General features: G+C 41.2%; 1 protein-coding gene across 2 annotated transcripts; it reads right to left on the bottom strand.

Moving 5' to 3' along the window:
* Window positions 1–23,179: 23,179 nt before the first annotated feature.
* Window positions 23,180–76,083, bottom strand: IL1RL2 (interleukin 1 receptor like 2). Of its 2 annotated transcripts, XM_007172125.2 has the most exons (11): window positions 75,674–75,860; window positions 75,190–75,258; window positions 73,809–74,040; window positions 70,654–70,849; window positions 55,363–55,522; window positions 52,205–52,276; window positions 39,050–39,179; window positions 38,141–38,277; window positions 34,024–34,167; window positions 26,869–27,030; window positions 23,180–25,240 (listed from the first exon to the last, which is right to left on the bottom strand). In XM_007172125.2, exons 2-11 carry the CDS (start codon window positions 75,245–75,247, stop codon window positions 24,822–24,824), a joined length of 1,710 nt encoding a protein of 569 aa, XP_007172187.2. In that variant the 5' UTR covers window positions 75,248–75,258; window positions 75,674–75,860; the 3' UTR covers window positions 23,180–24,821. The 2 variants fall into 2 exon arrangements, with proteins under 2 accessions (XP_007172187.2, XP_057414699.1); XM_057558716.1 differs by lacking the exons at window positions 75,190–75,258; window positions 75,674–75,860 and adding an exon at window positions 76,008–76,083.
* Window positions 76,084–144,179: the final 68,096 nt, after the last annotated feature.

Consider the following 144,179-nt stretch of genomic DNA (forward strand, 5'->3'; position numbering starts at 1 on the left):
AAAGCAAAAGGAAACAAAGTTAGAGATGAAACAAAGAACAACAGTGTATACACTTAGGACATGAGTGCTTTTAGGAGGATTACTTATATCTCTTTATGGTAATTAATTAAAATTTTTGACATCTCCACAATTTCTAGATAATTGTAAAGTAGCAAAATTGATTAAAGAAAACTTTTAAAACCAAATTAATCAATAAATGTGACAGAAATAACAAATACAATGTAAGGATCACCACCAAAGTGATATTGTACTCAGATAGTTTCATGGGCAAAGTCTTCAAACCTATAGGGAAGAAAGAGTTACCAGTCTATGTTAACACTTCCAGAGCCAATAAAAGACGGAAATCTTCATATTCATTTTATAAAGCCAGCAAAATTTCTACAGGACAGAGTTTTAAAAAGTAAAGATCAATCTTATTTGTAAATATAAATGAACGTTCCAAATAAAATTTGATAAATGTAATGTATGAACAAATAAGAGAACAATGGGTATTCAGGAATGCAAAAATGGTTTAATACAAGGATATGTATTAATATGGTTAATCACATCAAAAAGTCAAAGGAGAAAAAGCATATAATCATCTTAATATATGCCAAAGACTCATGATAAAATTCAAGCACATTCCGATATCAACTTTTAGTAAATTAGTCCTGAAAGATTATTAAACTTAAAACAATTTGAATCTGAAATCATTTAAAAATCTTAACAACAGCCAACATCATAGCTAAAGTTAAAACATACAGACATATCTATTCTCATTTCTATTAATAAAATTCTAGACATTCTAACAATTAGACAAGAAAAAGAAACAAGTACCATCAATAATGGAAAGAAAAAGACAAGTCTATTACTATTTTTGGTTATGATCATCTATGTAGGAAAAATAATTGAATCTGCCCCCAAATATTAAGACTAATGGCAATTGGCCAGTTATAAAATAAAAATACAAAAATCAGCAGTACCCCATTAGTCAAGAATTAACGGTTAGAAGAAAACTGGGGGAAGAAGATACTAGTAACAGTCCTAATAACAACAAAAACAAGATGATTCCTGAGAAGGAACTCTATAAGAAGCTTGGGCAAAGACCTATATGGAAAAATTATTAAATTATATGAAGGGACCTTAAAGAAATATTGAGTTGAGAGATATTACAAGTTTTTAAAGAGGCGTAATGTAAATTAATGCATAAATCCAAAGCAGTTCAAATCAAAATACCTTTATATTTTGTGTGTTGAAATGTGTTGTAACTTGGGAAACGAATGAATAAACAAGAAGAGTTAGGGAAGTGCTGAAAGAAAGTATAGTAATAAGTATAATAGTAAGGGATAGCTCGCATTTCTACGTGTGAAAACAAAGTATAAAAATACGAACAGGGCTTCCCTGGTGGCGCAGTGGTTGAGAATCTGCCTGCCAATGCAGGGGACACGGGTTCGAGCCCTGGTCCTGGAAGATCCCACATGCCGCGGAGCAACTAGGCCTGTGAGCCACAACTACTGAGCCTGCGCGTCTGGAGCCTGTGCTCCGCAACAAGAGAGGCCGTGGTAGTGAGAGGCCCGCACACTGCGATGAAGAGTGGCCCCCGCTAGCCGCAACTAGAGAAAGCCCTCGCACAGAAATGAAGACCCAACACAGCCAAAAATAAATAATAAATAAATAATAAATAAATTTTTAAAAAATGCTGGGAGTTATCACCATCATTAAAAATATATATATATATATATATGAACAGTGTTTATGTCTGTATGCTAAGATTGTGAATGTTTTTCCTTGTGCTTTTTTGCATTTTCAAAATTTTACTCGAGTATTTATAATCAGAAAAGTCTTTTAAAATGTAATCCACATACGAAATCCTAACCCTCTCTCAGTCTGTGCCCTGCTCCAGGCTCCCACTCACCCCCTTCCATCACCCCCTCTGCTCACCCACGTTTCAGCCCCACCCTCCTTCCAGCTTCATGCTCTGGCTCCAGTTTGATAGGGGGTCACATTTTCCCAAAAGTTTTCTCTGACCTCCTGTGCCCCATCCTCACTGCTCCTCCTACATCACATTAACATCATGTGCAGGTAATAAAATTGATGAAAGAAGAACAGACTTAGATTGAAGATGGCGTTTCACTGCAAGAGGGAGATATATTTTATCTTATGCTGAAAACACTTCAATTTATTTCTTAATCAGATTATTTTCAAGATCTGTGTCACATTCATGTTTTAATCTTGTAGGGGAAGAAAACTAATTTTCCCTCTACCCTTCTAGATTCTGTAACTGAGGTCTCCCTGCAATAAAAGACAGATTCACAAGAGGAAAACAAAAGTTTAACAACAGGTATACCTTCTGCTATATGGGCGAAACCCAGGAAAACTTAGTAAAACTCCCTGAAATGGCCCAAGCCACCACCTTAAATATCATCTCCAGTTAAAGACAAAAGAAAGATGTTGGGGGTGGGGACCAGTTATGGGAAATTATCAGAAAAAGCACAATAAACAAGGGTGAGGTTGTTATGCAGATTTCAGAAGGGTGCCTTCTCCCTGGATGAGTTTCTTGTGATTCAGAGTCATCCTCTTCCTGGTACCGAGGGGAGACTTACAAATGGAGACTTCCTTTATAAATGTAAATATCTCTTAGAAAAGGGTAATTTCTACTCTGTTCCGAGCTTCTCCTGTATCTGCCATTTCTTAAAAATAAGCAGCTCAAAATACTCCTTAAGCCAAACAGGCAGAGGTTAAGGTGGCAGATTTTGCCCCTCTCCAACCCTCAGACTTAAGACCAGCTTTTTGTTCTCAATCAAAATATCTTTTAAAACACAAATCGGTAGCATTACGAGGGATGTTTATAGTTCTGTTCTTCAGTCAGATTTCAGTAGTCTGTTTGAAAATAGGCATAAAGAAACTTAAAATACAGAGTTTTTTAAGTCTTTATAAGTAGCTCTCTGTTGAGATTTCTAAGGCAGAACAGGTTTCCATTGTGGCCTTCACTAAAGTTTCATGTTTTATTGTTCAGAATACTCTCTGGCCACTGCCTGTTCTGTTTATCCTAACATCAATGATCCACATCTCTTTCTGACCTTTCTGATCTTCAACGGTTTCCTTTTGAACTGCCCCCTCAACAGGTACCTTACGATTGATTCTTCTTTCTCCTCTGCAATATTTGTTGTTGGTTTTTTTTTGTTGGTTTGTTTTCCTTTTTTGAAGGAAGGCATCTTATTAGTGAGCCCAGCCAAGGGAGTAAAAAATAAATAAACTCTTTTGTTCAGGAACAAATAGGAGTAAACAAACTTGTCTTTTCATGTGTGAATTCACACATGGTAGTAGTGGTGAGGTGGTAAGTAAATCAGGGCTTCCTGGCCAGAAGAAACAACTGCATTTTATCAGCAGAATTTGTTTTGTATTTCTGCAATTTATCCTGTACCTGTTAGGCAGCAACATCAGAGAGAGAGAGAGAGAAAAGAAGAAGGAGAAGAAGAAGAAGGAGGAGGAGGAGGAGGAGGAGGAGGAAGGAGACAGAATGAAAGAAAGAAAGAAAGAAAGAGAAAGAAAGAAAGAAAGAAAAGAAAGAAAGAGAGAGAGAGAAAGAAAGAAAGAAAGAAAGAAAGGAAGACTGTATCGTGTAGTGCTAATTCTAGCTAGCTCCTGGTTCCAGCTAAAATAAAAGGCACAATTCTTACAGCTCTCCCAGAAAGCTGCTCCCATAAGCTCCCCCTCCTTCAAACAACCAGAGGAAAACCCAACACACTAAGCCATCACCATAATCAAAATCTGATTCATTATGGCAAGACATTGTTGCATGATACCATATCTAAATCCACCTATGTGGCGTGATTTAAGTAGTCTTTACATCGTGCATTGGAAAAAGAAGAGAAAAAGAAAGAGACTCCTCTTTATTTGGTTGTGTCAGATATAAAAAGGAAAATCCTTAAGCATTTCCAGTTGCCCCAGTTGGTACCGAGATGGGCTGTGCTCACAGTTGGGGCATTCATCTTCTGGGCAGGTGAAGGTGGAGAGGCATGTGATGGCAGTTATCCCCCTTACCCCAAAGCCTGCCTGTGCTCAGCCCCCATTTCTGTGGCTGATTGGCTTGTTCCCATGGGGAAGCTGTATCATTTGGTGCATGCTTGTTCCCATATCTTGCAGCATAATTTGGACAACCCAAATGTGCCAGTGGCAGCCCCATTCCCCACCTGGGTGTGCTGTCCCTTGCTTGCCTGCCAGCTGCCCAGAAGAGACCCGTTAATAACTAACCTGTCTGCTCCAAGCTGCAATATTAGTAGCAGGGATCAGCCCCCATTCACTCATTTATTCCTAAGACTTGTGGGTGGAGGACATAGTGAGGGAGGGTAGGGAAGCCTGCCATTGTTGGTTCAGCTTTCATTTCATTTTACTGACCATCAAAAGCATTTATGTGGCTAGGTTATACCAAATAGATACATTAAAAATTGCTTCTGAGCCATTGAGCCATTTTATAATTTAAACCAAAACATTCCCATCAAAGGAGCTCCAAACCTAATATGGTTCTTTTATCTCCTTTGTTAAGGGGGGAAATAAGCAACATTATTCTGAAGAAAAAATTGCATTGTTCATGCTGATGTCAATAAGAAAGAAAATCTGAAGGAAAAGATTAAAATGTTGATGAGGTTTATATTTGTCAGAATTCTTTCAATTGCAAGAAGCAGAAATCCAATTTAAGTAGAAATGAGGAAGATGGAATTCCTGAACTTGAGCATTCTAAGGGAATTCAGGCACGGCAGGATTCAGGGTCTCCAACAATATCATGAGTCTGGCTTGCTCTTTCTAGCACACTTTCTCCTTCTCTGATTCTGCTTATCTCTGTAGCTTTTCATTTGTGGCATGATTCTTTCTTAAGTCTAACAATTTCTATGTTTATGGAAAGAAAAATTGCTACTGTCAATCTACTTCCAAGAGAGAAAGAGAAAAGAGACACAGAGAGAAGCAGACAATTTTCCCCACTTAGTCCAGCTGAAAAGAATCTTGGAGGGTTCTGGCTCACCCATCCTGGGTCACAAGGCTATCTTCAAATTCTGTGCAGACAATGCTGTATTAGGATTGACCAAGCCTGGGTCATAGACCACAGGGTCTATATGCATAAAAGAAGGAGTTTCTCAATGGAATCAAAAGAAGGGTGAGAAAATGTATGGGTTAGACCCGAAGTGTGGTCCACCACAAACCCGGGTCCTGTCTAGGAACAAGGAATAAAACAGGAGGAAAACTGTCATTTAGAGACATCGTGTCATATTGAATTTTAAAGTCAGCTAACCCTGGGTTCAAATACTATTATGTATTTGGGAAAGGTATTTAAATTCCAAAGCTTGACTTTTGCATCTGCAAAATGTACCTGGGTGTTGTGAGCATTTGTAAGGTAAGTGCCCGGCGCATAGTAGATGCTCAACAAAACATTAACCCCTGTAGTCATCAGAAGTACCATTTGAAGTTACCAGGTGTAGTGTCCTGTGACACGTTTACATGTTTTTACAAACACCCACATTCATTCGACTTTGTCCTTCCTCCTGGTTACAAAGAACATACACTGCACCCCAGTGTGGTGCACATGTATACTCTCTCCCCACAGCAGTCCACACTGTCAGTTCTTCATTCCTTTCCTGTAACAAAGCTTCTATTTCATACCTCCACTCCTCAGCTACCCATCACGCTGTGACACAATCAACAAAGTTTCCCCCTGCATGTGTGTGAATGGGGACATCTTCATTTTACGAAACTACTCTTCCTGGTACTACATACACTTAACTGTTTTTTTCACTTAATTCCAGAGACGAGTGTAGTAGTAGACTGATGGAGATTTTTTGGAGGAACATAGAGTTCTAGAGTCCCTAAAATTTGACCAGGTAGCCAACCAGCTATGTAGAAAGCCAAATCTAATTGAGACACAGGATTAAGTATTAGGCCTCAAGGACCATTCAAGTCAATAAAGAGCTTTTTGTCTGTGACATAGAATCAAAGATACATGGTGTTCAGTGACGTGCTGTTCCCAAGAGCTTGAGCCCAGAATGACATGTGACAATCAAAGGATTCTGCATTAGATTTAGAGGTGAATAAGACGATGATAATCTCACAACTAAGATGACCGTTTGTTTTGTTTCAAGGACATTGATAGGCATGCGAGGGCCACACGGAGACAGATCAATTTCAGGTTTTAAAAATTATGGTACAATATACATAACATAAATTTTACCATGTTTAAGAGTACAGCTCTGCGGTCCCAAGTCCATTCATACTGTTGTGCAAACATTCCCGCCATCCATCTTCAGAACTGGTTCATCTTCCCCAGCTGAAACTCTGTCCCCATTTGAGCTTGGTTTAATAATGTCATGCTTCGTGCATGTAAAGAAAATACAGAGAATGATATCATTAACATATATGCATCTATCTCTCAGCTTCCCCAAATTACAGTTTGTAACATTTGTTTCAGATCTCCTCCCCCTTCTCCTTTTCTTCTTTTTAAGGAAATGAAACACTTATTGATACAACCGGTCACCCCCATGCGGCCCACCCAGCCCATGTCACTGTCTTCTTCCCCCAGGGTCACCACTGCGTTCACAATTTCATAACATCTAGGCATATCCATAAGTAATATATAGTACTGTTTTGTACCTTATTGTATTTTTATATGTAACTAGTTTAAATATTGTGTGTGAAAAAAAATATTGTGTGTGTTCTTCTGAAACTTTCCATCAACATTGCTTTGAAGTTGACCCATGTTAATATATGTAGCTCAAATTCATTCTCTTTAAAGTGTGAATAATAGTCGATCTGGGAGATATACCACAGCTTAGATGTTCTCCTCTCCATGGGTATATTTAATTTGCTTCCAAATTTTCTCTCTTTACAAACGATGCATCAATAAGTACTCTTACACATGTGTCCTTCTTCACATATGTGAATTTCTTTAGGCTACACCTTGGACAGCTACGAGCTCTCCTCCACTGCTGATGACACTGCAAATTGGTTAAATCACTGCAGAGAGCATTTGGCAATAGCCAGCAAAGCGTCCACTTTGGATAGGACTTTGGGGGATTTTCTATGAAAATCCACTTTTCCTTTTGATGACTTTACAAAGATTAGTAACACCTTTTATGGAGGGTCCTCTGTCATAAAATTATGGATACCAGATCTAATCTTCACAGTGCACTGCTGTGTAAATCATTTGTCCCCCTGTTGCAGATGATGAAACCAGTGCTCAGTTCTGATAAATGATTTGTCCAAGGTCACAAAGCTGCTAAGTGACGACCCAGAAGACAGATCTGAGGCTCTGTGTTTCTGTAACTTGAAAGTCAGATTCTTGTCATTCACAAGCTTTTCACATTTTCACTTTTTTTTTGGAAATTAAGAGACTGTTTATTTTTTTATGAGATATCGCATTTTATTCTTTCAAATAAGAGCAAAAGAAAATTCACTTGTAATATATAGAATCATTAAAACCATAAACAATTTCATTGAAAACTTTTGCTACTGAGTTGAACAATTTTCAAACTTATAATTAACACTTGACAAATATGATATTTCATCATATGTTTATATTTTTGAATATGTTGTTTAAGGGAATTCTATTAAAACATATCTTAATATATCTTTGAAACCAAGAGTTATTTAGCCAATATCTGTACTTATTTTCTTTTGGATTTGGGCCAAGTTTATGTATGCTATTTTTAAAATTAGCATAGTTTCCTCACTCGAAATATTTTGGTGACCTATGACATTTTTTTTTTAATTGGGGTATAGTTGCTTTACAGCCACTATGGAAAGCAGTATGGAGGTTCCTTAAAAATCGAAAAAAAAAAAAAAAAAAAAATCGAAAAATAGAATTACCATATGACCCAGCAATCGACTACTGGCTGTATACCCTGAGAAAACCATAATTCAAAAAGACACATGCACCCCAACGTTCATTGCAGCACTATTTACAATAGCCAGGACATGGAAGCAACCTAAATGCCCATCGACAGATGAATGGATAAAGAGGATGTGGTACATATCTACAATGGAATATTACTCAGCCATAAAAAAGGAATGAAACTGGGTCATTTGTGGAGAGGTGGATGGACCTAGAGACTGTCATACAGAGTGAAGTAAGTCAGAGAAAAACAAATATCGTATATTAATGCACATATGTGGAATCTAGAAAAATGGTACAGATGAACCTATTTGCAAAGCAGAAATAGAGACACAGACATAGAGAACAAACATATGGACACTAAGGGGGGAAAAGGGGGCGGGATGAATTGGGAGATTGGGATTGACATGTATACACTAATATGTACAAAATAGACTACTGATGAGAACCTGCTGTAGAGCACAGGAAACTCTACTCATTGCTCTGTGGTGACCTACATGGGAAGGAAATCCAAAAAAGAGGGGATACATGTATACGTAGAGCTGATTCACTGTTTCTCTTAAGAGCTCTCTCCCATCAAAGCCTGCTCCAGTCCATGTCAGGACGACCCCAAATGCCTCTCACGGCCCTTTCCTCCACACTTTCCATCTCCTTTCTTTCCCTCACACTGATTCACAGGTGTGTAGGGTCAGAGCTGGGGGAACAGAGGCGAGGGGATGACTCTAGCATCTTGCCTCATGGGGTGATTCTGGGAAGAGCCCTGGATTAAGGGACCTAACTCTGCTCATGGAGTGTCGACCTTGTCACCTAAAACCTTCTGTCTTCCTCATCTAAAAATCTGTGAAAAAGGAATCCAAGCAGATTTTTTTTTCTCTTGTCCCTGATTTTCAAGACTGAGGAGACAATGTGCTCAATTCCCCATGATCTAAGAGCAGACAGCTCCGCCGCAGGCCCACTGAGAGGGAGGAATGTTGCAGAGGAGCCGGCCCGACCCCTCCTCACCGGCGCACACACCCCACCCCAAGGAACAATCACCCCACGTCCGGAGAGAAGTCATGGGCCACCTCTGCTATGAGTATTCGGTTTATAAGAAGAGGCTATTTCTTCTCTACTCTCCTGGTGATGGAAGCCCAAGAGAATTGTTCCTAAATCTTAAGAGTGCCAGCAAGAAAGAGGGATGGGATCTCAATTCCTGCTGTGTGTCTGCTTCGCTGTTAGATTGACTGAAGGGCCCCTGTGCTTCTGAGCTACATAAAAGTTGACTTGAGAAGAGCTGGCTTGGTGGGCACCGCCAGGTGGAGCAGGCCAGGGATGCCCACTCCCACCTGCGCCCACAGCACCAGGGGTTCTGGCTTCCAAGCGGTTGGAAAGATGGATCCCGCGTGTGCGAGACCATGGCAGGAAGCTGAGCCGGGAACACAAACATCTAGGTCTGTGGTGTGAGGGCCTACACCGCATGCCGGTCCAGAAGGACAGCCAGGTGTGAGCTCCTGGTAGGTAAGACATGAAGTTCACCATCCACCCACCTCAGTCGCGTGGGCAATGAGCTAGGACAGCCACTGAGATGCCCCAGGGAGGGGGCTGCCACCATGTACAGTCAAGGATACAGGCTTCTATCTTTTCCATCTCACTGCTCCAACTAGGGTAGGAGAGACAGAGCAAGAGGAGGGGTGCATGACCTACACCCACCGTCAATCCGACCACTAGAGGCTCAGCTCCCATCTCCCCCTAGCGGCAGAGAGGAGCAGAAAGGCTCTGAATCAAAGGATGACGTAATCTGGACTAGAGCGGCATCCTCTAGACCCCAAATGACACTTCAAGGCACCAAAAGTGACCACGAAGCTATCAAATCCCGCCAAGTGTTCATTAAGGGAGCTGACGGGGAAGGGGGCTCAGCATTGGCGGGTGGGGGCCGACCACATTAGTACCACAGCCATGGAGCTCGGTTACCTGGGGACACCTGTCTTCCCCCTGCTGCCAGTCTTAGGGAGGGGGTGGGATGATGGAGTGAGATTTCATGTCGCACTTTTCCATCCTCGATGGGCCACCTCTAGAAGAATCACCAGCAAAACGCTTACCCATCCAACCGTACCAGAGGCTAAGGCTGTGAGTTGTGTTTCTAAAGGACGTTTTTTTGTGTTTCTGAGGCAAGGAGGAGGAATGTAGAATCAGCTAGCCAGTCTGTTCTCCCCGCATATTTTATTAGCATAGATTTTTATTGCTTTGTGTCAAATCAACGTTACAGTTCTTTACAGGAACCCTTAGAAATTGAAGTCAAAAGTACCAGGGCGCCCCCTGCAGGACACTTGGAGCAATCGCGGGCGCCACGTGGGCCGCCTGCTTCAGCACCGGGTTTAAGGGTCTGGGACATCCCTGCAGCTGTCTGCAAGGGCTTTTACAGTCCGTTCTTGTCCTTGGGAGTAGACAGGTAGCCACCTCCCAGGGGAGTCGGCGGCGTTCCCAGAGGGGCTGAGCCACAGCGACCCGCCAGCCGTGATTGGGGGCGGGGCTGGGGGGCTGGGGGTTGCCCTGGGGCTGAGGAGGGGCCCCAGATTCTCTGTCATCAGCAAGGCTGAATCTTACCCCCTCCCGCAGCTGCCGCCACCCTCCCCAACCCCGGGACAATTTCCCCGAGTACCAAGGGAAAACCACTTTAAATGATTTATTCTCCGTTCTCCGAAACGGACATGTCTGGTGGAGGGTTTAGTCTTAGGTTTAATTTAAACCAACCAGCTTGGCAGACGCCACAGCCCTGTTCAAGCAACCCAGTGGCTTCTGGCCGCAGCTCTTTACCACGCGGACGCCTGATGGCCGTGGGGAGCCGGACCATGGGGGACGGGGGTGCTCAATGGAAAACAGCTGGGTCCCCGCAGCCTCTTCATTTAGCAAGGTAACATCCAGGCCAGCCATGTCCCCTTGTGCCCCTTGTTGCATTTAAAATATTACAGATGATACAGATACAGGTACGATACGATCTCCAATCAGTTAATTTTCTCCCCCATGATTTTTTCTTCTCTCCCTCTGCTCTGTATCCCCCTGCACCCTCTGCCCGTCTCCCCTCCTTTTTAAAAAATATTTATTTATTTATTTTTGGCATGCGGGATCTTTAGCTGTGGCATGCGGCCTTCTTAGTTGTGGCATGCATGCGGGAAGGGATCTAGTTCCCGGACCCCTGCACTGGGAGGACGGAGTCTTACCCACTGGACCACCAGGGAAGTCCCTCCTCTCCCCTTCCTGCTGCTACCTCACCTGTCCACTAGCTTGCACAGACCATCAGGGCAGAGGCCGGGCTGTTTTGTTCATCTTTGTATCTACGTAGGAGGCCCACTTGCTGAATGAACACATGGTAGAAGATGACAATAAAACCACAAAAGTCCTGTTTGGGACGCGTGTTGGAGCACGATACCTCTGCCAAACGACCTCCCAGGGCTCTTTCCTGGTCTCTTGAGTGTCTACAGACTGGACTCTCGCCGTTGGTTTGGAAGGTGAAGGCTGGAGCAGGTGTGTGTGTGTGTGTGTGTGTGAAAGACGGGGCTTCTAGGAACACAGGCAAAGCACGGCTTCCGGGTTCCGTGGCCACACCCTGAGAGGCGGGGCAGGCACGGCCCTGGGAGGGGCTCCCGCCCGGTGTTGGGCTGCTCACCCGTTCCCCGCTTCCCCGGGAGCCACACTGGGCGAAATTTCCTAAGGGAGACCAGCACTGCAGCAGTGCAAGGGAAATCCGGCACAATCTCCGATTACAGATACAAAGAACATCAGGCCAAAAGTGAATGTCGCTGCGTCCCACGTTCCCATTGCTCCTTCATCCGCCGACCTCTGCCAGCACCATGGTGTGCTGGGGGCCCTCGACTCCCCCAGAGGCAGTGGCTGTGTCCCTGGGGGCACACATGGCCACTGTCAGAGTCAAGGGGTGCGGATGCTTTATTTTCACCCTGAATGAGACGGACAGAGCCTGCCTCTCATTCAGTTAGTCATTTGTGGGGATTTTCCAAGCTGACTGATGTTACTTGAAACCGAAAAGGTGGAAAACTGAGAAGGGAATGGTTTTTCAAGGACAAAGGCTAGGAGTACATATCCCGCTACTGGGGGAGGGGTGCACCCACCCCTCCCCCAATAAAGGATTTGGTTTTGTTGATTTATTCCAACAAGCAGATATTAATACTTACACACGAGACCTAGAGCCTTCTCAAGGGCCCAAGCATTTCTTCTCAAGAATATCTGTGCCCTATCAACTATGGTGTGTGAAATGAACTCGGAGAGGGTGACATCAAAGCAGGGCAGGGACATCCTGAAAGCCCAAGCCTCCTGTTAGTTTTAGGGGCTCGCACGCCTCATAGGGAAGCGGCTCACCACTGCAGCCTATCTGACTGAGCTCCGTCCTCTTCCCCGCGGGGCCCTAAAGCTAAAGACCCCAAAGACATTGGCCTCTCTCACCTGGGGGCGGGGCGGTGGGAAAGGAGAAAACACAGTCGGGTGGTGACTTGCTGTTGTGGCCGTATCTTACGCTACCAGCGTGGGTAGCAGTAGCGGCAGGCTAGATGCCACTCCCCTTCGTTTGGAGCCCCGGGCCTCTCCTCATCCCAACACTATGGCTCCTCAAGGTTTAGGAGGCAGCCAACTGGATGGGGCAGCAACAGAACCCAAACCTGCAGGAGTGGCCCCGCCTCCACGTCAAAGTCCTGCTTGAGACCACACCTTCCAGGGCCACCAGCAGCATAGCACACTGGATCCCACAGGTGCCCACTCCAGGGAGACGGGCCTGGGAATTACACAGCTGCACCCCAGCACCGAGAAGTGTGTGACCGCGTCCTTCAAGACCCAAGACATCCCACCCCATCCATCTTGTTGAACATCTCTTTTGAAACATGCAAAAACATATGAAACAAGAAATTTCCCATTGTTATGACCAAAATAGGAACTCAAACATGAGCCTGAAATTCTTCACTGGGACACCTTAGAATAAATACTTAACGCTCTGGCATCTTCAACCAACATATGGTCTGAGTCACAACCACAAACTTTGTGGAGGGGAATTTGGAAGGATGTTTCAGATGTCTTAACCTAGAAATTCTATTTCTAGTCATCTCTTCAAGGCAAATCATCAGATGAATGCACCACATTTGCAAAAGTAACCAATTGGAAACAACCTAAACATCCTTAAATCAAGGATTAGTTTAAAAATTCTAATACATCTATCCAGTGGAATGCTATGCAACCATTAAAAATGGTGTGTAGGGATTATACTTAATAATCCTGTGTTGTATATTTGAAAGTTGCTAAGAAAGTAGATCTTAAAAGTTCTCATCACAAGAAGAAAAATGGTAACTATGTATATTGAGGGATGTTAACCAGACTTATTGTGGTGATCATTTCACAATATATACAAATATTATATCATTATGTCCTACTCCTGAGACTAGCATAATGCTATATGTCAGTTATATTTCAACAAAAAAAGATCTAGTTCTATTTTACTGGCTTGTAATTATGTCCATGATATGTTGTTATGCTGATATATTAGTATTTTATTGGGGAACAATTAGATATGTATTGCAAGATCAAATCCATGTAAATATTCATATATACACCAAAATGCTAATAAATATTGTTTTTTAAATAATTTCACGTTTTTATGAATTTTTCCAATGAGCAAATAATCAGGAAAAGAAGAAGCTGATTATATGTTGAAAACAAAAGAAAACCAAATGCCTTTTTCCCTAGCTAGAAAAGAAAAATGTGTTTCTTTTTTCATAGGCAAATTTGCTCAAGTGTCTGAGAGTTAGTTGTTTTTTTAAAATCTTTTAAACTACTTTAATGTTCAAGCTTACTTTGGAGAAGATTTCATACATATGAAAAAATAGAGAAAATAATATGATGGACCCCCGTGAGCCTCATTCATGGCCACCTTGTTTCCTCCATTCTCTGAAGGGCTCCTCCTCTCCCTACGCTGAATTATTTTGAGGCAAATCTCAGACATCTTAGTATTTCATCCATAAATGCTTCACTATATCACATCTAAAACACAAGGACTCTTTTGGAAACATAACAATGCTACTATTATCGCACCCCAAAATTTAATGGTTATGTTACAGTATCATGAAACACTTATTGATACATTTCCTAGGGCATTTCTTACAACTGCATTACCCCTGGGTGATCTCTTACATCCTTAATTTATTCATTTTTAAAGTGGAGAAAATATAGGATCATTGAGAGTAATAAATGAGAGAGTATATTAAAGAGGTTAGCACAGAGTCTGGCACATTGTAACTGCCCTAAACTAGTAGCAACGGGTGATTTGCGATGTTTTGCACTTTCTCATTCACTAGGCATTTGCACGAATTAGCCCTTATTTTGTGAATTTCCTGTTTATATCTTTTGGCCCTTTTTCTAGGGGTCATTAAGAATGGCAGCCTTTATCTTTCATATGCTTGCTCACATTCTTTTCCAGTTTATTCTACACTTTTCTATTTTACTTGTGATTATGTAGTAAAATATGTCCTTCCTTTCCTTTGTTTGGATCCAATATAATATACATCTATATTTTTTCAGTGTTTTGTGGTTTCGTGTTTTTTTAATTTGGTTCATATAAACTTTGAGAATCACTCATCAAATGAGCCCTGTAATCTATACTTTCACTAAAAAAGCAAAAATATAATCACTCTCTGAATTCATGAGCTTATATATTTTTTGGTAGAATCAGGTTTTTCTTAAGGTAGAACTACTCTAAATAGGTACTCAGTGATATAAGGTAATCTTGGGTTTACCATATTCACAGTAATACCAACTAGCCATTTTGTCTAGGGCTTAAAGTGCTTTCCACATATTGCATTTAATACGTACCATCCTCTTATCAAGGAAGTACTATTCTCATCTGGATTCTAGGGATGGAACACTGGCCTAATGGAACAGAGAGATTAGCTACCTTGAACCCAGGTTATCCGCCTCCCAAGCCCCTCTAACACCAGACTATGCCTCCTTCCTCACCTGCAAAGTGAGGAAGGTCCTTAGGGTGCCACCTCACAGAGCTGACGATGAAACAATAAGTATAAAGCATGCAGAAGAATGTCTGAAATGTTTTGAGTGCTCCATAAATGTTACCTTTCATCTTCGTCATCATTACTGTAGTAACAAAAATAATAAGTGCAAGCTAATAGAGTATAAATAATATTATTACAATACACTAATAATAAAAGCCAATGTTCACTGAGGTATGGCTAGGCACCAAAAAGCATTTTACTTGCTGGTTATCCTACAAGGTAGGTACTTTTATTATCCCCTTTTTACAGAGGAAGAAACTGAGGCACAGGGTTTGTGACTTGCCTGAGAAGCTAAGAAGTCACCAGGTTAGCAAATGCACTCAGTTAGTAGGTGGTGGAGCTGAGACTGGAATCCAGGCAGTCTGATGGCAGGGCGACCTTTACGGAACCACCACCTTAGACCCCTGCCTTGTGGGCATATAATCAGGACCTCCTGGTCCCCATCACAACTTGTGGACAGATGGCTGCAGTCTCGGAAGCCCAGGGATTACGAACACAGTGACAGACTTAGAAAATGGCACTCTCTCAACGTTTTCCACAGCCTAAGAAGAAGAAAGAGACTCTTGGCCTTAAGGTGGAGACTCCGACAGGCTGCGCGCGAGCGCCAGCGAAGATGAGGATGCGTTCTCGGCCCAGGGATGCAGCCCCTGGCCCAGGGGGTTCCGCGCGCAGGGATGGAGAGAAGCGTCTCGGCCACCAGCAGAGGGCGCAGTGGCGCCGTGGGGAGGCCACACGTGTCCTCTGATGTCTCCAAGTTGGGGGGTGAACCTCGGTTTCCCTGGGTCTCAAGAGAGGAAATGCTTTTCTCTTTCACAAGGTTCTTCACCCGCGGGGCTACTTTCTTTTCCTCTTGATGTCATCCTGTTACACAGGCAGGAAGTTCTGTTCACTTGGCTGTTGGGAAGACTTCTCCTGCCCTGCGGTCACAAAACAACAAATAAAACGAATTGACCCAGAAGTTAGGCAATCAAAGAGGAGCCAAAATCACTATTTGATAAAGCCTGTTGATTGAAGAAAGCAGACTATCATTCCTGCGTGGTGACCCGCAGGCTGGGAAGCTGGATCTGTGTTTGTCTGATTGCTTTGGAAACACATAAGTGGGTCATTAAACAATCGAGTGACTGGACTCCACATTTCGAAAAAATTGAGCAAAACTCGACAGAATAGAATGGAACCAATAATCGAACAGAATTTTATTTTCATTCTTTGTGTGCGTGCGTGTGCTTACTGAGTTGCGATGTAAAATATATCTAATTCTGTACTTCTCAGTTGAAACAATGTGAAGGCTGCTGGTACATGATGCGAGTCCTTCAGGCAAATCCTGGGAATCCAGGCTCTGCAGCCCTGGTCTGTCTTGCACGTGGCTTGGTCTGGGGGGCTGCCCACGTTTGATAGATGTTTTGAAAAATCATCTAGCCCCTGCCCAAGCCTCGGTCCTTATTAATGTTTTTATTTTCCAGAAAGATGCTAAGGGGAGTGGTGGCAGAGGTGGTGGTGTTTGGGGGGAAGGCAAGTAAATCCCGCTGATACAGCACTAAAAAGGGAGGGAAATGGGGGGAAATGAGGGTCAGAGGGCCTGCGGGAACTACAGCACCATCACCATACAAATCTTCCATCTCCAGGGTTTTCCAGGTAAGTTCACGGACAACATGAATAAATCAATAAAACAGTAGATGCCAGAGATGCAGATTAAGAAATAATACATCCACTGAGTAAAGGGGAAAATTTTTTCTTTTGCCCATTATCCTCACATTTTTCTATAACTGTAACCACACTTTGGGTTTTGCCAGTTTTTCAGTTGACACCAGCACCCAGGTATAAATACTTAAATGGTGACCAGCTGGTTACTTAGGTGTAATAGAAATAGGTTTTAATTTTCTCAATGGATAAAAAAGAATTTTGATCACTTTCACGAGCGCTCAACAAATAAAACTATTATTTATATTTCAAAATTGAGAATGACATTTTCTTCCTGGTCTGCTGATATTTGCAGCAGTTATAGCTTAATATTTCACTGTGGACAGAGAGGGGAAGGGGTACACACACAGGCTTCCTGCCCACCGAGACCCCAGGCTCTCACCCCATCCAGCTCTCCTCTGTGGCTAAGCCCAGCTGGGTCTCCAGAATCCCACCCCCAGCCCCTCCTGCAGCAGGAAATTGGAAGCAGGCAAAGAGGAGACAGAGCAAAACACAGCATGATACATCCAGCAAAACACTTTAGTGCCGCCTGTTTCGGCCGGTGTGAGTGCACTCCTAACCCCCTTGGCCCCATTTTGGGCCTGAAATCCGAAAAGATGCACTTTCGCGTCTTCCGAGGGGGATGGGAGATGGGGGCTGGGCAGCCTCCTGATAAAGACAAGAAAACCTCCACCTTGTGGTCCGATCATCTGATGGTGTCTCCCTGTGGATTCCCTTCTCTCTTGCTCTCCCTTCTCCTTCGGTAAAATCTTTTTGGTCCTTGCAGATAAGTGTCAGCTCTGCTCCTAAGAATGGTTAGGCCAGAACATCAAAGGTGAGCAGTGGCCAATGTCATTAATAAGAGAGCCTCTGACAAAGACAGCTTAAAATGCAAACCCTTCCACAGCAGTCAAGAAAGGCAGGAAAAAGAAAACAGCTACTTGTCATATTAAAGCAGCTTGTGTATACCCTGCCAAAGTAGAAAAGAGCTAATTTTTGTGTTTTGTCAGAGTTTGAGTCAATGGTTGACCCAAACCAACAGATTATCTAGGAAAAATTAGACACATTACTGAAAAACCTACCTAAATGGATTGGTTTTGTGCAGGCAAACATGCAGATTATGGATTCCACACTTCCCTTTACCACTCACAGGTAGGCATTGTGTTGGCTTTCTCGATTTTGTGGATTTGAGTTAAAAAATAGTAATAACAATAAAAGAGCCTTTGGGGAGAGGTGACTCAGGACAAGACCCAGGGCTACAAGGTCTGCTTCCCCCTTCCTCTCGGAGGAGGACGAGGGTTCAGTTTCACTACGACAACGTCAGCATCCCTTAGAAGCTGCCTGGGTTTGGCAGGAGAGGAGGGATGGATGCACACAGAGTTTCCATCCTTGAAGGGCCCCAGAAGAATTCCTTTTGAGATCTGTGGCTTCCAGCAGTTCAGGCCCAATGTCCTGCAGCTCTGAGAGCCCGGATCACCACCCGACCCAGCCCGTCACTTATTCCAGATGTTGTGGCTTTGTCATCTATAGAATAGTCTCTAAAAAGGAAACCAGGGAGGAATTATCCACTTTCTTTTTTTTTTTTTTTTTTTTTAATTTTTTTAATTTATTTATTCATTTATTTATTTTTAATTTATGGCTATGTTGGGTCTTCGTTTCTGTGCGAGGGCTTTCTCTAGTTGTGGCAAGCGGGGGCCACTCTTCATCGCGGTGCACGGGCCTCTCACTATCACGGCCTCTCTTGTTGCGGAGCAAAGGCTCCAGACGCGCAGGCTCAGTAATTGTGGCTCACGGGCCCAGCCGCTCCGCGGCATGTGGGATCTTCCCAGACCAGGGCTCGAACCCGTGTCCCCTGCATTAGCAGGCAGATTCTCAACCACTGCGCCACCAGGGAAGCCCCTATCCACTTTCTTAACTTTCCAGACACAGCCCTGGATAAATCAACCACACAAATGAGTGTTGAAGGAAAGTTTATAAATATGAAGCAGGATGGAGAGCTGAGGAAAGGTCAGCGGCCTGGGACACAGCAGGAAACCTTGTGAGTCACTGGGGGCGGATAGGGGGTGGCAGGAGGCACGAAGGGTCAGGGGCTCCGCTGCCCGCTCCCCACGCTAGTCAGGCAGTGCCTCGTGGAACCACAGAGCGTGCCAAGCACTTACACGTGTGTATCTGCATCGCAGTCTTTTGGGAAAAGACCAGCCCTGCCTGGACCCTTTAACTGATGTGACTCAGCCTTTACCCTGCCCTTTCTCATGGGCAGACTTACGGTGTTTGAGGTGACAGACCAAAGGAAGTGGGTTTTGTGGCCAGCTCAGTCATTACAGGAAGGTGAACCAAAAGGTAATGAGGGGCGCAGCACCTGTATTTCACCTTCACTCTGACCTATTCACCTCTCACTGTAACCGAGTGGGACCCCATGGGGCCTTCCCGGGGACAGACCTCCCCCACCCCCATATCCTCTGCTGTAGCTCCTCTCTGAAGTACCCAGATAACAGTATCTGATGCACATTTCCTGAGTTGTTGTTGTTACATCCTGAGGGATGTAAAAAACTCCCCCTCTCCAACAAATGGAAGATGTTAATTGATGACCATGAGCACATAGCCCCAGGCCTCCTGGAGCCTAAGGACTGATAATGTTTTGTTCTGTTTTGTTTTGAAATATTTATTTATTTATTTACTTGGCCGTTCAGGGTCTTAGTTGCAGCATGCGGGCATGTGGGATCTAGTTCCCTGACCAGGGATCGAACCTGGCCCCCCTGCATTGGGAGCACGGAGTCTTAACCAATGGACCACCTGGGAAGTCCCAAGACTGATAATGTGAACCCCTGTGACACCACCCTGCTACCTTACCATCAGCCAATCAGAGAACTGTGCACAAGCTGATCACAGACCCTGCAACGTCCCTCCCTCACCCGGCTTTTAAAAGGGCTTCGGGAGACTCAAGAGGGAGGAGATATAGGTATACGTATAGCTGATTCATTTTGTTGCACAGCAGAAACTAACACAACATTGTAAAGCAATTATACTCCAATAAAAAAAATTTTTTTAATAAAAATAAAAGCGCTTTTCTGAAACCCTTCGGGGAGTTTGGGCTTTTTAGGGCATGAGCCACCGGTCTTCTTGCATGGCCCTGCAATAAACCTTTCTCTGCTCCAAACTCTGACGTTTCAGTTTGTTTGGCGTCAGGCGCACGAACTTGCGTTAACATCAGCCCTACCTCCAGGCCAGTCTCTGTCCCTTCTGGTTCACCCAGGGGACATGGGGCCCACCCCCAAGGACAGGTGACAAAGCTCCTTTTACCTCACTAAGCCCAGCGGCTGAAACATGAGTGAATGAATTAGTGGTGGCCTTCAGCTCTCCTATAGCCTGCCTTTTTGTCCATTTCCATTGGGACTTAAACCTTCTTTCTTATGCACATCTGGGCCTGAACCCGTGTCAGCCCACAAATGAACATTCTCAGCCCTTACGGGGCCAACCTACATTTCAGTGGCAAAGCCAGGCTAACTCCTTTATTTGTCTTTTTACTTATTGCATCCCTACGATTTCATTAAAAACAAGCGGAAATTAAAAATGAAAGTGCTGAAACTACTAGTAATAAAACTGAGAATGATTTGGGATTCACTGGGTATTCACATGGCAAATATTTCCCGTGAGGTTTCCACTTCGTTATCTTTAGCAGCTTAGTGATCTGTTCAGTTGCTGAGATAAAATATTAAAGAATGTCTCCAAACTAGTGGAAATGCACATTTTAAGGACTGTATTGTGGATGTCACTAGTTCCAACGCCACTTCCCTCAAATCTCCATTGGGAATCAACCCACTCTCTGACATGGGTAATTAACGGTGTCTCCATCTTAGATAAAGGGCTTTCTATACAAATGCTGCTGCAAGCCCTTTTCTCCCACCATCACCCCAAACAAAGGGTGCCTCTGAGCCCCTGCTGTAGAAATTCCGGAAGGCTCTAAGGGAAGCACAGTCTTCAGGGAAAATTGGCAAGTCTCATTTCGGGAGTGCTGGGATGAAACAGACAGGAGAAGTGAGCAAACTCCAGGACATGACAGGTTGTTTGGGATCAGAGCCACTGAGTGTCCGAGGAAGAAAGGATCCTGGTCTGAGAGGTGGTTGAGGTTGGAGGAGGGGTCCATGGCGCGGTCCCCCAGAGCCCAGCGTAGGGATGGCTCTGTCGATGGGATCTCCCCATTTCAGGTACTTCCTTCAAAGACTCTCCTGGCCTGGGATCCTGCGTGGTAGAGTGAGTGCAGGTGAAGGTTATTCCTGGCTCCCACCTCCCAGGTCCAGGCTTCAAAACTCCTGAGCCCCCATAATCACCAACAAGCAGCAGGTAAGGAGAGTCACCCAGAACACATCGGAGTGGAGCTGCATGGGTACCCAGGGGAGCAGGAAGGCCAAGGTCCCTGCGGAAGTGGGAGGGAACACCGGCTAGCACACAAGGCAGGATGATTTGGAAAGTCACTCCAGCTGAACGCGCACAGCAGTGGGGCACAGTCATGGACCCCGCAGACCCCAATATGGAGAACCCCGTCTCCAGGGGCATTTTGTGTGTGTGACTTTAAGAAGCTAGTAGAAATTTTTATGAGCTGCCTACTGCAAAACGTTCAACGTCGATTTTTTTCCCCTTCAGTTAAACCTTTTCCCTAAATATTATGGCTTGAGTTATTTCAAGCATTCAACCTGTCCATAAATAACAACTGCTTTTCATACGGTGCCTCACATATGTCATCTCTTCCCCTCACATCATCATGAAATGAGGACACAGGCTCAGGGAGGTTGACAAGCTTCTCAAAGACCCCTCCAGGTAGTTAGCGGACAAGTTTCAGACTCGAATCCCTCTTGCTCTTAACCACTAGGCACAGCCCCAGATCCTCAGATTCCTAGGAGGCAATGAGGCAAGAGGTGAAATTAACTCCAATGCTTCCCCCCCTGGAGGAGTGTCTCAGATAAAGTTGTCCCAGGAAGAAAGGAGATTAATTGAGACGGAGCCTTATTCATCAAAGTCATCTTAAGATCTCCAGCCATGCGGAAGGATCCATTCAAGAAATGTAAAACTCATTGAAGGAGTTCTCCATCTTGAATGTTACATCTCACGTGCACCTAAATGCTATAGTTTTCTTCACTGCCAGGCAAAAACAAGGCAAAACAAAACAAAAGTGTGTTCGCTCCCAAGAAAGCCCAGAGTAAACCGAGGGAAATCACTCAGAAGCCTTCATTGTATACTTCCAGAGGTCAGTGTCCAGGTTTCTAGAAGCTAGTTCCAACCAGCAATTGGTCTCACAGGACTGAGAGAGTCAGAAAAAGTTGCTGTAGGGTAAGAACCACAGCGCAGGTAGCAGACCACAGTGCCTGCCCGACAAATGACTGTGTCTCTGGTTTATCAGCCTCACTTTTCTGGACCTCGGCTTCCTCCATAGTGAAATAGGCGCTGTCATATGGGCTCCACATAAGACCAATCAAAGGACAAAGTGTCAGCCGTCCTACAGGTGAGGAGAATTCTCCAGCATTGCAGACAACGAGGGACAAACCAGAGAGGAGAAGACTGATGGAAGGTGAGGGGAACAGGATGAGGGGCACATGTGGCGGTCATCATTGTGCTCTTGGGTGCACCATGAGAAACAGCTTATTTTACCTAAACTGGAAAATCCTCCATAAAGAGCTATGATTCCCAGGTTGGCAAGATAAAGCAAGATGCAAAAAATTTACAAACATCTGATTAGAAGGGCCCTAATGAGCTTATGACTTCGGGTGGTCGTCCCTCTCCCTGTAATAAAACAGAGAATCTGCCCTCCCCTCACTGTGCCCTTCAAGTAGGGAAGGAAAAAAAGGAGGGAGGGACTAGGTGAGAGTAATGAACACAAAGCAAATATTATGGAACTCTGAGGGCAGAATGCTAAGGAAAATAAGCCAGTCACAAAAGGACAAATACCCTATGATTCCACTTCCGTGAGGTACCTAGAACAGTCCAAATCATAGACACAGGAAGTTGCCAGGAGCCGAGAGCAGGGGCCCTGGGGGGGAAGGGGGAATGGGGAGTCAATGCTTAATGGGGACAGAGTTGCAATTGTGGAAGATGAAAAAGTTGTGGAGCCAGATCATGCTGATGGTTGTAAAACAGTGTGAATGTACCTAATGCCACTCTACTGCACACCTAAAAATGGTTAAGATGGTAAAGTCTGCGTGTTATATATATTTCCCATAACTTAAAAAATTTTAAAGAGCCAATAGTAAATAAAATAAAGAGTGGGTTGATGTTCATTCCGGACCTGAGTATGATGATAACAAATGTGTAAAGTTGGGTCATCTAGGAATATAAATGCTGAGAGACGAGCGTGGGCTCCTTGTCACCTAAGATCACGCCAGGCACTCCATGCCATCCACGGCTTGTGACGAAGGGCACAGGCCCACCTGACCCTGCTCCCCCAACACATGGGGCCTCTGCTGTCCCTGCTAACCCCTGCTGCTCTCCCCCAGCCCTGACACATCTCCTGTGTGGTCCATAGACTGACCCCCTCCAGTCTCTATGACTCTTCATTAGGACCATGCCCTCATCTGCTCGGCTGCTATAACAAAATACCATAGACTGGGTGACCTATAAACAACAGAAATTTATTTCTCAGCCTTCTAGAGGCTGAGAGTCTGAGACCAGGCTCTGGAAGAGGTGAGGTCCCTCTTCCAGATTGCAGACTTCTCATTACACCCTCATGTGGTGGAAGAGGCAAGGAAGCATCTGGGATCTCTTTTACAAGAACACCAAAAAACGAATACCGTATGCTAACACATATACATGGAATCTAAAGAAAAAAAAAAAAGGTTCTGAAGAACCTAGGGGCAGGAGAGGAATAAAGACACAGAAGTAGAAGATGGACTTGAGGACACGGGGAGGGGGAAGGGGAAGCTGGGACGAAGTGAGAGAGTGGCATGGACATATATACACTACCAAATGTAAAATAGATAGCTAGTGGGAAGCAGCCGCATAGCACAGGGAGATCAGCTCGGTGCTTTGCGACCACCTAGAGGGGTGGGATAGGGAGGGTGGGAGGGAGGGAGGAGCAAGAGGGAGGGGATATGGGGATGTATGTATATGTATAGCTGATTCACTTTGTTATACAGCAGAAACTAACACACCATTGTAAAGCAATTATACTCCAATAAAGATGTTAAAAAAAACAAAAAGAACACCAATCCCATCCATGAGGGCTCCTCCCTCAAGACCTAATCACCTCCTAAGGCCCCACCTCCTAAAGCATGACATTGGGTGTCAGGATTCCAACATATGAATTCTGGGGACGGGAACATTCTCACCATAGCACCACCTTTGAATGCTGCTGTTGTCAACCACAGAATAAGAGAGTTGGGCTATATCTAAGCTCCAACAGTTTGGGTCTTTGAAAGTAATGATAAGAGTTTACAGCTAAATTTTAGTGTCAGAAATCTCTGTGACTTGTTAAATCATAAACTGTGATGACCTGTGATGAGAGTGATGCCGGCTAACTGAAAGATGGCTTTGTTTACTTGGAGTAGAAGTACATCCTCTTGGTGTGGTAACTGCATCTATCATACGTGGCTCAGAATTCCGGCTGACGTAGGCCAGCTGGAAAAAAAATAAGTGAGTTCTTACTTATTTTGGTTTGACAGGTAAAGTCTTTCAAAGCATGGGGCCCACCAGCAGGTGATTAACGGGCAATCTCGGTGGCACCAGAGTTGGTCCCCACAGGTCTAGGTGACCTCCAAGTTGCTTCCAGTGTCAAGGCGCTCAGACTGCGGGGTCACAGGTATTTATCTGCATTTGAGGAGAGGGGCTCAGAGACACAGCAAATATTCCCTGAGGACAAGGGCCTTGCACACCGGTCAGGCATGAAGAGTGAGGGCCACTACCTTTGCCAGCCCTACCCAAGCCCACACTGCCCTCCTGCATCCTGGTTACCCAGCCCCACTGGGGCCACGCCACATGCCAAACCACCTGACATCTGAACTGCCACTCTACAACCCTCCATGTCCCATCCCCAGGGAATCAAACGCTAATGCTCCACGTTCATCAGTGTTCATGAGCCAGTCAGTTAATGAGGGCTTCGGGAGAGGTAATATCTTTCCCTAACGAAGTAGCTCTGAGCAAAAGGAGCAAATAAACACAGTCCTTTCCACAAGTACACAACCGTAAGCTTCAAGCGAATGGCCCAAAGGCAATGCATCCTTATTTAAATGTGAGCCACCACATGACAACCAACATCTCCATCACGGGGTGATGAACCCCACGTTGGCCTCCCACTTGCTGTCCATGAGGTCGAAGCGTGTGTGCTTTAGCAGCTGGACAGGGGGAGAAGGTGGCCACCTTTTGGGTGGCATGTGATACCTCACTTTTTTCCAGAACTTGGTCTTTGCACACTGTGACTGCTCTGTGAAGTCCCCACTCCACTGCACGGCCCCATGCTTCTGTCTGATGTACTGAATGGACTCGGGCAAGGTTGTATAGTCCTTGACCTTCTCCAGTTCAATCAGAATGACCTTTATCCCGTCCTGGATGAGAACATTGTAGACTGCGATTTGTTCTTCTGACATGTTCCTTAATAGGTCAAGGCTTAGCGCTTCGGGAACTATGAAGATGATCAGTCTTCTGCACAGCTTAATATTTTCATCGATGACATTGACCACAGCTGGAAATAAAGAAAGAAGATGCAGAACATCTCACGACTAAAAGAGCCACAGACCATGCACTACTCAGAACAAGGATCTTATCAGGTCTAACTTAGTATCTCCAAACTTAGCTGAAGGTCTGGTATATAGTAGAGGATAAATACTTTTTTAAAAATAACAGACTTTTAAAGGATAGGACACATGTAGTTAGCTCAAATGTTGTACTAATCTTCATTTGTGTTTTCCTCTTGTGTTTCATAGCTATTTAAATGACCAGGACTTATAAGACTAACTTGAAACCAAATAACATATCCTAATGATTTCTTGGGAAGGGGAGGGGAAAGTTCTTGAAATATCCAACGATGGATAAAACTTGGTCTTTTTTCAAAACAAAGGCCAAGTTTTATATCCTCCTTATTCTTAGGATATAAGAATAGACTGTAACCTCCCCAAGAGCACTTCCTTCTTCTCTTTGGTTTATTTTAATATTTCTAGTGCCTACAACATTACCTGGCACATAGCAGGTGCTCAATAAATATTTGTTGAAGAAGTGAATGAATGAATAAAGATTGATATGCTTATGAAATGAGAGCTCTTCTGCAGGTTTATAACAAGCACTGGATCACATTTTCATTTCCTCATGGAGGATGATTTCATAACTTGAAAAGATGTGATAAGCTATGGATAGGAGCAGCCTACAAATCCAAAGTTCTTAGAAACCTTTTAAAATGACCCAGAACAGGCCACTAGGTAGTAATCTTGGTTTCCTGGTGATATTTCAAATATCAGCTGTTGACTGTATCGCCTTCTAAGAAAGAGAAGGTATAGGATAAGACGGATGTTTTCATCTATTGAGTATCTAATACGTGCTAAGCTCCATACTGGTCCCTACTCAGGTTTTACCTTTACCTTTATCTTTTCTCTCAACTGAGTCAGGGAAGCATTCTCAACCCCATTTGACAGATGAGACAACTGAGGTTCAGTGATGTTAACTGCATTTCCCAAAGCTACTCTCCTATTAAAAGGGGGAAATAAATAACTTCTATTTTATTTAGGTAGGGCAGGGTTGGAGAGAGTTGAAGTTTATAAAACCAGCCTTAAACATGAGCTCTTTTACAAATTCAAATTGACAGAAAATACTCAGCGGTTAGACTCAAGGATGTGACAGCAAATGACCAGTTGTCCCTTTTTAGTCTCTTGGCCAAGGCTGTGTATGTCATCATCCAGTGGTTCATACAAATGAGTCAACCAGATCCTTACCCAAAGTGAAAGTCACATGATTTCAACCAGGAATCCCAGTTATCCTGTTGTAGGGATGAGCCTAATGAGAGAAGAGAGCCTGGTCCTACCTCCTCAGCTCAGGGGCTGTGGGCAGGGGAGTGAAAGGCTCCCTGTGGTTCTGTGGGAAAGGCAAGCATAGCTCCTTCTGTTTGTAAAGTCAAAGAAGAGAGAGGTTCCTTTCCATTTTTTTTTTTTTTTTTTTTTTTTTGGCTGCATTGCAGCATGCGGGATCTTAGTTCCCTGACCAGGGATCGAACCTGTGGCCTCTGCAGTGGAAGCACGGAGTCCTAACCACTGGACCATCAGGGAATTTTGGTTCTTTTCCATTTTATTCATTTCTTATTTCTATACCTCATTTAAAACATACCTTGTCCAGGAAAGTCATCCCTGCCAAATATAAATAACTTGTATCCACACTGCCTCTCCAGCACCTTGGGGAGAATCTTCAACACCAGAGTGTCCACATCATGGCTCTGGCTTTCTCTTTGAGGCTTGGGGCACAAGACGTATGCATCATACAGCTTCCCATCTGAAAAGGAAATGGGACAAGCTCGTGAAATTATGCCTACCAAATTATCTTATGTGAACAAAGTGAAAATCTGAGTTGCTGTCATGATGTCTTTTCTCTTGGGTTCAATGACTTCAGGGTGCCCAGTTGGCTGACTCATTGCCAAGCACTGCATCTCATTCTTTCAACACTTTAAATTTTCACTCCAATCTCTTCTTTCATGCATGGTTTTTTGAGGATAAGTTGAATGTAATTCATCTTTGTTTCTCTAGAGGTAAGGTGTCTTTTTCCCCTGGCTTCTTTCAGAATTTTTTCCCTATCTTTTATTCTGTAGTTTGAAAATGATATGCCTAGGTGTAGTTTTGTTTGTTTGTCTTTGGTATTTTCCTAATTGGAGTGCTCTGAGCTTCCTGGATCTGTGGTTTGGCATCTGACATTAATTTGGAGAAATTCTCAGCAATTAGTGTTTGAAATATTTCTGTTCCTCTCTTTCTTCTCCTACTGGTATTCCCATTACATGTATGTTACACTCTTTGTAGTTGTCTCACAGTCATTGGATACTTTGTTTTGTTTTGTTTTATTTTTTCCTGGTCTTTGTTCTCTTTGCTTTTCAGTCTTGGGGGTTTCTACTGAGGTATCCTCAAGCCCAGAGATTCTTTTCTTAGCAGTGTCTAGTCTAGTAATAAGCCCATCAGAAGCATTCTTCATTTTTGTTTGTTTTCTGCCAGCATTTCTTTTTGGTTATTTCTTAGTATTCCCATCTGTTTACATTGCCCATCTGTTCTTGCATGCTGTCTACTTTATCCTTTAGAGTCCTAAGCATAGTAATCATAGTTGTTTTAAATTCACAGTCTGATAATTCCAACATCCCCACCATATCTAGTTCTAATGCTTGCTCTGTCTCTTCAAATTGTGGGGTTTTTTTTGTCCTCTAATAGGCCTTATAGTTTTTCTTGATAGCTGGATGTGATCTACCAGGTAAAAGGAATTGCTGTAAATAGGTCTTTAGCAACACGTGGTGAGGAGTGGGAAGAGGGGAAGTATTCTCTAGTCCTATGGTTAGATCTCAGTCTTTCAGTGAGCCTATGCCTCTGGACTATGAAATTCACAAACATTTCTCAGTGTTTTCTCCCCCCTTAGGTTGGGCAGGATGGCTAGAGAGGGCTGGAGTTTGTTATATCCCTTTGCCCAGGCCAGTCAGGCCCTGATAAAACCCCAGCAGGTTAGGCTCTCATTAACTAGTGTATCCTGAGGGCAGTCCTTGTTAAGAACAGAATGCTCTGGTGTCTTTCAAAATGGTTCTTTTTCCCCTCTCCCCGCTGGAAGCACATAAAGGAATTTTTCTCTGATATTTACCAGCACAGCTTGGTCAGGCTCCTGGAAGTAAAACTCACGGAAGTGTGAAGTCCCCTTTATGATTGGGTCCCTGAAGAGGGTTCCCAGACCCAATTGCAATATGTGTGTGTGGAGGTTTCCCCACACCAACAAGCAATTCTTCGATGCCAGCAGGCTGTCTAAGAATTCAACTCCATTCTGACAATTTCTACCCAGAGATAGAATCAGATTGCACAGGGAAAGGGCTCAGTCCCACAAGGTCACATTCCACTTCAGACGCCCAGTTGTTACCTGTGCTTCTGACCAAGGCGTTACAAACTGGAGGTTCCAATGACTCCCCCCCACCATCCCAATGTAAGCAGCTCCTTGCAGGAAGCAGCTCTTTGCAGGAGGCCCTTTTGTCCTGTCACTCTAGCAAAGCTATATTTTAGCTTAACTTTTACACCATGTGCCTCCACGCTTCACTAACCTCTGGCCAAAGCACACCTTTCAGATCTTTTGATCACACAGTGCCTCGCCTAACCTGTTGATTCTTCTCTTAGTAGAAATGAAGAATAAATAATTAACAGATGACTACATCTTTTCCCCCAGCTTCCCCTTCAGTAATCTCACAAGCAGACTGTGTGAACAAGATAGCATCTAAAGAAAGATCATGTGGCGTCAACAAGCCTGCACACAGTGGGAGATGGTGAAGAATCTGACCCCCTTTCTCAGTGATTAGCTGAGATTATTTCCCCTTTTCCCTTTAACACTTTCATGGCCATGCAGACTCTTTGGAGTTGGTTCTGGGACACGGGTCCACCTTCTCCCCTGGTTGCCGGCCTCCTGACTAAAGCAACATTTCCTTTTCCAACCAACCCTTGTCTCTCGAGTATTGGCTTTCGAGTGATGAACAGCCGAACCTGAGTTTGGTAACACTAATTCAGGATACCAGTAGCAAGTCCAGGGTGTTACCTGTACTCCGGACCAATTGGCTGTAAACCAGATTCCCACGACCCCTTCCTTGGGTTCGATTAATTTGCTAGAACAGACTCAGAGAAACATGTTACTTACTAGACCACTGACTTATAATATAAGGATTTTATAGGATATGAATCAACAGCCAGATGAGGAGATGCACAGGGCAAAGGATGGAGAGGGGGTGCAGGGCATCCATACCCTCTCTAGGGGGTACCACTCTCCCCGAACTCTACCTGCTCAGCGGCCCAGAAGTTCTCCAAACCCTGTCCTTCCAGGTTTTATGGAGGCTTCATTACATAGGCTTGATTGATTAAATTAGGAGAAGGAAGCTTCACAAAGCTCATCCCTGATTCATCCTGTGCAACTGTGTCAGATGGTATTTTCCAAAAATAGCCCCAGCAGTATTTCCAGTCTCACATGTTCTTTCTGCACTTTGCCACACCCCACAAAGAGGCAGAATCTATTTCGCCTTCCTTAGATTTGGGTAAGACTCTGCAGCTGCCTTGACAAATGAACAAGGTAGAATTGATCCTAGAAATTCAGGGTCTGAGTCATTTTAAAAAAAAAGGGCTTTTACCTAGCTCTGCCGTTCTTGAGACACTAGCCCTTGGAAGCCATCGCATGCTGTGAGGAAGCCCAGTGTCGTAGCCCCCACAGAGAGGTTATTGGGAGAGGAGCCCAGACCACCAGTCAACAGCCCAAATCAGCTGCTCATCCTCTAGCTGAAGCCCCAGGCATCATGGGGCTGAGACAGGCCACCCCCGCTTTGCCCGTCCACACTCCTGACCCACAGAATCCAGAAGCAAAATAAGTGGTGGTTTTATGCCGTAAAGTTTTGAGGTAATTTGATTCCCAGCCACGGTAACTGGGCCGGAATTGGGGAAATAACAATGAATAGCAACAAATAACCATGAGGTGGACCACCCCCCGCAACTGTCTACATCATCAAGAAAATTACAGAGACACAGACCTACTAGTGAGTTTCCTAAGGAAAGTGGGCCCTGCTCTCTCCGTGTAATGGTGGGGAAACAGTGCATCCAGGTTCTGGTGAAGTTCCTTTCATTTTCTAAGGAGATTCATCCCTACTTTTGATGTTAAAGCATCTGCGTACACCCTCATTGGCTGTTGGCAAAAATACAGTCATTTATTTGCACAACTTAATGTTTACGAAAGCTGCCTAAAGATTATTTGATTCCCTACTTCTCTCAATACGATGTTGCTAAACTTTAAACCTGATCAAACTGGTCCCGTGGAAAAATCAGATGGAATCAATTTGACCTTCAGGTAAGTGCGCTAACTGAATTGCATGAGTTTTTGGCGTTTTTGCCCTAGCATGAAGACACTGGGAGAAAAGGCACATTAAACATGCTTTTACATTTACCATGGGAATTTTCTTGCAAGCAAAGTTCATTACATCACATGCTTTAAAGACAAGATCTCCCTACAAAACAATTTTCCTGGGGGATTGGCCCAGAAAAAGCCATGTGCCCTCATGTGCGAATGAAAAGTTTGTGTCAACAGTGCAATGAACCTTGTCATGGCTTTGCCTTCACTTTTAAAGCAAGAGCATCTTTAAAAACCATCCAAGGTGGGTCATTAACTGTCCCCTGCCCTGCTTATGTTATCATTCTACCTTTTGTTCACTGTACCTGTTTTGCTTTTGTTTTTAATTTATTTTATTTTTGGCTGTGTTGGGTCTTCGTTGCTGCGAGCAGGCCTTCTCTAGTTGCGGTGAGCGGGGGCTACTCTTCGTTGCGGTGTGTGGGCTTCTCATCGCGGTGGCTTCTCTTGTTGCGGAGCACGGGCTCTAGGCACATGGGCTTCAGTAGTTGTGGCACGAGGGCTTCAGTAGTTGTGGCTCGTGGGCTCCAGAGTGCAGGCTCAGTGGTTGTGGCTCATGGGCTCAGTTGCTCTGCGGCATGTGGGATCTTCCTGGACCAGGGCTTGAACCCGTGTCCCCTGCATTGGCAGGAGGATTCCTAACCACTGCGCCACCAGGGAAGCCCTTGTTTTTGTTTTTAATCGTGTGTTCTACAGGTACATTTCCCACAAACCTATTTGGAATAAGGTGAGGCATAGATATATCTCTCGCGTAGATTTGTAAACTAATCCTTATATTTGTGTACACACATGCACACTTGGGATGAGAATTTTTAAACTCCCTCCTGTGATTTAACAGACAATACACAGAGCTCGTGGACTTAGCCAGGCCTGTCCATGACTCTTAATAAAACTGTGAGTTATACACACCTCACTATTAATCACAGCTGCAGGGCTTCCCTGGTGGCGCAGTGGTTGAGAGTCTGCCTGCCAATGCAGGGCACACGGGTTCGAGCCCTGGTCTGGGAAGATCCCACATGCCGCGGAGCAACTGGGCCCGTGAGCCACAATTACTGAGCCTGCGCGTCTGGAGCCTGTGCTCCGCAACAAGAGAGGCCGCGATAGTGAGAGGCCCGCGCACCGCGATGAAGAGTGGCCCCCGCTTGCCGCAACTAGAGAAAGCCCTCGCACAGAGACGAAGACCCAACACAGCCAAAAATAAAAAAATAAATAAATAAACAAAGTAAACAATGCGTTAAAAAAAAAAATCACAGCTGCAGCTTGACTAATCTGGTTGGAATAAACAACTCATCACGAGAAGGACACATGTTCTCTCTCTGCCTCACTTGTATTTGTCATCCATTACTCCACATGTTCCCAACTAACCAGAAAATATCCTCAAGGGACACAAAGCTGGAAACAGCATCCGGGACTCGTCTCGGGGTCTCATCACTAACTCACTGCTGAAGTCACACTCAAAGGGGGCTCACAGGGCAGTTCTCAGAGACTGAGCTGGAGGAAATTTCATCACAAAGGGCGCGTGCACTTTTCTGACTTAAAAGGAAGAAGACCGCCGGCTGACTGTAGGTTCCCATCTCCAAACCCTCAGCCCGCCGGTTCCAAATCTGGGCAGCAGCCCGGTCTGAGCAAAGGGTGGGGCACCCTGAGTCAATCAACTGTCCAGCTTCCCCTGCTCAGGGTGAGGCACGATTCCTTTTTTCTCTTCCTGCTACACTTGACCTCACTCGTGGCGGTTTCACCACACACTCGGCATTCACGCTCCCGGGATCCCGGTAGGTCAGGGAGGGAGTACCGGGGACAATGCTGAACCCACGCAGCCCCCTGTCAGTCAACGAACAAAGCATCTCTGTGTCAGAAAAGACAAGCAGCGGTGCTGCCCTGAGGTCTCTTCTCAGACAGATGCAGGAAGAGCGCAGGCAGAGGTGGGCTTAGCAGAGCAGGCCCTACAGGGGCCACGGCCCAGCTCGGCGCCTGCAACACTAAAAGAGCTTCAGGCCGCATTGGACATGCAACGCCGATTTCCACAAGTGAATTGTACCGGCAAAGAAAAGAAAAAAAAAAAAAGAATCCGTTTTTTTCCAGGTTGCTCACGGGCCGCCAATTTTGAATTCTGAAATTTAACTTAAACTCCAAGTTAGGACACTTATACTTTATCAAACATGTGGACAAACACGTGTGTTTTATATGCAAAGCAGGCACTTAGTGTGACTACCACCCTTCTGTGTAATAGGGATTCCTAAAACGTGCTGGGACCCACCCCACCTCCCTGAGTTCCCGTCAACACTGCAAGTCTACGGACTTGAAAGGGATACGATTGTGTATCTCCGTGCAGGAAAGCTGCACAGACCTCTCTCAGCTGGGTGTGACTTTTCTATCCAGTTAGGAGACGTTAAAGCAGATGTATTAGTTTTCTACGAGGCCTTGATTGATCACATATATTGTGAGATACAAAAGAAATAGCACAGAGTTGAAAGCACAGCGATGGGAAATGCCTGATGCTCAGATTCCGGATCACATGGGCGCTTCTCCGGTGACTAGTGCTGTCAGGACACAGCTCCCCACACCAAAATGAGCCCCCAGGCAGAGCGGCAGGGGCAGCTTGCGTGGACCTTCAGACACAGGAGCCCCCTGCACCCCAGGACCCTCAATGCTTTCCTGAACATCAACTCAGCTATTCCAACAGGACTCTGTGAGGTGGGCTCTGATCATCGTCTCCTCCCCTCCCCTCCCCTCCCCTCCCTCCCTCCTTCCTTCCCTCCCTCCCTCCTTCCCTCCCTCCCTTCCTCCTTCCCTCCCTCCCTTCCTCCCTCCCTCCCTCCCTTCCTTCTTTCCACCTATACCTGAGAAAGAGAAGAGAATTAAATACTTAAATCACACAGGGAGTAAGTGGAGAACTCAAGTTCAAACCTATGTCTGTCTCTCTCCAAACTTGAGAGCTGGAGACAAATCTTTTTGGGCACCAAGCCCAGGCCCAGAAGGAGCCGCAAACACAGGCAACTCCTAGCTCTCTGTGACATAAATTCTGCATGCACATGTGCTGTGTTGAAGATGTACCGTGAACAGAGCTCACGCTGCTCCAAGAGAAGTTTTTGTCTTTTGCCAACACCAGTGGACGTGAGAACCTTCCTAAAACAGTTGCACTGGGAGCCAGAAGATGATCTGCCAGGTCACTCCTAGCTTGCAAGCCTTATGCGATTGTACAGTGCCGGTGGCTATGGGCAAATCCTTTCTCTAAAGTACAAGAAGCCCCAGGGAGACGCTCTCCTCTAAAGTTGCCAACAACACGAAAGGCAAGCTAGTAAAGATGATCAAGTATATTTACAACGGTTATACGGACGAGCAGATTCCAGTACATTGCATTTTTCAATGGTTACTCACCTTCTATGGGCCCTGCAGAATGGAAGGCACTTCGATACCAGAGTACAATGTCGATCTTAAAAACGTTGTAGATACACACAGCAGACACCGCCACGCTGGTCAAGACAAGAAGCCCTCCTATCAAGTAAGCTTGAAAATCTGGAACTACAAATGATGGCAAAAAAAAACAAACAAACAACCAATAAATAATAAAATAATAATACTACAAAGAGTCAATTATACACTTAACTTACACAAGTCCCATTACATACGCCAAATGGGTAGTAGATGTCAGTGAGGGCAGCATTTAATTATTCCTTTACAGTTAAGTAATAGGTATGGGGAGTAGAATAATTTGGTCTTGACCATGAGTTTGGGGAAGAAAATGTGATCTTGGGAATCTGGAGAGGGAAAGTCTGCAGACCCCTAGCTCCAGACAGTGGGTGTGGCATGGCTCTGACCACAGGAAGATTGCTCCCCTCTCAAAGCACACATGGTCGGGTCCCCCTTACTCAACACTAGACCCTCCAGAGGTGGAGCCTGAGAACCTTTACTGGGGAAGTTCCCCAGGTGGTTCTGTTGCATGTTCGTCATTATATTACTGTTATAACCGCCTGCCCAGTTACTCAAACTTGAACAGCAGGACTCGTGTCATAAATAAAGAACCTTCAGCTGCCTCTCCTGGGAGCCATCTCCATGGCTTCATAAGACTGGCTGAGAGCCAAACTCCCACCTCATCCCCTCTGGGCCAGCAGAGGCCAGGCTGGGCACCTGTCTGCAAGACATGGTCTCAGGAAGGGTGTTTACACCCCGCTCTGTTTTGTGAGCACATTGCCAAGCAATTAAAGCAAAAGCAGTGGGCAAGAGATGACCAAGGAGAAGAACCAATTTCTCTGGAACTCCAAGCCCCCTCAGAACATGCTCCTACATATCTGAGAAGAGGAACAGCACAGCTTTCTGCCCGACCACAGCCCAAAGCGGTGCTGTCAAAGAAGGAGGCTATAGGAAGGCGAGAACTAGAAAAGAGGAAGTGGGAGAGCGGAAGAGAAATCCTCCCCATTCTTAGAATCCACCGCACGTCCACCACTTCCTTCATTGGCCCCCTCCCCGGTCCTCCGGTCCCCCCTGGAAAGTGTGTGTGGGTAGGAGGGTGGGTGGGAGGGGGGAGGGGAGCTTACTGAAGAACCGATCACAACCTGCCCTAGGGCACACCATGTTGCAAACATTTTGCAAAGAAATCCCTATGTGTGCTTGTATGTCTTCAAATACATGGCATAATAAAGCAGAATAACTAAAAACACATTCTGTGTCCCCAAAATTAATCCATTGATTAAGTCCCAGCATAGCCAAGTGGATCTGCTCTGCACGCTGGTGCCCAGTTGGTCCTGACCGTGAGTTTGAACCTCTAGCTTCTATCTGTTGGATGGAATCGCCTCCTCCCTGCTGCCACCTCCCGCTTCTATGCTTTTTACCAGCTCTTGGAGCAACAGTGCCACCTCTCCCCTTGGGAAGACCTGTGTGTGGGGACCTTTACTGTACATATCAGGGATCTTGGCACTGCAAATGGTCATGATAAAAAGACCATGGCCACAATATTTATGAGATTCAAAAAGCCTCTGGTAAGTAAACAGGAGTGTTGGCCTGAAATTCTTGGGTTGATCACACACTGCATTCAGGAGTGTCGATATCCTCTGCTCTATAATTGAGCTAAAAGACAATGAAATTCCAAACAGGAAGTTAATGAATAAGTTCAAAGGAAGTATTGGCTTTGAAACTGAAATAAGTGGAAAACTCTCTGTTGAGACATCAGGTGACCTATTGAAGGCCCTATTTAAGGGGGTATTTACCTTTTGGGTCCACCTGGCTACCACCAGCCTTAAACTGAGATGGTAGCTGAGAACAAGTGATTAAAGGAAATTCATAGGAGGGCACACCCAACCCAAACAACTTTCTAGAGAGCCTGCTTCCGATCATCCAAATATGATTCACATCTGAAGGTGTCTTCAACAAAAATCAGGAAGTCCAATGGAGAAGTTGTAACCTTACTTCAGGTCCCAAGGAAACCAACAAGAGGCTTGGATTTAAGAGGGTTTGTTCCTAAGAATTTAGGGAAAACAAAACAGAGTGCACACGTCCAAATATACATTGCATGTGAGATATGAAATAAGTGTTGATAGGAACAAAGATGAATTTAGTAAGCGTAGGTTTCTTAACTAACCTAAAACAAAGGAGATTAAGGACATGTCCCCTCTCCTGTATGATCACCAGGTGTTAATTGATAACATCATTGGTTGCTCTGAGCCTGGACTTTGCCTCAGAATCCTTCTGAACACAGTACTTCCACGTGGTTACTACCTATAAGGCAGTATTGACATAGAAATTGACACTGGTCTCCCTCAGTCTAGGTTGAGGCAGATTTCAGTTATAACCACTTCAGGTCTTGTGCAATTTCCAAGGCTTCCCACAATCAGGTCCCCCTCCTTTCTCTGGTGTGGACCCTGAGGCACTCTCTCCAGCAATTTTACTCCTAATGATGTATCACAAAGGAATGCTTCTACATGAGCGCCAGGACCAACACACAAGAATTTCCATAGCATCATGATTTGTTAACAATCCCAAACTGGAAACAACTCAAATGACCACATAGTTACAGTAGAATGGATACACTGTAACCTGGTTATTCAATGGAACAGGATTCAGCACTGAAAATGAATGAACTTCTGCTACACGCTACATCACCGATGCCTCAGTGAACCCCATAAACCTAAGAAGAGAAGCAACACATCAAAGAAAACCTACTATGTAACTCTCTTTATATAAAGTTCAAAATCTGTCCAGTAAGCAGTTGGAAAAGCAGAGTTGCCACGTGGGAAGGGAAAATGTCATTGGAGATGTGGAGTTTGTTTTTACGCACACAGGGATGACAGTTGAAACCATGAGGATAAGGGATAGTATCAGAGAGGAGGGTATAGAAAGAGTGGCTCTGAGGATAGAATCTCAAGAGTCACCCAAATGTGCTGTAGAGGGAGATGGGATGCACATGACTGATTGGGGGAAAGTGATCCCAAATGACTTTCGATGACAAAGAAAAGCCATTGAGCAGAGGAAAAATAGACAGTGATGGCAGATGAGCCAAAACTCCTTCTACCTGAGGCACCCAAGAGGGGTCCCCCTGGTCCAGAGTGAGAAGGGGGAGGTGCTGTGTGCTCATTCACAGGAAAGGCACCTGGGGACAGTGTGACCTTGGCCTCTGGGCATGGAAGTGAGGTAGGGAAAAAGCCCAGTCAGGAATGCAGGCTTCTGTGGACACACACCTACTGATTGCCATTCAAAGGGAGGGGATGGACGCTAGTGAGACTTTAGCTAGACGCACGCAAACATGGCTTTAACTGATCCTTAAGGGACACTGGAAAATTCAAGCCCTCTCTCTTGTGTGTAGCTATCCAAAAAAAAAAAATAGGTGATACTAATAGAATTATAAAAAAGCTGTCTTGGTAAACTACAGGCTTGGTAAACCTCTTACAAGGTAGTTCAAACATTTCCCCTGATACATTTAAGAATTGAAAGTTTTTCTCGAGATTATGATTTCATCCTTCACTATTTACTCTCTGGTTCCATCACCTCCAATGGATAATCAGCGCACTCTGTACAGTGTTAAGTGCACAATCTGTGTACACACATGGAATTTGAAGCCTTCCTGCTCCAATATCAGGATTCAGCCTCTACAGATAATTTTACAAAGTTACATGATAAAATTATACATTAGCACTTTATTTTTACATCACATGATTTATAATAAACAACCTAAAAGCTGAAAATCACAAGTACGTGATTATAAAAGTTGAGCAAGCAGGTTTAATAAAGGAATACTTCTGTGTTTTCTAGAGTCCTGATGCATAAAATCTCAATGCATATTAATAGGGAGCTTTCTAAGGACACTGTAGTGAAGCCACAGCCTGACCCCAAGAACATGACCAGACAGGGTATCAGCTTTAATCTAGATTTCATATTGAGTTTCCCTATTTAATACCACTCTGCTGCCTCACACCAAACATTTCAAGTCACTCCTCTTTCATTTGTGTTTCCTTGCCATCACCTGGAACACTCTTGAGCCGAATGCATCCCACTAGAGTATTACCTGGGAGTTTTAGTATAACGTAAGCTGCAGACACTCCAGCATGGCATGTGAAAGGGTGGCCGTAATCTTCCATTTTCACTTCTAAGAAGGTTATGTTCATTGTGTAAAAAAGATGTCCTTGAAAAACAGTGTAGTTTCTATGAAAGAAGAGCCAGTCATTAATATGTACCTGAGTTGTATTTAACCAACATATTTTATAACCTTTTGTCTGGAGAATAAAGTTCTTTCCTGGAGAACACTTGGGGCCATCATTTCACCCTAAGAATACCCTGCTGGCTCAATGAGGTGATGGATTGTGTAGCACCAAATTTGCATTTTCTTCTAGACAGTGATGCAGAAGTGTAGTCCTTTTAATTAGAGACACCATCCTCAGCCCAAAGGGGCCTCCCCCATCCCTCTCCACTCATCCTAACCGACCTACACTGCAAAGCCCAACACAAGTTCTTCTGCCTTTTGACTTCATTAGTCTTGTTTCATACCACTCAACTTAAACCACCATAAATTGGGTTTACACCACTCCAGTAGCTAATGATCATGCATCGTCTCTCCCAAGAATCCCTGTGTTGTGGCCATTTTGCTATTTAAGCCTTGAAGGCCCATGGCCTTCCTAAATAGGAATGAGACTGGTTGTAAGGAGTAGCTGAGAGAAACTGATCTTGCTGCTTGGAGCCATACTTTGTTGTTTTGTCTCCTCTCTCTATGATCCAAGCAGGAGTAATAACATGAGCATCTTCTCTGAACCAGATGCTTGGCCCCACAGTACTGAAAAGGGCTTGAAAACTACAACCAAGAGGAGTGAGGGGAGAGACAGTGAGAGCCACCTAACATAAAGCAGTACCAGCACCAAAATCATTTAGATGGAGAAATTCGTGCTAGGTTTTAGGGAAGCCAGAAAAGCAAAACACCTACTCGCTTCCTTCTTGAATTCGTTTGGATTCCTTGTAGTAAACATTGACCAATGTGTTATTGACCCTCCAGTAGCGCGGGTTTGTGTTACCACGTGTGTCTGTTATATTGCAGTCCACGATGAGGGTGGAGCCTGTACAATCAAATTCATAAACACACAATGAAAACACTACCAAAGTGACCTGCTTAACAAAGGCACCTTGCTTCTGAGCCTTGAATATATTTCAATTACCAAAAATGTCCCCCTGAGGTCAATGTTCATCTACTGTACATTATTCTCTCCCTGGAAGGAAAGGACGAGGACACATGACCTTCCAGGACGCCTATTGTACAGAGAATAAGCTGTCAAACGTCACCAGCTTCAGACCAATTTTCCCACAATATCAGGGGCACACATACTGCTTCTACTCTCAGTAAACTTAGCAAAGTTTACAAAGTATTTCACACACGTTTTCTCCTTCAGTCTTCTTATCGTTCAGACACTCCTACAAGGCAGAAAAGGGGCAGAGCTATTATCCCCATCTTAGAGATAAGAACACTGAAGTTCAGACAGATCAAGTGCTTTGCCCAAGGTCACACATTAGAGGAAGGAACGAGATGTGACTCTGGTTTCCTAATTCCAAATCCAGTGATATTTCTACTTCACCATTTGTGACCCCTACCCTTTCCCTCTTTCCTTTATCCTGCCTCCACACGCATTCAAAAATTATATTAAATAAATACACATTTCATTTTATTTTGCCCCCAAAGCCTAATAAATTCGATCTATTTACTACATGTAAAAAAATTACTGTACTTCTAAACAGTCTACTTTAAGTTTCTTTATTCTAGGTGGTATTAAGTTTTTTTTCTTATTTGTAAAATATAACACAGTTATGGTAAAAAGTATAGAGTATAAATGTAAAGTTACTGAATTATTAAAAATCAAATATCCATATCACCTTCACCTCATCAAGAAAACAGTATATTGCCAAAACCCCAAAAGCCGCCCACTTGCTTTCCTTATTTTATATTTTATCACTTCCTACTCACCCCTGAACCCTGGCTTCCAATGATCCATGTTTAGTTGGTGATGTTCACCCATGCTGTTGTGTGTCACCATAGTCCATACAGACAATGGACCATACTAGTTCTTGTTTTTTTTTTTAATCTTTATTGGAGTATAATTGCTTTACACTGTTCTGTTAGTTTCTGCTGCATAACAAAGTGAATCAGCTACATGCATACATATAACCCCATATCCCCTCCCTCTTACGTCTCCCTCCCACCCTCCCTATCCCACCCCTCTAGGTGGTCACAAAGCACCAAGCTGATCTCCCTGTGCTATGCGGCTGCTTCCCACTAGCTATCTAGTTTACATTTTGTAGTGTATATATGTCTATGCCACTCTCACTTCATTCCAGCTTACCCTTCCCCCTCCCTGTGTCCTCAAGTCCATTCTCTACGTCGGCATCTTTATTAGTGTCCTGCCCCTAGGTTCATCAGAACCGTTTTTGTTTTAGATTCCGTATATATGTGTTAGCATACCGTATTTATTTTTCTTTATCTGACTTACTTCACTCTGTATGACAGACTCTAGGTCCATCTACCTCACTACAAATAACTCAATTTCATTTCTTTTTATGGCTGAGTAATATTCCATTGTATATATGTGCTGCATCTTCTTTATCCATTCATCTGTGGATGGACACTTAGGTTGCTTCCATGTCCTGGCTATTGTAAATGCAGTGAACATTTGGTGCATGTATCTTTTTGAATTATAGTTTTCTCAGGGTATATGCCCAGTAGTGGGATTGCTGGGTCATATGGTAGTTCTATTTTTAGTTTTTAAGGAACCGCCATACTGTTACCATAGTGGCTGTATCAATTTACATTCCCACCAACAGTGCAGGAGGTTTCCCTTTTCTACACACCCTCTCCAGCATTTATTGTTTGTAGAATTTTTGATGATGGCCATTCTGACCGGTGTGAGGTGATACCTCATTGTGGTTTTGATTTGCCTTTCTCTAATGATTAGTGATGTTGAGCATCCTTTCATGCGATTGTTGACAATCTGCATATCTTCTTTGGAGAAATGTCTGTTTAGGTCTTCCGCCCATTTTTGTATTGGGTTGTTTGATTTTTTGATATTGAGCTGCATGAGCTGCTTGTATATATTGGAGATTAATCCTTTGTCAATTGCTTTGTTTGCAAATATTTTCTCCCATTTTGAGGGTTGTCATTTCATCTTGTTTATGGTTCCCTTTTCTGTGCAAAACTTTTAAGTTTCATTAGGTCCCATTTATTTTTTTTTTTTTTTTTATTTCCATTACTCTAGGAGGAGGGTCAAAAAGGATCTTGCCGTGATTTATATCATAGAATGTTCTGCCTATGTTTTCCTCTATGAGTTTGATAGTGTCTGGCCTCACATTTAAGTCTTTAATCCATTTTGAGTTTATTTTTGTGTATGGTGTTAGGAAGTATTCTAATTTCATTCTTTTACATGTAGCCGTCCAGTTTTCCCAGCACCACTTATTGAAGAGGCTGTCTTTTCTCCATTGTATATTCTTCCCTCCTTTGACAAAGATAAGGTAACCATATGTGTGTGGGTTTACCTCTGGGCATTCTATCTTGTACCATTGATCTATATTTCTGTTTTTGTGCCAGTACCGTACTGTCTTGATTACTGTAACTTTGTAGTATAGTCTGAAGTCAGGGAGCCTGATTCCTCTGGCTCTGTGTTTCTTTCTCAAGATTGCTTTGGCTATTCGGGGTCATTTTTGTTTCCATACAAACTGTGAAATTTTTTTTTTTTCTAGTTCTGTGAAAAATGCCATTGGTAGTTTGATAGGGATTATACTAAATCTGTAGATTGCTTTGGGTAATAGAGTCATTTTCACAATATTAATTCTTCCAATCCAAGAACACGGTATATCTCTCCATCTGTTTGTATCATCTTTAATTTCTTTCATCAATGTTGTAGTTTTCTGCATACAGATCTTTTGTCTCCTTAGGTAGGTTTATTCCTAGGTATTTTATTCTTTTTGTTGCAGTGGTGAATGGGAGTGTTTCCTTAATTTCTCTTTAAGGTTTTTCATTTTTAGTGTATAGGAATGCAAGAGATTTCTGCGCATTAATTTTGTATCCTGCAACTTTATCAAACTCATTGATTAGCTCTAGTAGTTTTCTGGTAGCATCTTTAGGATTCTCTATGTATAGTATCATGTCATCTGCAAACAGTGACAGTTTTACTTCTTCTTTTTTGATTTGGATTCCTTTTATTTCTTTTTCTTCTCTGATTGCCGTGGCTAAAACTTCCAAAACTATGTTGAATAATAGTGGTGAGAGTGGGCAACCTTGTCTTGTTCCTGATCTTAGAGGAAATGGTTTCAGTTTTTCACCATTGAGAACAATGTTGGCTGTGGGTTTGTCATATATGGCCTTCATTATGTTGAGGTAGGTTCCCTCTATGTCCACTTTCTGGAGAGTTTTTATCATAAATGGGTGTTGAATTTTGTCAAAAGCTTTTTCTGCACCTATTGAGATTATCACATGGTTTTTATCCTTCAATTTGTTAATATGGTGTATCACATTGATTGATTTGCATATTTTGCAAATCCTTGCATTCCTGGGATAAACCACACTTGGCCATGGTGTATGATACTTTTAATGTGCTGTTGGATTCTGTTTGCTTGTATTTTATTGAGGATTTTTGCATCTATGTTCATAAGTGATATTGGCCTGTAGTTTTCTTTTTTGTGACATCTTTGTCTGGTTTTGGTATCAGGGTGATGGTGGCCTCGTAGAATGAGTTTGGGAGTGTTCCTTCCTCTGCAATTTTTTGGAAGAGTTTGAGAAGGATGTGTGTTAGCTCTTCTCTAAATGTTTGATAGAATTCACCTGTGAAGCCATCTGGTCCTGGGCTTTTGTTTGTTGGAAGATTTTTAATCACAGTTTCAATTTCAGTGCTTGTGATTGGTCTGTTCATTTTTTCTATTTCTTCCTGGTTCAGTCTTGGAAGGTTGTACTTTTCTAAGAATTTGTCCATTTCTTCCAGGTTGTCCCTTTTATTAGCATATAGTTGCTTGTAGTAGTCTCTCATGATCCTTTGTATTTCTTCAGTGTCAGATGTTACTTCTTTTTCATTTCTAATGCTATTGATTTCAATCTTCTCCCTTTTTTCTTGATGAGTCTGGCTAATGGTTTATCAATTTTGTTTATATTCTCAAAGAACCACCTTTTAGTTTCATTGATTTTTGCTATTGTTTCCTTCATTTCTTTTTCATTTATTTCTGATCTGATCTTTATGATTTCTTTCATTCTGCTAACTTTGGGGTTTTTTTGTTCTTCTTTCTCTAATTGCTTTAGGTGTAAGGTTAGGTTGTTTATTTGCGATCTTTTCTTGTTTCTTGAGATAGGATTGTATTGCTATAAACTTCCCTCTTAGAACTGCTTTTGCTGCATCCCATAGGTTTTGTGTCATCGTGTTGTCATTGTCATTTGTTTCTAGGTATTTTTTTATTTCCTCTTTGATTTCTTCAGTGATCTCTTGGTTATTTTGTAGTGTATTGTTTAGCCTCCATGTGTTTGTATTTTTTACAGTTTTTTTCCTGTAATTGATATCTAGTCTCATAGCATTGTGGTCGGAAAGATGCTTAATATGATTTCAATATTCTTAAGTTTACCAAGGCTTGATTTGTGACCCAAGATATGATCTATCCTGAAGAATGTGCCATGAGCAATTGAGAAGAAAGTGTATTCTGTTGTTTTTGGATGAAATGGCCTATAAATACAATTATGTTCAGCTGGTCTAATGTGTCATTTAAAGCTTGTGTTTCCTTATTTATTTTCATTTTGGAGGATGTGTCCACTGGTGTAAGTGGGGTGTTAAAGTCTCCTACTATTATTGTGTTACTGTCGATTTCCCCTTTTAGGTCTGTTAGCATTTGTCTTATGTATTGAGGTGCTCCTATGTTGGGTGCAAAAATATTTACATTTGTTATATGTTTTTCTTGGATTGATCCCTTGATCATTATGTAGTGTCCTTCTTTGTCTCTTGTAATAGTCTTTATTTTAAAGTCTATTTTTTCTTACATGAGTATTGCTACTCCAGCTTTCTCTTGATTTCCATTTGCATGGAATACCTTTTTCCATCCCCTTACTTTTAGTCTGTACGTGTCCCAGGTCTGAAGTGGGTCTCTTGACAGCATATATACGGGTCCTGTTTTTGTATCCATTCAGATAGTCTGTGTCTTTTGGTTGGAGCATATAAGCCATTTACATTTAAGGTAAGTATCTATATGTATTTTCCTATCACCATTTTCTTAATTGTTTTGGGTTTGTTTTTGTAGGTCTTTTCCTTCTCTGTGTTTCCCTTCTAGAGAAGTTCCTTTAGCATTTGTTGTAAAGCTGGTTTGGTGGTACTAAATTCTCTTAACTTTTGCTTGTCTGTAAAGGTTTTAAATTCTCCATCGAATCTGAATGAGATCCTTGCTGGGTAGAGTAATCTTGGTTGTAGATTTTTCCCTTTCATCACTATAAATATGTCCTGCCACCCCCTTCTGGTTTGCAGAGTTTCTGCTGAAAGTTCAGCTATTAACCTTATGGGGATTCCCTTGTATGTTATTTGTTGCTTTTCCCTTGCTGCTTTTAATATTTTTTCTTTATATATAATTTTTGATAGTTTGATTAATATGTGTCTTGGCATGTTTCTCCTTGGGTTTATCCTGTATGGGACTCTCTGTGCTTCCTGGACTTGATTGACTATTTCCTTTCCCATATTAGGGAAGTTTTCAACTATAATCTCTTCAAATATTTTCTCAGACCCTTTCTTTTTCTCTTCTTCTGGGACCCCTATAATTCGAATGTTGGTGTTTTTAATGTTGTCCCAGAGGTCTCTGAGACTGTCCTCAATTCTTTTCATTCTTTTTTCTTTATTCAGCTCTGCAGCAGTTATTTCCACTAGTCTGTCTTCCAGGCCACTTATCCGTTCTTCTGCCTTAGTTATTCTCCTATTGATTCTTTCTATTTTTAATTTCATTTATTGTGTTGTTCATCATTACTTGTTTGCTCTTTAGTTCTTCTAATTCCTTGTTAAACGTTTCTTGTATGTTCTCCATTCTATTTATGAGATTTTCGATCATCTTTAGTATCATTACTCTGAATTCTTTTTCAAGTAGACTGCTTATTTCCTCTTCATATATTTGGTCTGGTGGGTTTTTACCTTGCTCCTTCATGTGCTGCATATTTCTCTGTCTTCTCATTTTTTTTAACTTACTGTGTTTGGGGTCTCCTCTTCACAGCCTGCAGGTTCGTAGTTCCTCTTATTTCTGGTGGGTGAGGTTGGTTCAGTGGCTTGTGTAGGCTTCCTTGTGGAGGGGATTGGTGTCTGTGTTCTGGTGGGTGGGCTGAATCTTCTCTTTCTGGTGGGCAGGGCCTCGTCCGGTGGTGTGTTTTGGATTGTCTGTGAATTTAGTATGACTTTCGGCAGCCTGTCTGCTAATGGGTGGGGTTATGTTCCTGTCTTGCTAGTTGTTTGGCATGGGATGTCCAGCACTGGGGCTTGCTGGCCATTGGGTGGAGCTGGGTTTTAGTGTTGAGACAGACCTCTGGGAGAGCTCTCACCAATTAATATTACATGGGGCCGTGTGGTCTCTGGTTGTCCAACATCCTGGACACGGCTCTCCCACCTCAGAGGTCCAGGCTCGACACCCAGCCAGAGCACCAAGAGCGTCTGCTAGCCGCACAGCACAGAAGAAAAGGAAGGTTAAAAAAAAAAAAAAGAACAGACAGAACCCCAAAACAAATGATAAAAGCAAAACTAAACAGACAAAATCACAGAAACATACAAACACACACACACACACACACACACTCACAAAGAGAAAAAAAAACAAAAAAAACCCCGAACAGACAGAACCCCAAGACAAACGGTAAGAGCAAAACTAAACAGACAAAATCACACAAAGAAACATACACACAGACACTCAGAAAAAGAGAGGAAAAAAAAGAGAGCAACCAAACCAATAAACAAACCCACAGATGAAAACAAACACTAAAAACTAAACTAAGTTAAACATAAAACCAAAAACAAATCAAATGCAGAAAGCAAACCCTGAGTCCACAGTTGCCCCCAATGTCCCCCACCTCAATTTTGGGAACACTCGTTGTCTATTCAGGTATTCCATACATGCAGGGTTTACCAAGCCGATTGTGGGGATTTAGTCCGCTGCTCCTGAGGCTGCAGAGTGAGATTTCCTTTCTCTTCTTTGTTCACGCAGCTCCTGGGGTTCAGTTTTGGTTTTGGCCCCACCTCTGCATGTAGGTCACCCTCAGGCATCTGTTCCCTGCCCAGACAGGACAGGATTAAAGCAGCGGCTGATTAGGGCTCTCTTGCTCACTCAGGCCCGGGAGGTATAGTAGTCACAATTGGGTTGCCGGGAGTGCCTGCGGTGGCAGAGGGCAGCATGATGTTGCAACAGCCTGAGGCGCGCCGTGTGTTATCCTGGGGAAGTTGACCCTGGATCACAGGAGCCTGGCAGTGGCGTGCTGCATAGGCTCCTGTGAGTGTGTGGGTAGTGACCTGTGCTTGCACACAGGACTCTTGATGGCAGTGGCAGCAGAGGTAGCGGTCTGTGTCCGCCTCTGGCATCCAACATGATAGCTGTGGCTCATGCCCATCTCTGGAGCTTGCTTAGGCAGTGCTTTGCTGTCTGCAGGCTCACATAGCAGGAAGCCCCTCTCCTCATGCACCCCGAAACAATGGTCTCTTGCCTCTCCGGCAGGTCCAGACTCTTTCCTGGACTCCCTCCCGGCTAGCTGTGGCACACTAACCCACTTCAGGCTGTCTTCACACAGCCAACCCCAGTCCTCTCCCTGGGGATCTGACCTCTGAAGCCTGAGCCTCAGCTCCCAGCCCCCGCCCGCCCTGGCGGGTGAGCAGACAAGCGTCTCAGGCTGGTGAGTGCTGGTCAGCACCGATCCTCTGTGCAGGAATCTCTCTGCTTTGCCCTCTGCACCCCTGTTGCTGCGCTCTCCTCTGTGGCTCCAAAGCTCCCCACCCCATCCCCGCCTCCACCAGTGAAGGGGCTTCCTAGTGTGTGGAAACTTTTCCTCCCTCACAGCTCCCTCCCAGAGGTGCAGGTCCCATCCCTATTCTTTTGTCTCTTTTTTTCCCTTTTTCTTTTGCCCTACCCATGTACGTGGGGATTTTCTTGCCTTTTGGGAAGTCTGAGGTCTTCTGCCAGCGTCCAGTAGGTGCTCTGTAGCAGTTGTTCCACACGAAGATGTAGTTTTGATGTATCTGTGGGGAGGAAGGTGATCTCCGCGTCTTACGCCACCACCATCTTGAAGGTCTCCAACATACTAGTTCTTATTCATTTCTCTTACTGTTGCTATATACGCGCTGACATGGTTTCTATTATTTACCTCCTATGCCTATGGCCTATTTGAACTCTCTTCTCTTCTGCATATGTCTCCCAGGTCACATGTGTATATACCTCATGTATACACACCCATGTACACGATGAGTGTACAGAATTATCTACCAGTAAAATTGGGAGATTATACATTATGCCTAGCTCCAACTTGAAATGACATGCCAAGCTGTTTTCTAATAGTTGTACCACCTGACACTTCCACCAGCAGTGTGAGAGTTCCTGTTACTGCACAGACTCCGATGCCTGGGATTGTCAGTCTATTTACTTTAGCCATCTTTATGTATGTGTCCTGATATCACCTAGTGAATTTAAGTTACATCTCCCTAGATTGCACCTGGTCGAGCACCTTTTTAACCTTTTTATTGGCTGTGTTGATATCCTCTACTTGAGCTGTCTGTCCAAGTGGTTTGTCTGTCCTCCCACCAGGTGGCCTTCTCCTCATTATTTTGGAGGAGCTTGGCCTAGATCCTGCCTACGAGACCTTTGCTCACTTATTTCAAGTATCTTCTTCTACTCAGTGGCTTGTCTTTCCACTCTCTGAATAAACAGAAGTTCTTATTTCTAACGTAGCTTCACTTACCAATTTTTTCCTTCAAGACTAGTAATTTGTATGTTCTTCGTTTTTTTAACCTTTCCTTACCCCAAATCATAAAGGTATTTTTCTAGAAATGTATGGTTTTGACTTTCATAGGTAGGTCTACAATTCACTTGAAATTATTTTTATAAAAGGCACGAGAAAGGGGGCAAGTTTTGTTTTATTCTATATTGCATCCAATTGTCTATGGCCATTTATTGAGAAGACTGCACTTTCCCTATTACTCTGTAGTGTCAGCTTTGTCAAAACTAAGTGCTTTGCATGCATGGATCTATTTCTGGGCCTTCAGTTCTGTTCTACCGTCGATCCTCATACCAGGACTAGATTGTCTTTTTAGCAAATCTTTTTTTAGCAAATCTTGAAATCTGGTGTCATTCATCCTCCCATTCAGTTCTTCTTCATTAAAAGTGTCTTGAGCGGTCCCACCTCCTCGCCCAGAACGGAGCCCGCGTTTCCGCAGAGCTGTAACTCCCGGCTCGGGGTCTCTTCCCTCCGCCGTCACGGAACTGCCCTGGAGCCCAAGGGGAGGACGGCCTCACTGAGGCTGCCGGCTCTGGAGGGGCCCTGGCAGCCGAAGCCACGACAGTCCTGGGGACCACGGGCCGGTTGTTTCAGCAAGTAACTTAAAAGTGTCTTAACTATTATTCAATCTTTGAGTTTTCATACCAATGTCATAATCAATGTATCAAATTCTACAAAAACCAAAATCTGTTAAGATTTTGACTGTCTTCTTCCTCCAAACAAAGAAAAAGTGTTCAATAAGTCAGTTTTGAGTGTGTTGTTTCTACAGGTTTTTAAAAATAGATTTTTAAAAATCGGATTAAGGACATTCCCTTCTACTCTTAATAAAAGAGTTTATTTTTTTTTAATAATGAATTCCCAGTTCAAGTTTTCTAAATGACTTTTCTGTGTCTATAAGGTAAGTGTATTATTTTTCTCCTTTAGTTTGTTTATGCAAAATAAAAGTGTGAATTATCTAATATGAAACAACTTTGTATTGCTCCGTATAACCCCAGTTTAGTTCTTTATGTATGTTGTTAAAATAAATTTGCTAGCAATTTGCTTCACATTTTTCATCTGTGTTTATGAATGAGATTTGGCCTGAAATTTTCCTTTGTAATAATGTTCTGGACTTCCCAGGTAGCACAGTGGTTGAGAATCCACCTGCCAATGCAGGGAACACAGGTTCGATCCCTGGTCCAGGAAGATCCCACATGCCACAGAGAAACTAAGCCCGTGCACCACAACTACTGAGCCTGCGCTCTACAGCCCATGAGCCACAACTACTGAGCCCGTGCGCTACAACTACTGAACCCTGCACGCCTAGAGCTCATGCTCCACAACAAGAGAAGCCACCGCAATGAGAAGCCCGTGCACCACAGTGAAGAATAGCCCCAGCTCGCCACAACTAGAGAAAGCCCGTGCACAGCAATGAAGACCCAATGCAACCAAAAATAAATTTTAAAAAATTACTAATATCCTTGTTGGGTTTGGGTGTCAAGGTTTTCCTGACCTTATAAAATGAGATAAGGACTATTTCCTCTTTTACTTCTCTCTGAAACAATTTGTTGAAAATTGATGTTATCTCTTTATTAAATGTTTTGTAGAATTCACCAGTAAAACCAACTGAATCTGGAATTTTGTTTGTGGGAAGATTTTAAATTTATTTAATAGTTATATGATTATCTTCCTCTCTATGGCTTATATTTTCTTTCTAATTATCTAAACACAATGGCTAGAATTTTCAAAGACAGGAGAGGGGAACAAAGTTAATTAAGAGAGTTAATAACAGGTATATTTATCCTTTCTAGGTGTTCATGAAATCCACTAGGGTATTCACATGGTGAGTGATATGTAGACAACTATCTTTTATTATAGGCATTATTATTTCTTTGAAAGTTCAAAAGAACTAAAGAACTCTCCTTGAAACATGTGGGTCCAGAGCCTTTTAAGTACTGAGTAGATTTCATCTCCTTTCCATGTGTTGCTTTATAAGCTTTCTCATTTCTGTCTTTAATGTTTGAGTTTCTCTGCATTGGGGGGATTAGATTTGCTGGAGGTTCCTCTATCTTCTTTTTCTATTCCACCCCACCCCCACCCCAACCCTTCTATACCAGAACCAACTCTGTAATTTATCAATTCTATTTGTTGGTTGTTTTCCTTATAATAACTTTATAATTTTTTACGCCTATCTTTTTTATTTCCTTCCATGGAGTTGTTTAGTTGCTCTTTTTTATAGAGTTAAATGGTTAGATTATAGATTTTAATGTTTTCTACAATTATTAATAATAATGATATTTAAAGATACACGCTTCTTTAGAACTCACTGTTGGTCACATTCCATGAAGTTTGATATCTTCTCTCTGCCTTTATTTTCTAAATATTCTGTACCAATGGCTTTGGCTTAATCTAACCAAGAAAGTAAATAATTAGAAGCTAAATTTGTTGTTGCTTAATTTTTTTAATTAGTGGATTTATTTTTTGTTGGGTTTATCATTGTTTTGATTTTAGCTGTAAATTTCTAGATTACCTACATGGGGATTATACCATGTGGTCTGTATAATTTCCTCTTTTGGGACTCTGAGTTTTTCATAGATGTTTATGAATGCTATCCATTAAATACATTATTCTTAATATATCACTGGAGTATTTTAGATCCTTATTTGACTAGCAAATTTGTCAAAGCCAGAATATGTTAAAATCTCCCACTATAACTGAAACTACTGTACTGTCTTGTTGTATTGTGCTTGTATTTCTGAGAGTTTAGCTTTATATATTTTATTTTGATGCATGGCTATTTGACACATAAACATTTTTATTTGGGGAGGGATAATTTTTATTAGTATAAAACGATTCAATTTGTCATTTAATTTTTTGCATTGAAAGATATATTATCAGGTTGAAAGATTAATATTGCGAATCTGATTTCTTTGTATTGCTATTGTATGCAAATCTTATGCATATCTTGCTTATGCACTGATTTTTAATCCTCTAGGACATGTATTTTTAGATCTGTGTATTTTGAGGAGAGCATATAATTGGATTTTAATATTTGACTCAACCTGAACATCTTTTTTTTTTTTTAATTTTTTTATTTTTTGGTTGTGTTGGCTCTTTGTTGCTGCACGCAGGCTTTCTCTAGTTGCGGCAAGTGGGGGCTACTTTTCATTGTGGTGCACGGACTTCTCATTGCAGTGACTTCTCTTGTTGTGGAGCATGGGCTCTAGGCGGGTGGGTTTCAGTAGTTGTACCGTGTGGGCTCAGTAGTTGTGGCTCACAGGCTCTAGAGCTCAGGCTCAGTAGATGTGGCACACAGGCTTAGCTGGGACATGGCATGTGGGATCTTCCCAGACCAGGGATTGAACCTGTGTCCCCTGCATTGGCAGGAGGATTCTTTTTTTTTTTTTTTTTTTCAAACATCTTTATTGAAGTATAATTGCCTTACAATAGTGTGTTAGCATCTGCTTTATAACAAAGTGAATCTGTTATACATATACAATATGTTCCCATTTCTCTTCCCTCTTGCAGGCAGGAGGATTCTTAACCACTGTGCCACCAGGGAAGTCCCAAGCATCTGTCTTTTAATAAAAACTTTGTTTAATTTATTTTTTCTTTAGAAGGTACTCAACACATTTTTACCCTACTAGTGATTAACTTTAAATTTTAAAAAAGTATTTGAGTCCCTTTTTCTCCACTTAGATCACAAACTGAGGCAGTGTTTATTGATCCCTTCCTATGTAAAATAAGGAAAATAACATGGTAACTTCCCCTACTCCTTTCATATCCTTCCTAGTGTGAGATAATATAACCCAGGACTCTTGATCAACATTACTTAATAGTAGTTTGATATTACATATCATGTCTTTCAGGAAGGATTTGTCTTTGCGTGAACAGATTTACAGTAATCTTTTAGACCCATAGTGATTGCAGCCAGACCTTTCATAGCACAACCTCCCCACCCTTCTGCTCTGTGATTTTTTATTTTGATACCTCTCCTGATGAACTCAGGTATATACAAAGCTGAAAACTGGATACACCTGTATGGTATTTATCTTCATTCTTGAAATTCAAAAACATTCACAAGGATGTGTGGACTTACTGATTCCTGCCCTTAGTGATTTCGGAGGCTTCAATAAGTTTACTCACCAAGGTTTACTTCAATTGAATTATTTTTTGGATAAATGATCTTAGGGATTCTTCTTCCATTTCCCACTTTTCCTGATAAGAAATCATACCCAGATGAAATTGTATTAGAAACATTCCCAACTACTTGAATGCAATAATAACATAAAGAAAACATGGTACTGAGCATACCTTCAATAAACATTGGTCAAGAAAAAACATAACTCATGATGTGACAAAATATCGCTCCATAAGTGCATATTTTTCAACCAGAAATAATTGAATTGCTAAGGGGAAAAACTAAAAGCTGGGCTACTAAGAGAGTTCACATCACCATTATATATTGGACATAAATATAAACTGATGAGATTGTGTAATAAATTCTCATTGCCTAATCATCCAGTACACGTCTTAAGCAGTGGTGATAAGCAAAGTTCTGGCCTGGGTCCTAGACAGAAAGAAACAGTGACCCTAATGGTCTGTTCTCGGTTCCACTCCTCCATCCTCCAACCCTGCTATTCCATATTCTTCTCAGACCTTCCTTATTCTGCAGCTTTTTCATCCCTCTCCCCCACTTTATAACTGCCTTCCTTGTATTGACTCCCCACCCCTTTGTCTTTCTCCACGCCTTCCCTCCCCCATTTGTCTACAAATATTTAGCAATCACCCTCTGGATCCCACATTCCTCCTCTCTATTTGGGGTGTGAGGCGAAAAAGTTATAAGAGGGAAGCTATAAAAATGCAAAAACATATGTCCTTCATGATGGCAATAATATTTGCACATTCTACAAACTATTCAAATTCAGTACAGTAAGTCCTCTGCATACAAACCTTCAAGTTGTGAACTTTCAAAGATGCTAACTTGCGTTTGTGTGTCCACATAAGTTAGTTCATGTGTCTGGCATACATTGTCACATGTGTGCATCCTCTACAAGTGGTTGTGCTTTTGTGTACTTTACTGTACAGTACTGTATAGAGTACAGTATCTTTATTTCAAGCCCAGGATGTCCAGAAGCAAGTGTAAAAGCAGCGGTGATGTAGCTGGTACTTGCCTGTTCACTCGATGCCAGCGCCTGTATGCCAGCTCTCGTACTGTACAACTGTACTTTTCAAGGTACTGTACTGTAAGATTAAAAATGTTTTCTTTATTTTGAGTGTTTGTTTTTTATGTATTATTTTTGTGAAAATTATTATAAACCTATTACAGTACAGTACTATATAGCCGATTGTGTTAGTTGGGTACCTAAGCTAACTTTGTTGGACCTACAAACATGCTCTTGGGATGGAACTTGTTCTTATGTAGGGGACTTATTGTATGTCCCAAACAGAAGTCATCACCAGCCAGTTAATATACCATCTCCCACTCAATCACACACATAGAAAATCTAGATGTCATTCTAAGCAACAGCTTTTCTCCCACCCTCTTCATATGACCATCACCCAGCCAAACTAATTTTACCTCTTAGCATTTCTCAGTCTGTGCCTCTTTCTTTACACCTAAACCCTATTTTCTACTCTTTACTCTTTCCCTAGGCACTTTCATTCACATCCACCTCTTCAATTACCATCTAAAGTTCAATGACTTTGCAAGGTGTAACTCTAAGCTCCAGACCCATATAGGCCATGACCTACTTGACATCTCAAGTCACCAAATACTCAGCTCATCCATGACCAAACTCATGATCTCACTCTTAAATCCAGTTTTCCTCCGGAGTTATATTTTTTCCTTGAACAGTATCACCATCCAAAAGGCCTAGCTTCCTGGACCTTGCCACATCCCTCACCCCACATTCAATCTGACACTAAGACCTGTGGATTTTACCTCCTAGAATGCCTGGAGTCCATCCACCTCTCTCCATCTTCAGTGTTACCATGATGACTGTGCCTACCTGATGTCTCACCTGCATTTCTGCACCTGCCTCCTAACTGCCATTCTTATCTATAGGGATCGTTCTGTGCACAGTGGCCACAGTGAGCTCTCAGAAACATGTTACACCATGCTACTCTCCTGCTCTCAACTGCTCTGGCTGCTTCCCATTGTTCTTAGGAGAAAATCCATGCTTCCCATCTTCACTTCCAGCGAAGTTCAGATAGTTACATCCAGATGTTGCAGCAGCCTCCTAAGTGGTCTCCAGGCCTCAAGACCCCCTTCAACTCCTGCTCAAACCATCTTAGGACTGATCTCATCCATCACAAATGCAGCCTCGTGGCTCTGCATTTACACTCACCCAAGGGTTCTTCAGCGCTTCATGGTAAAACCTGCGTATAACCAGCCCCCTTGACCTTTCCCCTGTTTAACTCCATGACTTCAGTTCCCACCACTCCTCAGCTCACAGTTTTTTATGCTCTAACAAAATTACTTTTAGATCCAACATAAACTATCATGGTAGACACTTCCATGCTTTGCCTGAGACACTTCTCTCTGCCTCTCCTCCTTCTTCTTTACTTCTGTAAATCCTGCTCATCCTTCAAAATTCAGCTGAGAAGACATTTCCTCTTGGAAAGCTTCCAAGACCATTTATTTACTTGCCACCCATGCAGCTACTTCTGATTTTTTTCCTGCTCCCCTGGACACTGTCTATAACACTCTCCTTACCACATAATGTTAAGATGATCTATTTACATTTCTAGCACCACTACAACCAGGCTGAGAGCTTCTCAATAAAAGAAAGAATTTTAAAAAAATTTTTAATTATAGGTTTTAACAATTTTGGCATATAATAGATTATAAATAAACATTTATTGCAATGACATAAAATACAGATTATTGGACTCAATGATCTCTTAAGGTATTCTTCATTTTTCCTTTGAAATTCCATCTTATAAAGAATTCCCTCAGCCACCAATGTAAGACTAGAGTGTAAGATCATTGAGGTATTCATGTTTGCCCTTTACTGAATACCTATACTTCGCCAGGCACCCTGGGTGCTACTCCATAGACATGATCTCATTTAATTTTCATGAATAAACCAAGAATTTTGAGTCTTCCTTTTTTTCAGATGAGAAAACTAAACAGCCCATGCCCTTTCGCCCCACTCTTCCTACCCTCTGATTCTAATAATGACGTGTTTGAGGGACTGCTAACCCTCAGGAAAATCAAGATCGGGAACCCCTTCTGCCCAAAGCCAACCTCTCACGCAAAGCCAAGAGGCAGTCAAGGTGATGGGTAAGAGTGTACTTACTGATCTTCACAGAAATGCTATTTAAAACAGTGTGCTGCTTCTTTGCATATGTGAGCCAGGCTTGACACGCATAGTTCCCTCCATCCTTTGCTGAGACATTCGTCACTAAAAGCTTCCTTCCCCAAGAAATAAATCGTTCTCCTTCAATCTCTTTACAGTCCTAAATTTAAAAAATATATTTTTCATTTCAAAGAGTATTTTGGGGTATCAGTTACATTCCTAGTTAGCACCGTTCTATGAACCATGGGGAGACAAGAAACCTATGTGATCTCTAGACCTTAGGTAATTTACAATCTAATTGAAGACATATGTATATTTATATAAGATATATACATACCTCCCCAGAAAACTGATAAAGAATATTCTACAGGTTACAGTGAGAGCTATAAATATGAGGTCTACTGGGAGTTGAGAGAAGAGAGGCTTATGTAGGCTGGAAGGAAGACTTTATGGAGCAGGATTGGACCTGGTCCATAAAGGAGTTTGGTAGGAGAATGTGAACAGGCAGGAAGGTCCTCCATGTCTCTCAATGGACCACCATCTAATGTCACCAAGCCCCTTTGCAAGATTGCAAGCCCAGGTGAATAAGGACTGCGTCCTCTGTGTTACAGGTCCAATCACACCTTCTCCACCTATCAGGGGTTGGACTTTGTCGAGGTCCAAAATAACTCTTCACCAACCTTCTATCTGGAGGCCTAAGCAATAGTCAAAGTACGTGGCAAGGTTAAGGGGAGCAGATATCACGTCACTTCTTAAGTCACCCAGGCTTCCACTGCATCAACAAGGAAACAGCCTCACACAAAACCAACTTAAAGACTGGTTAGTCTCAGGAAGGCCTTTCTCATTGTTCTCCTCAGTTTCCACCCAGAGGGCAAGCCTCACCATTCATCTGTCCTGTCATAAGCTCACATTCTCATGTGAATCGTTTTTTCCAACGCAGAGGCCCACTCCTGAACTCTTTCTCAAACCTTTTCCCGTTTCTTCAGTAAGTGCCAATCTACAAAATAACAACTGGGATAATTGAGTCCATTTATTCATTCAAATATTTTTCTTGCTCTTTGCTAGCATTGTGAGAGGCCCTGGTCATGCACGAGTAAGATGCAGTCCCTCTCCTCAGAAAGCTCACAATCCTTATAATAGAGAAGACAAACATACAACCCCTAATTATATAAAGATGTAATCACTCAAGTTTTGAGCTCTCTCCTCACTGAGTCAACCATGGTCAGAACTCACTCTCCACCATTGGAACAGTGTGAATGCATCCATTGTGGAAGGTGAAACTCAATAATGCCAAAATGAACATTTGTTTATTTATTTATCATGTGAACAATAACTTTCTAGAAGTCTTATATTATTTTTTCTGTAAACACCCTATAGGGGAAACCAAATTATAATCAGATCATTGCTTACTGAGTAGAATGGGAATTACTAGTAAGAGTCAGATGCTGATAATATGAGTGATGTTGCCTTCTTTAGAATAGGGACAAACAAAAAGTGTGAGTGTTTGGATTATGGAAACCTCGTTCCTGGGTGGGGCTTGGGTGGGTGTAATCTCTGGGACTCCATTTCTATGCTCTGATCTTGATCAGTCCCCTTTCTGATTGACTCATTCAAGACATACAAATATTTAATCATATTAAAGTTTAGCCTGGACAGCTGAAGAACCATTCTGCCCTTTTTCAGTAACTAGAACTGTCTCTATTGTAATCCGCTGCATTATTTTAGAGTTTTAATACTCAGAAGGCTTTGATTTTTAGCTAAAAATGAGTGGTGATATCTCACTAATAAGATTTTAATTAGTAATATTAGCAGCCAAAATTTGAAAATTTTTGTCTTTCTAGCACCAAGAAGAACAATTCTGACCCAGCATGTACAACGGTTCACAGGTACAAAATAGACGAGAGCATCCTGGCTAAGCTGTAGTGGTCATAGGAGAGTGGTGAAGATGAAACTGGTGAGGGAGTCAGGAGCCCAATCATAGAAAACCGTGAACAGGGGAGGAGCACCTGAAGCTGTCTGTGCAAGGGACCAAGGTGTGCATAGTTGCCTTTGAGCACAATCTGTCTGGTTGCTGTGTGGGAAAGGATTAAAATGGGGCAATCCTAACGACTAGGGAACAATTTAAGAAGTTATTTCCATACACTAAGGCTGAATAGAACATGAACTAAGGCAGTACACTGGCGATAACCAGGAGGGAAGAAAAAACAGTGATTTTAAGCAGTTCTAATTCGCAGTCTTAGTGACAAATTTGGACTATGGAGATGGAACAGGACCGGTATGGTCCCAGCTTAGGGATGCAAAAGTGTCCTTAGATAGGAGATGGAATGCAAAGAAAATACAGAAGAATGATCAGATTTGAGATTAAGATAAAAAAGTGGCTCTAGACATGGTGAATCTGGTGAGTTGTGTGATGGGAATGTCTGCATGGAATCTATGTTAGGTTGTTGGATGAAGTATCTGGAGATGGGAGAAAGGAGAGTTGGGAGCCATCTGTGTGCGATGGTTCTATGAGCCTTCCACCTGAATGCAGTCAAAGCAAGAACTGAAGATGACCATGGCTGAAACTGGGAACCCCTAAAATCTAAGACCCAAACACAGAGAATGAGAACACAGTAATGATTACTAAGGAAAAGCCAGGGAGTGGGGAGATAAAGAATGAGTAAGTTTCAGAAGAGAGAGAAGAGGAAGCTCTCAGCTCATGGGCATGTCCAGCAGTGATGGACACCACAAGAGATCAAGATCAGGATTGGAAATGAATGTTAGATTTGGCAGCTGGGAAGCCAGTAGTAACTCAGCAACTATAGATCCAGTATGGTGGTGGGGCAGAAATCATTGTATTGAGAAGTAATTTGGAATTGAAAAAAAAAAAAGGAGACATTCTTGCTTTCCCAAATGTGGATACTTCACAGTCTATGAGCATGGATGTTCTAACACCTGAACCTTCTCCTCTGGAACACCTTCATTCTCAAGGACCACCTCTACTCCTATGAGTCTTCAATTCTCCCTGCCACAAGCCGGATTTTGTCATTATCCAGAACTACTCTGTCTCTAAATTCTTAAAAATAAAAATATACCATTCTGGGGGGACCTTCAAGATGGTGGAGGAGTAAGACGTGGATATCACCTTCCTCCCCACAAATACATCAAAAATACATCTACATGTGGAACAACTCCTACAGAACAACTACTGAACGCTGGCATAAGACCTCAGTCTTCCAAAAAGGCAAGAAAATCCCCACATGCTTGGGTAGGGTAAAAGAGAAAAGAAAAAACAGAGACAAAAGAATAGGGATGGGACCTGTCCCTTGGAGAGGGAGCTGTGAAGAAGGAAAAGTTTCCACACACTAGGAAGCCCCTTCACTGGTGGAGATGGGGGGTGGTAGGGGGGAAGCTTCAGAGCCACGGAGGAGAGCACAGCAATAGGGGTGCAGAGGGCAAAACGAAGAGATTCCCACACAGAGGACTGGTGCCGACCAGCACTCACCAGCCTGAGAGGCTTGTCTGCTCACCCGCCGGGACGGGCAGGGGCTGGGAGTTGAGCCTCGGGCTTCAGAGGTCAGATCCCAGGGAGAGGACTGGGGTTGGCTGCGTGAACACAGCCTGAAGGCGGCTAGTGCACCACAGTTAGCTGGGAGGGAGTCCGGGAAAAAGTCTGCAGCTGCCGAAGAGGCGAGAGACCATTGTTTTGGGTTGTTTGAGGAGAGGGGATTCCTTCCCCAGCTGCCCACAGAAGGCAGAGCACCACCTAAACGAGCTCCAGAGACGGGCGTGAGCCGCGGCTATCAACGCAGACACCAGAGATGGGCATGAGATGCTAAGGCTGCTGCTGCTGCCACCAACAATCCTGTGTGCGAGCACAGGTCACTATCCACACCACCACCCCCCCGGGAGCCTGTGTAACCCGCCACTGCCAGGGTTCCGTGATCCAGGGACAAGTACCCCAGGAGAACACACAGCGCGACCCAGGCTGTTGCAACATTATGCTGGCCTCTGCCACCGCAGGCTCACCCTGCATTCCAATAACTACCATACCCTTCCCTTCCCCCGGCCCAAATGAGCAAGAGCCCCCTAATCAGCAGCTGCTTTAACCCCCTCTTGTCTGGGTGGGAACAGACGCCTGGGGTGACTTACACACAGAGGTGGGGCCAATCCAAAACTGAACCCCAGGAGCTGTGTGAACAAAGAAGAGAAAGGGAAATCTCTCCCAGTAGCCTCAGGAGCAGCGGATTAAACCTCCACAATCAACTTGATGTACCCTGCATCTGTGGAATACCTGAATAAACAACAAATCACCCCAAAATTGAGGCAGTGGACTTTGAGAGCAACTGTAAACTTGGGTTTTACTATCTGTGACTGATTTGTTTCTGATTTTTATGTTTATCTTAGTTTAGTTTTTAGCACTTGTTATCACTGGTGGATTTGTTTATTGGTTTGCTGGCTCTCTTCTTTTTTTTATTATTTTTAATTTTTTAATTTTAATATTATTTTTTATTTATTTACTTTTTTCTTTCTTTTTGTCTCACTTTTCTTCTGAGCTGTGTGGCTGACAGGGTCTTGGTGTTCCGGCCTGGTGTCAGGCCTGAGCCGCTGTGGTGGGAGAGCCGAGTTCAAGATGTTGGACCACCAGAGACCTCCCAGCCTCACGTAATATCAACTGGCAAGAGTTCTCCCAGAGATTTCCATCTCAACACTAAGACCTGGGTCAACCCAACAGCCAGCAAGTTCCAGTGCTGGATGCCTCATGCCAAACAACTAGCAAGACAGGAACACAACCCCACCTATTAGCAGAGAGGCTGCCTAAAATCACACTAAGTTCACAGACACACCACCAGACGTGGCCCTGCCCATCAGAAAGACAAGATATAGCCCCACCCACCAGAACACAAGCACCAGTCCCCTCCACCATGAAGCCTACACAATCAACTGAACCAACCTCACCCACTGGGGGCAGACACCAAAAACAATGGGAACTATGAACCTGCAGCCTGAGAAAGGGAGACACAAACACAAAAAGTTAAATAAAATGAGAAGACAGAGAAATATGCAGCAGATAAAGGAGTAAGGTAAAAACCCACCAGACCAAACAAATGAAGAGGAAATAGGCAGTCTACCTGAAAAAGAATTCAGAGTAATGATAGTAAAAATGATCCAAAATCTTGGAAATAGAATGGAGAAAATACAAGAAATGTTTAACAAGGAACTAGAAGATCTAAAGAGCAAACAAACAATGATGAACAACACAGTAATTGAAATTAAAAATTCTCTAGAAGGAATCAATAACAGAATAACTGAGGCAGAAGAACAGATAAGTGACCTGGAAGATAAAATAGTGGAAATAGCTACCACAGAGTTGAATAAAGAAAAAGGAATGAAAAGAATTGAGGATAGTCTCAGAGACCTCTGGGACAACATTAAACACACTAACATTCAAATTATAGGCGTCCCAGAAGAAGAGAAAAAGAAAGGGTCTGACAAAATATTTGAAGAGATTATAGTAGAAAACTTCCCTAATGTGGGAAAGGAAATAGTCAATCAAGTCCAAGAAGCACAGAGAGCCCCATACAGGATAAACCCAAGGAGAAACACACCAAGACACATATTAATCAAATTATCAAAAATTATATACAAACAAAAAATATTAAAAGCAGCAAGGGAAAAGCAGCAAAAAACATGCAAGGAAATCCCCATAAGGTTAATAGCTGATCTTTCAGCAGAAACTCTGCAAGCCAGAAGGGGGTGGCAGGACATATTTAAAGTGATGAAAGGGAAAAACCTACAATTAAGGTTACTCTAACCAGCAAGACTCTCATTCAGATTTGATGGAGAAATTAAAACCTTTACAGACAAGCAAAAGTTAAGAGAATTCAACACCACCAAACCAGCTTTACAACAAATGATAAAGGAACTTCTCTAGGCGGGAAACACAAGAGAAGGGAAAGACCTACAAAAACAAACCAAGAACAATTAAGAAAATGGTAATAAGAACACACACACTGATAGTTACCTTAAGTGTAAATGGATTAAATGCTCCAACCAAAAGACATAGACTGTCTGAATGGATACAAAAACAAGACCCATATATATGTTGTCTACAAGAGACCCACTTCAGACCTAGGGACACATACAGACTGAAAGTGAGGAGATGGAAAAAGATATTCCATGCAAATGGAAATCAAAAGAAAGCTGGAGTAGCAATTCTCATAACAGACAAAATAGACATTAAAATAAAGACTATTAAAAGAGACAAAGAAGGACACTACATAATGATAAAGGGGTCAATCCAAGAAGAAGATATAACAATTGTAAATATTTCTGCACCCAACACAGAAGCACCTCAATACATAAGACAAGTGCTAACAGCCAAAAAAGGGGAAATCGACAGCAACACAAAAATAGTAGAGGACTTTAACACCTCACTTACACCAGTGGACACATCCTCCAAAAAGAAAATAAATAAGGAAACACAGCTTTAAATGACACATTAAACAAGATGGACTTAATTGATATTTATAGGACATTCCACCCAAAAACAACAGAATAAACTTTCTTCTCCAGTGCCCATGGAACATTCTCCAGGATAGATCATATCTTGGGTCACAAATCAAGCCTTGGTAAATTTAAGAAAACTGAAATCATATCAAATATCTTTTCCGACCACAATGCTATGAGACTAGATATCAATTACAGGAAAAAAACTGTAAAAAATACAAACACATGGAGGCTAAACAATACACTACTAAATAACTAAGAGATCACTGAAGAAATCAAAGAGGAAATCAAAAAATACCTAGAAACAAATGACAATGAAAACACGATGACCGAAAACCTATGGGATGCAGCAAAAGCAGTTCCAAGAGGGAAGTTTACAGCAATACAATCCTACCTCAAGAAACAAGAAAAACCTCAAATAAACAACCTAATCTTACACCTAAAGCAGTTAGAGAAAGAAGAACAAAAAATACCCAAGGTTAGCAGATGGAAAAAAAGCATAAAGATCAGATCAGAAATAAATGAAAAAGAAATGAAGGAAACAGCTGCAAAGATCAATAAAACTAAAAGCTGGTTCTTTGAGAAGATAAACAAAATTGATAAACCATTAGCCAGACCCATCAAGAAAAAAAGGGAGAAGACTCAAGTTAATAGAATTAGAAATGAAAAAGGACAAGTAACAACTGACACTGCAGAAATACAAAGGATCATGAAAGATTACTACAAGCAACTATATGCTAGTAAAATGGACAACCTGGAAGAAATGGACAAATTCTTAGAAAAGCACAACTTTCTGAGACTGAACCAGGAAGAACTAGAAAATATGAACAGACCAATCACAAGCACTGAAATTGAAACTGTGATTAAAAATCTTCCAACAAACAAAAGCCCTGTACCAGATGGCTTCACAGGAGAATTCTATCAAACATTTAGAGAAGAGCTAACACCTATCCTTCTCAAACTCTTCCAAAATATAGCAGAGGGAGGAACACTCCCCAACTCATTCTACGAGGCCACCATCACCCTGATACCAAAACCAGACAAAGATGTCACACACACAAAAAAGAAAACTACAGGCCAATAGCACTGATGAACATAGATGCAAAAATCCTCAACAAAATACTAGCACATTAAAAGGGTCATACACCATGATCAAGTGGGTTCTATCCCAGGAATACAAAGATTCTTCAATATACGCAAATCAATCAATGCAATATACCATATTAACAAATTGAAGGATAAAAACCATATGATCACCTCAATAGATGCATGAAAAACTTCTGACAAAATTCAACACCCATTTATAATAAAAACTCTCCAGGAAGTAGGCATAGAGGGAACCTATCTCAGTATAATAAAGGCCATATATGACAAACCCACAGCCAACATCGTTCTCAATAGTGAAAAACTGAAACAATTTCCTCTAAGATTAGGAACAAGACAAGGTTGCCCACTCTCACCTCTATTATTCAACAGAGTTTTGGAAGTTTTAGTCACAGCAATCAGAGAATAAAAAGAAATAAAAGGAATCCAAATCAAAAAAGAAGAAGTAAAACTGTCACTGTTTGCAGATGACATGATACTATACATAGAGAATCTTAAAGATGCTACCAGAAAACTACTAGAGCTAATCAATGAATTTGGTAAAGTAGCAGGATACAAAATTAATGCACAGAAATCTCCTGAATTCCTATACACTAATGATGAAAACTCTTAAAGAGAAATGTAGGAAACACTCCCACTTACCATTGCAACGAAAAGAATAAAATACCTAGGAATAAACCTACCTAAGGAGACAAAAGACCTGTATGCAGAAAACTATAAGACACTGATGAAGGAAATTAAAGATGATACAAACAGATGGAGAGATATACCATGTTCTTCAATTGGAAGAATCAACATTGTGAAAATGACTATAACACCCAAAGCAATCTACAGATTCAGTGCAATCCCTATCAAACTGCCAATGGCATTTTTCACAGAACTAGAACAAAAAATTTCACAATTTGTATGGAAACACAAAAATCCCCGAATAGCCAAAGCAATCTTGAGAAAGAAAAACGGAGTGGAGGAATCAGGCTTCCTGACTTCAGACTATACTACAAAGCTACAGTAATCAAGACAGTATGGTACTGGCACAAAAACAGAAATATAGATCAATGGAACAGGACAGAAAGCCCAGATATAACCCCATGCACATATGGTTCCCTTATCTTTCTCAAAGGAGGCAAGAATATACAATGGAGAAAAGACAGTCTCTTCAATAAGTGGTGCTGGGAAAACTCGACAGCTACATGTAAAAGAAAGATATTAGAACACTTCCTAACACTGTATACAAAAATAAACTCAAAATGGATTAAAGACCTAAATGTAAGGCCAGACACTATCAAACTCTTAGAGGAAAACATAGGCAGAACACTCTATGACATAAATCACAGCAACATCCTTTTTGACCCACCTCCTAGAAAAATGGGAATAAAAACAAAAATAAACAAATGGGACCTAATGAAACTTAAAAGCCTTTGCACAGCAAAGGAAACCATAAAAAAGATGAAGGGACAACCCTCAGAATGGGAGAAAATATTTGCAACTGAAGCAGCTGACAAAGGATTAATCTCCAAAATATACAAGCAGCTCATGCAGCTCAGTATCAAAAAAACAGACAACCCAGTCCAAAAATGGGCAGAAGACTTAAATAGACATTTCTCCAAAGTAGATATATAGATTGCCAACAAACACATGAAAGGATGTTCAACATCACTAATTATTAGAGAAATGCAAATCAAAACTACAATGAGGTGTCACCTCACACCAGTCAGAATGGCCATGATCAAAAAATCTACAAACAATAAATGCTGGAGAGGGTGTGGAGAAAAGGGAACCCTCTTGCACTGTTGGTGGGAATGTAAAGTGATACAGCTACTATGGAGATCAGTATGGAGGTTCTTTAAAAAACTAAAAATAGAACTACCATACGACCCAGCAATCCCACTACTGGGCATATACCCTGAGAAAACCATAATTCAGAAAGAGTCATGTACCACATGTTCATTGCAGCACTATTTGCAATAGCCAGGACATGGAAGCAATCTAAGTGTCCATCGACAGATGAATGGATAAAGAAGATGTGGCACATATATGCAAAGGAATATTACTCAGCCATGAAAAATGAAATTGAGTTGTTTGTAGTGAGGTGGATGGACCTAGAGTCTGTCATACAGAGTGAAGTAAGTCAGAAAGAGAAAAGCAAATGCCGTGTGCTAAGACATATATATCGAATCTAAAAAAAAAAAAAAAGGTTCTGAAGAACCTAGGGGCAGGACAGGAATAAAGGCGCAGACGTAGAGAATGGACTTGAGGATATGGGGAGGGGGAAGGGTTAGCTGGGACAAAGTGAGAGAGTGGCATGGACATATATACACTACCACATGTAAAATAGATAGCTAATGGGAAAGCAGCTGTATCGCACAGGGAGATCAGCTCGATGCTTTGTGACCACCTAGAGGGGTGGGATAGGGAGGATGGGAGGGAGACACAAGAGGGAGGGAATATGGGGATATATGTATACGTATAGCTGATTCACTTTGTTATACAGCAGAAACTAACACACTGTTGTAGAACAATTATACGCCAATAAAGTTGTTAAAAGAAAAAGAGGACCTTTCTGACAAGGTCAGTGGGTGAAATAAGAACATGGCTAGCTGATCCTCACTTGGCGAAATGTTGATTGTTTCTGAAAAGAATCCCCAGAGCCAATTTCACGTCTCTGTTCCTAAGGCTATAGATGAAGGGGTTCAGCATGGGAGTCACCACTGTGCACATCGATGAGGCAATCATGTCTTTGTCATTGGAATTGCCCAATGAGGAGGAAAAGTACAGTGCCATAATCATTCCATAGAATAGAGACGCCACAGAGAGATGGGAGCTGCAGATGGACAGGGCCTTGCAGGTCCCTTTGGTAGAAGGGACCTTCAGGATCGAGACCCCAGTGTGGTCATAAGAGACCAGAATGCCAGTCAATGGAAGAATGACAACCGCAGCCCTTGCAGTGAATATAACCAACTCATTGAAAGAGGTGTCTGAGCAGGACAGCTTGAGTAGGATGGGGAGGCTACAGAAGAAGTGGGGAATGATGTTGTCAGCCCAGAAGGACACCAGGGCCAGCAGGAGGGTGTGCAGAAGGGCACTGCCACAGGAGAGAGTCCAGGACCCAGCCACCAGCAGCACACACAGCCTCTGCATCATGACGGTGGTGTAGCGGAGAGGGTGACAGATGGCCACATACCTGCCACATGCCATCACGGCGAGGAGGAGATTATCAACCCAACCTAAAAGTATATAAAAACACACCTGTGAAATGCACCCTGCGTATGTGATAGATTGGTATTGAATCTGCATGTTCATCAGTATCTCTGGGACAGTGACAGATGACAAGGAGACATCGGTGAGGGCCAAGTGGCTGAGGAAGAAGTACGTGGGGGTGTGGAGGCGAGAGTCCAGCCTGATGAGCAGGAAGATTAGCAGGTTCCCCAGCACCGTGGTCAGGTACACGCCCAGGAACAGGGCAAAGAGCACGCCCTGCTGCTCTGGAAGGGTGGGGAGCCCCAGGAGGAGGAACTCGGACACACTGCTGTGGTCCTCCCTCCTCATGCCATTCTTATCTCTGCTGGGAATGAATAGAAACTGGAAATGTCAGGAACTTAGACATACTGAGCATAGCAACTACCATATGGTCACATACTTTCTCCAAGTCGCTGTGTCACTGCACAGACAAATCTCACTGCATTGCACTCACACTTTGGTGCCTCATCCAGTCTGGTGAGAACAGTGAAGTGTGATTTGTCTGCACACTGACACAGTCACTTGGAGACATCATTCAAACATCCATGAAAGAAACATCAATCAAACTCTTCAGCTGAAATCACGAAGAGCTCATTCTTTTTTTTTAATATAGTGAAGACATTACGATAGACTTTAGGGGGAGAGTAATAAATAAGACACAGTCCCTTCCATGGCTTTATAGCCAGACAGCTTATGTGTGTGTGTCTGTGTTGCACACACAAACACACACACACACCGCTGAAAGCATTATTGGGAAAGTAATGTACCATGTATAGAATAAGTGCTGAACACATAAACTCACCTCTTATCATTAGAATGACAAGAAGGAAGGAAGGAAGGAAGGAAGGAAGGAGAAAAGGGAACATTATGGCAGTCCCTCAGAAATTTAAACATAGAATTACCATATGATCCAGAAATTTCACTTCTGATAATATATCCAAAAGAACTGAAAGCAGGGGCCAAAGAGGTATTTGTACACCAATGTTTAAAGCAGCATTATTCACAATAGCCGAATGATGGAAACAATCTGTGTCCATTGAAAAATGAATGGATAAACAAAATGTGGTCTATACATACAATGGAATATTATCCAGCCTTAAAAAGGAAAGAAATCCTGACACATGCTACAACACGGATGAACCGTGAAGACATTACGCTAAGAAGAATCAGCCGGTCACAAAAGTGTAAATACTATAAGATTCCACTTATATGAGATTCCTAGAATAGTCAAATTCATAGAGACAAAAAATAGAATGGTGGTTGCCAGGGGTTTGGGGGCAGGGAGGAAAATGAGGCGTTATTGTTCAGTGGGTACAGAGTTTCCATCTGGGAAGATAAAAAAGTTCTGGAGGTGGATGGTGATGATGGTTGTACAACAATGTGAACGTACTTAATGCCACAGAACTGTTCACTGAAAAATCACTGAAATGCTAAATTTTATGTTATACATATTTTAGCACAATAAAAAATTGTTAATTTAGAAAAATATATACCATTCTGATGATAATTTTTTATTATTCCACCTGTTTCATTCTTTTATTTTAACTAAGTAATAATATCTAGTATTTATTTATTAAGTAATTACTATGTACCCACACTGAACTAAGGGCTTAGTGGATAGATTATTTCAATTACTCTTCCAAACAATTCTATGAGGCCATGTCTCCAAGACTGGATTTGTTTCCAAAAAAAAAAAACATTCTAGCTCTTTTAAGCAGAAAAGGATTTAAAACAGAATATTAGGTGCTGAAGCACACTGCAGAACTAGTTCGCGTGATAGCTGCTTCCTCCCCCACCATCCTGATGGTGGGAATTGAGACTTTGAGATATACCACCTGCAAGTCAGGGACCGGGAGTTGCCACTTACACAACTGCAGCAAGTGAAGTCCCAGCACGTTTGGTGAAGCTACACCAACAATAAGTCAGAAGACATGCCTATTGCTTCTCAGCTCCCACGAAGCTGGAGACTGGGCCCCGGAACACTGTGGCAGAAAGCCCACGTCCGGTAGAAAAGCAGAAAATCACCATACTCACTTCAGCTTTTCAGTGAAGCCAGCTGGAGAAACTGAACCACATCCAGAACCTTAGCTATAGGTTAGGAAAACGTAGGGTGTGGTTCTGGGTGCTTTGTTCTTATTTTTTATCAATAGCTTTGTAACCTCTATAGTATAAAGAGCCTCCCCATGAATGGGGAGCCTGTACCCACCACATCCATCAGGTGATATGGTGAACTTTCTAGCCATCCAACCCACTTTTCCATCTTAACCTGAATCAGTCCTTGGACCCCTCTAATTTCTCCTAATCACCAGTATCCTTCAGGCATCATTTCCTTTCCTGTCCAACCTAGACTCACGTGGCCATCACTTGAATAACCCCCTTTGAAGTCCTCAAGTCAAGGATTAAGGAAACCCTTCATCCTTCCAGTGGATTCATCCAGAGAAACCCCACGCTGAGTTCATCCTGCCATCCCTCTCCTACACCCCTACAACCAGATGAGCACAACAGGAGCTAAACACACAAACATAAACAAATCCATGGTCCTCACCGTAGAAAGTCTTTGCATCTCCTTCAACTCTCTCTCCCACCTGCTTGCCTGTCTGCTCTTTCACACTCTCCACATAACATCTCCCTCCACTTGACAGGGGCAACCGGGGGCAGCAGGAATGAGTTCCCTCCCCCTGCTTACCCTCCCCTTCCCCCTCATTCTATCCGTTCTACTTCACACCCTCTCTTGATGATCCCTGCTTCCTAACTCAGTTTCTGAAATAGCCTAATGATCAACGTGGAACCATACTCAAGCCCTTCCAACTGATTCACCACATGAGGATTTCACTGCAAGAATGTCCATCGACAGGTGAATGAATAAAGAAGATGTGGTACATATATACAATGGAATACTACTACTCAGCCATTAAAAAAATGAAAAAATGCCATTTGTAGCAACATGGATGGACCTAGAGATGATCACGCCGAGTGAAGTAAGTCAGACAGGGCAAGACAAATGTTATATGATATCATTTATATGTGGCATCTAAAACATGATACAACCAAACTAATTTACAAAACAGAAAGAGACTCACAGACATAGAAAACAAACTTATGGTTACCAAAGGGGAAAGGGGGGTGGGGAGGCGAGGGGAGGGATAAATTAGGAGTTTGGGACTAGCAGATACAAACGACCATATATAAAATAGATAAACAACGTCCTACTGTATAGCACAGGGAACCATATTCAATATTCTGTAATAAACCATAATGGGAAAGAAAAAAATCAGAATAAAATAAAATACAAGATAAGGGCATTCATTGCCACATTCCTTGTGAGAGGGGAAAACAGAAACAAACTAAATGAATGTGAAATACATAACAGAGAGGATTGACAAAGGCAAAAATTGGTGCTTTGAAAGGAGTAATAGAACTGACTGACAAATCTTTTATAAGACTCATCAAGTGAGAAGGAGAAAGAGAGTGTGTGTGTGTGTGAGAGAGAGACAAAGACAGAGACAGAGAGAAACATATTGTAATGGGGATAAAAGATGAAACTTACTACAGAAGCAGACATTAAAAGCAGAGAAATGATAAACCATTTCATGCCAGAGCATTTGAAATGTTTAATGAAATGAACAATTTCCTAGAAAACAATCTTACAAAAACCCATTCAAGAATAAATAAGAAATTTGTAGAATCCTATCACCATTAAAGAAATTGAAACAGTAGATAAAAACCTTCCCACAAAGAGTACTCATGACCCAGATGGTTGTACTGGCAAACGCTAACAAGCAGAGCTGGGGGAGAACTAATTCAGATATTAAATACCTCACCTGTGCGCCTCTGTGCCAAGGATATGCCTTTTCCATTATTATCCACCAGTGCAGTCAAGAAAAGAGAAGGTTTGAAGGTGAAAACACAAGGTGTAGGAAGGTGAGTATAGGAGGCCCTGTTTCCATAAAAAAAGAAAGGACTAGGAGGTATAGTTTTATTTTCTTGTACAGCATTACACAAGAATAATGCAAGGCCTGCAAGGAACCAATAACAGCAGCCACATGTCAGGGAAGGTGAGATGGACCTGGGCAAATATGAATCAGGAGTGGCAAGGGGACTTTCCGGGGCATGCCTTCTGATACTTCGTGATTCTTGAACCCTATGCGTGTACTACCCATTCAAAGAAACGACTTAATTAATCTTAATTAAAAAGAATAACGAAGGATAGTCTGAAAAGTAAGAATAATTGGGGGAGGGGTGGATTCCAATAATAAGCTATGACCAAGCTCTAATAACTACAAATTAAAAAAATAAGTAATTAGCAGCATTAGATTGTCAATAGCAATTAGTTAACAAATCTTACGTACACAAATCTCTCTCTTTACCCATTCTGCTTTAAAAGGTACAACTTAAACTAAAAAAACAAGTAGGTTTTAAAGAAGAGGAAGGAAAATATCAATAGGAAAATTATTTTTTTACCTTATACCACTTTACTGAATCCAAATCAAAACTGTTTGGGAAGTTCAGATGACACATAAGAGTGTCATCTTTTCCAACATATAAAATCTGTTTGTACTCATCTGGCACGTTCGGTTGACTGTTTCTGGAAGTACCACACCAATGTTTTTTAAATACAGTGAGGTTGACTTGCATTCTGGGACAGATGTTTGTATCACTGTAAGAAAACAACAGATTGAAACCTCATAAACTCAAACAGTCACAAAACCAAATAATTCTGTTTATCTCCAAATATTTCCAAATCCTCTTCCAAGCACTGTGCAAACCCTCTGCCTCAAACAAGACAGCATACATCTCACAAGTCATTCATTATGAAAGGAAAAAAAAAGTATTTGGATGGTGGAAACATGGGAGGACATCTTAACCAAATAATCAAAATGAACATCACCAAGCAGGGACATGCTGATGCTAGGTGTCTCTGAGTGTGCTGTCTGAAGAGAATGCAAACCACTTCCATAGCATTCCAGCCAAGAAGGCTCAGCCTGAACCGACTCATGAAGAAATATCTGGCAAACCCAAATTAAGAGATACAATATAAAATAATTGCCTGTACTTCTTAAAAATGTCAATGTCACACACACAAAACAGGCTGAAGATCTGTTACAGATGCAAAGAGATTAAAAGTACATGACAACCAAATGCAATGCAATGATCTTGGATTGAATCTTTCACAGGAAAAGGAAGAAAAACATTTATAAAAGTCATCATTGAGAAGATTGATAAAATTAGAATACAAATCGGTTAGTAGATAAAAGTATTGTGTGATGGTTAAATTTCCTGAATGTGATAACTATTCTGTGATGATGTAAGAGAATATTCTTGTTGAGAGGAAAGACACGTTGAAATATTAAGGGGTGAAGGGACCTGTTGCATACAACTGAGATGATTTGGAAAAAAATGGTTTAGAAAAAATACTGTGTGTAACATACACAGGGGATGATGGGGAAAATGTGGCAAAATGTTAAATAATAGAAATCTCGATAAAGGGTAGACAGGAGCTCTTTATACAATTCTTGCAAATATGATATGAATTTGAATTATTTCAAAGTAAAAATATATAGTTTACTAAACATGTATCATATCTGTATACTAAAGATTTGTGAGAATTCATGTTTACTTTCTTCCATGACAGACAGTATTGATGTCTACATTCTAGGAAAGATTATTTTGCCCCATTTCACAGCTCCCATATTTAAATATTTTAAATCAAGCCTGTGATCCAGCAATCCTACCCCTGGGCATATATCAGAGAAAACCATAATTCGAAAAGATACATGCACCCCAATGTTCATTGCAGCACTATTTACGAAAGCCAAGACATGAAAGCAACCTAAATGTCCATCAACAGAGGAATAGATAAAGAAGATGTGGTATATATATATATATATATATATATATATATATATATATATATACACATACACACACACACACACACACACACAATGGAATATTACTCAACCATAAAAAAGAATGAAATAATGCCATTTTCAGCAACATGGATGGACCTAGAGATTGTCATACTGAGTGAAGTAAGTCAGACAGAGAAAGACAAATATCATATGATATCGCTTATATGTGGAATCTAAAAAAAATGGTACAAGTGAACTTATTTACAAAACAGAAATAGAGTTACAGATGTAGAAAACAATCTTATGGTTACTAGGGGAAAGGGGGGGAGACGGATAAATTGGGAGATTGGGATTGACATATACACACTACTATATATAAAATAGATAACTAATAAAGACCTACTGTATAGCACAGGGAACTCTCTACTCAATACTATGTAATGACCTATATGGGAAAAGAGTCTAAGAAAGAGTGGATATATGCATAACTGATTTACTTTGCTGTACAGCAGAAAGTAACACAACATTGCAAATCAATTATACCCCAATAAAAATAAATAAAAATGAAGTCCCAGTTAGAATAAAAAATAAATAAATCCAGCCTGGACGTCCAGACAGATTTGTGTGGCATACGATCTCCAACTCTGGTTGATGAATAACCTGGAGTAAAGAGGAGAGCAGACCCCCTCAAGACGTCAGCAGCTGGTCTGAAGAGTGAGTGAAATTTGGGGGAAGGGGCTACTGGCACTTCCACCTGTGCCACTGAGTAACCATGTACTTTGAGTCAATCACACGGAAATGAGGAATCTGGCAGGAATCAGAGAAGGACGTGGCCATCCCTGAAACACAGAAAGAGGCTGGCAAATACCAAGGAACCACAAGAGAGGGAGGATGCAGTTACATTCCTGGAGTACCTACTTCACACATGATCTGGGGTCATTTTTACTTCTACCCTATCTGGCTGGCATTACTTCCACTTTACCGATAAGAAAGCCAAGGCTCGTGGAGGTCAAATAACTCATGAAGGTCATGCACATTAGCAAAGGAGGATAACAAAATTGGGGCCCTCAGCCAAAATTTGGTCCACGGATGTGTTTTAATTAGGACACATGCACAAGGCGTATTGGAAAGTTAACCACACACACACACACACACACACATTCTAATTTCCAGGTTACCTTGAAAATTTGGAAGATGGACTTGAACTGCATAGACTGCCGCCTTTGGTGTGACATATGCTTTCTGGTTCACCACAGTGCCAACCAGGCTCAACTATCTCCCACCAGACCTGTGTCACTTACTTACATTACTAGCATAAGGCTTAGCATGGGGTCTAGAACATACTTGATGCTTGGTCACTGTTAAATTCCTATAGCAGAACCCTTACAAAAAGTGCTTGAAGGAGGCTTATACCTCTCTGGATGTACCACCTGTCACAAAAACTTTTAGCATTCCAAGAAAGAAGGATTGGGATTAAACAGGCTTTGTAAGCTGGTCTGGCCTTGGACATCACTTGGACATCACTTCGACAGGAAAAGATGCATTTCACGGTCTAACAACTGATTTACAAATCTGTTCTGCTTAAAAGTCTGTTCATTGAAACCATTGCATAACAATTACAAAACTATATTCTGCTCATTGTTTTCTACATTGATTAAGAGTGTATCGAGTTTTTCTAAAGGAATTATATATTATATAAATATTATACATATATTATATACATATGAATGAGAGAGAGAGAGTTCTCATGAATGAGGAACTTACTTTGTATCACAGTGGTAGATCCCAGAGTCCTCCCCTTTCACAGGGAGAAACAAAATCCAGCTTTGGTCCTGGTGGATCCTAGACTGTATGTTTTTGGATACTGGGATTTTCCTAGGATATTTATACCATGTTGCATCTACCCTCCCAGACGTTGGCAGAGGGTATATGCAGTTAAAAGCCGTAGGCTGGCCTACTGACACAGTCTCCTGCATACTCACGTCCTCGCAAGCATCTAGGGAAAGAAAGGAAAAAAATAATCACAACCGAGAGCGCTCGTGTCGGTTATTATTAGTTTCCACAAATACCTCAATTTTCTTGCTGATTTGAAATTGTATGTGAGAGTTTTCTCAGTATGGGAGTTTCCTAAAAACAGTCTGCTGATGTGAAAGCATAACCCGAAGTCCTTCACATCTGTCCATAAGAGTGAATGTACTCAGTCCTCCCCCTCAACAAGTGATCTCCCCATTTGGAACGATTCCCCTCTTTTCCTTCTATTCTAAGACCCTTAATTCCTTCATCTTCCTCCTTCAGAGTAAACGTTCCTATTCTGAGCCCCACTTGACCTGTTTTCCTTCTGCCCTGCTACCCGGTTAATTCAATCCGTCCCCAATAAAAGGTGTAAGTATCTCCTCCCCAAAAGGATTGTTAAACAATCCGCTCGCTTTAAAGTTCGTTTCTAACAAAATGCTTCGTGTTTCTTGGAATTAATTTGTTCCGTTGCTGGTTTCTTTGCTATTACCTTGGGTCTAACATGTCCCTTTGTCATATAAAATAGAAGGTATTATAGATCTATCTGAGCTTTTTAAAAATCTTTATTTATTTATTTTTGGCTGTGTTGGGTCTTGTCTCTGTGCGAGGGCTTTCTCTAGTTGTGGCAAGCGGGGGCCATTCTTCATCGCGGTGCGCGGGCCTCTCACTACGCGGCCTCTCTTGTTGCGGAGCACAGGCTCCAGACGCGCAAGCTCAGTAGTTGTGGCTCACGGGCCTAGTTGCTCCACGGCATGTGGGATCTTCCCAGACCAGGGCTCGAACCCGTGTCCCCTGCATTGGCAGGCAGATTCTCAACCACTGCGCCACTAGGGACTCCCCCTATTTGAGCATTTTAACTCGAGCCTTGACTTGCAAATTTGCCCAACTCCTCTCCCTCTTCAAGTCACTTCAAAGCTCAAAGGTGATGCTTGGGGCTGAGCGTCAGACCCTTGCAGCTGAAACTTGCCGTTTCCGCCTCCCGCCGGATTCTGCCTGGACCCCTAGGGCGAGTGTCACCGGCCAGGCTCCGGTCTCACGCGATCCCCCAGGAGGTCTGCACAGGGGCTCGCCCAGAGCGGCAGGGTGGCAGGGAGGGAGGGGGGCCACTGAGACCCGAACCAACCGAACGTACCTGCTCTGATAAATCGTGGAAGAGCGCTGGACACGACGCAGAGCAGCAACAACAGCATTCCCCTACCGGCTACGAGGAAGCAAGAGGGGGGGATGGAAAGGGGCGCAGCGGGCGGAGCGCGCCCTCTGCCGGCCTCTGAATCTCAGAGATCCCAGCTAGGCTTCTGACCTTCCCTTCTCCATCGGGAGACCTCCAACTTTGGCCCCGGATGTATCCGGACGCGCCCCCAAAGACTGCCCCCTCCCTTGCCCCGCCCTTGCTCCGAGCGCCCACCTCCAGAATCCGGGGGGAGACGCATCAGTGGGAGGGGTCGGGAGGGGCCGGGAGGCGCAGTGCGGGCATCGGGGCGGGTCCCCTCTTCCAGGCTGCCCGGTCGCCTCCTTTGGGGGCGCAGGGACGTCCCCTTCTGCCACGCAGCTCGCCGCCCGGCCCGCCCGCCTCAGCCCGCGGCCCCCGCTCCCCGTGGTGGCGCCCGGGTGCCCACCGTGCGTCGCGCGTAGCCTTCCCTGCGCGTCCTCAGCCTCAGGATCCTCCTGGGCCCGGCCGTCTAAACGGAAACCTGCTCACTCGGGAGAAGGCAGCTTAGGCCTATATGGCAAAGGCCGGCAGGAAAAGAGGGAGGAGGACGGGCCGGCAGTGGACGCGGCCTCCACACCTTCGCCCACAGACGGAGTCCGCTCCCCCAAGGTCGCCCAGCCGGTCAGGGGCCGCCCGGGAGTCCCGATCGCCGCCCCCCGCCGCAGTCGCGCACATTTTTGCCATCTCCTCGCCCCGCCCGCGCCCTGCTCAGCTGCAGACTCCGCGAGCTGGCTGTGTACCTGCAGGACTGCATCGGAGCGCGCAGGAGCTCCTAGAAAGTGGAGACTGACAGCCCGGGACTGAGCTCTGTCGTGGCATTTCCATACCAGGCTAGTTCCTCACTACGGTGGGCGGGGCAGCCCTACCTTCCCAGGGGTAGCTTAGGAAGGAGCCTGCCATCGCACTAGGAAGTGGGTTTGAAGGCTTCTGGCCGGATTTTCTGGCAGCTAAGAAGTCCTACATCCCCATTAATTGTCTGCTGAAATCTATTCCAAATTGTCCCACCAAATGAACTGCTCCTTCCTTTCCGAACTCCATTCGAGCAGTTATTACATGCCCTGCATTGGCCTGTATAGAATGCCCCCAAAGTAGACGCAGACCCAGATGGCTTTTTTTTTTTTCAATACCTGTATTTATTTTATTTTATTTTTTCACACACACACACACACACACTGTATTTTATTTTTACAAGAGATAAATAGACTGACACCAAGCATTGTACATGGAAGACCACAACAAAAGCAACAATGACTGCAATTACCAAACGTGAAACACACTCCTACTATGTCATAATATTGACATTCAGTCCAGTAATCCTCCACTGTAACAGCTCCTTTACTTTGCAGTGAAAATTGATTTGTATATTCTTTGCCTCTGAGTCCTCGTGGGATTTTTTTTTTAATTCAAACAGAAAGTTACAAAAATTATACTCATCTTCATCAGTTCACTCAGTCCAATGTAATTAATTTTTTTTATCTTGATCTTTTGTTAGCACTTTTATGAGTTCATCAGTTTTTCATTAGAGTTCTGAAAATGCTTATTCATTCAGTTCAGCAGTACAGTCAGTTACCAGAAACCTGTACTTGTCAGAGTCTTTTCCATGAATTTCCTGAAGATGAAACCCATTTATAGGAACATATTTACAAAAGCATCAGAGTACACCCAGAACTGTCTGTAAATGACAAAAGACTTAAAAATGACCACGGTTAAAGATTTAATGAAAGTTCATAATAATGCAGTTGACAAGAAAATTAGTTATTTCTGAGATATACATTTTAAAGTAATAACTAGGATTATGACATATAACATTATACCAGAACATATAAGATTTTTAGAAATTTCATGTAATGTCTGAAACATTTATATTAACATATTTCCATACAAATAACCCAATGAAAGTTTAGTATTAGTTGTTTTGTTTCTTTTTTTTTTTATACTGCAGGTTCTTATTAGTCATCAATTTTATACACATCAATGTATACATATCAATCCCAATCACCCAATTCAGCACACCACCATCCCCACCCCACCGCGTTTTTACCGCCTTTGTGTCCATATGTCTGTTCTCTACATCTGTGTCTCAACTTCTGCCCTGCAAACTGGTTCATCTGTAACATTTTTCTAGGTTCCACATACATGCGTTAATATACGATATTTGTTTTTCTCTTTCTGACTTACTTCACTCTGTATGACAGTCTCTAGATCCATCCACGTCTCAACAAATGACTCAATTTCGTTCCTTTTTATGGCTGAGTAATATTCCATTGTATATATGTACCACATCTTCTTTAGCCATTCGTCTGTCGATGGGCATTTAGGTTGCTTCCATGACCTGGCTATTGTAAATAGTGCTGCAATGAACATTGGTGTGCATGTGTCTTTTTGAATTACGGTTTTTCTCTGGGTATATGCCCAGTAGTGGGATTGCTGGATCATATGGTAATTCTATTTTTAGTTTTTTAAGGAACCTCCATATTGTTCTCCATAGTGGCTGTATCAATTTACATTCCCACCAACAGTGCAAGAGGGTTCCCTTTTCTCCACACCCTCTCCAGCATTTGTTGTTTGTAGATTTTCTGATGATGCCCATTCTAACTGGTGTGAGGTGATACCTCATTGTAGTTTTGATTTGCATTTCTCTAATAATTAGTGATGTTGAGCATCTTTTCATGTGCTTCGTGGCCGTCTGTATGTCTTCTTTGGAGAAATGTCTATTTAGGTCTTCTTCCCACTTTTGGATTGGGGTGTTCGTTTCTTTAATATTGAGCTGAATGAGCTGTTTATATATTTTGGAGATTAATCCTTTGTCCATTGATCTGTTTGCAAATATTTTCTCCCATTCTGAGGGTTGTCTTTTCGTCTTGTTTATGGTTTCCTTTGCTGTGCAAAAGCTTTGACGTTTCATTAGGTCCCATTTGTTTATTTTTGTTTTTATTTCCATTACTCTAGGAGGTGGATCAAAAAAGATCTTGCTGTGATTTATGTCAAAGAGTGTTCTTCCTATATTTTCCTCTAAGAGTTTTATAGTGTCCAGTCTTACATTTAGGTCTCTAATACATTTTGAGTTTATTTTTGCGTATGGTGTTAGGGAGTATTCTAATTTCATTCTTTGACATGTAGCTGTCCAGTTTTCCCAGCACCACTTATTGAAGAGACTGTCTTTCCTCCATTGTATATCTTTGCATCCTTTGTCATAGATTAGTTGACCATAGGTGTGTGGGTTTATCTCTGGGCTTTCTATCTTTTTACATTGATCTATGTTTCTGTTTTTGTGCCAGTACCATATTGTCTTGATTACTGTAGCTTTGTAGTATAGTCTGAAGTCAGGGAGTCTGATTCCTCCAGCTCCGTTTTTCTCCCTCAAGACCGCTTTGGCTATTCAGGGTCTTTTGTGTCTCCATACAAATTTTAAGATTTTTTTGTTCTAGTTCTGTAAAAAATGCCATTGGTAATTTGATAGGGATTGCATTGAATCTGTAGATTGCTTTGGGTAGTATAATCACTTTCACAATGTTGATTCTTCCAATCCAAGAACATGGTATATCTCTCCATCTGTTGGTATCATCTTTAATTTCTTTCATCAGTGTCTTATAGTTTTCTGCATACAGGTCTTTTGTCTCCCTAGGTAGGTTTATTCCTAGGTATTTTATTCTTTTTGTTGCAATGGTAAATGGGAGTGTTTCCATAATTTCTCTTTCAGATTTTTCATCATTAGTGTATAGGAATGCAAGAGATTTCTATGCATTAATTTTGTATCCTGCAACTTTACCATATTCATTGATTAGCTTTAGCAGTTTTCTGGTGGCAGTTTTAGGAATCTCTATGTATAGTATCATGTCATCTGCAAACAGTGACAGTTTTAGTTCTTCTTTTCCAATTTGTATTCCTTTTATTTCTTTTTCTTCTCTGATTGCCGTGGCTAGGACTTCCAGAACTATGTTGAATAATAGTGGTGAGAGTGGACATCCTTGTCTCGTTCCTGATCTTAGAGGAAATGCTTTCAGTTTTTCACCATTGAGAACGATGTTTGCTGTGGGTTTGTTATATATGGCCTTTATTATGTTGAGGTAGGTTCCCTCTATGCCCACTTTCTGGAGAGTTTTTAATCATAAATGGGTGTTGAATTTTGTCAAAAGCTTTTGCTGCATCTATTGAGATGATCATATGGTTTTTCTTCTTCAGTTTGTTAATATGGTGTATCACATTGATTGATTTGCATATATGGAAGAATCCTTGCATTCCTGGGATAAATCCCACTTGATCGTGGTGTATGATCCTTTTAATGTGCTGTTGGATTCTGTTTGCTAGTATTTTGTTGAGGATTTTTGCATGTATATTCATCAGTGATATTAGTCTGTAATTTTCTTTTTTTGTAGTGTCTTTGTCTGGTTTTGGGACCAGGGTGATGGTGGCCTCATAGAATGAGTTTGGGAGTGTTCCTTCCTCTGCAATTTTTTGGAAGAGTTTGAGAAGGATAGGTGTTAGCTCTTCTCTAAATGTTTGATAGAATTCACCTGTGAAGCCATCTGGTCCTGGACTTCTGTTTGTTGGAAGATTTTTAATCACAGTTTCAATTTCATTACTTGTGATTGGTCTGTTCATATTTTCTGCTTCTTCCTGTTTCAGTCTTGGAAGTTTATACCTTTCTAAGAATTTGTCCATTTCTTCCAGGTTGTCCATTTTATTGGCATAAAGTTGCTTGTAGTAGTCTCTTAGGATGCTTTGTATTTCTGTGGTGTCTGTTGTAACTTCTTTTTCATTTCTGATTTTATTGATTTCAGTCCTCTCCCTGTTTTTCTTGATGAGTCTGGCTAATGGCTTATCAATTTTGTTTATCTTCTCAGAGAACCAGCTTTTAGTTTTATTGATCTTTGCTATTGTTTTCTTTGTTTCTATTTCATTTATTTCCGCTCTGATCTTTTTAATTTCTTTCCTTCTGCTATCTTTGGGTTTTGTTTGTTCTTCTTTCTCTAGTTCCTTTAGATGTAAGGTTAGATTGTTTACTTGAGATTTTTCTTGTTTCCTTAGGTAGGCTTGTATAGCTATAAACTTCCCTCTTAGAACTGCTTTTGCTGCATCCCATAGGTTTTGGGTCATCGTGTTTTCATTGTCATTTGTCTATAGGTATTTTTTGATTTCCTCTTTGATTTCTTCAGTGATCTCTTGGTTATTTAGTAACATATTGTTTAGCCTCCATGTGTTTGTGTTTTTTACGTTTTTATCCCTGTAATTCATTTCTAATCTCATAGCGTTGTGGTCAGAAAAGATGCTTGATATGATTTCAATTTTCTTAAATTTACTGAGGCTTGATTTGTGACTCAAGATACGATCTATCCTGGAGAATGTTCCATGCGCACTTGAGAAGAACGTGTAATCTGCTGTTTTTGGATGGAATGTCCTATAAATATCAATTAAATCTATCTGGTCTATTGTGTCATTTAAAGCTTCTGTTTCCTTATTTATTTTCATTTTGGATGATCTGTCCATTGGTGTAAGTGAGGTGTTAAAGTCCCCCACTATTATTGTGTTACTGTCAATTTCCTCTTTTATAGCTGTTAGCAGTTGCCTTATGTATTGAGGTGCTCCTATGTTGGGTGCATATATATTTATAATTGTTATATCTTCTTCTTGGATTGATCCCTTGATCATTATGTAGTGTCCTTCCTTGTCTCTTGTAACATTCTTTATTTTAAAGTCTATTTTATCAGATATGAATATAGCTACTCCAGCTTTCTTTTGATTTCCATTTGCATGGAATATCTTTTTCCATCCCCTCACTTTCAGTCTGTATGTGTCCCTAGGTCTGGAGTGGGTCTCTTGTAGACAACATATATATGGGTCTTGTTTTTGTATCCATTCAGCAAGCCTGTGTCTTTTGGTTGGAGCATTTAATCCATTCACGTTTACGGTAATTATCGATATGTATGTTCCTATGACCATTTTCTTAATTGTTTTGGGTTTGTTTTTGTAGGTCCTTTTCTTCTCTTGTGTTTCCCACTTAGAGAAGTTCCTTTAGCATTTGTTGTAGAGCTGGTTTGGTGGTGCTGAATTGTCTTAGCTTTTGCTTGTCTGTAAAGCTTTTGATTTCTCCATCAAATCTGAATGAGATCCTTGCCAGGTAGAGTAATCTTGGTAGTAGGTTCTTCCCTTTCATCACTTTAAGTATATCATGCCACTCCCTTCTGGCTTGTAGAGTTTCAGCTGAGAAATCAGCTGTTAACATTATGGGAGTTCCCTTGTATGTTATTTGTCGTTTTTCCCTTGCTGCTTTCAATAATTTTTCTTTGTCTTTAATTTTTGCCACTTTGATTACTATGTGTCTCGGCGTGTTTCTCCTTGGGTTTCTCCTGTATGGGACTCGCTGTGCTTCCTGGACTTGGGTGGCTATTTCCTTTCCCATGTTAGGGGAGTTTTCGAGTATAATCTCTTCAAATATTTTCTCTGGTCCTTTCTCTCTCTCTTCTCCTTCTGGGACCCCTATAATGCGAATGTTGTTGCGTTTAATGTTGTCCCAGAGGTCTCTTAGGCTGTCTTCATTTCTTTTCATTCTTTTTCTTTAGTCTGTTCCGCAGCAGTGAATTCCACCATTCTGTCTTCCAGGTCACTTATCCGTTCTTCTGCCTCAGTTATTCTACTATTGATTCCTTCTAGTGTAGTTTTCATTTCAGTTATTGTATTGGTCATCTCTGTGTGTTTGTTCTTTAAATCTTCTAGGTCTTTGTTAATCATTTCTTGCATCTTCTCAATCTTTGCCTCCATTCTTATTCTGAGGTCCTGGATCATCTTCACTATCATTATTCTGAATGCTTTTTCTGGAAGGTTGCCTATCTCCACTTCATTTAGTTGTTTTTCTGGGGTTTTTTCTTGTTCCTTCATCTGGTATATAGCCCTCTGCCTTTTCATCTTGTCTATCTTTCTGTAAATGTGGTTTTTTTCCCACAGGCTGCAGGATTGTAGTTTTTCTTGCTTCTGCTGTCTGCCCTGTGGTGGTTGAGACTATCTAAGAGGCTTGATGGGAGGCTCTGGTGGTGGGTAGAGCTGACTGTTGCTGTGGCGGTCAGAGCTCTGTAAAACTTTAATCCACTTGACTGTTGATGGGTGGGGCTGGGTTCCCTCCCTGTTGGTTGTTTTGCCCGAGGCAACCCAACACTGGAGCCTACCCGGGCTCTTTGGTGAGGCTAATGGCAGACTCTGGGAGGGCTCACGCCAAGGAGTACTTCCCAGAACCTCCGCTGCCAGTTTCCTTGTCCCCACGGTGAAACAGAGCCACCACTTGCCTCTGCAGGAGACCCCCCAACACCAGCAGGTATGTCTGGTTCAGACTCCCCCAGGGTCACTGCTCCTTCCCCTGGGTCCCGATGCACACACTATTTTGTGTGCACCCTCCAAGAGTGGGGTCTCTGTTTCCCCCAGTCCTGTCGAAGTCCTGCAATCAATTCCCACTAGGCTTCAAAGTCTGATTCTCTAGGAATTCCTCCTCCCGTTGCCGGACCCCCAGGTTGGGAAGCCTGACGTGGGGCTCAGAACCTTCACTCCAGTGGGTGGACTTCTGTGGTATAAGTGTTCGCCAGTCTGTGATTCACCCACCCAGCACTTATGGGATTTGATTTTACTCTGATTGCGCCCCTCCTACCGTCTCACTGTGGCTTTTCCTCTGTCCTTGGATGTGGGGTATCCTCCTTGGTGAAGTCCAGTGTCTTCCTGTCGATGATTGTCCAGCAGCCAGTTGTGATTCTGATGCTCTTGCAAGAGGGAGTGAGAGCACATCCTTCTACTCCACCACCTTGGTTAATCTCCCCAGATGGCTTTTAAGGAATATTATTTATCTGCCTGGGTCATGCTGTTAACTTCTGTAAAGCAGACATCCCACGGGGATCCTCAAATACCTGGAGCAGGAAAACTGTTCCCGTCTGAAACTTCCAATTCTGACGATATCAACAGAGACTTGTTGCCCTGACCATCAGGAGACACCCAGAGACATCCCGGAGGACACTGAGACTTAGGAAAAAATATAAAATGTAGTCTCCATTCAACAGATTTCTGGCCAAGCTATTTCTGGTGGTCCTTGTGGGATTCCAAACAGTGAGAAAAGCAGCCATAGCAGCAAGAGGAGATGACAGCAAAGCTTTCTGTGATAAGCTGGAAGCCAGTGGTTTGCAAATTTCTACACTCTTAAAAATTATTGAGGATTCCAAAGTGCTTTTGTTTATGTGGGTTATATCTGTCGATATTTACTATGTTAGAAATTAAACTGGAGAGTGGTTTAAACATTTATTTTCTTATTTACTTAAAATAACAATAAACTCTCTACACATTAATATAAATATCATATATTTTATGAAAAATAACTCTACTTTCCAAAACAAACAGACTTATTGAGAAAAGTGGTATTGTTCTACATACCTCTACATACGCATACTCAGTGTTTGGAAATCTCTTATTTAATGTCTAATTTAACAGAAGACAGTTGGATTCTCATATCCAGTCTCTTATGATGTTACATGTCATGTAGCCTCTGAGAAAGTCCACTGTCCACTGGTGAGGGAATGAGAGTAAAAAAGACAGAGAAGGTCTTAATATTACGATGAAAATGGTTTTGATTTCAGGGATCTTTTTAAAAGATCTCAGGGCTCCCTAGGGCTCTTTACTCTGAGGCCCCCTTGGTAAGCCGGAAGTGGAGATTTTTATTACTTTTCCCCTGGCATCAGCATTAAGTGAGGTTCCTCTGTACTTATACATTTTGCAAGCTTTATGCCCCCAAACTAGCATCACTATAAAAAATATCAAGTGACTCACATACAGAACTATTGTTATAAGCAGTGTTGAAAGTTATTTCTGAATCTTTTTTGTTGTCTTGTTCAGTTTCTACCTTATAAATAGAGGAATCTGTGTCCTATCCTGTTTTGTATAGTTTGAGGATCAACTTGCATGCCAAGTTCAGTCAGTATAGTTGCTCCAAAGCTTAGGAAGTTAAGACGGGCGTCCCAGCCCTCCTGCAGGCCTCCCTCTGATGGGACATGGCTGACACTTCACTTTGTCTGTGAGGCTAAGGACGCGAAACTTGCACTTCCAGAGATGGTTTCTGTACCAAATGTGTTTCCTGGTACTGGGGGAATGAACCGCTTGGCTCTGAAGGCACAACTGACTTGGGGATTGCAACCTTTGCAATTAAAAACAACAGAAAATCAAAACCTTTACTGCAGGTTCTCAACTACCCTGAAAAATCAGAGAAACTGGAGAACATTGTTTGCTAATGAGAAAGGGGAAGGAAGGAATCCAAACAGGTTTGCTTTGTTATGGCGATGAGAAATGCTGCTTTCTGCTGAAACTTCCTCAATTAATTCACTTTATTCTTCCTCTCTGATTTTCACATTTAAAATTTTCTATTTAAATGGGCGTCAGCAATAGTTAACAGCTAAATAATTCAATAAGTCATAAGTCATATAAGCAAGACCCAGCCTCAGAAACCATAATTACCAAGTTTCCTGTGTACCTCTCTCCCACCCTCCAGACTCACCATCCTAAACTTGTTTATCATTCTGACGTGTGTGTGTGTGTATTCCTTAAGCAATATATTCTTGTGTAGGGTTTTTTAGCGTTTATATAAAAAGTACTATATACTTATGCAACGTTTTATTTCATTCAATATTATATTTGTGACATTCAAATATTTTGAGAAGTGTAATTCTAGTTCACTCAAGGAAACTACTATATTGTATTCTATTGTATGAATATTCCACAATTTTTGTATCTATCTCCTTTGGATATTTAAGTTGGATATTTAAATATCAAATTTATGTTTTGCTTTAAAAATAGTGCTGCTGTGAAGATTTTTGTAATGTCCTCTTGTGTGGGTTTTTGAGATATTGTCCAGTGAGTGAAAATGCAGGATCACTGGGTAGATGCATCTTCAACTATACTAGGAAACCCTAATTTTCTCCATTTAGTATTCTTTGGAGGATAAGTATTTCATTGCTTCATGTTCTTGCCAATATTTGGTATGTCAGACTTTTATATTTTGCCAGTTTTGCCAGCCCACTGATGGAAAAGCTATTGTATGATTTTATTCTACAATTCTCTAATTACTAAGAAGGTGGAACATCTTTGCCTCTGTTCATCCTGTGTCCTCTGTGTGAAATAACTTCTCATGTTTTTTCCATTTTCCCCACCTGGTTGTTTGTCTTCCTCTCATCGATTTGTAGAGAACTCATTAAATTCTACCTCTGATGTTTCACGTGGTTACCTTCAAAGTGAAGCACAGGTGTACCTCACTGTTCTCTCCCTGACAGGGAGCTCAAACCCAGCAGCACGCTTTATCTATAAAATAGCGATGATTAGACCCACTTTTCAGAGGTGACATTTGTAAAACCTCTTTTGCAGAGCGCCTGACAATAATAGAAACTTGATGAGCACAGTTTGTTACCATCATCTTATGACTAATTCTTCCTTGCCACAGTATTTAATATTGCAGATAGCTTTGCAGTGAGAATATCCTTAGATATTCATGCCATTAGTCACAAGCCATAGGTAATGGACTCTTTCAGTTTTTTTTTTTTTTTTTTTTTATGAGCTGAAACAATTCCTCTACCAATTCATTACCTCATCCTGAGAGCAGGTATGAAGCAATGCTCTGAGTGCAACGGATGCATTGCTCAGTTCGAACTAGTTGAATTTTACCCTCAATTGATTTGATCTTCAGACAAGGATGTGATGTACATTCAGAAGAGTAGCAGGGCAATACGTTTTATTAAAGATTTCATATACGAATGTATATATAATATAATGCATAGTAATATTATTTGTTCTAACTAACTAGCTGATCATTTCCCATTGAACGTAACCTGCAGCTAGTTTCCCAGTAAGAATGAGGTGATGTGGCAGGTGTAGGCCAATGTCAGTGGACATGCACATATGGAGACCCATTTGCGATACATTAGAGGGTCTCTCTGTTCCTTCTTCAAGTCAGTCTATCTTAAATCAAATTCAGAGAATCACAACGTCACAGGGTTGGAATGGAACCTAAGGTTTGGCTATCACTTGAGCAGAGTAATAAGCACCCTCCTACACATGGGGCAATAATTAACACTTTTCAGGCCTCACAATTTACGTGTGTGCGTGCATGCGCGTGCGCACACACACACACACACACACACACACACAAACGGCTGTAATCGCACCCCCCCAACCCAGCCAGCACCGGTCAACTTGGCTCTGGACAGCACCCCTCTAGAAACATCCCACTCACAAGTCACCCATCTTAGTCTCACACCCAGTGTTCAGATATCTTCATATTCTTGCCAAGAGTTTATTCAGATCAGGCTTGAGGGAATGAGTTCCCTCCAAGGCAGCCCATTCCAAATTGTAGGCCTACCAGCCAATCCCTCCTTCCTAAAAGGAAGAGGAAACCTCAGCCATGTAGGGATTCTTGTTCCATCCTTCGGATCCATAGAAAGAAGAATGCAGTCTTCCACGTTGCCACACATGCAATGTTGCCAGAGCTCCTGCAACCATTGATCTCTCCAGACCTAGTACCTGAAATCAGGGCCTCCAACAGCCCGCAAATCAACTAAGCTGCTGACCTCTCAAACATGGAGGACATGGGACCTTCATCCCTGACATTCTAAGTGTTAGGCTTGTGTTAACATCACCTGTGGTTTGGTTGGGCTTGTACATGTTTGTTTTGCTTTGGTTTTGCTCATTCATTCATTCTGGGGTTTCTGCACACCAACACCCTAAATGTTTTTTTTTTTTTCACTTTTGTAGCCACTAAGCATATTTTTTCCACCAGGGTTTAGGCATGTTCCTTATTGGAAGTGAAGGGTCTTACATTTATCCTTAGTCAATGTCATCTGGTAAAAGATGGTGAGTTAAAGAGGTCATTTATCTGGGAGGCAGAACATCTGGGCTCCCTTCTCAGCCCTCTTGCTAACTAGCTGAGAATTGTAACAAATTTGGGGGCAAGGGCTGCCCCCCACAGGTACAGTGAATGTTGACTGAACCTTTCAACCACATTATTTAACTTGCAGATAAATATTTATCACAGTGATACCCTTTGTGTCTATCAAGTTCACAAAGATTTTTAAATGACTCTTTTCAGTGTCACACACTTCCTATGGGAAAGCAAAGCAAATGTCTCTACAGAACACAATTAGTGAAGAACATGAAAAGGTCCGTTGCCCTCTGGCCCACTGATCCTAAGAATCTATGCTAAGCTAATCATCAAGGAAGTGGACAAAGATATTTGGGCAAAGATGACTACTTCATTTTGACCCCTGAGAGCTACAAACTGGAAATAATCTAGATGTACAACCAAAGCAGAAAAGCTAAAGTATAGAGCATCTACTTGATAAACTGAATGATCATTCATAGATCATATTTTAAATAATAGTAATGTGGGCAAATATTTTTACTAAGTTTAAAAAGTTAAGGTGTTAAACTGCATATATTATATGATCTCAATTATATCCATAGAACTACAATGAAATGTTAATGTTAATAATTTTCTCTAGTTGTTAGTTTTTTCTTCCTTATACTTCTCAGAAATTTCTGTGTTCTCTCAAACCTACATTGCTTCTATCATACAAAAAAGTATTTTTAATTTATTTAAGAAAAATGTTCCTAATACAATCAACTCACAGAGGGATTTCTGTCCCAAGTTCCTAAGACCTCCCTCTCTGACCCTTTACTCCCTGCTAATTTGCCTTCATAAAAATACCCACCCCTCCATCAACACTTTACGCCTTAGTGTTCTCCCATTTAAAAATCTCCAAGAGCTCACATATACCAACTCCAGATAATAAAGTCCAAATGTTTCAGTCAGGGATTTAAGACCATCTATTGTATGAGTTCGTTTCCTGAACGGCTTTCTCTCCACACTACACTCTATGACTAGTTTGTTTTGAACTTGGAAATTTTCTCAGTGTCTAATATGTTAGGCACATAGAACTTTTAAAACAATCCGAAAGTCAACTTGAGAGCAAAAATATTTCCCTATTTTACAATTTGAGGAAAGACTGGGAACCACTTGGGGGAAACATAAGACTTCAGAAGCAATTAAGTGTAGTGTGGATGGAAGGATTATGGAATATCATGTAACAATAAAGTACTTAAACGGCTACTGTCCACAACTAAAAGGCACATGGGAGGCAGGAATCTGTCTCAGGCTAAGAGGGATAAGCGATGTGAGATGGCAGAGGAGGGAAAAATTGAGTAGCCAGGCACAATTCACCACGTGAGCAAAGGCAGAAAAGGGTTCACACTACGGCCGTTAAACATGCAATACACTCGCACTGAAGACGTCCGAGGAATATCATTCCAGGATGTGTTTAATGAAAGGAAAACCAGTGAACACTGCAGACTGGTATCAGTGCAACGCATCTCAGACCCAGAAACAGGAACTAAGTGACACTTGGGGTCACTTTCAGGTCAAAGGTTCTGAGAAAAACAGGCTTCTTTGACTTTCACTCTGAGTAAAGTCATCTCCCCGCTGGCTGAGCCCAGAGCAAGTCAACAGGATCCTGTGAGTCTTGATGACTCAGGTGGTCCAGACTCAACTGGTCTGACAGCTGAAATTTGTAGTGATTGCTGCCTTTGTGTTTGGGCAGCAGATTTAAGGTGAACATACAGGATGTATGAACTTTAAACAGCCAGACCTTCCCTAGAAGGCATCTGAGCCATGCATGTTAAGACAAGCATGTGTGGAGATTAAAAATTAATATTCACTTTAAATATTGTCATCTATTTCCTATAGCTCTTCCTCTCCCTAAAACCAACACACACACACACACACACACACACACACACACACACACACGTACTTTAGTTGCAAAATAAATGTTAGTGCGACAAAAATGTCCCACCCAGCTGTCTCCCCATGTACATTTTTTCAGGGGTGGTCTATTTTTTCCCTGTTTTTTGAATTCTTGCTCCTGTCATGATTCACCTGTGCATTTTATTTTAGTAAGAAAGGACTTCCCCCGTCTACTCCCAGATCATTCTCTTCCCCACCTGCTACCCTCTCTGTGGCCTCCACATTAAGCCAAACTCACCACACTCACAGATTCTTGCCTCAAAGGGGAAAAGGTTTTCTTTTGACAAACTAGCTTATGGAAATCTCTGATTTTCTAACTGTATGCTATTTATACTTAGCCCTTCATTTAATGTTTGTGAAACCTACTGTATCATAAACACCAAGCCAGATCCCGACTTGCTAAAATTGGATTAAATAGAAGCTATTATCATTTTTAGAAGCTGACACCAGGACTATCTGCCCTCCTCGCCCTCCACTCCCCAATCCCCAGAATTTGAAAAAGATTCACTCTGGATTAAACGAATTTACTCTTTTACTTGTACTGATCAAGAGGTAAAACTAAGAAAATATATTGAGATTCTTTCTCAGATATTGGACATAGAATTTCTGTCATAGGGAAAAATCTTTGTATTCAACTACAAGTTAATCACTAAATGGGTGTTGCCTGTAAGCGTTAATTATACATCATGGTCCATCTCTGGGAACCCTGCCTCCCAGGTAATGATCATGAAGCTAAAAATACCTCTGTTTAGCTCACGGGAGACATCCTGACCAGGCCCACCTGTGAATGCCTGCAGGACAGAAGTTAACACCTCCCCTCTGCAGCTCACCTGACCCAGGAAGTGTTTGACTTTACTCCCGCCCTTTGAGTATAAAAGAAGCGTGAATTCTAACTCAGGCAAGGTGGTTTTTTGGGGGTGGGAGTCTGCTATCCTCTTGGTCTGCTGGCTTTTGGAATAAAGTCCCTAGTTCTTGCCCCAACAGCTCGACTTTCAATTTATTGGCCTGTCACGTGGTGAGTAGTAAAGTTTGGAGTTGGCAACAGATTTTGCTGAAACCCGCCAGGGGCCTTGCTGCTCCTGGCCAGCTGATCGCAGCCTGGGGATTTGGGGGTAAGGCCCTGGCCGCTGCCAGGACCGCTTGTCCAAGGATCTTCCCTTCAACATTCTGGCCGCCCCAGCGCTTGGCAATTGGAGCAAGGAATCAACATTTGGGAGCCGAAGGCCTCCACGCAGTAGGGTAAGTTGCTCTGGTGTGTCCAGCCAGAAACCTCTCCGTTTGGGGCTTTTATTCTGCGGAATAAGCCAGTTTGTTTTGTATTTGAGTGGGGCACCCTGTTGCAGAGAGGAAAGAGTTGCTGGGCTTTTACCCAATTTGTGAACCAGTTCATTTGCTTCTTTGGTTGTTTTAAAATGTATTTTATTGAAGTATAGTAGATTTACAATGTTGTGTTAATTTCTACTGTACAGCAAAGTGTTTCAGTTATATATATGTGTGTGTGTACATATATATGTTCTTTTTCATAATCCATTCCATTATGGCTTATTACAGGATATTGAATTTAGTCCCATGTGCTCTACAGTAAGACCTTGTTGTTTATGCATCCCATATATAATAGTTTCCACCTGCTACTCCCGAACTCCCACTCCATCCCTCCCCCACCTCCCTATCCCTTGGCAACCACACGTCTTTTCTCTATATCTGTGAGTTCTCCTATTTCATAGATAGGCTCATTTGAGTCATATTTTGGATTCCACAAATAAGTGAATATCACACGTTATTTGCCTTTCTCTGACTTACTTCCCTTAATATGATAATCTGAAGTTCTATCCATGTTGCTGCAAATGGCATTTCATTCATTTTTATGGCTGAGTAATATTCCATTATATATATGTACCACATCTTCTTTATCCATTCATTTGTTGATGGACATTTAGATTGTGTCCATGTCTTGGCTATTGTGAATACTGCTGCTGTGAACATTGGGGTGCATGTATCTGTCTGAATTAGAGTTTTGTCCGGATAACATGCCCAGGAGTGGGATTGCTGGATCATATGGCAACTCTACTTTTAGTTTTTTGAGGAACCTCCATACTGTCCTCCATAGTGGCTACACCAATTTACATTCCCACCAACAGTGTAGGCGGGTTCCATTTTCTCTACAACCTCTCCAGCATTTGTTATTTGTAGATGTTTTAATGATGGCCATTCTGACCAGATTGAGGTGGTACATCATTGCAGTTTTGATTTGTATCTCTCTAAAAATTAGTGATGTTGAGCATCTTTTCATGTGTCTATTGGCCATCTGTATGTATGTATTCTTTAAAAAAAGGTCTTATCGGTCGTCTGCCCATTTTATGATTGGGTTTTTCTTTTGATATTGAGTTGTATGTGCTGTCTGTGTATTTTGGAAATTAATCTCTTCTCGGTTCCATCATTTGCAAATGTTTTTTCCCATTCCTTAAGTTCTTTCCATTATGTTTATGGTTACCTTGGCTGTGCAAAAGTTTCCAAGTTTAATTAGTTCCCGTTTGTTTCTTTTTGCTTTTATTTCTATTGCCTTGGGAGACCTAAGAAAACATTGGTACAATTTATGTTCGACAGTGTTTACCTATGTTCTCTTCGAGGAGTTTTATGGTGTCATGTCTCATTTAAATCCTTAACCATTTTGAGTTTATTCTTGTGTATGGTGTGAGGGTGTGTTCTAACTTTTCATTTTGTCTGCACTGTTCCACATTTATTGCTAAATCAATTTTGTGATATTTAAAACTTCTACAGATGTCGAATAGAGAAAAGGAATAGAAGTAAAAAAAGACGTGGCTGTAGGACATTCCCAGGGAGAAGAGGAAGGTTCCACTTGGTTCCTAAAATCACCAAAAGCCCCAGTCCAGAAATCAGCCAGGTTGATTGATGCCCAGGCAGAAAGGCATCCTGTTAATGGTTAGAGATGATCAATTGCTATTTATGGTTCTATGGTGACTATTCTGTGAAGAAGCGGGGAAGAATGGTGAAATTCTTTACGTACAAGCATTTCTGCTATTACATCAGGGAAAATAAGAAAAGGAAGGTAATGAGGGTGAGGATACATTGCTTCAGACCTTAACTCCTCCAGCTGAGTTAGCTGTCCCTGCCAGTGTAGCCATCATTCCACTATACCCACCCCTCCACCACCTTCCGTGTCTCTCCAGCTCCAGTTCCTGACACTGGGGCTCACGGCTGTCCATCCTTACAGGGATCAATTAGAAAACCCTGCGTTAGTTCCTGGAGCACAGGGATTTGGTGTGGTATCGGCTTCTAAGACTCAACAGGGCACCCAATTTGAGCCAGGAGTCACTCCCCGGGCAGGATAGTATACTTTATGCTGTCATCTCACAGGGGGCCTAAATGCAAATGACCAGCTGGCTGGGTTTCTCAGACCTGTATAATTGGAAAGATCGAAACCCTCCTTATAGGGAGGATCTTCACACCTGAAGCCCACTTAGCAGCACCCACAGGTAAACCGAATTGGGACCCTAATAAAGGACGAATGCCCTTATTAGAGTACTCCCAGAAGTGTATGGTGGCAGGTTTCTGAAAAGGGAAACCAAAGCAAAAGAATTTGAACAAAATCCAAGAAATTAAAAAAAACGGAGACCTCTTCTAATTTTTGGAAAATCTTTATCAGGCCTACAGACATTATATTAATGCAAATCTTGGGGCCCCTGAAAATATTAGAATGGTAAATTTGACCTTTTCTGAGGAAGGGGTGCAAAGTGCCTCAGATATTGGGAGAAAAGTTGCAAAATTTAGAGCATTTGGAATGAACCTAATGCACTTTCTGAATTGGTAAATGTTCCTTTTAAGTGTTCAACAGAGAACAGACACAGAAGAAAAATATACAAAACAAAACTTCACTTTTTTGGCAGTGACATTGGATTCCCGGAAGGCAAGTAACTGGAAGAGACATAAGCCACTACTGGGGAAGAAACAATGCACTTACTGTCAGGAGAAATAACATTGGAATTCAGGTTGCCCTAGGCTAAAACGTAAGAGGAAAAACAACAAAAGATGAGAGCTTCTCACAAGGGAGAAAGAGAGTAACACTCTGAAGAATGAGCAGGGAGTCCCGGGGCTCCCTTGGACATGAGGTGCCTAATTCCCCAAAGGAGTCCTGGGAAAAAATGACAGTGGGGAATGAGCTGATTCACTTTTCTTTTCTTTTTTTTTAATGTGGGCCATTTTTAAAGACTTTATTGAATTTGTCACAGTGTTGCTCCTGTTTCATGTTTTGGTTTTTTGACCACGAGGCATGTGGGATCTTAGCTCCCCAACCAGGGATTGAACCTGCACCCCTTGCCTTGGAAGGTGAGGTCTTAACCACTGGAGCACCAGGGAAGTCCCTGATTAACTTTTTGATAGACCTCACCTTAAAGTGTTTTCACCAGAACAGCTTGACATTGGAGTCCCAGCAGAACGTGCTTTCAGGCTACAGATGGTGCTCGTGAAAACCTCTGCAAAGGAGTCACAGCCCTATCCCCCTGAGGTGTACGAAAAGCACAGAGTGTGTGTAGGGCTGTGTACAGTCTTGTCTAATCTGGTGATTTTTCTTTAGATACTTTCTTTCTTTTTTTTTTTTTTTTAAATACTTTCCTAGTATTCCATTTTTTTTTTTTAAGAAATTCACGTTCTTTTATTTATTTATTTATTTATTTATGACTGTGTTGAGTCTTCGTTTCTATGCGAGGGCCCTCTCTAGTTGTGGCAAGTGGGGACCATTCCTCATCGCGGTGCGCGGGCCTCTCACCATCGCGGCCCCTCTTGTTGCGGAGCACAGGCTCCAGACGCGCAGGCTCAGTAATTGTGGCTCACGGGCCCAGTTGCTCCGCGGCATGTGGGATCCTCCCAGACCAGGGCTCGAACCCGTGTCCCCCGCACCGGCAGGCAGACCCTCAACCACTGCGCCACCAGGGAAGCCCTAGATACTTTCTTTTTCACACAGTTTGTTCATGAGATTACTGAAGGGAGAGCTAGGGACGATATCTGATGATCTGTTAATTACTTACTCTTCTACGTTGATTTACAGAAAGAACCAATAGATTAGGCAAGATATTGTGTGATCAAATATTTGAAAGATGTGCTAGGGCTGGAGACTAGTAGAGCACGGGGGCAGCTGGTTTAAGGTTAGTAACAAGGCAATAGGGTGCCTCCTGCAGAGAGAGCTTTCCTGCCAAAAGCTGCTTGCAAATCCCCTTTGTCAGATCATCACTGCATTTCTATGAGATTATGGGTGAAGGTCCATCTTTAACTTCTTCCTGCTGACAGAGGGCGCCGTATTCTTAGACTGGAAGATGTCGATGTGGGTTTGTAGCATCTCTTTGTTGACAGTTGTAGTTGCCCACTTACATATACGGGCAGAACAAGCTGCAATTATTCAGACGCCCACAAATGTATAGATTATGAGCAATAGTGTTAATCCCATTCTCTTAAAGCCAGTTCTTGGAATTGTGCTAGCAATAGACTCAGAATTGCTCAAGATGGAGCAGCTTGTGTCGTGGCCGCAGTCTGGTCATCATGCAGTTGGCTTTTTCCCTCTGGTGGCAGTTACAGTATCTGTAAAACAACTCGGGAATATGTATCAGACACTGAGTCTGTGACCCAATTTTCCTAATCATTAGTGGCTTCCGCCTGTTCCTTTGAGACTCAGCTTTTCTATAAACAAGAAGCAGGCGACATGGAGGGGCCTTTGTACTGGGGCGGAGGAGGGTGGCCTGCAGGGTTCTGATTGGTTCCATCCCCCCTTTTCTTGATACTCCTTAATCCTGAGTAGGAACAGATGCAGAACAACAACAAAAACAAAGAGTAATGTTTTGGATAGAGAGGTTAATCACAAACTTGACCGAGGAACCCACAAGGTCCTGTTCAGTTTCACCAGCAGACACTCTTTTCAGAATGGCTGGTGGTGTCTGAGTCTGACACAATGCAGGGAATTCAAGTTCTTGGCAATACAGAATTGTATATGAAATGACATCCACAATGGCCACCCAGTTTTACCTTGGATGTGTGAACCACAGCCACTCCATTTTGACTGTAAAATACATTTCTCTCCTTAATGGACAAAGCAGGTGTCACCATTAATGATTTTAGTGCTCTTCTAGATATGAGAAGATGCAAGAATTTGGGCTCCTGTAAGATTCTCCTGAAAATATCTCATTATCTGAAGGCCTGTTCTGCCAGTTTTTCTCAGAACACAGAGTGCCTCATTGCTGACCTTCACCCTGAACTCCTTTCAGGGTGTGTTGAAGGTCAGCAACGGCAGTGGCTTGTGACTTAATCCTTGCAGAGGCAGATGGCAAGTGCCAAGTTTTGGTCGGCAGGGCCCCCTCATGGTGATAAATTCGACCATGGTTTGGAAGGCATTTCATGACCATTTCATCCCATGGTGCTAGGAATGTTCATTCCTAGGTCAGGCGAGGATTTTGTTAATAGGCCACTCAATGTGCTATTACTGGACTAGGCCTTATTAACAGTAGCCAAAAGTCTCTGGACCACCTGTCTTACTAGTCTGTTATGGCCCAGGAAGAAATTCCCTCTTGTTGCTTCTTCTGATATCTAGAGCTACACTATTGCAATCACTGATCTTACATAGAACTATATATCTGATCAACTGTTTCAAGTCCCCTAGTCATCATTATTTTTATCGAGGTCTCAGCCACACATTTGGTAATACAAGAAACTACAATTTTGTAAAACGACTTTTAAAAATCTACAAATAATATATCTGGTAAGTTCATAAGTAACAATTTAAGAACGTCCATCAGGTGCAGCTCAGTATATCCCCAGGTCATCTGACTTAGTCTGCTCTATACCAATGCTTATCTTTAAGGGAAATTATATATTGGCATTGTCCATAGGGCACCCAGCCCAATTTCCTAGTGTTACTAGGCTGGTTATCCTTAGTGTGGTTTAATTGTTCCCAACATAAGGGAGCCTTTAAACTTACATGACCATAGCCTGGTGTTAATCAAATAAATCCATCCCATAATTGTGGGAGGTTATATTCTTTTTTTTTTTTTTTCATTTAACAAACATTTATTGAAAGCCATGTGCTAGGCACCAGGGACACAAAGATGACTAAGACATGGCCTCATCTTCAAGCTTAGTCTATTAGAAGAGCAAACATGTAAAATTACTAGGTAAGGAATAATGGACAATGATAACAGCAGTGGATTGAAGCATATTAAAAAATGTTTAAGTCTAGGCATTCATAATGATACCAAAACCAAAGCCAAACCAAAAACCCTAACTGGTCACCACTGGCGAATGCTAGTAAACTAATTCATTATTCTGAAAATTGATGAATCAAAAGAAAGAATCAAGCATTCATCCTGACTTTCTAATATGAACTATACCACTGGGTAATCCCATAGTAGATAAGGGAGAGTTTCTCTTTATAGAAGTATTCCATCTAATAAATAAAGAATGACAGATTAGAATATCACTATTTTGCAGCTCTTAATGATTTAATGGATCTAAGCAAAGATCATTAATAGCTACTGACATCACAAAAAGAGAGTCAATACCTCCTGATAGAAGTACTTACCACTCTTGAAGAAGTCTGAGCAAACTTCTAAATTTAAGTACCCATTTAAAGGAAACGCAGAAGGGAAAGGAACATGCTAAAAGGCACCACAGAGATGTGATCAGCAAAATTCAGACTCAAGGAAACTCTACAAGACAAATGACTCAGTTTTTACAAGAAAAAATTACGAAAGAAAAAAAGAGAAAGAGCTGGACAGTCTTAAAAGATAAATCAACCAACTGTACTGTACAAATTTATTTGCATCCCAATTCAAACACTCTAGAAACAAAATATATGTATGTATGACACAATGGGGAAACGCAAACACTCACTGGGTTTTGATGCTGTTAAAGCATTATTGTTAAATTTTTAAGTGTAAGAATGGAATTATGGTTATTTATTGAAAGCCTTTATCTTTTAGAGATGTATATGGATATGTTTGTAGATGATATTATAAAATGTCTAGAATTTGCATCCAGTAATCTAGGGAGGAGGCTGGAGTGAGTAGGGGTAGTACAACGTGGGTGATGGGGTACATATTTTACATTGTCTACTATAAAAATTATTAAAAAGAAACAGTAAAGATCAAAATAACACGAGAAAGAGAGAGGCTGACTGTATGTAAAGCACTTAGGCTGTACATCACAAGTATTACTTATAATTATTATAAAGCTTAAGCATTGGATTAGATGACCTCTCAGGTACTTTTCAATTCTGAAAAGTCTAAAATGTTATGACTAGATTATTATTAAAGGTCATTTTTATCTCTCAAATTCTTTGGTTCTTCCCCAGGGATACGGCTCAACTTTCTTCTCCCACTGGTTAACAGTAGCACACAAAAACGCTGAACAACAACTACTTTAAAAAGCATATGAATTGGAACTGACTCCCAGTTCAATGCTTGGAGGTTTTGGCTCTCCCACCCACCTCAATTCTAGAGTCTGGCTGTTCTACTGCTTAAATAACAGGTTAAACAGCCAGTACTGGTTAAACACATGGAAAATTTTGCTTTATCCAATGGTGATAACTCCTATGCTTCTTTTATCCTACACATAAACAGTTTGGGAATAGTGGTCCAGAACCCCATGGAGATAGTGAGGCACTTTCAGGAGGTGCCTGAGATCAAAAGTATTTTTGTGGTAATACTAAGATGATATATTCCTTTTTTACTCTCATCTCGTAAGTGTACAGCGGGGTTTTCCAGAGGATACATGATGTGTGGAAATACACCAGATCAAATGCAAAAGCACATATAAAATTCAAGCTGTTTTTTGTTTGTTTGTTTATACTTCAGGTTCTTATTAGTCATCAATGTTATACACATCAGTGTATACATGTCAATCCCAATCGCCCAATTCAGCACACCACCATCCCCACCTCCCTGCGGTTTTCCCCCCTTCGTGTCCATACATTTTTTCTCGACATCTGTATCTCAACTTCTGCCCTGCAAACCGGTTCATCTGTACCATTTTTCTAGGTTCCACATACATGCGTTAATATCCGATATTTGTTTTTCTCTTTCTGACTTACTTCACTCTGTATGACAGTCTTTGGATCCATCCTCGTCTCCACAAATGACTGAATTTCGTTCCTTTTTATGGCTGAGTAATTTTCCATTGTATATATGTACCACATCTTTATCCATTCGTCTGTCGATGGGCATTTAGGTTGCTTCCATGACCTGTCTATTGTAAATAGTGCTGCAATGAACATTGGGGTGCATGTGTCTTTTCGAATTATGGTTTTCTCTGGGTATATGCCCAGTAGTGGGATTGCTGGATCATATGGTAATTCTATTTTTAGTTTATTAAGGAACCTCCATACTGTTCTCCATAGTGGCTGTTTCAATTTACATTCCCACCAACAGTGCAAGAGGGTTCCCTTTTCTCCACACCCTCTCCAGCATTTGTTGTTTGTAGATTTTCTGATGATGCCCATTCTAACTGGTGTGAGGTGATACCTCATTGTACTTTGATTTGCATTTCTCTAATAATTAGTGATGTTGAGCAGCTTTTCATGTGCTTCTTGGCCATGTGTATGTCTTCTTAGGAGAAATGTCTATTTAAGTCTTCTGCCCATTTTTGGACTGGGATTTTTCTTTCTTTAATATTGAGCTGCATGAGTTGTTTATAAATTTTGGAGATTAATCCTTTGTCCGTTGATTCGTTTGCAAATATTTTCTCCCATTCTGAGGGTTGTCTTTTCGTCTTGCTTATGGTTTCCTTTGCTGTGTAAAAGCTTTGAGGTTTCATTAGGTCCCATTTGTTTATTTTTGTTTTTCTTTCCATTCCTCTAGAAGGTGGATCAAAAAAGATCTTGCTGTGATTTATGTCAAAGAGTGTTCTTTCTATGTTTTTCTCTAAGAGTTTGATAGTGTCCGGTCTTACATTTAGGTCTCGAATCCATTTTGAGTTTATTTTTATGTATGGTGTTAGGGAGTGTTCAATTTCATTCTTTTACATATAGCTGTCAAGTTTTCCCAGCACCACTTATTTAAGAGACTGTCTTTTCTCCATTGTATATCTTTGCCTCCTTTGTCATAGATTAGTTGACCATAGGTGTGTGGGTTTATCTCTGGGCTTTCTATCTTGTTCCATTGATCTATGTTTCTGTTTTTGTGCCAGTTTATATTGTCTTGATTACTGCAGCTTTGTAGTATAGTCTGAAGTCAGGGAGTCTGATTCCTCCAGCTCCGTTTTTCTCCCTCAAGACTGCTTTGGCTATTCGGGGTCTTTTGTGTCTCCATACAAATTTTAAGATGAGTTGTTCTAGTTCTGTAAAAAATGCCATTGGTAATTTGATAGGGATTGCATTGAATCTGTAGATTGCTTTGGGTAGTATAGTCATTTTCACAATATTGATTCTTCCAATCCAAGAACATGGTATATCTCTCCATCTGTTGGTATCATCTTTAATTTCTTTCATCAGTGACTTATAGTTTTCTGCATACAGGTCTTTTGTCTCCCTAGGTAGGATTATTCCTAAGTATTTTATTCTTTTTGTTAACAATGGTAAATGGGAGTGTTTCTGTAATTTCTCTTTCAGATTTTTCAACGTTAGTGTATAGGAATGCAAGAGATTTCTGTGCATTAATTTTGTATCCTGCAACGTTACCAAATTCATTGATTAACTCTAGTAGTTTCCTGGTGGCATTTTTAGGATTCTCTATGTATAGTATCATGTCATCTGCAAACAGTGACAGTTTTACTTCTTCTTTTCCAATTTGTATTTATTTTCTTTCTTTTTCTTCTATGATTGCCGTGGCTAGGACTTCCAGAACTATGTTGAATAATAGTGGTGAGAGTGGACATCCTTGTCTCGTTCCTGATCTTAGAGGATAAGCTTTCTGTTTTTCACCATTGAGAATGTTTGCTGTGGTTTTGTCATATATGGCCTTTATTATGTTGAAGTAGGTTCCCTCTATGCCCACTTTCTGGAGAGTTTTTATCATAAATGGGTGTTGACTTTTGTCAGAAGCTTTTTATGCCTCTATTGAGATGATCATATGGTTTGTATTCTGCAATTTGTTAATATGATGTATCACATTGATTGATATGCATATATTGAAGAATCCTTGCATCCCGGGGATAAATCCCACTTGTTAATGGTGTATGATCCTTTTAATATGTTGTTGGATTCTGTTTGCTAGTATTTTGTTGAGGATTTTTGCATCTATATTCATCAGTGATATTGGTCTGTAATTTTCTTTTTTTGTAGTATCTTTGTCAGGTTTTGGGACCAGGGTGATGGTGGCCTCATAGAATGAGTTTGGGAGTGTTTCTCCCTCTGCAATTTTTTGGAAGAGGTTGAGAAGGATAGGTGTTAGCTCTTCTCTAAATGTTTGATAGAATTCACCTGTGAAGCCATCTGGTCCTGGACTTTTGTTTGTTGGAAGATTTTTAATCACAGTTTCAATTTCATTACTTGTGATTGGTCTGTTCATATTTTGTTTCTTCCTGATTCAGTCTTGGAAGGTTATACCTTTCTAAGAATTTGTCCATTTCCTCCAGGTTGTCCATTTTATTGGCATAGAGTTGCTTGTAGTAGGCTCTCAGGATGCTTTGTATTTCTGCGGTGCCTGTTGTAACTTCTCCTTTTTTATTTCTAATTTTATTGATTTGAGTCCTCTCCCTCTTTTTCTTGATGAGTCTGGCTAATGGTTTATCAATTTTTTTTATCTTCTCAAAGAACCAGCTTTTAGTTTCATTGATCTTGGCTTTGTTTGTTTCTATTTCATTTATTTCTGCTCTGATCTTTATGATTTCTTTCCTTCTGCTAACTTTGGGTTTTGTTTGTTCTTCTTTTTCTGGTTCCTTTAGGTGTAAGGTTAGATTGTTTACTTGAGATTTTTCTTGTTCCTTGAGGTAGGCTTATATAGCTATAATCTTCCCTCTTAGAACTGTTTTTGCTGCATCCCATAGGTTTTGGATCATGGTGTTTTCATTGTCATTTGTCTCTAGGTATTTTTTGATTTCATCTTTGATTTCTCCAGTGATCTCTTGGTTATTTAGTAACGTACTGTTTAGTCTCCATGTGTTTGTGTCTTTTACGTTTTTTTCCCCCTGTAATTCATTTCTAATCTCATAGCATTGTGGTCAGAAAAGATGCCTGATAGGATTTCCATTTTCCTAAATTTACTGAGGCTTGATTTGTGACCCAAGATGTCATCTATCCTGGAGAATGATCCGTGTGCACTTGAGAAGAAAGTGTAATCTGCTGGTTTTTGATGGAATGTCCTATAAATATCAATTAAATCTATCTGGTCTATTGTGTCATTTAAAGCTTCTGTTTCCTTATTTATTTTCATTTTGGATGATCTGTCCATTGGTGTAAGTGAGGTTTTAAAGTCCCCCACTATTATTGTGTTACTGTCGATTTCCTGTTTTATAGCTGTTAGCAATTGCCTTATGTATTGAGGTGCTCCTATGTTGGGTGCATATATATTTAAAATTGTTATATCTTCTTCTTGGATTGATCCCTTGATCATTATGTAGTGTCCTTCCTTGTCTCTTGTCATATTCTTTATTTTAAAGTCTATTTTATCTGATATGAGTAAGCTACGCCAGCTTTCTTTTGATTTCCATTTGCATGGAATATATTTTTCCATCCCCTCTCTTTCAGTCTGTATGTGTCCCTAGGTCTGAAGTGGGTCTCTTGTAGACTGCATATATATGGGTCTTGTTTTTGTATCCATTCAGCAAGCCTGTGTCTTTTGGTTGGCGCATTTAATCCTTTCACGTTTAAGGTAATTATTGATATGTATGTTCCTATGACCATTTTCTTAATTGTTTTGGGTTTGTTTTTGTAGGTCCTTTTCTTCTCTTGTGTTTCCCATTTAGAGAAGTTCCTTTAGCATTTGTTGTAGAGCTGGTTTGGTGGTGCTGAATTCTCTTAGCTTTTGCTTGTCTGTAAAGCTTTTGATTTCTCCATCGAATCTGAATGAGATCCTTGCTGGGTAGAGTACTCTTGGTTGTAGGTTCTTCCCTTTCATCACTTTAAGTATTTCCTGCCAGTCCCTTCTGGCTTGTAGAGTTTCTGCTGAGAAATCAGCTGTTAACCATATGGGACTTCCCTTGAATGTTGTTTTACGTTTTTCCCTTGCTGCTTTCAATGATTTTTCTTTGTGTTTAATTTTTGCCAATTTGATCACTATGTGTCTCGATGTGTTTCTCCTTGGGTTTATCCTGTAAGGGTTTGCTGCGCTTCCTGGACTTGTGTGGCTATTTCCTTTCCCATGTTAGGGAAGTTTTCGACTAATCTCTTCAAATATTTTCTCTGGTCCTTTCTCTCTCTCTTCTCCTTCTGGGACCCCTATAATGCGAATGTTCTTGCGTTTAATATTGTCCCAGAGGTCTCATAGGTCGTATTCATTTCTTTTCATTCTTTGTTCTTTATTCTGTTCCACAGCAGTGAATACCACCATTCTGTCTTCCAGGTCAATTAACCGTTCTTCTGCCTCAGTTATTCTGCTATTGGTTTCTTCTAGTGTAGTTTCCATTTCAGTTATTGTATTGTTCATCTCTGTTTGTTTGTTCTTAAATTCTTCTAGGTCTTTGTTAAACACTTCTTGCATCTTCTCGATCTTTGCCTCCATTGTTTTTCCGAGGTCCTGGATCACCTTCACTATCATTATTCTGAATTCTTTTTTTGGAAGGTTGCCTATCTCTACTTCATTTAGTTGTTTTTCTGGGGTTTTATCTTGTTCCTTCATCTGGTACATAGCCCTCTGCCTTTTTGTCTTGTCTATCTTTCTGTGAATGTGGTTTTTGTTCCATAGGCTGCAGGATTGTAGTTCCTCTTGCCTCTGCTGTCTGCCCTCTAGTGGATGAGGCTATCAAAGAGGCTTGTGTAAATTTCCTGATGAGAGGGACTGGTGGTGGGTAGAGCTGACTGTTGCTCTGGTAGGCAGAGCTCAGTAAAACTTTAATCCACTTGACTGTTGATGGGTGAGGCTGGGTTCCCTCCCTGTTGGTTGTTTGGCCTGAGGCAACCCAACACTGGAGCCTACCTGGGCTCTTTGGTGGGGCTAATGACAGACTCTGGGAGGGCTCACACCAAGGAGTACTTCCCAGAACTTCTGCTGCCAGCGTCCTTGGCCCCACGGAGAGCCACAGCCACCCCCCGCCTCTGCAGGAGACCCTCCAACACTAGCATGTAGGTCTGGTTCAATCTCCCCTTGGTCACTGCTCTTTCCCCTGGTTCCCGATGTGCACACTAGTTTGTGTGTGCCCTCCAAGAGTGGAGTCTCTGTTTCCCCCAGTCCTGTCAAAGTCCTGCAATCAATTCCCACTAGGCTTCAAAGTCTGATTCTCTAGGAATTCCTCTTCCCGTTGCCGGACCCCCAGGTTGGGAAGCCTGAGGTGGGGCTCAGAACCTTCACTCCAGTGGGTAGACTTCTGTGGTATAAGTGTTCTCCAGTCTGTGAGTCACCCACCCAGCACTTATGGGATTTGATTGTACTGTGATTGTGCCCTTCCTACTGTCTCATTGTGGCTTCTCCTTTGTCTTTGGATGTGCAGTATCTTTTTTGGTGAATTTCAGTGTCTTCCTGTCGATGATTCTCCAGCAGCTAGTTGTGTTTCTGGTGTTCTTGCAAGAGGGAATGAGAGCAGGTCCTTCTACTCCGCCATCTTGGTTCCTCCCTCAAGCCTCTCCTACGACCTCCAAAAGTCTCATCTGATTATGGCATCAGCTTGAAGTCTAGAATCTTGATATCTAATTCAGGTCCAGGTGTGATTGAGGTTCCTCAGATGCAGTTCCTCAGCTACAACTCCTGGAGTATAATTCCTCTTGATCATTCTTTTTTGCATAAGGTACTGTTCTTCCTGCTTCTACTCTGATGCATTCTCTAGAGGTTATATTCTTTGGCTGATAATTTGCTTGTTGCTCTGACTGAGCTTGAGTAACTTTAGAAGAAAATTCACATTTATGGCCATGGTCAGAGCAGGTATTATTAATTGTCCAGGTAAGGGAATCCCGCCTAGTAATGGTCAGTAGTCTCCTGAACAGATATTATAATTTCTTTCTTGTAGAATAAATATCCTAAGGGCCAACCACTAAGAACCATGGAGTGGAGAAATCCCCAAAGTAACCCACAAGCACTGGGTAAACTGGGTATAGGTAATTGAAGATAACCCTAATAATTGGGTTAAATTTAACTCTGCATAGATTGTGAAGTACCTTTGTTTTTTAATAAGCAAAAGTGTGAGCAATTATCAAAGTAATTGGTATACAGGCGTGGTCTCACACCTTGGATCAGCTGTCCACTTCAGATGTCTTCTTATCCTGGTCTGGTCGTTTCTCCTCTGAGCATTGTTTTTAAGGTGATTTTGAGGTCAACCATCCTCTCTATAGGCCAGTGCAGTGCAGAGGCCATTTCTAAGTGGAAATATTAATCCAAGAGTCAATTCCCATCACTCTTGCTGTGCATGAGCTAGTTAAGAGTATGTGATAAAGGTCTTTCCATCTAGGTTGGAGATAGGCCTTTAAATTATGCCCAGTCTTCTGGTTGTAGGTCATGGGGCATCTGCTCTCTATCCAAAGATAGATTACTGAGATAAGCTTCAGAAACAAACTTGGTGTCCTTTTACTAATTCCATTAAACTTTGCAACAATATAACCTAACAGCAAGGAACTATCTGGGAAGCGAGTCTTAGTAAATACATCTCAGTTAACAAAACTAGAATTTAACATTCTCTGAAACATCCTTTTTCTCTCTAAAATTACCCTTATTTCTACCAAATATAGCCAAATAAAAATGAGGTGCTTTGTTTTGTTTTGTTTGCAAAGTGAGTCTGGTTACCTGATCATATCGACTCTTTTAATCTGATTGTGCTAGAACTTTCTGTAAGGAATCTTCATATTAAATCTGTTATTTTTATTTTTTTATTGACATATAGTTCATTTACAATGTCATGTTATTTTCAGGTGTACAACAAAGTGATTCAGTTATACACACATATATATATTCTTTTTCAAGTTCTTTTCTCTTATAGGTTATTACAAAATATTGAGTATAGATACTTGTGCTCTACATGTGGTCCTTGTTGGTTATCTATTTTATATATAGTAATGTATTTATGTTAATCCCAAACTCCTAATTTACCCCTCCCCACTTTCCCCTTTGGTAACCATAAGTTTGTTTTCTATGTCTGTGGGTATATTTCTGCTTTGTATATAGGTTCCTTTGTATCACTTTTTTTGGATTCCACATATAAGTGATGTCATATGTTATTTGTCTTTGTCTGTCTGACTTCACTTAGTTTGGTAATCTCTAGGTCCATCCATGTTGCTGCAAATGGCATTATTTCATTCTTTTTTATGGCTGACTAGTATTCCACTACCACATTTTCTTTATCCATTCATCTGTCGATGGACATTTAGGTTGCTTCCATGTCTTGGATATTGCAAATAGTGCTGCTATGAACATTGGAGTGCATGTATCTTTTCAAGTTAGACTTTTTGTGTTTTCTGGATATATGTCCAGGATTGGGATAGCAGGATCATATGGTAATTCTAGTTTTTTAAGGAACCTCCCTACCGTTCTCCATAGGGGTGTGCCAGTTTACATTCCCCCCAACAATGTAGGAGGGCTCCTTTTTCTCTACACCTTCTCCAGCATTTATTATTTTTTAGGATTCTGATGATGGCCATTCTGGCCAGTGTGAGGTGATACCTTACTGTCATTATGATTTGCATTGTCTAATAGTTAGCAATGTTGAACATCCTTTCCTCTGCCTGTTGGACATCTGCATGTCTTCTTTGGAGAAATGTCTATTTAAATCTTCTGCCCTTTTTTAAAAAAAATTTTATTACTGATTTTTTTATGGCTGTGTCGGGTCTTCGTTTCTGTGCGAGGGCTTTCTCTAGTTGTGGCAAGTGGGGACCACTCTTCATCGTGGTGTACGGGCCTCTCACTATCACGGCCTCTCTTGTTGCGAAGCACAGGCTCCAGATGCGCAGGCTCAGTAATTGTGGCTCACGGGCCTAGTCGCTCCGCGGCATGTGGGATCTTCCCAGACCAGGGCTCGAACCCGTGTCCCCTGCATTGGCAGGCAGATTCTTAACCACTGCGCCACCAGGGAGGCACCTTCTGCCCATTATTTGATTCAGGTTTTTGTTTATTTGACATTGAGTTGTATGAACTGTGTGTATAATTTGGAAATTAATCTCTTGTCAGTTGCATCAGTTACAAATATTTTCCCCATTCTGTAGGTTGTCTTTTGGTTTTATTTATGGTTTCCTTTGTGTGCAAAATCTTCAAGTTTAATTAATTCCCATTTGTTTACTTTTATTTCCATTACTCTGAGCCAAATCCAAATAGGTATTGCTGCAATTTATGTCAAAGAATGTTCTGCCTAAGTTTCCCTCTAAGAGTTTTATAGTAACGGGTCTTACATTGAAGTCTTTATTCCATTTTGAGTTTATTTTTGCATATGGTGTTAGAGAAAGTTCTCATTGCATTCTTTTACATGTAGCTGTTCAGTTTTCCCAGCACCACTTTTGAAGAGACTATTTTGTCCATTGTATATCCATGCCTACATTGTTGTGAATAATTGACCATTGGTCCACGGATATACTTCTGGGATTTCTATCCTATTTCATGGCTTTTTGTCTGTTTTTGTGCCAGTACCATACTGTTTTGATGTCTGTAGCTTTGTAGTATAGTCTGAAGTCAGGGAGCCTGATTCTTCCAGCTCTATTTTTCTTTCTTAAAATTGCTTTCTTCCTCAGGGTCTTTTGTGTTTCCATACAAATTTAAAAATTTTTGTTCTACTTCTGTGAGAAACGTCATTGGTAATTTGATACAGATTGTATGGAATCTGTAGTTTGCCTTCGGGAGTATAGTCATTTTGAAAATACTGGTGTTTCTGATTCACAAACATGGTATATCTTTCCAACTGTGTCATCTTTGATTTCTCTCATTAGGGTCTTATTCTTTTTGGAGTACAGGCCTTATGCCTCCTTAGGTATGTTTATTACTATGTATTTTATTCTTTTTGATGTGATGGTAAATGGCATTGTTTCCTTAATTGCTGTTCCCAATCTTTCATTGGGAATGTATAGAAATGCAGCAGATTTCTGTGTATTAATTTTGTATCCTGCAACTTTACCAAATTCGTTGAGTTGTAGTAGTCTTCTGGTAACATGTTTAGGTTTTTCTGTGTACACTTTCATGTCATTTGACAACAGTAACAGTTTTACTTTTCCAATTTGGATAACTTATTTATTTTTCTTCTCTGATTGCTGTGACTAGGACTTCCAAAACTGTGTTGAATAAAAGTGGCAAGCGTTCACATCCTTCTCTTGTTCCTGGTATTAGAGGAAATGCCTTCAGCTTTTCACCAATGAGTATGATATTAGCTGTGGGTTTGTCATATATGGCCTCTATTATGCTGAGGTAGGTCCCATCTATGCCTGACTTTCTGGAGATCTTTTATCATAAATGGATGTTGAATTTTACCAAAAGCTTTTTCTTTATCTATTGAGATGATCATATAGGTATTATTCTTTACTTTGTTGATGTGATGTATCACACTGATTGTGTGGATATTGAAAAATCCTTAAACTCCTGGGATAAACCCCACTTGATCATGGTGTATGATTCTCTTAATATATTGTTGAATTCGGTTTGCTAGGATTTTGTTAAGAATTTTTTGCATCTATGTTCATCAGGGATATTGGCCTGTAACTTCTTTTCTTGTGGTATTTTTGTCTGGTTTTGGTATCACAGTGATGGTGGCCTCATAGCACGAGTTTGGAAGTGTTCTTCCTCTGCAACTTTTTGGAATAGTTTCAGAAGGATAGGTGTTATCTTTTCACTAAAAGTTCGGTTGAATTCACCTGTAAAGCCATCTGATCCTGGACTTTTGTTTGTTGAGATTGTTTTCAGCAGATTCAATTTCAGTACTCCTTATTGGCCTGTTTGTATTTTCTATTTCATCCTGGTTCAGTATTGGGAGATTGTACCTTTCTAAGAATTTGTCCATTTCTTCTAGGTTTTCCATTTTACTGACATATAATTGCTTGTAGTAGTCTACTATGGTCCTTTGTATTTCTGTGGTGGTGTCCATTGTAGCTTCTCCTTTTTCATTTCTGATTTTATTGATTTGGGTCTGTCCCTTTCTTTCTAGATGAGTCTGGTTACAGGTTTATCAATTTTGCTTATCTTTTTAAAGAACAAGCTTTTAGTTTCATTGATCTTTTATATTGTTTTCTTCATCTCTATTTCATTTGAAATTTCTGCTCTGAGCTTTATGATTTCTTTTCTTCTGCTAACTTCAGGTTTTATTTTTCCTTTTTTCTCTACATGCTTTAGGTGTGAAGACAGGTTGTTTGAGATTTTTCTTGTTTCCTGAGGTAAGCTTGTATTGCTCTAAACTTACCTCTTAGAACTGCTTTTCCTGCATCCCGTAGATTTAGATCATTCTCTTTTCATTTTCATTTGTCTCTGGATATTTTTTTGATTTCCTCTTTGATTTCTTCAGTGATCCATTGGTTGTTTAGTAGCATATTGTTTAGCCTCCACGTGTTTGTGGTTTTTGCAGTTTTTTCTTGTGGTTGATATCTAATCTCATAGTGGTGTGGTCAAAAAAGATGCTTGATATACTTTAAATTTTCTTGAATTTACCAAGGCTTGCTTTGTGGCCCATCATGTGATCTATCCTGGAGAATGTTCCATGTGCACTTGAAAAGAATGTGTATTCTGCTGCTTTTGAAGGAATGCTATATAAATATCAATGGTTCCTTCTGGACTAACGTGTCATTTAAGGCCTGTGTTTCCTTATTGATTTTCTGTCTGGATGATCTCTCCACTCATGTAAGTAAGATGTTAAAGTCCGCAACTATTCTTGTGTTACTGTCAATTTATCTTTTATGGCTGTTAACCTTTACCATATATATTGAGGTGTTCCTATGTTGGGTGCATCTATGTTTACAATTGTTATATCTTCTTCTTGGATTGATCCCTTAATCATTATGTAGTGTCCTTCTTTGTCTCTTGTAACAGTCTTTATTTTAAAGTCTATTTTGTCTGATATGAGTATTGCTACTCCAGGTTTCTTTTGATTTCCATTGCTTAAGATAGCTTTATCCATCACCTCACTTTCAGTATGTGTCTCTAGATCTGAAGTGGGTGTCTTGTATACAGCATATATACGGGTCTTATTTTTGTATCCAGTAAACCAGTCTATGTCTTCTGGTTGGAGCCTTTAACCTGTTTACATTCAAGGTAATTATCAATATGTATGTTCTTAATGCCATTTTGTTAACTGTTTTCAATCTGTTTTTGTAGGTCTTATTTCCTCCTTTCCTCTTTTGTTCTCTTCTCTTGTGATTTAACTATCTTTAGTTTTGTGTTTGGATCCCTTTTCCTTTTTTGTGTGTATATCTATTATAGATTTTCTGTTTGCAGTTACCGTGAGGTTTTGATATAGCAGTCTATATATACACATTACTGTATTAAGTTGCTGATCTCTTAATTTCAAATGCATTTCAAATATCCTGCATTTTCACTCTCCTCCTATCAGATCACTGGTTTTTATTTCATATTTATTTGTAGATAATTTCCTACCTTTACTTTATGTTTGACTTTACCGATGGGCTTTCCCATTTTTCAATTTTCTTGTCTCTAGTTTTGGCCTTTTCTTTTGTTTTCTGCCTAGTGAAGTTGCTTTAGCATTTGTTGTACAGCTGGTTTCGTGGTGCTGAATTCTTTTAGCTTTTGCTTCTCTGTGAAGCTTTTTATTTCTCCATCAAATCTGAATGAGCACCTTGCTGGGTAGAGTATTCTTGGATGTAGGTTTTTCCCTTTCATCACTTTAAGTATATTGTACCACTCCCTTCTGGCCTGCACATTTTGCTGAAAAAATCAGCTGATAGTCTTATGTGGATTCTCTTGTATGTTATTTGTTTCTTCTCCCTTGTTGCTTTTAATCTTTTTTCTTAACTTTAATTTTTGTCAGTTTGATTACTATGTGTCTCGGTGTATTCCTCCTTGGGTTTGTCCTGCTTGGGACTCTCTGTACTTACTGGATTTGAGTGACTGTTTCCTTTCCCACGTTAGGAAAGTTTTCAGCTATTATCTGTTGAAATATTTTATCTGAGCGTTTCCCTCTCTCTTTTCCTTCTGGGACCCCTATAATGCAAATGTTGTTGTGTTTGTTGTCCCAGAGATCTCTTAATCTGTCCTCATTTCCTTGTATTCTTTCTCCTTTATTTTGTTCCACATAAGTGATTTCCACCACTCTTGTCTTTCAGCTCACTTATCTGTTCTTCTGCCTAATTTTTCTGCTGTTGATTCTTTCTAGTGCATTTTTCGTTTCAGTAACTGTAGTCTTCAACTCTCCTTGTTTGTATTTTCTAAGTCTTTGTTAATAACTTCTTGTAACTTCTCTTGCTGTACGTCCATTCTTTTCCAGAGTTCTTGGATCATCTTTACAATCATTACTCTGAACTCTTTTTCAGGTATATTGCCTTCTCCATTTCGCTTAGTTGTTCTTCTGAGGTTTTATTTTGTTCCACTTTCTGAAACATATTCCTTTGCTGTCTCATTTTGTCTAAATTTCTATTTGTATTTTTATGTATATCGAAGGTTAATAATGTTTCTTGTCCTTGTAGAAGTGGCCCTTTTGTAGGAGATGTCCTACATGTCCCAGCAGTTCACTCCCCTGTCATCATCCAAGGGCCAGGTTTCAGCTGGTCCTGGGTAGGTTCTCATCTGTGTTTGCAGACTCATTTCTGCAGGCTGTGGGATCATAATTTTCTTGCTTCTGGTGTCTGCCCCCCTGGTGTGTGAGGCTGCTCTAGAGGCTTGTTCAGGCGTGCTGGTGTGAGGGTGCTGGTGCCTGCCCACTGGTGGCTGGAGCTAGGTCTTGGCCCTCTTGTGAGTCGGTTCCTATTAAGTGGTGCTTCTACAGGTGGCTATGGGCTCAGAAAGTCTTTAGGCAGCCTGTCTGCTGATGGGTGGGACTGTTCTCTCCCTGTTGGTTGTTAGGCCTGAGGCATCTCAGCACTGGAGCCTTCAGACTGTTGGGTATGGTCATGTCTTTGTGCAAAATGTTGGCCTCCGGGAGATCTCATGCTGATGAATATTCCCTGATAACTCTGTAAGCAGCATCCTTTCCCCATTTTGAGCCACAGCCACCCCCCTGCCTCCTCAGGAGACCCTGCAAGACCAGTGGGTAGGTCTGGCCTATGCCCCAGTGAACTCACTGCTTTTTCCCTGGAACCTGGTGCATGCAAGAACTTGTGTGTACCCTGCAAGAGTGGAGTGTCTGTTTCCCCCAGTTCCGTGGAGCAACTGCAATCAAGCCTTGCTGGCCTTCAAAGCCAAATGCTCTGAAGGCTTCTCCTCCCTATGCCAGAACCCCAAGTTGGGGATCCTGACATGGGACTCAGAACTCAATCCTGTGGGAGAACTTCTATATATAATTATTCTCCAGTTTTGGGTCACTGACCCATGTGTTATGAGATTTGATTATATTGGCATTGTACCCCTCCTACCATCTCATTGTGGTTTCTTCATTGTCTTTGGGTGTAGAATATCTTGCTTCTTAGGTTCCAGTCTTTTTAACGATGGTTGTAGAGCACTTGTGGTTTTGTTATGTTCATGAGGGGAGGTGAGCTCAAGGTTCTTGTACTCCATCATCTTCTCGAGAATTCTAGTGTGGGTCTTTCAGAGGTTGTCTAATGAGTGAAAATGCAGGAGCACTGGGTAGATGGACCTTCGACTGTGTTAGGGGATCCCTAGCTTTCTCCACATTAGTATCATGTAGAGGATAAGCGTTTCATTGCTTCATATTCTGGCCAATATTTGGTAATGTCAGACTTTTACACTGTGCCAGCTTTTGCCAGTGCAATGATGCGAAAGCTATTGTGTGCATTTATTTTACAATTCTCTGATTACTAGGAAGATGGAACGCCTTTGCCTGTGTTCACCTTTGTCCTCTGAAATTCCTAATCATGTTTTTCCCTTTCACCCACCTAGTTGCTTGTCTTCCTCTCATCAATTTGTAGAGAACTCGTTATATTCGACCTCTGATATTTGATGTGGTTACCTTCTTCAAAGGGAGGCACAGATGTACCTCACTGTGCTCTCCCTGAAAGGGAGTTCAAACCCAGCAGTACCGCTTATCTATAACATAGCAATGATAGACGGACTTTTCAGAGGTGGTACGTGTAAAAACTCCTTAGAAGAGTGCTTGACAATAATAGATACTTGATGAGTACTGAGTTGTTTACCATCATCCTACAACCATCACTTCCATGCCACAGTATTTAATATTACAGATATTTTGCCATGAGAATATTCTTAGTAGTTCATGCCGTTAGTCACAAGCCATAGATAATGGACTCTTTCAATTTTTTTTTTAATCACATGAAACAATTCCTCTACTAATTCATTACCTCATCCTGAGAACAGGTGTGAAGCAATGGTCTATATGTGATGGAGGCATTGATGACTTCGGATTGGTTGAATTTTACATTCACTTCGTTTGATATTCAGACAAGGATGTGATGCATATTCAGAAGAGTAGCAAGGCAACATATTTTAAAGATTTCATATACAAATGTATATATAATATAATGTATATCAACTATTTTTTTCCTAACTAAATAACTGATTTCTCTTTGAACATAATGTGCAACTAGTTTCCCAGTGAGAATGAAGCAGAAATGTGTCCACGGGGCATGGCCAAATGTTCCAAACCTCAGTGTGCAGGGAGTGGAGTCCTACCAAGATCTTTATACCTTCAAGCTTAAGTTCTTACATTTTTTTTTTTTTCTCTCTGAGAGGCTTGAGAATACACAGAAGCAATTCTGCAGTTGACTTTTGTTGCTGGAGGAAAATGAACTTCTAGAGATGGAAGAAGTAACAAGGGTGACAGGAAGATGATGCTACCACATTTAGTGTCCTGGGGTCCTCAGCTCCAGTCATCAGTTCATTCCCTCACTCATCAAATATTTACCCAGTCTCCTCCTTTGTGTCAGATGACACTCCAAGTGTCGGAAACAGCTGGACAGAAGAGAGACAATCTCAAAGCTTACAGTATAGTGGCTAGTGTGTTTGGGGGTGGGTGAGAGATGTGGGGAAAAAGCACTGAATAAGAGCACTTAAAGAGATGATTTCAGGTTGGTGAGAACCATGAGGATATGAAATACGATGAAGAGGTAGAGAAGGTGTTCGGAGAGGCTTCACTGCAGAAGTGATTGTGGCCTGAGTAATGACAAGGAGATCCCCGGGTAGATATCTGGGGGAGACCTCTCTTCACAGAAGGAACAGCTGCGACAAAATATCTGAAGGAAGAAAGAGTGTGGAAATTTCTAAATAACAGAAATGAAGTCAGAGTGACCAGAATACAGTGAACATGTGTGAGCGTTGGGTAAATAATATCAGAGAGTAGCCAGGGCTGTACCGTACAAGGGCCTGTAGGCAATAGGAAGAAGGTTGGATTTTATTCTAGGCAAAATTGAAAGCTATTAGAAGATTTAAAGCAGAACAGAGAGAGAATGTTATCTACAGTTTTAAAATGTCATTCTGGCCGTTAAAAGTCCACCAATATGGCTATGATTCCAGGCTGACAGTACTAAGTGTTGATGGGGATATGGAAAAACTGCAGCTGTTGTATGCTGCCAGTGGTGGTACAGATTGGCATGACCACTCTGGAACTCTATTTGGTGATTTCTACTAAAGCTAAGTCAGCAAGTCAATTTCTGACAGATACACCAAATAGAAATGCATACATACATTCACCAAAACAGACATTTGCTAGAATGCTCATAGGAATACTACTCATAATAGTCAAAAACTAAAAATTACCCAAATGCCTATCCACAATACAATGGATAAAACAGGTGTGGTAGATTCTCACAGTGGAATACTATAGCACCATGAGAAACAACTACGTACAAATACAGGCCACAGTATGGATGAATTTCATGGATGAATCTCACAGATAAAATGTCCAACAAAAGAAAATAGAAAAAAAAGAGATCATACTACTTGGTTGCATTTATCTAAATTTCAAAAACAGGAAAAATTAATCTATGCTGTTGAACGTCAGAACAGTGGTTTCCCTTGGGGCAAGGGTAATACGTAACTTGGGAACATGACAGTGATGTTTCAGTGCTGATCATCTTCCTTTCTTGATTTGGATGCTGGTGGCATGGGAGTGTCTGCGAAACTTCAAAGAGCTATTCACTTTATGAGCTCTCTTCTAAATGTAGGTTATAAAACTTCAAAGAAAGTTCACTCTGGATGCTGTATGAAGAAATGGTCACGAGGGGTGCGATGGCAAGTGGAGAAACGTGGCCCCAGTTAGGAGGCTACTGAAGTAGACCAAGGAAGAGGGGATGTGGCAGGAGTAGCCTGATGACAGTGGACATGCACATATGGAGACCCATTTGGGATACATTAGAGGGTCTCTCTGTTCTTCATATCAATCTATCTTAAATCAGATTCACAACATCAGAGGTTCTGAATAGAACCTAAGGTTTGGCTATGACTTGTGTAGAGTAGTGAGGACCCTCCTACACATGGGGCAACGCATGGTGCAGTAATCAACATTTTTCAGCCCTTACAACTTAATGACTTATGTTGCACATGGCCATAACGGCAACCCTATCCACCTACCAGCAGCAGGTGATTTGGCTCAGGACAGCTCCCCTCTAGAGACATCCTGCCCACAAGTCACCTAGTTTAATCTCACATCCAGTGTTCAGATCTCTTCAGAGTCCTGCAGGAGTTTACTCAGCTTAGGCTTGAGGGAACTCATTCCTTCCAAGGCAGCCCATTCCAAACTGTAGGAAATCACTGCTTCCTAACGGAAAGAGGAAATCTCAGCCACGTAGGGATTCTTGTTCCACCCTTTGGGTCCAAAGAAAGAAGAAGCCAGTCTTCCACATTGCGACACATCCAATGTTGCCGAAGATCCCGCAACATTCCTTCTCTGCAGACCTAGTACCTGGAGTCAGAGGATCCAACAGGCCTCACGGCCACTCAGTTGCTGGCCTCTCAAACATGGAGGACATGGGAACTTCATCCCTGACATTCTAAATGTTAGGCTTTTGTTAACATCACCTGTGGTCTCATTGGGCTTGTAAGTGTTTTGCTTTGCTTTTCCACATTCATTCATTCTGGCATTACTGAGAACTAAGACACTTTTTTTTTTTTTTCACATTTGTAGCCTCTAAGCCGTATTTTCTGCACTTGTGCTTAGGCATGTTCCTCCTCATTGTAAGTGAAGGGTCTTACATTTATCCTTAGTCAATGTCATCTCATAACAATGGTTGGTTAAAGAGGTCATTTATCTGGGAGGCAAAACATCTGGGCTCCCTTCTCAGCCCTCTTGCTAACTAGATGAGAGTTATAACAAATTTGGGGGCAAGGGGTGCCCCCCAGGAACTGTCAGTGTTGAGTGAAACTCTGAGCTGAATTATTTAATTTGCAAAAGAAATATTTATCACAGGGATACCCTATCAAGTTGGCAAAGACTTTCAAATGACTCTTTTCAGTGTCACACGCTTCCTGTGGGAAGGCAGAGCAAATGTCTCCATGGATACAATTAGTGAAGAACTTAAAGGTCCATTGCCCTCTGGCCCATTGATTCTAGGAATGTATGCTGAGCTAATCATCAGGGAAGTGTACAAAGATATTTGGGCAAGGATGACTACTTCATGTTGACCACTGATAGCTACAAACTGGAAATAATCTAGATGTCTAACCAAATCGGAAAAGGTAAAGTATAGAGTATACATTTGATAAACTTAATGAACATTCATAGATCATATTTCAGATAATGTGGGCAAATATTGTTACTAAGTTAAAAAAAGTTAGGGATTAAAATGCATGTATTATATGGTCTCAATTATATCCATAGAAAGACAATGAAATGTTAATAATTATCTTTAACTTGTGAGGTTGTGGGTGAATTTTTCTTCCTCATAATATTCAGGAATTTCTATGTTCTCTCAAGCCAGCATTGCTTCTAAAATATAAAAAAGGTTTTTGAAATTTATTTAAGAAAAATGTTTTTAAAGAGTCAACTCACAGAAGGATTACTATACCAACTTCCTCAAGACCTCTCTTTCTGACCCTTTACTCCCTTCTAATTTGCCTGCATAATAATGCCTGCCCCTCTGTTAACACTTTCTTTATGCCTTAGTGTTCTCCCATTCAAAAATATCCAAGAGCTTCTATATACCAACTCCAAATAATAAAGTCTAAATATTTCAGTCAGGGAGTTAAGACCCTCTATCATAATGAGTTGGTTTCCTGAACTCCCTTCTGTCGACACTACTCTCTATGACTAGAGAGGTTAAGGGTTTTCCAACTCTGTAATTTTCTCAGTGTCTAATATGTTAGGCACATTGTTAGCACTTTTAAAACAATGAAAATTCAACTGGAAAGCAAATATATTCCCCTGTTTTGGAATTTGAGGGAGGAATTTGGGGTCCAGTTTTAGGCAACTAAGAATTCAGAAGCAATTAAGTGTAGTGTGGAAGGTAGGATTATGGAATATCACGCAACAATAAAGTATTTCAACAGATGGCCACTGTCCACAGCTACAGAGGCAAATGAGAAGGAGTGTGTCTCAGGCTAAGCGGGATAAGCGATGTGAGATGGCTGAGGAGGGGAAAATGTGGGTAGCCAGACAGGATTCACCATGTGAGCAAAGGCAGAAAGGGGTTCACACTAGGGCCATTAGACGTGTGATCCACTCGCACTGAAGACGTCCGAGGAATCTCGTTCCAGGATGTGTTAAATGAAAGGAAAACCAGTGAACACTGTGGGCTGGTATCAGTGCGCTCATCCCAGTACCAGAAGCGGGAACTAAGTGACACTTGGAATCACTTCTGGTCAAGGCCTTCGAGAAAAATGAGTTTCCTTGACTTTCACTCTGAGTAAATTCATCTCCCCACTGGTAGAGCGCAGAGGAAGTCAACAGGATCCTGTGAGTCTCCATGATTCAGGTGCTCGAAGCTCAACTGGTCTGACAGTTGCAGTTTTTAGTGACTGCTGCCTTGTGTTTGGGCTGCAGATTTAAGGTGAACATACAGGATCTATGAACTTTAAACAGCCAGATCTTCCTAAGAAGAAATCTGAGCCATGCATGTTAAGATAAGCATGTTTTCAGTTAAAAAGATTAATACTCACTTTAAATATTGTCATCTATTTCCTATAGCTCTCCTCCCTAAAATTTACACACAGGCGCGCGCGCGCACACACACACACACACACACACTTTGGCTATAAAATAAAAATGTTAGTACACCAAAAAAAGTCCTTCCCAGCTGTCTCCCCATGTACATTTTTTCAGGGTTTGTCTATTTTTTCCCTATTTTTTGAATTCTTACTACAGTTAGATTCACTTGTGCATTTTATTTTAGTGAAAAAGGACTTCTCCCCTTCTTCCCCCAGATCATTCTCTGCCCCACCTGCTAGCCTCTCTGTGGCCTCCACATTAAGCCAAACTCACCACACTCACAGATTCTTGCCTCAAAGTGGAAAAGGTTTTCTTTTGACAAACAGCTTATGGAATCTCTGATTTTCTAACTGTATGCTATTTATACTTAGCCCTTCATTTAATGTTTGTGAAACCTACTGTATCGTAAACACCAAGCCAAATCCCGACTTGCTATAATTGGATTAAATAGAAGCTATTATCATTTTTAGAAGCTGACACCAGGACTATCTGCCCTCCTCTCCCTCCACTTCGCAATCCCCAGAATTTGAAAAAGATTCATTCTAGATTAAACGAATTTACTCTTTTACTTGTACTGATCAAGAGGTAAAATGAAGAAAATATATTGAGATTCTATCTCAGATATTGGACATAGACTTTCTGTCATAGGGAAAAAACTTTGTAGTCTACTACAAGTTAATCACTAAGTGGGTGTTGCCTGTAAGCGTTAATTATACATCATGGTCCATCTCTGGGAACCCTGCCTCCCAGGTAATGATCATGAAGCTAAAAATACCTCTGTTTAGCTCACGGGAGACATCCTGACCAGGCCCACCTGTGAATGCCTGCAGGACAGGAGAAGTTAACACCTCCCCTCTGCAGCTCACCTGACCCAGGAAGTGTTTGACTTTACTCCCGCCCTTTGAGTATAAAAGAAGCGTGAATTCTAACTCAGGCAAGGTGTTTTTTTGGGGGTGGGAGTGTGCTTTGTTCTTGGTCTGCTGGCTTTCAGAATAAAGTCCCTAGTTCTTGCCCCAACAGCTCGACTTTCAATTTATAGGCCTGTCACATGGTGAGTAGTAAAGTTTGGACTTGGCAACAGATTTTGCTGAAACCCTCCAGGGGCCTTGCTGCTCCTGGCCAGCTGATCGCAGCCTGGGGATTTGGGGGTAAGGCCCTGGCCGCTGCCGGGACCGCTTGTCCGAGGATCTTCCCTTCAACATTCTGGCCGCCCAGCGCCTGGCAATTGGAGCAAGGAATCAACATTTGGGAGCTGAAGGCCTCCACGCAGTAGGGTAAGTTGCTCTGGTGTGTCCAGCCAGAAACCTCTCTGGGGCTTTTATTCTGCGGAATAAGCCAGTTTGTTTTGTATTTGAGTGGGGCACCCTGTTGCAGAGAGGAAAGAGTTGCTGGGCTTTTACCCAATTTGTGAACCAGTTCATTTGCTTCTTTGGTTGTTTTAAAATGTATTTTATTGAAATATAGTAGATTTACAATGTTGTGTTAATTTCTTCTGTACAGCAAAGTGTTTCAGTTATATATATGTGTGTGTGTACATATATATATGTTCTTTTTCATAATCTATTCCATTATGGCTTATTACAGGATATTGAATTTAGTCCTCTGTGCTCTACAGTAGGACCTTGTTGTTTATCCATCCCATATGTAATAGTTTCCACCTGCTACTCCCAAACTCCTACTCCATCTCTCCCACTCCTCCCTATCCCTTGGCAACCACACGTCTGTTCTCTACATCTGTGAGTTCTCCTGTTTCATAGATAGGCTCATTTGAGTCATATTTTGGATTCCACAAATCAGTGATATCACACGTTATTTGTCTTTCTCTATCTGACTTACTTCCTTTAATATGATCTCTAGTTCTTTCCATGTTGCTGCAAATGGCATTTCATTCATTTTTATGGCTGAGTAATTTTCCATTATATATATGTACCACATCTTCTTTATCCATTCATTTGTTGATGGACATTTAGATTGTGTCCATGTCTTGGCTATTGTGAATACTACTGCTGTGAATATTGGGGTGCATGTATCTGTCTGAATTAGAGTTTTGTCTGGATAATATGCCCAGGAGTGGGATTGCTGGATCATATGGCAACTCTACTTTTAGTTTTTTGAGGAACCTCCATACTGTTCTCCATAGTGGCTACACCAATTTACATTCCCACCAGCAGTGTAGGAGGGTTCCCTTTTCTCTACAACCTCTCCAGCATTTGTTATTTGTAGATGTTTTAATGATGGCCGTTCTGACCAGATTGAGGTAGTACATCATTGCAGTTTTGATTTGTATCTCTCTAAAAATTAGTGATGTTGAGCATCTATTCTTGTGCCTATTGGCCATCTGTATGTATGTATTCTTTAAAAAAAAGGTCTTTTCTGTCGTCTGCCCATTTTATGATTGGGTTTTTCTTTTGATATTGAGTTGTATGTGCTGTGTGTGTATTTTGGAAATTAATCTCTTCTCGGTTACATCATTTACAAAAGTTTTTGCCCATTCCTTAAGTTCTTTCCATTATGTTTATGGTTTCCTTGGCTGTGCAAAAGTTTCCAAGTTTAATTAGTTCCTGTTTGTTTATTTTTGCTTTTATTTCTATTGCCTTGGGAGACTGACCTAAGAAAACATTGGTACAATTTATGTTCGACAGTGTTTACCTATGTTCTCTTCGAGGAGTTTTATGCTGTCATGTCTCATTTAAATCCTTAAGCCATTTTGAGTTTATTCTTGTGTATGGTGTGACGGTGTGTTCTAACTTTTCATTTTGTCTGTACTGTTTCCACGTTTATTGCTAAAAAAATTTTGTGATACTTCAAACTTCTACAGATGTCGAATAGAGAAAAGGAATAGAAGTAAAAAAGACGTGGCTGTAGGACATTCCCAGGGAGAAGAGGAAGGTTCCACTTGGTTCCTAAAATCACCAAAAGCCCCAGTCCAGAAATCAGCCAGGTTGATTGATGCCCAGGCAGAAAGGCATCCTGTTAATGGTTAGAGATGATCAATTGCTATTTATGGTTCTATGGTGGTTATTCTGTGAAGAAGCGGGGAAGAATGATGAAATTCTTTACGTACAAGCATTTCTGCTATTACATCAGGGAAAATAAGGAAAGGAAGGTAATGAGGGTGAGGATATATTGCTTCAGACCTTAACTCCTCCAGCTGAGGTAGCTGTCCCTGCCAGTGTAGCCATCATTCCACTATACCCACCCCTCCACCACCTTCCGTGTCTCTCCAGCTCCAGTTCCTGACACTGGGGCTCACAGCTGTCCATCCTTACAGGGATCAATTAGAAAATCCTGTGTTAGTTCCTGGAGCACAGGGATTTGGTGTGGTATCGGCTTCTAAGACTCAACAGGGCCCCCAATTTGAGCCAGGAGTCACTCCCCGGGCAGGATAGTGTACTTTATGCTGTCATCTCACAGGGGGCCTAAATGCAAATGACCAGCTGGCTGGGTTTCTCAGACCTGTTTAATTGGAAAGATCGAAACCCTCTTTATAGGGAGGATCTTCTACACCTGAAGCCCACTTAGCAGCACCCACAGGTAAACCGAATTGGGACCCCAATAAAGGACGAATGCCCTTATTAGAGTACTCCCAGAAGTGTATGGTGGCAGGTTTTTGAAAAGGGAAAGCAAAGCAAAAGAATCTGAACAAAATTCAAGAAATTAAAAAAACGGAGACCTCTTCGAATTTTTAGAAAATCTTTATCAGGCCTACAGACATTATATTAATGCAGATCTTGAGGCCCCTGAAAATATTAGAATGGTGAATTTGACCATTTCTGAGGAAGGGGTGCAAAGTGCCTCAGATACTGGGAGAAAAGTTGCAAAATTTAGAGCATTTGGAATGAACCTAATGCACTTTCTGAATTGGTAAATGTTCCTTTTAAGTGCTCAACAGAGAACAGACACAGAAGAAAAATATACAAAACAAAAACTTCACTTTTTTGGCAGTGACATTGGATTCCCGGAATGCAAGTAACTGGAAGAGACATACGCCACTATTGGGGAAGAAACAATGCACTTACCGTCAGGAGAAATAACATTGAAAACCTTTGCAAAGGAGTCACAGCTCTATCCCCCGAGGTGTACGAGAAGCACAGAGTGTGTGTAGGATTGTGTACAGTCTTGTGACATCTGGTGACTTTTCTTTCGATACTTTCTTTTTCACACAGTTTGTTCATGAGATTAGTGAAGGGAGAGCTAGGGGAGATATCTGGTCATCTGTTAATTACTCTTCTACGTTGATTTACAGAAAGAACCAAAAGATTAGGCAAGATATTGTGTGATCAAATATTTGAAAGATGTGCTAGGGCTGGAGACTAGTAGAGCACGGGGGCAGCTGGTTTAAGGTTAGTAACAAGGCAATAGGGTGCCTCCTGCAGAGAGAGCTTTCCTGCCAAAAGCTGCTTGCAAATCCCCTTTGTCAGATCATCACTCCATTTCTATGAGATTATGGGTGAAGGTCCATCTTTAACTTCTTCCTGCTGACAGAGGGCGCCGTATTCTTAGACTGGAAGATGTCGATGTGGGTTTGTAGCATCTCTTGGCTGATAGTTGTAGTTGCCCACTTACATATATTGTCAGAACAAGCTGCAATTATTCAGACGCCCACAAATATATAGATTATGAGCAATAGTGTTAATCCCATTCTCTTAAGGCCAGTTCTTGGAATTGTGCTTGCAATAGGCTCAGTATTGCTCAAGATGGAGCAGCTTGTTTCATGGCTGCAGTCTGGTCATCAGGCACTTGGCTTTTTCCCTCTGGTGGCAGTTACAGTATCTGTAAAACAACTCGGGAATATGTATCAGACACTGAGTCTGTGACCCAATTTTCCTAATCATTAGTGGCTTCCGCCTGCTCTCTTGAGACTCAGCTTTTCTATAAACAAGAAGCAGGCGACATGGAGGGGCCTTTGTACTGGGGGGGGAGGGTGGCCTGCAGGGTTCTGATTGGTTCCATCCCCCCTTTTCTTGATACTCCTTAATCCTGAGTAGGGATAGATGCAGAAGAACAACAAAAAAAAGAGTAATGTTTTGGATAGAGAGGTTAATCATAAACTTGACCGAGGAACCCACAGGGTCCTGTTCAGTTTCACCAGCAGACACTCTTTCCAGAATGGCTGGTGGTGTCTGAGTCTGACACAACTCAGGGAATTCAAGTTCTTGGCAATACAGAATTGTATATGAAATGACATCCACAATGGCCACCCAGTTTTACCTTGGTTGTCTGAACCACAGCTACTCCATTTTGACTTGCAATTACATTTCTCTCCTTAATGGACAAAGCAGGTGTCGCCATTAATGATTTTAGTGCTTTTCTAGATATGAGGAGATGCAAGAATTTGGGCTCATGAAAGCTTCTCCTGAAAATATCTCACTATCTGAAGACCTGTTCTGCCAGTTTTTCTCAGAACACGGAGTGCCTCATTGCTGATATTCACCCTGAACTCCTTTCAGGGTGTGTTGAAGGTCAGCAACTGCAGTGGCTTGTGACTTAATCCTTGCAGAGGAGGATGGCAAGTGCCAAGTTTAGGTTGGTAGGGCCCCCTCATGGTGATAAATTCGACCATGGTTTGGAAGGCATTTCATGACCATTTCATCCCATGGTGCTAGGAATGTTCATTCCTAGGTCAGGCGAGGATTTTGTTAATGGGCCACTCAATGTGCTATTACTGGACTAGGCCTTATTAACAGTAGCCAAAAGTCTCTGGACCACCTGTCTTACTAGTCTGTTATGGCCCAGGAAGAAGATCCCTCTTGTTGCTTCTTCTCATATCTAGAGCTACACTATTACAATCACTGATCTTGCATGGAACTATATATCTGATCAACTGTTTCAAGTCACACAGTCATCATCATTTTTATCGAGGTCTCAGCCACACTTTTGGTAATACAAGAAACAACAATTTTGTAAAACAAATTTTAAAGATCTACAAATAATATATCTGATAAGTTCATAAGTAACAATTTAAGAACTTCCATCAGGTGCAGCTCAGTATATCCCCAGATCATCTGACTTAGTCTGCTCTATACCAATGCTTATCTTTAAGGGAAATTATATATTGGTGTTGTCCATAGGGCACCCAGCCCAATTTCCTAGTGTTACTAGGCTGGTTATCCTTGGTGTGGTTTAATTGTTCCCAACATAAGGGAGCCTTTAAACTTAAATGACCATAGCCTGGTGTTAATCACATAAATCCATCCCATAATTGTGGGAGGTTATATTCTTTTTTTTTTTTTTTTTCATTTAACAAACGTTTATTGAAAGCCATGTGCTAGGCACCAGGGACACAATGATGACTAAGACATGTCTTCATCTTCAAGCTTAGTCTATTAGAGGAACAAACATGTAAAATTACTAGGTAAGGAATAATGGACAATGATAACAGCAGTGGATTGAAGCACATTAAAAAATGTTTTAATATAGGCATTTATAATGATACCAAAAACAAAGCAAAACATAAAACCCTAACTGGTCACCACTGACAAATGCTAGTGAACCAATACATTATTCTGAAAATTGATGAATCAAAAGAAAGAAGCAAGCATTCATCCTGACTTTCTAATATGAACTATATCACTGGGTAATCACAAAGTAGATAAGGGAGAGTTTCTCTTTATAGAAGTATTCCATCTAATAAAGAATAACAGATTAGAATATCACTATTTTGCAGCTCTTAATGATTTAATGGATCTAAGCGAAGATTATTAATAGCTACTGACATCACAAAAAGAGAGTCAGTACCTCCTGATAGAAGTACTTACCACTCTTGAAGAAGTCTGAGCAAACTTCTAAATTTAAGTACCCATTTAAAGGAAATGCAGAAGGGAAAGGAACATGCTAAAAGGCACCCCAGAGATGTGATCAGCAAAATTCAGACTCAAGGAAACTCTACAAGACAAATGACACAGTTTTTACAAGAAAAAATTATGAAAGAAAAAACAGAGAAAGAGATGGACAGTCTTCAAAGATAAATCAACCAACTGTACTGTACAAATGTATTTGCATACCAATGCAAACACACTAGAAAAAAATTATATGTATGTATGACACAATTGGGGAAACGCAAACACTCACTGGGTTTTGATGCTGTTAAAGCATTATTGTTAAATTTTTAAGTGTAAGAATGGAATTATGGTTATTTATTGAAAGCCCTTATCTTTTAGAGATGTATATGGATATGTTTGTAGATGACATTATTAAATGTCTAGAATTTGCATCCAATAATCCAGGGAGGAGGCTGGAGTGAGTAGGGGTAGTACTAGGTGGGTGATGGGGTACATATTTGACATTGTCTACTATAAAAACATTAAAAAGAAACAGTAAAGATCAAAATAACACGAGAAAGAGAGAGGCTGACTGTATGTAAAGCACTTAGGCTGTACATCACAAGTACTACTTATAATTATTATAAAGCTTAAGGATTGGATTAGATGACCTCTCAGGTACTTTTCAACTCTGAAAAGTCTAAAATGTTATGACTAGATTATTTTTAAAGGTCATTTTTATCTCTCAAATTCTTTGGTTCTTCCCCAGGGATACGGCTCAACTTTCTTCTCCCACTGGTTAACAGTAGCACACAAAAACGCTGAACAACAACTACTTTAAAAAGCATATGGGGCTTCCCTGGTGGCGCAGTGGTTGAGAGTCTGCCTGCTAATGCAGGGGACACGGGTTCGAGCCCTGGCCTGGGAAGATCCCACATGCCGCGGAGCGGCTGGGCCCGTGAGCCACAACTGCTGAGCCTGCGCGTCTGGAGCCTGTGCTCCGCGGCGAGAGAGGCCGCGGCGGTGAGAGGCCCGCGCATCGCGATGAAGAGTGGCCCCCGCTTGCCACAACTAGAGAAAGCCCTCACACAGAAACGAAGACCCAACACAGCCAAAATCAATCAATCAATCAATCAATCAAACATACGCATCTGATTCAAGATCCTCATTAAAAAAAAAAAAAAAAAAAAAAAAAAAAAAAAAAAAAAAAAAAGCATATGAATTGGAACTGACTCCCAGTTCAATGCTTGGAGGTTTTGGCTATCCCACCCACCTCAGTTCTAGAGTCTGGCTGTTCTCCTGCTTAAATAACAGGTTAAACAGCCAGTACTGGTTAAACACATGGAAAATTTTGCTTTATCCACTGGTGATAACTCCTATGCTTCTTTTATCCTACACATAAACAGTTTGGGAAGAGTGGTCCAGAACCCCATGGAGATAGTGAGGCACTTTCAGGAGGTGCCTGAGATCAGAAGTATTTCTGTGGTAATACTAAGATGATATATTCCTTTTTTACTCTCATCTCGTAAGTGTACAGCGGGGTTTTCCAGAGGATACATGATGTGTGGAAATATACCAGATCAAATGCAAAAGCACATATAAAAATTCAATCTGTTTTTTGTTTGTTTATACTTCAGGTTCTTATTAGTCATCATTGTTATACACATTAGTGTATACATGTCAATCCCAATCGCCCAATTCAGCACACCACCATCTCCACCTCCCTACGCTTTTCCCCCCTTCGTGTCCATACGTTTGTTCTCTACATCTGTGTCTCAGCTTCTGCCCTGCAAACCGATTCATCTGTACCATTTTTCTAGGTTCCACATACATGCGTTAATATTCGATATTTGTTTTTCTCTTTCTGACTTACTTCACTCTGTATGACAGTCTTTGGATCCATCCTCGTCTCCACAAATGACTGAATTTCGTTCCTTTTTATGGCTGAGTAATTTTCCATTGTATATATGTACCACATCTTTATCCATTCGTCTGTCGATGGGCATTTAGGTTGCTTCCATGACCTGTCTATTGTAAATAGTGCTGCAATGAACATTGGGGTGCATGTGTCTTTTCGAATTATGGTTTTCTCTGGGTATATGCCCAGTAGTGGGATTGCTGGATCATATGGTAATTCTATTTTTAGTTTATTAAGGAACCTCCATACTGTTCTCCATAGTGACTGTATCAATTTACATTCCCACCAGCAGTGCAAGAGGGTTCCCTTTTCTCCACACCCTCTCCAGCATTTGTTGTTTGTAGATTTTCTGATGATGCCCATTCTAACTGGTGTGAGGTGATACCTCATTGTACTTTGATTTGCATTTCTCTAATAATTAGTGATGTTGAGCAGCTTTTCATGTGCTTCTTGGCCATGTGTATGTCTTCTTTGGAGAAATGTCTATTTAAGTCTTCTGCCCATTTTTGGACTGGGTTTTTTGTTTCTTTAGTATTGAGCTGCATGAGCTGTTTATAAATTTTGGAGATTAATCCTTTGTCTGTTGATTCGATTGCAAATATTTTCTCCCATTCTGAGGGTTGTCTTTTCGTCTTGCTTATGGTTTCCTTTGCTGTGTAAAAGCTTTGAAGTTTCATTAGGTCCCATTTGTTTATTTTTTTTTTATTTCCATTTCTCTAGAAGGTGGATCAAAAACGATCTTGCTGTGATTTATGTCAAAGAGTGTTCTTTCTATGTTTTTCTCTAAGAGTCTGATAGTGTCTGGTCTTACATTTAAGTCTCGAATCCATTTTGAGTTTATTTTTATGTATGGTGTTAGAGAGTGTTCTAATTTCATTCTTTTACATGTAGCTGTCCAGTTTTCCCAGCACCAATTATTTAAGAGACTGTCTTTTCTCCATTGTATATCTTTGCCTCCTTTGTCATAGATTAGTTGACCATAGGTGTGTGGGTTTATCTCTGGGCTTTCTATCTTGTTCCATTGATCTATGTTTCTGTTTTTGTGCCAGTTTATATTGTCTTGATTACTGTAGCTTTGTAGTATAGTCTGAAGTCAGGGAGTCTGATTCCTCCAGCTCCGTTTTTCTCCCTCAAGACCGCTTTGGCTATTCGGGGTCTTTTGTGTCTCCATACAAATTTTAAGATGATTTGTTCTAGTTCTGTAAAAAATGCCATTGGTAATTTGATAGGGATTAAATTGAATCTGTAGATTGCTTTGGGTAGTATAGTCATTTTCACAATATTGATTCTTCCAATCCAAGAACATGGTATATCTCTCCATCTGTTGGTATCATCTTTAATTTCTTTCATCAGTGACTTATAGTTTTCTGCATACAGGTATTTTTTCTCCCTAGGTAGGATTATTCCTAAGTATTTTATTCTTTTTGTTAACAATGGTAAATGGGAGTGTTTCCGTAATTTCTCTTTCAGATTTTTCAACGTTAGTGTATAGGAATTCAAGAGATTTCTGTGCATTAATTTTGTATCCTGCAACGTTACCAAATTCATTGATTAACTCTAGTAGTTTCCTGGTGGCATTTTTAGGATTCTCTATGTATAGTATCATGTCATCTACAAACAGTGACAGTTTTACTTCTTCTTTTCCAATTTGTATTCCTTTTCTTTCTTTTTCTTCTCTGATTGCCGTGGCTAGGACTTCCAATACTATGTTGAATAATAGTGATGAGAGTGGACATCCTTGTCTCGTTCCTGATCTTAGAGGATAAGCTTTCTGTTTTTCACCATTGAGAATGATGTTTGCGGTGGTTTTGTCATATATGGCCTTTATTATGTTGAAGTAGGTTCCCTCTATGCCCACTTTCTGGAGAGTTTTTATCATAAATGGGTGTTGAATTTTGTCAGAAGCTTTTTCTGCATCTATTGAGATGATCATATGGTTTTTATTCTTCAATTTGTTAATATGATGTATCACATTGATTGATGTGCATATATTGAAGAATCCTTGCATCCCGGGGATAAATCCCACTTGTTCATGGTGTATGATCCTTTTAATATGTTGTTGGATTCTGTTTGCTATTATTTTGTTGAGGATTTTTGCATCTATATTCATCAGTGATATTGGTCTGTAATTTTCTTTTTTTGTAGTATCTTTGTCAGGTTTTGGGATCTGGGTGATGGTGGCCTCATAGAATGAGTTTGGGAGTGTTCCTTCCTCTGCAATTTTTTGGAAGAGGTTGAGAAGGATAGGTGTTAGGTCTTCTCTAAATGTTTAGTAGAATTCACCTGTGAAGCCATCTGGTCCTGGACTTTTGTTTGTTGGAAGATTTTAAATCACAGTTTCAATTTCATTACTTGTGATTGGTCTGTTCATGTTTTGTTTCTTCCTGATTCAGTCTTGGAGGGTTATACCTTTCTGAGAATTTGTCCATTTCCTCCTGGTTGTCCATTTTATTGGCATAGAGTTGCTTGTAGTAGGCTCTCAGGATGCTTTGTATTTCTGCGGTGCCTGTTGTAACTTCTCCTTTTTTATTTCTAATTTTATTGATTTGTGTCCTCTCCCTCTTTTTCTTGATGAGTCTGGCTAATGGTTTATCAATTTTGTTTATCTTCTCAAAGAACCAGCTTTTAGTTTCGTTGATCTTGGCTTTGTTTGTTTCTATTTCATTTATTTCTGCTCTAATCTTTATGATTTCTTTCCTTCTGCTAACTTTGGGTTTTATTTGTTCTTCTTTTTCTAGTTCCTTTAGGTGTAAGGTTAGATTGTTTACTTGAGATTTTTCTTGTTCCTTGAGGTAGGCTTATATAGCTATAATCTTCCCTCTTAGAACTGTTTTTGCTGCATCCCATAGGTTTTGGATCGTGGTGTTTTCATTGTCATTTGTCTCTAGGTATTTTTTGATTTCCTCTTTGATTTCTTCAGTGATCTCTTGGTTATTTAGTAACGTACTGTTTAGTCTCCATGTGTTTGTGTCTTTTACGTTTTTTCCCCCCTGTAATTCATTTCTAATCTCATAGCATTGTGGTCAGAAAAGATGCCTGATAGGATTTCCATTTTCCTAAATTTACTGAGGCTTGATTTGTGACCCAAGATGTGATCTATCCTGGAGAATGATCTGTGCACACTTGAGAAGAAAGTGTAATCTGCTGCTTTTTGATGGAATGTCCTATAAATATCAATTAAATCTATCTGGTCTATTGTGTCATTTAAAGCTTCTGTTTCCTTATTTATTTTCATTTTGGATGATCTGTCCATTGGTGTAAGTGAGGTGTGAAAGTCCCCCACTATTATTGTGTTACTGTCGATTTCCTCTTTTATAGCTGTTAGCAGTTGCCTTATGTATTGAGGTGCTCCTATGTTGGGTGCATATATATTTAAAATTGTTATATCTTCTTCTTGGATTGATCCCTTGATCATTATGTAGTGTCCTCCCTTGTCTCTTGTCACATTCTTTATTTTAAAGTCTATTTTATCTGACAAGAGTAAGCTACGCCAGCTTTCTTTTGATTTCCATTTGCATGGAATATCTTTTTCCATCCCCTCACTTTCAGTCTGTATGTGTTTCTAGGTCTGAAGTGAGTCTCTTGTAGACTGCATATATATGGGTCTTGTTTTTGTATCCATTCAGCAAGCCTGTGTCTTTTGGTTGGCACATTTAATCCTTTCACGTTTAAGGTAATTATTGATATGTATGTTCCTATGACCATTTTCTTAATTGTTTTGGGTTTGTTTTTGTAGGTCCTTTTCTTCTCTTGTGTTTCCCATTTAGAGAAGTTCCTTTAGCATTTGTTGTAGAGCTGGTTTGGTGGTGCTGAATTCTCTTAGCTTTTGCTTGTCTGTAAAGCTTTTGATTTCTCCATCGAATCTGAATGAGATCCTTGCTGGGTAGAGTACTCTTGGTTGTAGGTTCTTCCCTTTCATCACTTTAAGTATTTCCTGCCAGTCCCTTCTGGCTTGTAGAGTTTCTGCTGAGAAATCAGCTGTTAACCATATGGGACTTCCCTTGAATGTTGTTTTACGTTTTTCCCTTGCTGCTTTCAATGATTTTTCTTTGTGTTTAATTTTTGCCAATTTGATCACTATGTGTCTCGATGTGTTTCTCCTTGGGTTTATCCTGTAAGGGTTTGCTGCGCTTCCTGGACTTGTGTGGCTATTTCCTTTCCCATGTTAGGGAAGTTTTCGACTAATCTCTTCAAATATTTTCTCTGGTCCTTTCTCTCTCTCTTCTCCTTCTGGGACCCCTATAATGCGAATGTTCTTGCGTTTAATATTGTCCCAGAGGTCTCATAGGTGGTATTCATTTCTTTTCATTCTTTGTTCTTTATTCTGTTCCACAGCAGTGAATTCCACCATTCTGTCTTCCAGGTCAATTAACCGTTCTTCTGCCTCAGTTATTCTGCTATTGGTTTCTTCTAGTGTAGTTTCCATTTCAGTTATTGTATTGTTCATCTCTGTTTGTTTGTTCTTTAATTCTTCTAGGTCTTTGTTAAACATTTCTTGCATCTTCTCGATCTTTGCCTCCATTCTTTTTCCGAGGTCCTGGATCATCTTCACTATCATTATTCTGAATTGTTTTTTTCGAAGGTTGCCTATCTCTACTTCATTTAGTTGTTTTTCTGGGGTTTTATCTTGTTCCTTCATCTGGTACATAGCCCTCTGCCTTTTCGTCTTGTCTATCTTTCTGTGAATGTGGTTTTTGTTCCATAGGCTGCAGGATTGTAGTTCTTCTTGCCTCTGCTGTCTGCCCTCTAGTGGATGAGGCTATCAAAGAGGCTTGTGTAAATTTCCTGATGAGAGGGACTGGTGGTGGGTAGAGCTGACTGTTGCTCTGGTAGGCAGAGCTCAGTAAAACTTTAATCCACTTGACTGTTGATGGGTGGGGCTGGGTTCCCTCCCTGTTGGTTGTTTGGCCTGAGGCAACCCAACACTGGAGCCTACCTGGGCTCTTTGGTGGGGCTAATGACAGACTCTGGGAGGGCTCACACCAAGGAGTACTTCCCAGAACTTCTGCTGCCAGTGTCCTTGTCCCCACGGAGAGCCACAGCCACCCCCCACCTCTGCAGGAGACCCTCCAACACTAGCAGGCAGGTCTGGTTCAGTCTCCCCTTGGTCACTGCTCTTTCCCCTGGTTCCCGATGTGCACACTAGTTTGTGTGTGCCCTCCAAGAGTGGAGTCTCTGTTTCCCCCAGTCCTGTCAAATTCATGCAATCAATTCCCAAGAGGCTTCAAAGTCTGATTCTCTAGGAATTCCTCTTCCCGTTGCCGGACCCCCAGGTTGGGAAGCCTGAGGTGGGGCTCAGAACCTTCACTCCAGTGGGTAGACTTCTGTGGTATAAGTGTTCTCCAGTCTGTGAGTCACCCACCCAGCGGTTACAGGATTTGATTTTACTGTGATTGTGCCCCTCCTACCGTCTCATTGTGGCTTCTCCTTTGTCTTTGGATGTGCAGTATCTTTTTTGGTGAGTTTCAGTGTCTTCCTGTCGATGATTCTCCAGCAGCTAGTTGTGATTCTGGTGTTCTTGCAAGAGGGAATGAGAGCAGGTCCTTCTACTCCGCCATCTTGGTTCCTCCCTCAAGCCTCTCCTACGACCTCCAAAAGTCTCATCTGATTATGGCATCAGCTTGAAGTCTAGAATCTTGATATCTAATTCAGGTCCAGGTGTGATTGAGGTTCCTCAGATTCAGTTCCTCAGGTACAGCTCCTGGAGTATAATTCCTCTTGATCATACTTTTTTGCATAAGGTACTGTTCTTCCTGCTTCTACTCTGATGCATTCTCTGGAGGTTATATTCTTTGGCTGATAATTTGGTTGTTGCTCTGACTGAGCTTGAGTAACTTTAGAAGAAAATTCACATTTATGGCCATGGTCAGAGCAGGTATTATTAATTGTCCAGGTAAGGGAATCCCACCTAGTAATGGTCAGTAGTCTCCTGAACAGATATTATAATTTCTTTCTTCTACAGTAAATTTCCTAAGGGCCAACCACTAAGAGCCATGGAGTGGAGAAATCCCCAAAGTAACCCACAAGCACTGGGTAAACTGGGTATAGGTAATTGAAGATTACCCTAACAATTAGGGTAACTTTAACTCTGCATAGATTGTGAAGTACCTTTGTTTTTTAATAAGCAAAAGTGTGAGCAATTATCAAAGCAATTGGTATACAGGCGTGGTCTCACACCTTGGATCAGCTGTCCACTTCAGATGTCTTCTTATCCTGGGCTGGTTGTTTCTCCTCTGAGCATTGTTTTTAAGGTGATTTTGAGGTCAACCATCCTCTCTATAGGCCAGTGCAGTGCAGAGGCCCTTTCTAAGTGGAAATATTAATCCAAGAGTCAATTCCCATCACTTTTGCTGTGCATGAGCTAGTTAAGAGTATCTCATAAAGGTCTTTCCATCTAGGTTGGAGATAGGCCTTTAAATGATGCCTAACGTTCTGGTTGTAGGTCATGGGGCATCTGCTCTCTCTCCAAAGATAGATTACTGAGATAAGCTTCAGAAACAAACTTGGTGTCCTTTTACTAATTCAATTAAACTTTGCAACAATATAACCTAAGAGCAAGGAACTATCTGGGAAGCAAGTCTTAGTAAATACATCTCAGTTAACAAAACTAGAATTTAACATTCTCTGAAACATCCTTTTTCTCTCTAAAATTACCCTTATTTCTACCAAATATAGCCAAATAACTATGAGGTGTTTTGTTATGTTTTGTTTGCAAAGTGAGTCTGGTTACCTGATCATGTACACTGTTAATCTGATTGTGCTAGAACTTTCTGTAAGGAATCTTCAGATTAAATCTGTTATTTTTTATTTTTTTATTGACATATAGTTCATTTACAATGTCGTGTTATTTTCAGGTGTACAACAAAGTGATTCAGTTATACACACATATATATATTCTTTTTCAAGTTCTTTTCCCTTATACGTTATTACAAAATATTGAGTATAGATCCTTGTGCTCTACATGAGGTCCTTGTTGGTTATCTATTTTATATATAGTAATGTATTTATGTTAATCCCAAACTCCTAATTTACCCCTCCCCACTTACCCCTTTGGTAACCATAAGTTTGTTTTCTATGTCTGTGGGCATATTTCTGCTTTGTATATTGGTTCCTTTTTATCACTTTTTTTAGATTCCACATATAAGTGAAATCATATGTTATTTGTCTTGTCTGTCTGACTTCACTTAGTTTGGTAATCTCTAGGTCCATCCATGTTGCTGCAAATGGCATTATTTCATTCTTTTTTATGGCTGACTAGTATTCCACTACCACATTTTCTTTATCCGTTCATCTGTCGATGGACATTTAGGTTGCTTCCATGTCTTGGATATTGCAAATAGTGCTGCTATGAACATTGGAGTGCATGTATCTTTTCAAGTTAGAGTTTTTGTGTTTTCTGGATATATGTCCAGGATTGGGATTGCAGGATCACATGGTAATTCTAGTTTTTTAAGGAACCTCCCTACTGTTCTCCATAGGGGTGTACCAGTTTACATTCCCCCCAACAATGTAGGAGGGCTCCTTTATCTCTACACCTTCTCCAGCATTTATTATTTTTAGAATTCTGATGATGGCCATTCTGGCCAGTGTGAGGTGATACCTCACTGTCATTATGATTTACATTCTCTAATACTTAGTGATGTTGAACACCCTTTCCTCTGCCTTTTGGACATCTGCATGTCTTCTTTGGAGAAATGTCTATTTAAATCTTCTGCCCATTTTTTAAAAACTTTTATTATTTATTTATTTATGGCTGTGTTGGGTCTTCATTTTTGTGCGAGGGCTTTCTCTAGCTGTGGCAAGTGGGGACCACTCTTCATTGCGGTGCACGGGCTTCTCACTATCGTGGCCTCTCTTGCTGCGAAGCACAGGCTCCAGACGCGCAGGATCAGTAATTGTGGCTCGTGGGCCTAGTCGCTCCGCGGCATGTGGGATCTTCCCAGTTCAGGGCTCAAACCCGTGTCCACTGCATTGGCAGGCAGATTCTTAACCACTGCGCCACCAGGGAAGCGCCTTCTGCCCATTATTTGATTCAGTTTTTTGTATATTTGACATTGAGTTGTATGAACTCTGTGTATAATTTGGAAATTAAACTCTTGTCAGTTGCACCAGTTACAAATATTTTCCCCATTCTGTAGGTTGTCTTTTGATTTTATTTATGGTTTCCTCTGTGTGCAAAATCTTCAAGTTTAATTAGTTCCCATTTGTTTACTTTTTTATTTCCGTTACTCTGAGACAAATCCAAATAGGTATTGCTGCAATTTATGTCAAAGAATGTTCTGCCTATGTTTCCCTCTAAGAGTTTTATCGTAACTGGTCTTACTTTGAAGTCTTTATTCCATTTTGAGTTTATTTTTGCATATGGTGTTAGAGAAAGTTCTCATTGCATTCTTTTACATGTAGCTGTTCAGTTTTCCCAGAGCCACTTTTGAAGAGACTGTTTTCTCCATTTTATATCCATGCCTACATTGTTGTAAAATAATTGACCGTTGGTGCATGGATATATTTCTGGGATTTCTATCCTATTTCATAGATTTTTGTCTGTTTTTGTGCCAGTACCATACTGTTTTGATGTCTGTAGCTTTGTAGTATAGTCTGAAGTCAGGGAGCCTGATTCTTCCAGCTCTATTTTTCTTTCTTAAAATTGCTTTCTTCCTCAGGGTCTTTTGTGTTTCCATACAAATTTAAAAATTTTTTGTTCTACTTCTGTGAAAAACGTCATTGGTAATTTGATATGGATTGTATGGAATCTGTAGTTTGCCTTCGGGAGTATAGTCATTTTGAAAATACTGGTGTTTCTGATTCACAAACATGGTATATCTTTCCAACTGTTTGTGTCATCTTTGATTTCTCTCATTAGGGTCTTACTGTTTTTGGAGTACAGGCCTTATGCCTCCTTAGGTAGGTTTATTACTATGTATTTTATTCTTTTTGATATGATGGTAAATGGCATTGTTTCCTTAATTGCTGTTCCCGATCTTTCATTGGAAATGTATAGAAATGCAGCAGATTTCTGTGTATTAATTTTGTATCCTGCAACTTTACCAAATTCATTGAGTTTTAGTAGTCTTCTGGTAACATCTTTAGGATTTTCTGTGTATACTTTCATGTCATTTGCCAACAGTAACAGTTTTACTTTTCCAATTTGGATAACTTATTTATTTTTCGTCTCTGATTGCTGTGACTAGGACTTCCAAAACTGTGTTGAATAAAAGTGGCGAGCGTTGACATCCTTGTCTTGTTCCTGGTATTAGAGGAAATGCCTTCAGCTTTTCACCATTGAGTATGATATTAGCTGTGGGTTTGTCATATATGGCCTTTATTATGCTGAGGTAGGTCCCATCTATGCCTGACTTTCTGGAGAGCTTTTTATCATAAATGGATGTTGAATTTTACCAAAAGCTTCTTCTTTATCTATTGAGATGATCATATAGGTATTATTCTTTACTTTGTTGATGTGATGTATCACACTGATTGTGTGGATATTGAAAAATCCTTAAACTCCTGGGATAAACCCCACTTGATCATGGTGTATGATTCTCTTAATATATTGTTGAATTCGGTTTGCTAGGATTTTGTTAAGAATTTTTTGCATCTATGTTCATCAGGGATATTGGCCTGTAATTTCTTTTCTTGTGGTATTTTTGTGTGGTTTTGGTATCCCGGTGATGGTGGCCTCATAGGACGAGTTTGGAAGTGTTCTTCCTCTGCAACTCTTTGGAATAGTTTCAGAAGGATAGGTGTTATCTTTTCACAAAAAGTTTGGTTGAATTCAGCTGTAAAGCCATCTGATCCTGGACTTTTGTTTGTTGGGATTGTTTTCAGCAGATTCAATTTCAGTACTCATTATTGGCTGTTTGTATTTCTATTTCATCCTGGTTCAGTATTGGGAGATTTTACCTCTCTAAGAATTTGTCCATTTCTTCTAGGTTTTCCATTTTATTGACATATAATTGCTTGTAGTAGTCTACTATGGTCCTTTGTATTTCTGTGGAGTCCATTGTAGCTTCTCCTTTTTCATTTCTGATTTTATTGATTTGAGTCTCTCCCTTTCTTTCTTGATGAGTCTGGTTAAAGGTTTATCAATTTTGCATATCTTTTTAAAGAACCAGCTTTTAGTTTCATTTAATTTTTGTATTGTTTTCTTCATCTCTATTTCATTTAAAATTTCTGCTCTGAGCTTTATGATTTCTTTCCTTCTGCTAACTTCAGGTTTTGTTTTTCTTTTTTTCCCTACTTGCTTTAGGTGTAAAGACAGGTTGTTTGAGGTTTTTCTTGTTTCCTGAGGTAAGCTTGTATTGCTCTAAACTTACCTCTTAGAACTGCTTTTCCTGCGTCCTGTAGATTTAGATCATTCTCTTTTCATTTTCATTTGTCTCTGGGTATTTTTTTGATTTCCTCTTTGATTTCTTCAGTGATCCATTGGTTGTTTAGTAGCATATTGTTTAGCCTCCACGTGTTTGTGGTTTTTGCAGTTTTTTCTTGTGGTTGATATCTAATCTCATAGTGGTGTGGTCAAAAAAGATGCTTGATATACTTTAAATTTTCTTGAATTTACCAAGGCTTGCTTTGTGGCCCATCATGTGATCTATCCTGGAGAATGTTCCATGTGCACTTGAAAAGAATGTGTATTCTGCTGCTTTTGAAGGAATGTTATATAAATATCAATGATTCCTTCTAGACTAACGTGTCATTTAAGGCCTGTGTTTCCTTATTGATTTTCTGTCTGGATGATCTCTCCACTCCTATAAGTAAGATGTTAAAGTCCCAACTATTATTGTGTTACTGTCAATTTATCTTTTATGTCTGTTAACATTTACCTTATATTGTGAGGTGTTCCTATGTTGGGTGCATCTATGTTTACAATTGTTATATCTTCTTCTCAGATTGATCCCTTAATCATTATGTAGTGTGCTTCTTTGTCTCTTGTAACAGTCTTTATTTTAAAGTCTATTTTGTCTGATATGAGTATTGCTACTCCAGGTTTCTTTTGATTTCCACTTGCTTAGGATAGCTTTATCCATCACCTCACTTTCAGTCTGTATGTGTCTCTAGATCTGAAGTGGGTCTCTTGTAGACAGCATATATACAGGTCTTATTTTTGCATCCATTAAGCCTGTCTATGTCTTCTGGTTGGAGCCTTTTATCTGTTTACATTCAAGGTAATTATCAATATGTATGATCTTAATGCCATTTTGTTAACTGTTTTCAATCTGTTTTTGTAGGTCTTATTTCTTCCTTTCCTCTTTTGTTCTCTTGTGATTTGACTTTCTTTAGTTTTGTGTTTGGATCCCTTTTCCCTTTGTGTGTGTATATCTATTATAGATTTTCTGTTTGCAGTTACCGTGAGGTTTTGATATAGCCATCTATATATACACATTACTGTATTAAGTTGCTGATCTCTTAATTTCAAATGCATTTCAAATATCCTGCATTTTCACTCTCCTCCTATCAGAGCACTTGTTTATATGTCATATTTGTTTGTAGATAATTTCCTACTTTTACTTTATGTTTAACTTTACCGATGAGCATTCCCATTTTTCAATTTTCTTGTCTCTAGTTTTCTTTTCTGCCTAGTGAAGTAGCTTTAGCATTTGTTGTACAGCTGGTTTCGTGGTGCTGAATTCTTTTAGCTTTTGCTTCTCTGTGAAGCTTTTTATTTCTCCATCAAATCTGAATGAGCACCTTGCTGGGTAGAGTATTCTTGGATATAGGTTTTTACCTTTCATCACTTTAAGTATATTGTACCACTCCCTTCTGGCCTGCACATTTTGCTGAAAAAATCAGCTGATAGTCTTATGTGGATTCTCTTGTATGTTATTTGTTTCTTCTCCCTTGTTGCTTTTAATCTTTTTTCTTAACTTTAATTTTTGTCAGTTTGATTACTGTGTGTCTCGGTGTATTCCTCCTTGGGTTTGTCCTGCTTGGGACTCTCTGTACTTACTGGATTTCGGTGACTGTTTCCTTTTCCACGTTAGGAAAGTTTTCAGCTATTATCTGTTGAAATATTTTATCTGAGCCTTTCCCTCTCTCTTTTCCTTCTGGGACCCCTGTAATGCAAATGTTGGTGTGTTTGTTGTCCCAGAGATCTCTTAATCTGTCCTCATTTCCTTGTATTCTTTGTCCTTTATTTTGTTCCACATAAGTGATTTCCACCACTCTTGTCTTTCAGCTCACTTATCTGTTCTTCTGCCTAATTTTTCTGCTGTTGATTCCTTCTAGTGCATTTTTCGTTTAAGTAACTGTAGTCTTCAACTCTCCTTGTTTGTATTTTCTAAGTCTTTGTTAATAACTTCTTGTAACTTCTCTTGCTATACCTCCATTCTTTTCCAGAGTTCTCAGATCATCTTTACAATCATTACTCTGAACTCTTTCTCAGGTATATTGCCTTCTCCATTTCACTTAGTTGTTCTTCTGAGGTTTTATTTTGTTCCACTTTCTGAAGCATATTCCTTTGCTGTCTCATTTACTCTAAATTTCTATTTGTATTTTTATGTATATGGAAGGTTAGTTATGTTTCTTGTCCTTATAGAAGTGGCCCTTTTGTAGGGGATGTCCTATGTGTCCCAGCAGTTCACTCCCCTCTCGTCCTCCAAGGGCCAGGTTCCAGCTGGTCCTGGGTAGGTTCTCATCTGTGTTTGCAGACTCATTTCTGCAGGCTGTGGGATCATAAATTTCTTGCTTCTGGTGTCTGCCCCCCTGGTGTGTGAGGGTGGTCTAGAGGCTTGTTCAGGCGTGCTGGTGTGAGGGTGCTGGTGCCTGCCCACTGGTGGCTGGAACTAGTTCTTGGCCCTCTTGTGAGTCGGGTCCTCTTAACTGGTGTTTCTAGAGGTGGCTGTGGGCTCAGAAAGTCTTTAGGCAGCCTGTCTGCTGATGGGTGGGACTGTTCTCTCCCTGTTGGTTGTTAGGCCTGAGGCATCTCAGCACTGGAGCCTTCAGGCTGTTGGGTAGGGTCAGGTCTTTGTGCAAAATGTAGACCTCCAGGGGAGCTCATGCTGATGAATATTCCCTGATAACTCTGTAAGCAGTGTCCTTTCCCCATTGTGAGCCACAGCCACCCCCTGCCTCCTCAGGAGACCCTGCAAGACCATCGGGTAGGTCTGGCCTATGCCCCTATGAAGTCACTGCTTTTTCCCTGTTGCCTGGTGCACATGAGAACTTGTGTGTACCCTGCAAGGGTGGAGTGTCTGTTTTCCCCAGTCCCGTGGAGCACCTGCAATCAAGACTTGCTGGCCTTCAAAGCCAAATGCTCTGAAGGCTTCTCCTCCCAATGTCAGAACGCCAAGTTGGGGATCCTGACATGGGACTCAGAACTCAATCCTGTGGGAGAAGTTCTACGATATAATTATTCTCCAGTTTTGGGTCACTGACCCATGTGTTATGAGATTTGATTATATTGGCATTGTACCTCTCCTACCATCTCATTGTGGTTTCTTCATTGTCTTTGGGTGTAGAATATCTTGCTTGTTAGGTTCCAGTCTTTTTTAACGATGGTTCTAGAGCAGTTGTGGTTTTGCTATGCTTGTGAGGGGACGTGAGCTCAACATTCTTCTACACCATCATCTTCTCGAGAATTCTAGTGTGGGTCTTTCAGAGGTTGTCTAATGAGTGAAAATGCAGGAGCACTGGGTAGATGGACCTTCGACTGTATTAGGGGATCCCTAGCTTTCTCCACATTAGTATCATGTAGAGGATAAGCGTTTCATTGCTTCATGTTCTGGCCAATATTTGGTAATGTCAGACTTTTACACTGTGCCAGCTTTTGCCAGTGCAATGATGGGAAAGCTATTGTGTGCATTTATTTTACAATTCTCTGATTACTAGGAAGATGGAACGCCTTTGCCTGTGTTCACCTTTGTCCTCTGAAATTCCTTATCATGTTTTTCCCTTTCACCCACCTAGTTGCTTGTCTTCCTCATCAATTTGTAGAGAACTCGTTATATTCGACCTCTGATATTTTATGTGGTTACCTTCAAAGGGAGGCACAGATGTACCTCACTGTGCTCTCCCTGAAAGGGAGTTCAAACCCAGCAGTACCGCTTATCTATAACATAGCAATGATAGACGGACTTTTCAGAGGTGGTACGTGTAAAAACTCCTTAGAAGAGTGCTTGACAATAATAGATACTTGATGAGTACTGAGTTGTTTACCATGATCCTACAACCAACGCTTCCATGCCACAGTATTTAATATTGCAGATATTTTTGCAATGAGAATATTCTTAGAAGTTCATGCCATTAGTCACAAGCCATAGATAATGGACTCTTTCAATTTTTTTTTAATCACCTGAAACAATTCCTCTAAAAATTCATTACCTCATCCTGAGAGCAGGTGTGAAGCAATGGTCTATATGTGATGGAGGCATTGATCACTTCAGATTGGTTGAATTTTACATTCAATTCGTTTGATATTCAGAGAAGGATGTGATGCATAGTCAGAAGAGTAGCAAGGCAACATATTTTAAAGTTTTCGTATACAAATGTATATTTAATATAATGTATGTTAATTATTATTTTCTAACTAAATAACTGATTTCTCTTTGAACATAATGTACAACTAGTTTCCCAGTGAGAATGAAGCAGAAATGTGTCCACAGGGCATGGCCAAATGTTCCCAAATTCATTGTGTGGGGAGTGGGGTCCTACCAAGATCTTTATACCTTCAAGCTTAAGTTCTTACCTTTTTTTTTTTTTTTCCTCTCTGGGAGGCTTGAGAATACACAGCAGCCATTCTACAGTTGACTTTTGTTGCTGGAGTAAAAAGAACTTCTAGAGATGGAAGAAGCAACAGGGGTGACAGGAAGATGATGCTACCACATTTAGTGTCCTGGGGTCCTCAGCTCCAGTCATCAGTTCATTCCCTCACTCATCAAATATTTACCCAGTCTCCTCCTTTGTGTCAGATGACACTCCAAGTGTTGGAAACAGCTGGACCGAAGACAATCTCAGAGCTTACAGTATAGTGGCTACTGTGTTTGGGGGGGGTGAGAGATGTGGGGAAGAAGCACTGAATAAGCGCACTTAAAGAGATGATTTCAGGTTGGTGAGAACCATGAGGATATGAAATACGATGAAGAGGTAGAGAGGGTGTTGGGAGAGGCTTCACTGCAGAAGTGATTGTGGCCTGAGTAATGACAAGGAGATCCCCAGGTAGACATCTGGGGGAGACCTCTCTTCACAGAAGGAACAGCTGCGACAAAATATCTGAAGGAAGAAAGAGTGTGGAAATTTCTAAATAACAGAAATGAAGTCAGAGTGACCAGAATACAGTGAACATGTGCGAGCGTTGGGTAAATAAAGTCAGAGAGTAGCCAGGGCTGTACCGTACAGGGGCCTGTAGGCAATAGGAAGAAGGTTGGATTTTATTCTAGGCAAAATTGAAAGCTATTAGAAGACTTAAAGCAGAACAGAGAGAGATTGTTATCTACAGTTTTAAAATGTCAATCTGACCATTAAAAGTCCACAAATATGATGACGATTCCATCCTGACAATACTAAGTGTTGATGGGAATATGGAAAAACTGCAGCTGTCATGCTACCAGTGGTGGTACAGATTGGCATGACCACTCAGGAACTCTATTTGGTGATTTCTACTAAAGCTAAGTCAGCAAGTCCAGTTTTGACAGATACACCAAGTAGAAATGCATGTATACCTTCACCAAAAAACACATTTGCTAGAATGTTCATAGGAATACTACTCATAATAGTCAAAAACTAAAAATTACCCAAATGCCTATCCACAATACAATGGATAAAACAGGTGTGGTAGATTCTCACAGTGGAATACTATAGCACCATGAGAAACAACTACGTACAAATACAGGCAACAGTATGGATGAATTTCATGGATGAATCTCACAGATAAAATGTCCAACAAAAGAAAATAGAAAAAAAAGAGATCATACTACTTGGTTGCATTTATCTAAATTTCAAAAACAGGAAAAATTAATCTATGCTGTTGAAAGTCAGAACACTGTTTTCCCTTGGGGCAAGGGTAATACGTAACTTGGGAACATGACAGTGATGTTTCAGTGCTGATCATCTCCCTTTCTTGATTTGGATGCTGGTGGCATGGGAGTGTCTGTGAAACTTCAAGGAGCTATTCATTTATGACCTCTTTTCTAAATGTACGTTATAAAAATTCAAAGAAAGTTCACTCTGGATGCTGTATGAAGGACTGGTCACGAGGGGTGAGATGGCAAGTGGAGAAACGTGGCCCCAGTTAGGAGGCTACTGAAGTAGACCAAGGAAGAGGGGATGTGGCAGGAGTAGCCTGATGACAGTGGACAGGCACATATGGAGACCCATTTGGGATACATCAGAGGGTCTCTCTGTTCTTCATATCAATCTATCTTAAATCAGATTCACAACATCAGAGGTTCTGAATAGAACCTAAGGCTTGGCTATGACTTGTGTAGAGTAGTGAGGACCCTCCTACACATGGGGCAACGCATGGTGCAGTAATCAACATTTTCCAGCCCTTACAACTTAATGACTTATGTTACACACGGCCATAACAGCAACCCCATCCACCTACCAGCACCAGTTGACTTGGCTCAGGACAGCTCCCCTCTAGAGACATCCTGCCCACAAGTCACCTAGTTTAATCTCACATCCAGTGTTCAGATCTCTTCAGAGTCCTGCAGGAGTTTACTCAGCTTAGGCTTGAGGGAACTCATTCCCTCCAAGGCAGCCCATTCCAAACTGTAGCAAATCACTGCTTCCTAATGGGAGGAGGAAATCTCAGCCACATAGGGATTCTTGTTCCACCCTTTGGGTCCATAGAAAGAAGAAGCCAGTCTTCCACATTGCGACACATCCAATGTTGCCAAAGATCCCGCAACATTCCTTCTCTGCAGACCTAGTACCTGGAGTCAGTGGATGCAACAGGCCTCACGGCCACTCAGTTGCTGGCCTCTCAAACATGGAGGACATGGGAACTTCATCCCTGACATTCTAAATGTTAGGCTTGTGTTAACATCACCTGTGGTCTCATTGGGCTTGTAAGTGTTTTGCTTTGCTTTTCCACATTCATTCATTCTGGCATTACTGTGCACTAAGACACTTTTTCTTTTCACATTTGTAGCCTCTAAGCCGTATTTTCTGCACTTGTGCTTAGGCATGTTCCTCATTGTAAGTGAAGGGTCTTACATTTATCCTTAGTCAGTGTCATCTGATAACAGTGGTTGGTTAAAGAGGTCATTTATCTGGGAGGCAAAACATCTGGGCTCCCTTCTCAGCCCTCTTGCTAACTAGATGAGAGTTATAACAAATTTTGGGGCATGGCCTGCCCCCCAGGAACTGTCAGTGTTGAGTGAAACTTTGAGCTGCATTATTTAATTTGCAAAAGAAATATTTATCACAGGGATACCCTATCAAGTTGGCAAAAACTTTCAAATGACTCTTTTCATTGCCACACGTTTCCTGTGGGAAGGCAGAGCAAATGTCTCCATGGACACAATTAGTGAAGAACTTAAAGGTCCATTGCCCTCTGGCCCATTGATTCTAGGAATGTATGCTAAGCTAATCATCAGGGAAGTGTACAAAGATATTTGGGCAAGGATGACTACTTCATGTTGACCACTGATAGCTACAAACTGGAAATAATCTAGATGTCTAACCAAATCGGAAAAGGTAAAGTATAGAGTATACATTTGATAAACTTAATGAACATTCATAGATCATATTTCAGATAATGTGGGCAAATATTGTTACTAAGTTAAAGAAAAGTTAGGGATTAAAATACATGTACTATATGGTCTCAATTATATCCATAGAAAGACAATGAAATGTGAATAATTATCTTTAACTTTTGAGGTTGTGGGTGAATTTTTCTCCCTCATAATATTCAGGAATTTCTATGTTCTCTCAAGCCAGCATTGCTTCCACAATATAAAAAAGGTTTTTGAAATTTATTTAAGAAAAATGTTTTTAATACAGTCAACTCACAGAAGGATTACTATACCAACTTCCTCAAGACCTCTCTTTCTGACCCTTTACTCCCTTCCAATTTGCCTGCATAATAATGCCTGCTCCTCTGTTAACACTTTCTTTATGCCTTAGTGTTCTCCCATTCAAAAATATCCAAGAGCTTCTATATAACAACTCCAAATAATAAAGTCTAAATATTTCAGTCAGGGAGTTAAGACCCTCTATCATA

This window comes from Balaenoptera acutorostrata, chromosome 12, assembly GCF_949987535.1.
Source record: "Balaenoptera acutorostrata chromosome 12, mBalAcu1.1, whole genome shotgun sequence".
Taxonomy (NCBI): Eukaryota; Metazoa; Chordata; class Mammalia; order Artiodactyla; family Balaenopteridae; genus Balaenoptera; species Balaenoptera acutorostrata.

Excerpts from the sequence above, each read along its gene's own strand:
- IL1RL2 (XM_007172125.2), bottom strand. The coding sequence starts at position 75,247 with ATGCTGTTGTTGCTGCTCTGCGTCGTGTCCAGCGCTCTTCCACGATTT. Across the intron at positions 38,278-39,049 it reads CGAATTCAAGAAGGAAGCGA|AAACTACACTGTTTTTCAAG; the intron begins GTAGGTGTTTTG and ends CTTCTTTCATAG. Across the intron at positions 25,241-26,868 it reads GGATGACTTTCCTGGACAAG|CTGTGGTCAATGTCATCGAT; the intron begins GTATGTTTTAAA and ends CTTTATTTCCAG.